Source organism: Danio rerio, chromosome 8 (assembly GCF_049306965.1).
Source record: "Danio rerio strain Tuebingen ecotype United States chromosome 8, GRCz12tu, whole genome shotgun sequence".
In the NCBI taxonomy this organism is placed as follows: Eukaryota; Metazoa; Chordata; class Actinopteri; order Cypriniformes; family Danionidae; genus Danio; species Danio rerio.
The window spans coordinates 58,487,707-58,631,885 of record NC_133183.1 but is presented as its reverse complement, the minus strand read 5'-3'; the positions used below and the strand labels follow the sequence as shown (position 1 = coordinate 58,631,885).

Here is a 144,179-nt window from a genome sequence, read left to right as displayed (position 1 = left end):
CGAAATAAAACAAATAAAACTTTCTCCAGAAGAAAAAATATTATCAGACATACTGTGAAAATGTCCTTGCTCTGTTAAATATTACATGGGGAAAGTCAGAATTATTCGCCCCCCTATTTATTTTCCCCCTAATTTCTGTTTAACGGAGAGAAGACTTTTTCAGCACTTTTCTAAACATAATAGTTTTAAAAAGGCATCTCTGATTTAAGCAATTTGGAGCAACTGATTTATTTTTTCTTTGCCATGATGACAGTAAATAATATTTGACTAAATATTTTTCAAGACACTTCTATACAGCTTTAAGTGACGTTTAATGGTTTAACTAGGATAATTACGTTAACTAGGCAGGTTAGCGTAATTAGGCAAGTTATTGTATAACGATGGTTTGTACTGTAGACTGTAAAAAAAGAATGCTTAAAGGGGCTAATGATATTGTCCTTAAAATGTTTAAAAAATTAATAACTGCTTTTATTCTAGCCGAAATAAAACAAATAAGACTTTCACCAGAGGAAAAAATATTATCAGACATCCCAGCCTGATCTCACGAGAAAACGTAAGTACGTTTTGCCAGTTTAGTGGCTAATTCGTACGAATTGTAAACGATTGTACGAATTTTTACGATTTTAAATAGGAGGTGTGGCACCTAACCCCACCCCAACGCTCAACCGTCATTGGGGGATTAGCAAATCGTACTAAATTGTACGAATTAGATCGTACGAATTCATACGAATTAGCTACTAATTCAAAAAGTTACGAATTGCCGTGAGATTGTGTTGGACATACTGTGAAAAATTTCTTTTCTCTGTTAAACAATATACTAACAACCAATATTGATTCAGGATTTTAAAAAGTTTTGATTCAGAATTTGTTTTTACTGATGTCACTCTGTTGTGTGCACGTGAACGCACTATATATATAAACTATATGTTTATAAACCTTTAACTTCTTTTATTTCCGCAAGTTGCCAAATATTTGTATGAATATTGTATTTGTATTTGTACATGTAACTTGATTTGCTAAAACATCATGTTTTAATGTGTATATATATATATATATATATATATATATATATATATATATATATATATATATATAAATTGTCAATAAAAACTACAAAAAACACACAAAAAATTTACTTAAATAAAAACTTAATCAAATGATTATTAAGGGGTACAATCATGTTTTAGGAATACTGAAACAATACTGTCCTTATTACTTCATCAAATGATTAAATAAGAAAACTGAAATAATTTTTGAGTATTACACATAGCTTCATTTGTTTTACTATATTAATCTATGCACATTTAACAGTTCAATCTTTAATAAACACTTACTATTATCCATCATTATGAGAATTGAAGTCTAAGTATTTAAATAATGGTAAACAACTCCAAATAAAGTAATCAACTTTCTTTCACTGTGTGAAAAAATACTTTTAAATTGATTTATTTTGAGTGTATGTGGTGATCGAGCATGTCCACTGATCTCTCCTGCTAGTGTTTCCCGGCTGGTGTGGCCCATATGGGAGGCAGGAGCAGGTGTCATTGTTCCTGCCTTGGCTTTTCTCTCTAATTAAAGTCTCACACACAGCCTGAAGGGAGGGAAAAACCAGCACACAAGAGGGAAACTAGGGATTGAGGAGGGAATCCGGATGGATAAGGAGGGAAATCCAGAAACCAGTTTGGTACTATACACTGAAAAAAAAAAAAAGATTCATTGCATTTACTCTTTAAGGGTAAGTGGTTGCAAACAATTTTTATGAGCTGAATTTAAACAAACAAATTAAGTTGAACATACTAAAATTAATGTGTTTGTTTAAATTCAGCCCATATAAATTGTAAGCAAACACTTACCTTAAAAATATTTTACCTTACGAAAATCCAATGAATATTTTTTTCAGGGCAGGTTGATTTATTTAAAGTTTTTAAATAAAACTTTTATTTAAAGTTTTTTTTATTTAATATTTATTATAGAATTATTACATGATATTACTTTATTCTAACCAGCCCTGGGCAAAAATGAATCACATTCAAAATCAAAGTTTGTTTTGACATCATTTAACTGTATGTACAGTTTACTTTTGTGTAAATATAAATACACATGTATGCTTATATGTGAGAAAATTTTATTTATAGATATAAAATTCAGTTATTCATTCATTTTCCTCCGTCTGCCAAATGTTGATGTTTGTCATAAGTTGCTGGGAAGATAAAAAATAAACAAAACACAATATATACACTATAACAAATATCCGTAAGTTACTAGTTTCAACATCAAAAGTTGACAAAGCAGAGATTAACATCCCATAATGCAATTCACAACCGAAAAACTAAATGGAAACGGACTGTTAATTAACAGATAATTTTACATAAATAAAAATTGGGGGCTGTCCCAATAAACTAGACACGATGTCATGGAAACTGTAAAGCGATGCATTCTAAATAACAGTCGCAATAAAAAAAGTCACGTCAGCGTAAGTATTTAAAACTTACTTGCGAAAGGATTTAAGATATGTTGTTTTCAAAGTTATTTAAAGCATGTGTGTGTGGTTTTTTCCCCAGCGTACTCTTACCATGACGTTGTCGTTCATGTCCCTCATGTCTCTCATGTGGTAGACGTCCATGCAGACCTCAGCGCGGTTGCCGGGCAGGCTGCTGGAAGCTCTGTCCCCTGAGTGTCCCGCCTGAGGAAGCTCGAAATACGTGCTGTCGGGTTCACTGGAACAACACGAAGACATGCTGCGTCAATCACTGCTAGATCATCAAAATTTGAAACAATTCAATCGTTAAAAGCTTTGTAAGACAACCGTAAACCTTGTTATTCAGACCACAAGCTGCTCTCTATCATGTCTTTTTGCAAATTGCTAATATGAAAATGATGAGCCACATGGGGCAGATATATAGGTTTGTATAGAGCAGGGATTCCCAAACTTGTTTATTCCGGGACCCACCTAGGCAAGTAATTCAATCTCAAGACCCACCATAATATTTTATCATGGAAAAATGGGGAAAAAAAAAATGTATCCATTCAAAGCAGTCAAAATGGTGTGCGGCTTTTTGGATTTTGCGATTTGATATGCACAAAATGAGGCTCGAAGTGCTTTTTGTGGAATGCTGGCTGTAACTCTGATCATTTTTTTTTGTTGTTGAAAAAGATACTCTTGTTTTTTCAGAAGAGAATATGATCAACCTTTGATCAAGCCCCTGGATTATGATCAAGCCCCGTCACATCGCAGTAAATTCCACTGCTAGTGTACAGTCATAAGAAATTAAATCGCTTTTTGATCGACTACTACAAGCTGGGAAAACGTCAGATAAATATGCCGATGCAATTAACGTTATTGCCGAATAGATCTAATATTTACACATTTGCTTGAGGAAGGAATGATGGGGGTAGTTACATTACTATTACTATTTTCCATAACATCTATGCCCTTCCATAACATTAGCTGACGTTTAAACTAACAGATAGCGCTATAGCTATTTATTGATTAGCAATCTGTCAACGTTGGGATGTAAAAAATATGGGACAACAAATAGCTTCAAATAGAATACATAGCAAACATTAGAAAATATTGACAATAAAATAAAAGGGTTAAGCCTATTAATATCAATGGCCTATCCAGAAAAAAATAAAGCTATAAAATCTATTTCACTTTTAATTGTATTTGCATACTGATTAAAGTTAGTTATTTAGTGAAGAGCCGCAAAGAGGTGTTAATGTAAGAATGCACAGATCTACAATGAAGCATTCGACTACTTTAATAACTGTTTGTGCTCATTTAAGAGAAAATTAGTAGTGTTTAAAATAAAACACGCAGGATGGAGCAAAAAAAAAAGAAAAAGAAAAAAAAAACACTTTTCCGATGGTCCCTTACTGAGAGCTCCGCTCTGCGCGAGCTCTACCGGCTAAACGAAGATTGCAAGAGCTCAAACGGAGCAGTGCTCGTAATGTCGAGCTTCAAGAGTTCACACTTAGCTGATGATTGATTATAAGCAAGTTTGGCATGCTGTCCCGTGAGAGAGCCCTGAGCTCGAAGGTTCCCCCTTGATAAGAGCTGATGACTAAAAATTGAATGCTATTAAAATATATACTGCATTATGAGATTTCCTGTATTGCAAAATTTAGATTTATCAATTTACTTGTTGTGCATGTTTTTGGAATGTGGGAGGAAACCGGAGGACCCGGGGAAAACCCACGCAAGCATGAGAAGAACATGCAAACTACGCACAGAAACGACCACCGGCCTGTTAAAGGACTAGAACCGGTGACGTTCTTGCTGTGAGGCGACAGTGCTAGTCACTGGGCCACCGTGCTGCCCTATGGAGGGAAAGGTGAAAAGGTAGGGGTGGAAGGGGGGATTCTTCAAGTCGAAGATGACTGTAGTGAAAAAACCCTGGCTCTTTATAGTGGGTTAGGAATGGCCTGATTGGTGGATCATGCATGCAAATGCAGAACCAGCCGTGTGATCATAATCACATGCTCCTCTCGAAATAGGTTATGAATAAACTTCATGAAAAAAAGAAAAAGACAGCTGTGAAACATAACCAGCTTAGTCTTTTTGTAGAAAACACACTTTAGATATTTTTAGGGTAAGAGGCTTTTAAGTTATTGCCGTCAACCGTACTGGTTTTGATTCACCGCAATGTAAATATAGCTGCAGCTATGTGATGTTCCGCGACCCACCTTTGTTCACTGTGCGACCCACTAGTGGGTCACGACCCACAGTTTGAAAACCCCTGGTATAGAGAGTTACATGTGAGCAATTCCAGCGTTACGGATGTGACAATTGCAGTAAAAAATTAAAAATAACTTCACATAGAAAGTAGATGCTAGCATCATACTGAAAAATCTGCTTATATTTCCCAAAACTACTGACCACAGACTTATAGGATCAGAAAAAGATCCATTAATGTGTGCGAGGGCTGATTGTTGATTGATTTGTTGATTGATTAACTAAATTGTCCGTAGTGTATGTGTGTGAATGAGAGTGTATGGATGTTTCCCAGTAACGGGTTGAAGCTGGAAGCGCAGCGTAAAACATATGGCAGAATAGTTGGTGGTTCATTGTGCTGTGGCGACTTCTGATAAATAAAGGGACTCAGCCGAAGCAAAATGAATGACTAAATGAATAAATTAAATGAATAAATGATTCACTTCAGCAGCATTTACATACTTTAAAATTCACAGTTTTTTTTTTGTTCGATTCTGATATTTTTACGAAGGGATGTGTTCATACTGGATATATGCAACATGTCTGGCTATTTGTTGCATTTTTTTAATTATGGAGTGATTAAAAAAAAAAAAAACATTTGCAAACCCCCCTTTTGTGCAATACAGCAATATTTTCAAGCAATTTGAACGCATTACCACCAGTTCTCATTATCGTAGTGAAAAATGAATTGTTGCGTTCCTTTTATAATTACTATATATTTATTCAATTACATTAATGGATGGAATATTGAAGTATAAATGCATGAATTGGTTCAAATTATTTACATTATTATTGTTATATTTGTGAAACCAAATTTGCAAACTCAATTAAAGGGATAGTTCAGCCCAAAATTAAAATGTACGTATTATTACTCTCCCTTTACTTGTTCCAAACCTGTTTAAGTTTGTTTGTTTAAGTATATTTTGAAGAAAGCTGAAAACCTGTAATCATTGACTTTCATAGTAATGTACTATGTAAGTCAATGGTTACATAGTACACAAGCACTATGTAAGTCAATGGTTACAGGTTTTCAGTATTTTTCAGGATATCATCTTTTGTGTTCAACAGAATAAAAAAGCAGTTTGGACAAGTGAGGGGAATAAATTGTTTTGGGTGAACTATCCCTTAAAATGAATTAACTAGAATGCAATAAATAGTGCAAATTAAACGTGACACGACAAAAAAAGTATTTAATGAGTGTGAATGAACTCACAGGGTACTCCACAAGTGCTCAAAGGTTGGACCCTCATCAGCGGTGGACGACTGGGACATCTTGGATGTTGGACAATCCACCGCAGGGCAGATCACACTGAAAATCACAGCAAAGCAAGATTTACTAGAGCACATTCATGACAAAGCAATGTGCTTTAAGAAAGCATGGTAAAGACCCCATGCAGTCAGTCAAAATTTGGGCTACATAAGCCAGAGCCCAACTATTAAACAACACTTGTTTACCAAGTCGATGCAGGAGTGCTACTGTGGTGCCTCAAGCGAATTCTTATATTGTGGATACCTGTTATTATCGTTATTATTATTTTATTTTTGTAGATTTAACTGGAGTGTATTTTTGCAGATTTTATTTTCCTGTTTGCTGTTTCTTTGGTACATTTAGATTTTTCTTTATTTTGCACATGTGGATGAACTTTTTGGCACTGTAAATAAACATGACCTTGCATGACAGTGCTTTGCGAGTAAGCCAGCTTTTTTTCCCCTTACGAACTCAAATTTCTCCCCCTGGAGACGAGCTGGTGGGCTTGTTTTCATCACAGTATATGATGTAAAAAAATAAAGGGTTGAAACTATATGAGGGTAAATAAATGATTAACGGAATTAACGGTAAAGTATGATGAGATCCTGGACTAACATCTACAGTATGTTAATCCTGGAACATCGTTTTTGTTGGAAAATGTAATCCAAACCTATTCTCAATACCTAAACCCAACCATAACTGTAAATTTGTAAATTATTCCCAAAATCAGAGGAGAATAATAGTTAGATAACACTCATGTGGAAGTGCATAAACCTAACCGCAAGTTTAAAATTAACATAAACTGTAAACATATCCCTTCATTCTGATTGGCTGATTGGAATGTTGTTCCAGGATCAACATACTGTAGATGTTAATACAGGACCCTTTCCTACTTGGTGAAATCAGGTTAAGGAATTACAGAGTGGAAAATGTTAGAAACCCTGTAACCATTGACTTGCATAGTATTTGTGATTCTTGCTATGAAAGTTAAGGGTCATCGAGATTCAACTGCAGGCAAAAATCTTTTTTTTCCAGTCATTGTAAAGAAAACATCCACAATACATTTTTAAGGGTGCTTTCACACCTGTGAATCGATTCAGTTGTTCCGAAACAGAGATTACAATTGTTACATTGTTGCTCTTTGCTCTTGGAGCGGTTCACTTTCACACTGCAAAGTTTCTAATCGGACCAAAAGAGCTGAAACAAGTCACGTGCGAGTAAACTCTCCTTACATTGGTCAGAGTGTCAGGGTTTGTTTGCAGCGTCCCGCTCAGCTGTCAGGAGAGGTGGTGGTTTGGTGGTGATTGACAGGGTGCGCGCGCGACGTGTCTGAGGAGAGATGCGGTGGGGAGGGGTGAGAAGTGTGCGCGACGATGCCTATTTAAGGACCGGGAGGGAGACGCGAGATTACCGGGAGATCATCACTCGTTTGCGGGCATCCGGAGACTCGCGAAACTTCCCGCCCTACTCATAATTCTCTCTTCATATAGCCGTATGCTTATTACATATCCATAAAACACTGTGATATAACCGCGCTCGGATCAGATCGCTGTCTCACTGCAATCGAACCGCTCCAGAGTTCGTTTCAATCGAGCCGAGACCACCTCATTCAAGCGATCTCAGAGCGATTACTTTGGCACGGAAAAGAGCGCGATTGCCCTGTTCACATATGCCAAACGAACCGCGCTAACTGGGCAAACGAGACACATTCCGAAACAAAAGTGTAGGTGTGAAAGCACCCTAAGTGACATTATTTGTCTTCTGCTTTGACTCCTGCTTACATCTACACTTCAGCAGCATTTCGTCACCTTAGAATTATAAGGTTCTATCTGACATTTTTGTCAAAGTTGTGTTATTCATATATTCTTATTAAATGACAACTTATTTACATTATGGGCTGTTTTTTTATAAGTTGTTTACATTTTTAAGACTTTTATTTTAAAAAACAAATGTTACACACACACACTGTTTGCTATGGAATGCAAAAACTTTGAAGCTCAATATCTCAAAATCATTCAGAACGCAGATAGAACCTGATAATTCCAAGGTGGAGATCTACATACACTAAACTTTACAGTTTTATTAATATTCAGACATTTTTACAGTGGGATGTGTTTACATAGAATTTGCCTGATTATAGGCAACATTTCTGGCAATTTGTAGTATTGTCTAAATTATGGAGTGATAAAAAAGGATGCTTAAAACCCCTTTTCTAATGTAAAAAAAAAAAAAAAATCTGACATCATCCAGCGTACAGATTTCTATGCTAGAAATGTATGCAAATGAACATTTATTTATCAAAACAGTGCCTCATTTACATAATAAAACATGGCATTTAAGAAACATATTCATTCATTCATTTTCCTTCTGCTTAATCTCTTATTTATCAGGGGTTGCCAGAGCGGAATGAACTGCCAACTACGGATGCCCTTTTAGCCGCAGCCCAGTACTGGGAAACACCCATACACTCTCACATGCACACACACTCATACAATATGGCCAATTTAGTTTCTTTAATTCACCTATACTGCATGTGTTTGGACTGTTGGGGAAACCGGAGCACCCGGTGGAAACCCACGCCAACATGGGGAGAACATGCAAACTCCACACAGAAATTCCAACTGATCCAGCTGGGGCTCGATCCAGCAACCTTCTTGCTGTGAGGCAACAGTGCTAACCACTGAGCCATTATGAACTGAATTTAGAAATAGTTTTGAAACGAATATTTGCACTTAACAAAAGAAATTAATTATTTATAGACTAATTAATGTCTGTGCGTAAAGGTTTCCCTATCCAAGAGCGAATGTGAAAGTAGTTCCATTATCTCTCATTCTCACGCAGTAGATGCTCTGTTTATCAGTTTTCTGTTAAAAAACTGTTAACTTTTAGCTTGTGAAATGCTCATTTTTTCCACTTAGACTTACTTTACGTCCTGTAAATAGCAAATGCGCTTGGCGCGAAACAGCTGGCTCTTTAAGGGAATGGGAGATGAGACTCTAATTGGTTTATTCTCAAAACACACCTATAACTCATTAAGAAAATAAGCTCAACCCTTTCAGACCATGCGCTACGGCGCAAAGCGGATTTTCCCGTCCTTAAATTAGCAAAAATGCGTCCTGACATGCCCTGAAAGCGTTTGCGCCCTGCGTTTTGCGCTCTGCGCATGGACCGTCAAAATAGAGCCCAAAAGTTTGATTTGATTTAACTTAAAATTTTAAGGCAACCAGGATTTTTTTAACAGTGTAATAGTACTAATAAAAACATGAATAAAAAATTGTTCATTTAAAAATTGCTAATTTACAGATATTTTTACAGTTTAGTTTGAACAGTTTAAAAAATGCCGGCTTCCACACAATCGATTTGTGTTGGGACAATATGAAGGAATTAAGTTTACAAGTTTTAGTAGATTGATCATAAAACAATTAAGTTGTTCTCCTAAAAAAAATCAATAATTGTGTTGTTTCAGTTGATTTTAAATGAGTAGTTTGAACAAACAACAAACATTATTGTTTTGATTGTACACTGTAAAAAATGCAGGGATCCACACAATTCATTCATGTTGTTCCAACACAAATTGATTAAGTTGACTTAACACTTTTACCAAATTTATGTGGATTGAACATTAAAAAAATTAAGTTGTCTCAATGAAATCTCAAGAATTGTGTTGTTTCAGCTTATTTTAAATAAGTAGTTTGAACAAATAAAAAATATATATTGTTTGAGTGTACTCTAAAATAGTAGTAGTAATAATAATAATAATAATATTAATAAACATCATCATAATAATCATAATAATAATAATATTATTGTGTGTAAAAAAATGAACCCACACAGGCATCAATTTAAAAGTAATTTCCACCCTGCTGGCCAATGCATCTCTCCATCCCTGCAGATTTTGAGGCTGGATGTGCAGATTCAGAATAAAAGATGCCAGATTGACTTGCCCAAACCTGCCTTTAACTGATTCACTGCAACTGCCCTACAGACCACACTTCCTCCATCACATTACTCACAGGAAACCAGCGCTACACAAGAGGAACAAGCCAACAAATCGAAAGCGAGCCTGCAGCAGTTGAAGAGACTAAAATTACTCTCACAACCCATACAACTTCTCAGTTTTCACATCATTAAATCAGCTTTGAAAGCAGATTATTAATATATAATAACAATGTGGTTGTGATTTAAAATCAAAGGATATAATATACCCTATTTACTTAACTTACACTGTAAAAATGCTGGGTTCCTCACAATCAATTTGTGTTGGGACAACATAAAGGAATTAAGTTAACATGTTAGTTTTTACAAATTTAAGTAGATTGAACTTAAAACAATTAAGTTGTCTTAAACTTCATGATGTGTTGTTTCAGCTCATTTTAAACAAATAGTTTAAACAAGCAGCAAATGTAGTTTTTTTATTGTATTTATCTCATTATCATATTGTGGAAAATTTATTCATTTATTCGTTTTCCTTCGGCTTAGTCCCTTTATTCATCAGGGGTTGCCACAGCGGAATGAACTGCATATGTTTTACACGGCGGATGCCCTTCCAGCTGCAACCCAGTACTGGGAAACACCTATACACTCTCACATTCACACACTATGGCCAGTTTCATTCATTCATTTCCTTTTCGGTTTAGTCCCTTTATTAATCAGGGGTCGCCACAGCGGAATGAACTGCCAACTTATCCAGCATATGTTTTACACTGCAGACACCCTTCCAGCCATAACCCAATACCCATACACTCTTGCATTCACAAATATACACTACAGCCAATTTAGTTTATTCAATTCACCTATAGTGCATGACTTTAGACTGTGAGGGAAACTGGAGCACCCACGAGGAAACCCACGCCAACACAGGGAGAACATACAAACTCCACACAGAAATGCCAACTGGCCCAGCTGGGACTCGAACCAGCAACCTTCTTGCTTTGAGAAGACTGTGCTAACCACTGAGCCCCCATGCCGCACATTGTGAAAAATATCTAGCTAAATTAACATTTTTATTTCGCTCGCATTCATGTAAATTAGGTCAGATTGCAGAAACTATCAATCACATTGATTTTCGTAGGTTATTATACAGGGGTTAAAAAATCATGCAAGTATGTTGGGTTGTTCGGTAAAATATCAACAGTACAATAATGCCTTTAAAGGGCCATGACACCCCCCTCTTTCGGTTAGAGTCTACTTCAGAATTTTTTCAAAAGATGCATGATTAATGGGCGTGGAGCTCCGCGAGCATCGGGCAGGAGTGGGCGTGGCCAGCAGGGGAGAAGGGGAGCGAATAACTGCTGTTGTCAGTTAGCTCACAAAATGAGACACAAAGAGGAGACGCATGAGTTTATATTTTACAAAGTTAAAATGCAAAGAAATGAACAGTGATTTAATGCCCTGCTACATTTGTTATTTGTAATTTCATATACAGACAACAACAATTTATATCATTATAAAGATAATCGTGTTCATGTAAACGCTATAAATGAGGACTTCTCCCTCAATCCCCGTATCCAGCAGACTCAGTGCAGCAGTTCTCCTGACCCGTCTATTTTAACCATTAACCCTGCTGGTAATCTGGAGGATTTAGGCAAACACAGCAGCACGGCGATGTGTCTGAATGTGAACGAACTCCTGATGAAAGACAGCGTCCGCCATTCTCTAACTCTCGTGCTGCTCTCCCGACAAAAATGCTAGCAGCACACATACAGCTTTGCTGTATGATCGGCCCTGACAGGATCGCGGGGGAAAACATGCAACAAACTCCGTGGATGATGGAAACAAATGCAGCCTTCATGAACAGCTAAATACTGTGTGCCGTGGTTTCCGTGTCTCTCAGCTCGGCTTGACACTGGCAGGTCTGGCAGGTCTCATGAATAATTAAGCAGCCGGCTCTTCTCATAGGATAAGAAAACTCCGCTATGAATAATAATGAGAAACCGACGTGTCATCATTGCACTTGCAGTTCTGCGCTACGTCGCCGATTTTGATCCCGCCCCAAAAATCATTTTAAACCCGGAAGCTGAAATTAGCTGACAAAAGCTCAAAATTATCCAGTTTTCCCCACAATTAAAGCTGACAGGTGCTAACATTGTCTTAACTGATGCTCAACACACACACATCTGTTAATACAAAAAAAAAAGTTCTCCGGGGTGTCCTGAACCTTTAAAAAGCCTTACTGCAAAAAAATATAAAAGATAACCTAAACTGTACTTGGTTCAAAATCTAGATATTCCTTCCAACATACATGAAGCACTTTGTTTTAGAACTGTCTGCTTAAAAGTTAAAATTTTTTGAGTGAAAATAAATGGAAATAATGTCCAATAATAATCATCATTCAGCAAAACTAATATATATTAGTAAAAATAAAATGTAAAAACATATTGGAGCCAGTACTTTTAAAAATATTTAAGCTAGTGATTAGTGATCTGCAGCAAGCGAATCATAAAATATAAATCGAGTTTGATCAAGTGATTTAAATATGCATTGAAAGTTTTTGGTATATCAGCTATTTTTAAATATAATTTTATTTTTATTATTTGGTATCAACAAAGATGATCATTAATATTGCTACAGTTCTTCCCTAAAAGAAAACAGAAAATCAGCCTTTTGGTTAAAAGCGTCATTGAAATATCAATTTCATTTTATTTCACCAAAAATAAATATTCAAATTTAAAAAAATACAAAAATTGAATCACCAAAACAGCTGTTATTAACATATCTATACTGGATATTTTATTGAGATATTTTTATTGCCTTATTTTTTGCTAGCATGCCCGTCTTGTTAAGACGGGTAATGTAAAATATGTTATTTTAAATGTATTATTATTATTAAATGTATTATTATTATTATTATTATTATTGATGATAATAATAATAATAATAATAATAATAATAATAATAAATAATAATCCTTTTACTACCCCACCAAGAAAAAAACCTTTGATTTGCATTACTTAACACCTAATGCCGCTAACACACTCAATGCATTTTTTTCAACACATCCCATAATTTCTAAAATATAAACCTCTACCAAATGGTTGATGTCAGTTTATGGTAAAAGTACCAAAATAAATACATATGAAAAATATTTATTTAAAAAAATGATCAAAATAATATTATTTTGAACATTAGATCATCTTTATTTTTTGAAGTATGCTATTTAAATAATTCAGATTCTCATTTAACATGATTTTCCTGTTTCCAGGGATACTACTAATAATAATAATAATAAGCCACCAAGAAAAAAATATTTGGATTGCATTTCTTAACACTTAATGCCGTTATTTATCCACTCAATGCATTATTTTCAACACATCCTATAATTTCTAAAATATCAGCCTCTACCAAATGGTTGATATGTCAGTATAAGGTAAAAATGTAAGTGTAAGACCAATTTATTTTAAAAAATTATCAAAACAAAACATTTTTGAACACTAAATAATCTTTATTTTTTATGTATGCTATTTAAATAATTCAGATTCTCATTCAACATGCTTTCTTGTTTGTTTGTTTTTACAATAAAATCTATATCAAGCGCAGAAGCGCAACAGGATTATGTTTGTTTGATTTTTTTTTTTTTTTGTGAACCAACAATGCTGTGTGTGTAAACCAGTATTTAAAACAGTGAAAACAAGGTCAACCATTTAGAGCGGGCGGTCAAAGGGATAATAATAATAATAATAATAATAATAATAATAATAATAATAATAAAGAAAAAGGATAAAGTCATTTCTCTTATAAGTGCCTTCATGCGGAGCACACATTTGCTGTTGCGCAGCGCGCGTCGCGTCTGTTCCCTCGGTAACAACGCATGAAAAGATGGCCTTCATTGAAAAATGCAACAAAATAAAAAGCTTTACTAAATTAAAACTCATTAAGCACAAGAAAACACCATATTATAATCACAAATAAATAATAATATTATCATATTGTAGGCTACAAAGCACATTTTGCTCCAACATATGGTTCTAGCCTCCTAATTTTGGATAGAAACTTTACAAAATAAAAAGTTGCTAAATAAAAAAGGGTTACTGATAACAAAATTTAATAACTGAACCTCATAAATGTCAAGTCCGAAGTGTAGTTTCACGAGCGAGGAAATATGTCGTGTTTACTAATTTTGACCTGTATTCCCGTGGTAGATGCCACCTCGAGAGAAGTTAAGGCTCTGCCAGCAATTATACACACTCAACAGGGATTCAAGCGGAGAATTGAATTATCACTTGACAAAGGCTTTGTGTTTTAAAACGAATGAAGCAGTTTCTTACCGACGTTCACGTCGAAATGCCCCCAAAAAAGATCAGGCATGGCAGAAACACTGAGAGGAAATTCACCTGTTAATGCGTCACGGACAATAAAAGCGCTAAATCCTTCCTCTGTACAGTTCAGGTTCAGACCAAAATATAACTTTGGCATATGTCCAAATAAAAAAGACAATACATATTATTATTACAGAATTATAGAATATTATTTATTACTAAAAACTCCATCGAGAGACCAAAACTCCATTGAGCGCAGTGTTAAACTAACGCAGCAGCCTTGACAACGAATTACACAAAAGCCGCCCGTCACACACCTCTGCCTTCATTTGACATTATACAAATAATAAATAGTCATGCTAAATTATATTAAATAAATAATTAAATTATATATACATTAAATAGTATTAAATGCAGTACATATAATTATACAGACCATTAAATTTGTATGTATAGCCTAATATATATTTTATTTTCACGGATTTCATTCATCTTTATTTTTTACTTTAAAAGCTAATTAAAAGGGTTAATTTAAAAGGTTTAACATATTAATAGAAGCCTATAATTGTTTTTGCAGATGAATTCTACGTATGTAACATTTATTTAATGTAAGTGAAAAAGAGCTTAATATTTTTAAAATAGTCTATAAAATAATAATGTAGCCTAACATATCATAATATATCATAATATAATAATCTATAATAATATAATATAATATATTATAATATGTAAATGTATAGTATAATATAATATAACATCATATAATATAATATAATAATCTACAATATAATAATTTATAATATAATATAATGATCTACAATATAATAATATAATATAATATAATATAATATAATATAATATAATATAATATAATAAAGAGAAAAAAATACACGCGGTAGACTGGCGTTTAATGAATAATAGTGTCAAGTACTGGGGAAAAAACCTAGCGCCTTCCTCAGAACTTCGTGTGTCTTATCGAGCATAAGGTTTAGTCTACTGTACATGTTGACAGACAATTATCATAGTGAACTCTGACCGCTGCATCAATTTTGTAGGACACTCATCGATTTTTTTAACTGTTAAGTTAGTCAAAAATGAACAGATTAAATCGCAACAGTGCACTTAATGTTTTGTAAATTATATATGCAATGTTAAAAATTAATTTGTTAAATAAAAACGAACCCTAATTTTGTTACTTATTAAATCGTGTACACATTTATTAACCTTTATAAATGTACATATTTAGAATTTTTTACCTAAGTGTTGATGTTTACGGTGTGTATTAATAATAAACTGTCATACTGAATGATGAAAACACGACCACTTAAAGTGGGTGGGTTTAAATGCTAAACGTTTACCTCAGCACTGTCGATAATAAATAAATCAAATTAACTCTCTTCTTTTAAAAAAAAAAGCAGAGTTTAAACAAACTATTTATTTTATATTTACTTACCAAAGAAGTGATATTCCTGGCTTGGACCAAACTATGGTGATGTTTTCTGGATCCCAAAATCCTTGACCTGCTGCTGACCCGCGGAAACTACAGCCCTGTCATGAACTGCGGATTAAGCCGTTGAACATCATAACCACGCTGAATTACTATTTTTGTTTTAGGTTATATAGGTTATGAGAGAGCGGGAGATGAGGCTGATTATGCAGGTATAGGGTAAATAGGCTCACGGAGTGAGTGCTCTTGGCTGTGGAGGGTTGGGTTGGGGGAATTGGTGGGGGACGGGAGGAGGCGTTTTTTAGCCGCCGTTTGGGCGCACACGAGCGGGAAACACTAATCCCATATCAAGAGGTCGTGAAAATGCGATTAAAGCTTGACTTTGACATTCTCACCCATCAGGTATTCATGCGTAAGGCGTGACGGACTGTTTTATAGACTAGAAATATGTTAAAAGTCTCCAACAATAGCGTTTATAATCGATTATTTAAATAACCTTGCTCGTTTTACAACATAAAGACGTTTTGGGGTTTAATTAGACGTGTTATAAAATAATTTTACATTTTAAAATGTTATACTTTGATTTCTAAGTCATTTTTTGTTACATTTTAAGGCATACTAGAATTAGACGGTGAAACTTCATCTCCCATAATTCCCCTGTGACACTGACAAATAAGCACAGCGCTGATTGGCCATGTGCAAAACACAAACGGGCGTTTCGTGAAACGTAACTTCCGAAACAATAATCCGGGATTCGGTTGAGACCTCAAAAAAGCTTCGTTGGTTCTGATGAGTGCGGCTTTGTTTTGTCCTGCGAAGGGCTTAAAAACGGGCCGGTTAACTCGTCGGATTAACACATAATTCATTTAAAAAGGTAAGATGTTAACACACCATCTATGTAACGTTAACTTTAGTAAATGTTATGCACATTGCAGAGTACGGAGCGCTTACCTTTTCCTAAAAGCTGAAGAAATAAATTAAAATGTTGTCGTTTTTAAAGACTAAATCATATTACAAAGTAGTCATAATATTACCTGAATGAGACTTAACTTTACGAATTTGGAAACTTGCTTTTGAGAGCATGTCTATGTCATATTTTACCACAAAATTATAACTTTTAAGTAACGTTAGCTAGCTTATGTATAATATAAAAATCGTAATAACATATAATAATAGTGACGTTATTATAAAACTGATGAATAATAAAGCTGATTTATTGGCTCTATGCTGTTTTATCGCGTTTATAATAAACATTCAAGAGAATATTCAAACACAAAGAGAATGTCAATAGATTACTATAATACAATAATGTAGCACATCTTAGTCATTTGCAAGTAATTAAATAAGATTACCTTTTTACAATCTTATATATATATATATATATATATATATATATATATATATATATATATATATATATATATATATATTCATACACATACATGTCATATTTTGAAAAAGCAAGAAATGTAGGCAAGTAAATATACTAAAACAAAAAAAAAAACAATAATTTTCTGTTTCACGACTTGAACTGTTACATGAACTATACAAATTCTGCTGTAGTTTTAACAATTGTTTTTAAATAACTGCAGTAAGATAATCACACTAATTTTGAGATGATTCGTTTATCCTTACTTGTAAGTTTGGATAAAAGCTTCTGCATTAGCTTGTGAAATGCTCATTTTTTCCACTTAGACTTACTTTACGTCCTGTAAATAGCAAATGCGCTTGGCGCGAAACAGCTGGCTCTTTAAGGGAATGGGAGATGAGACTCTAATTGGTTTATTCTCAAAACACACCTATAACTCATTAAGAAAATAAGCTCAACCCTTTCAGACCATGCGCTACGGCGCAAAGCGGATTTTCCCGTCCTTAAATTAGCAAAAATGCGTCCTGACATGCCCTGAAAGCGTTTGCGCCCTGCGTTTTGCGCTCTGCGCATGGACCGTCAAAATAGAGCCCAAAAGTTTGATTTGATTTAACTTAAAATTTTAAGGCAACCAGGATTTTTTTAACAGTGTAATAGTACTAATAAAAACATGAATAAAAAATTGTTCATTTAAAAATTGCTAATTTACAGATATTTTTACAGTTTAGTTTGAACAGTTTAAAAAATGCCGGCTTCCACACAATCGATTTGTGTTGGGACAATATGAAGGAATTAAGTTTACAAGTTTTAGTAGATTGATCATAAAACAATTAAGTTGTTCTCCTAAAAAAAATCAATAATTGTGTTGTTTCAGTTGATTTTAAATGAGTAGTTTGAACAAACAACAAACATTATTGTTTTGATTGTACACTGTAAAAAATGCAGGGATCCACACAATTCATTCATGTTGTTCCAACACAAATTGATTAAGTTGACTTAACACTTTTACCAAATTTATGTGGATTGAACATTAAAAAAATTAAGTTGTCTCAATGAAATCTCAAGAATTGTGTTGTTTCAGCTTATTTTAAATAAGTAGTTTGAACAAATAAAAAATATATATTGTTTGAGTGTACTCTAAAATAGTAGTAGTAATAATAATAATAATAATATTAATAAACATCATCATAATAATCATAATAATAATAATATTATTGTGTGTAAAAAAATGAACCCACACAGGCATCAATTTAAAAGTAATTTCCACCCTGCTGGCCAATGCATCTCTCCATCCCTGCAGATTTTGAGGCTGGATGTGCAGATTCAGAATAAAAGATGCCAGATTGACTTGCCCAAACCTGCCTTTAACTGATTCACTGCAACTGCCCTACAGACCACACTTCCTCCATCACATTACTCACAGGAAACCAGCGCTACACAAGAGGAACAAGCCAACAAATCGAAAGCGAGCCTGCAGCAGTTGAAGAGACTAAAATTACTCTCACAACCCATACAACTTCTCAGTTTTCACATCATTAAATCAGCTTTGAAAGCAGATTATTAATATATAATAACAATGTGGTTGTGATTTAAAATCAAAGGATATAATATACCCTATTTACTTAACTTACACTGTAAAAATGCTGGGTTCCTCACAATCAATTTGTGTTGGGACAACATAAAGGAATTAAGTTAACATGTTAGTTTTTACAAATTTAAGTAGATTGAACTTAAAACAATTAAGTTGTCTTAAACTTCATGATGTGTTGTTTCAGCTCATTTTAAACAAATAGTTTAAACAAGCAGCAAATGTAGTTTTTTTATTGTATTTATCTCATTATCATATTGTGGAAAATTTATTCATTTATTCGTTTTCCTTCGGCTTAGTCCCTTTATTCATCAGGGGTTGCCACAGCGGAATGAACTGCATATGTTTTACACGGCGGATGCCCTTCCAGCTGCAACCCAGTACTGGGAAACACCTATACACTCTCACATTCACACACTATGGCCAGTTTCATTCATTCATTTCCTTTTCGGTTTAGTCCCTTTATTAATCAGGGGTCGCCACAGCGGAATGAACTGCCAACTTATCCAGCATATGTTTTACACTGCAGACACCCTTCCAGCCATAACCCAATACCCATACACTCTTGCATTCACAAATATACACTACAGCCAATTTAGTTTATTCAATTCACCTATAGTGCATGACTTTAGACTGTGAGGGAAACTGGAGCACCCACGAGGAAACCCACGCCAACACAGGGAGAACATACAAACTCCACACAGAAATGCCAACTGGCCCAGCTGGGACTCGAACCAGCAACCTTCTTGCTTTGAGAAGACTGTGCTAACCACTGAGCCCCCATGCCGCACATTGTGAAAAATATCTAGCTAAATTAACATTTTTATTTCGCTCGCATTCATGTAAATTAGGTCAGATTGCAGAAACTATCAATCACATTGATTTTCGTAGGTTATTATACAGGGGTTAAAAAATCATGCAAGTATGTTGGGTTGTTCGGTAAAATATCAACAGTACAATAATGCCTTTAAAGGGCCATGACACCCCCCTCTTTCGGTTAGAGTCTACTTCAGAATTTTTTCAAAAGATGCATGATTAATGGGCGTGGAGCTCCGCGAGCATCGGGCAGGAGTGGGCGTGGCCAGCAGGGGAGAAGGGGAGCGAATAACTGCTGTTGTCAGTTAGCTCACAAAATGAGACACAAAGAGGAGACGCATGAGTTTATATTTTACAAAGTTAAAATGCAAAGAAATGAACAGTGATTTAATGCCCTGCTACATTTGTTATTTGTAATTTCATATACAGACAACAACAATTTATATCATTATAAAGATAATCGTGTTCATGTAAACGCTATAAATGAGGACTTCTCCCTCAATCCCCGTATCCAGCAGACTCAGTGCAGCAGTTCTCCTGACCCGTCTATTTTAACCATTAACCCTGCTGGTAATCTGGAGGATTTAGGCAAACACAGCAGCACGGCGATGTGTCTGAATGTGAACGAACTCCTGATGAAAGACAGCGTCCGCCATTCTCTAACTCTCGTGCTGCTCTCCCGACAAAAATGCTAGCAGCACACATACAGCTTTGCTGTATGATCGGCCCTGACAGGATCGCGGGGGAAAACATGCAACAAACTCCGTGGATGATGGAAACAAATGCAGCCTTCATGAACAGCTAAATACTGTGTGCCGTGGTTTCCGTGTCTCTCAGCTCGGCTTGACACTGGCAGGTCTGGCAGGTCTCATGAATAATTAAGCAGCCGGCTCTTCTCATAGGATAAGAAAACTCCGCTATGAATAATAATGAGAAACCGACGTGTCATCATTGCACTTGCAGTTCTGCGCTACGTCGCCGATTTTGATCCCGCCCCAAAAATCATTTTAAACCCGGAAGCTGAAATTAGCTGACAAAAGCTCAAAATTATCCAGTTTTCCCCACAATTAAAGCTGACAGGTGCTAACATTGTCTTAACTGATGCTCAACACACACACATCTGTTAATACAAAAAAAAAAGTTCTCCGGGGTGTCCTGAACCTTTAAAAAGCCTTACTGCAAAAAAATATAAAAGATAACCTAAACTGTACTTGGTTCAAAATCTAGATATTCCTTCCAACATACATGAAGCACTTTGTTTTAGAACTGTCTGCTTAAAAGTTAAAATTTTTTGAGTGAAAATAAATGGAAATAATGTCCAATAATAATCATCATTCAGCAAAACTAATATATATTAGTAAAAATAAAATGTAAAAACATATTGGAGCCAGTACTTTTAAAAATATTTAAGCTAGTGATTAGTGATCTGCAGCAAGCGAATCATAAAATATAAATCGAGTTTGATCAAGTGATTTAAATATGCATTGAAAGTTTTTGGTATATCAGCTATTTTTAAATATAATTTTATTTTTATTATTTGGTATCAACAAAGATGATCATTAATATTGCTACAGTTCTTCCCTAAAAGAAAACAGAAAATCAGCCTTTTGGTTAAAAGCGTCATTGAAATATCAATTTCATTTTATTTCACCAAAAATAAATATTCAAATTTAAAAAAATACAAAAATTGAATCACCAAAACAGCTGTTATTAACATATCTATACTGGATATTTTATTGAGATATTTTTATTGCCTTATTTTTTGCTAGCATGCCCGTCTTGTTAAGACGGGTAATGTAAAATATGTTATTTTAAATGTATTATTATTATTAAATGTATTATTATTATTATTATTATTATTGATGATAATAATAATAATAATAATAATAATAATAATAATAAATAATAATCCTTTTACTACCCCACCAAGAAAAAAACCTTTGATTTGCATTACTTAACACCTAATGCCGCTAACACACTCAATGCATTTTTTTCAACACATCCCATAATTTCTAAAATATAAACCTCTACCAAATGGTTGATGTCAGTTTATGGTAAAAGTACCAAAATAAATACATATGAAAAATATTTATTTAAAAAAATGATCAAAATAATATTATTTTGAACATTAGATCATCTTTATTTTTTGAAGTATGCTATTTAAATAATTCAGATTCTCATTTAACATGATTTTCCTGTTTCCAGGGATACTACTAATAATAATAATAATAAGCCACCAAGAAAAAAATATTTGGATTGCATTTCTTAACACTTAATGCCGTTATTTATCCACTCAATGCATTATTTTCAACACATCCTATAATTTCTAAAATATCAGCCTCTACCAAATGGTTGATATGTCAGTATAAGGTAAAAATGTAAGTGTAAGACCAATTTATTTTAAAAAATTATCAAAACAAAACATTTTTGAACACTAAATAATCTTTATTTTTTATGTATGCTATTTAAATAATTCAGATTCTCATTCAACATGCTTTCTTGTTTGTTTGTTTTTACAATAAAATCTATATCAAGCGCAGAAGCGCAACAGGATTATGTTTGTTTGATTTTTTTTTTTTTTTGTGAACCAACAATGCTGTGTGTGTAAACCAGTATTTAAAACAGTGAAAACAAGGTCAACCATTTAGAGCGGGCGGTCAAAGGGATAATAATAATAATAATAATAATAATAATAATAATAATAATAATAAAGAAAAAGGATAAAGTCATTTCTCTTATAAGTGCCTTCATGCGGAGCACACATTTGCTGTTGCGCAGCGCGCGTCGCGTCTGTTCCCTCGGTAACAACGCATGAAAAGATGGCCTTCATTGAAAAATGCAACAAAATAAAAAGCTTTACTAAATTAAAACTCATTAAGCACAAGAAAACACCATATTATAATCACAAATAAATAATAATATTATCATATTGTAGGCTACAAAGCACATTTTGCTCCAACATATGGTTCTAGCCTCCTAATTTTGGATAGAAACTTTACAAAATAAAAAGTTGCTAAATAAAAAAGGGTTACTGATAACAAAATTTAATAACTGAACCTCATAAATGTCAAGTCCGAAGTGTAGTTTCACGAGCGAGGAAATATGTCGTGTTTACTAATTTTGACCTGTATTCCCGTGGTAGATGCCACCTCGAGAGAAGTTAAGGCTCTGCCAGCAATTATACACACTCAACAGGGATTCAAGCGGAGAATTGAATTATCACTTGACAAAGGCTTTGTGTTTTAAAACGAATGAAGCAGTTTCTTACCGACGTTCACGTCGAAATGCCCCCAAAAAAGATCAGGCATGGCAGAAACACTGAGAGGAAATTCACCTGTTAATGCGTCACGGACAATAAAAGCGCTAAATCCTTCCTCTGTACAGTTCAGGTTCAGACCAAAATATAACTTTGGCATATGTCCAAATAAAAAAGACAATACATATTATTATTACAGAATTATAGAATATTATTTATTACTAAAAACTCCATCGAGAGACCAAAACTCCATTGAGCGCAGTGTTAAACTAACGCAGCAGCCTTGACAACGAATTACACAAAAGCCGCCCGTCACACACCTCTGCCTTCATTTGACATTATACAAATAATAAATAGTCATGCTAAATTATATTAAATAAATAATTAAATTATATATACATTAAATAGTATTAAATGCAGTACATATAATTATACAGACCATTAAATTTGTATGTATAGCCTAATATATATTTTATTTTCACGGATTTCATTCATCTTTATTTTTTACTTTAAAAGCTAATTAAAAGGGTTAATTTAAAAGGTTTAACATATTAATAGAAGCCTATAATTGTTTTTGCAGATGAATTCTACGTATGTAACATTTATTTAATGTAAGTGAAAAAGAGCTTAATATTTTTAAAATAGTCTATAAAATAATAATGTAGCCTAACATATCATAATATATCATAATATAATAATCTATAATAATATAATATAATATATTATAATATGTAAATGTATAGTATAATATAATATAACATCATATAATATAATATAATAATCTACAATATAATAATTTATAATATAATATAATGATCTACAATATAATAATATAATATAATATAATATAATATAATATAATATAATATAATATAATAAAGAGAAAAAAATACACGCGGTAGACTGGCGTTTAATGAATAATAGTGTCAAGTACTGGGGAAAAAACCTAGCGCCTTCCTCAGAACTTCGTGTGTCTTATCGAGCATAAGGTTTAGTCTACTGTACATGTTGACAGACAATTATCATAGTGAACTCTGACCGCTGCATCAATTTTGTAGGACACTCATCGATTTTTTTAACTGTTAAGTTAGTCAAAAATGAACAGATTAAATCGCAACAGTGCACTTAATGTTTTGTAAATTATATATGCAATGTTAAAAATTAATTTGTTAAATAAAAACGAACCCTAATTTTGTTACTTATTAAATCGTGTACACATTTATTAACCTTTATAAATGTACATATTTAGAATTTTTTACCTAAGTGTTGATGTTTACGGTGTGTATTAATAATAAACTGTCATACTGAATGATGAAAACACGACCACTTAAAGTGGGTGGGTTTAAATGCTAAACGTTTACCTCAGCACTGTCGATAATAAATAAATCAAATTAACTCTCTTCTTTTAAAAAAAAAAGCAGAGTTTAAACAAACTATTTATTTTATATTTACTTACCAAAGAAGTGATATTCCTGGCTTGGACCAAACTATGGTGATGTTTTCTGGATCCCAAAATCCTTGACCTGCTGCTGACCCGCGGAAACTACAGCCCTGTCATGAACTGCGGATTAAGCCGTTGAACATCATAACCACGCTGAATTACTATTTTTGTTTTAGGTTATATAGGTTATGAGAGAGCGGGAGATGAGGCTGATTATGCAGGTATAGGGTAAATAGGCTCACGGAGTGAGTGCTCTTGGCTGTGGAGGGTTGGGTTGGGGGAATTGGTGGGGGACGGGAGGAGGCGTTTTTTAGCCGCCGTTTGGGCGCACACGAGCGGGAAACACTAATCCCATATCAAGAGGTCGTGAAAATGCGATTAAAGCTTGACTTTGACATTCTCACCCATCAGGTATTCATGCGTAAGGCGTGACGGACTGTTTTATAGACTAGAAATATGTTAAAAGTCTCCAACAATAGCGTTTATAATCGATTATTTAAATAACCTTGCTCGTTTTACAACATAAAGACGTTTTGGGGTTTAATTAGACGTGTTATAAAATAATTTTACATTTTAAAATGTTATACTTTGATTTCTAAGTCATTTTTTGTTACATTTTAAGGCATACTAGAATTAGACGGTGAAACTTCATCTCCCATAATTCCCCTGTGACACTGACAAATAAGCACAGCGCTGATTGGCCATGTGCAAAACACAAACGGGCGTTTCGTGAAACGTAACTTCCGAAACAATAATCCGGGATTCGGTTGAGACCTCAAAAAAGCTTCGTTGGTTCTGATGAGTGCGGCTTTGTTTTGTCCTGCGAAGGGCTTAAAAACGGGCCGGTTAACTCGTCGGATTAACACATAATTCATTTAAAAAGGTAAGATGTTAACACACCATCTATGTAACGTTAACTTTAGTAAATGTTATGCACATTGCAGAGTACGGAGCGCTTACCTTTTCCTAAAAGCTGAAGAAATAAATTAAAATGTTGTCGTTTTTAAAGACTAAATCATATTACAAAGTAGTCATAATATTACCTGAATGAGACTTAACTTTACGAATTTGGAAACTTGCTTTTGAGAGCATGTCTATGTCATATTTTACCACAAAATTATAACTTTTAAGTAACGTTAGCTAGCTTATGTATAATATAAAAATCGTAATAACATATAATAATAGTGACGTTATTATAAAACTGATGAATAATAAAGCTGATTTATTGGCTCTATGCTGTTTTATCGCGTTTATAATAAACATTCAAGAGAATATTCAAACACAAAGAGAATGTCAATAGATTACTATAATACAATAATGTAGCACATCTTAGTCATTTGCAAGTAATTAAATAAGATTACCTTTTTACAATCTTATATATATATATATATATATATATATATATATATATATATATATATATATATATATATATATATTCATACACATACATGTCATATTTTGAAAAAGCAAGAAATGTAGGCAAGTAAATATACTAAAACAAAAAAAAAAACAATAATTTTCTGTTTCACGACTTGAACTGTTACATGAACTATACAAATTCTGCTGTAGTTTTAACAATTGTTTTTAAATAACTGCAGTAAGATAATCACACTAATTTTGAGATGATTCGTTTATCCTTACTTGTAAGTTTGGATAAAAGCTTCTGCAAAATGTCAATGTAAATAAGTTGAGTCATTAATAATTGTGACTAGGCATGGGCCATTATAAGATTCTGATGGTATGATAACCTTGGGAAAAAATTTCACAGTATCATAATATTGTGACAACTGCTCTGAAATGTTGTTTTTAAATGTCTGGGTAAAAAAAAATCCCCCATTGAACACAATCTATTTTATTTTAAGCAACATTTAAAATATTTTGAAACAGTAGGTTTTAGGGATGCTCCGATCAGGATTTTCGCAGCCGATACTGAGTGAGTACCAATTCCTTGAAATTGTGATTGGCCGATACAACGTACTGTTCTGATGCTTCAAGCTTTATATAACTTTGCCATTGCATTAGCACATTTTCCCTCTAAGTATGAGATCTCGCCTTACCCAAGAAAGTAAATTAAGGATGTTGCATAGATGTAATGGTCGAAAGCAGCTTTACAAAAAAGAATACATAAAACGGATAGAAAAAAGAATGGTAAGATCATCTGCTGTAGTGCTGCTGATCAATAACCCGGACTTGCACGTGCATCTTCCTCTGCTTGTAAACAAGTAACAAACACTTGTGATCGATTCACAAGATTGGCCAGATCAGTGAGTACATGACGTGATTATTGGCCGATACCGATCTCTGGCCGATCGATCAGAGCAATCACATAAAATGTTATCATATTTGTCTTTTCACTTACTAATCTAAGATTCTCTGTTGGTTGACATAAGACATTCTTATCCTACCCATATTCCAATATACACAGATGGATCAAAAAAGGACAGTCATGTTTCTGCAGCAATAGTAATGGGTCAATCACACTACGGCATTCGCATTCCTGATCAAAGCTCAATCTTTACAGCTGAAGCAAAGGATCTCTTTTTAGCTCTAGAACACATTGAAAATGCTAAAGGACACAATTTTATAATCTTTTCTGATTCTAAATCTTGTCTACAGACATTGAATTCTTTTAAACTGGAGCATCCCATTATCATTGACATTTTTATCAAAGTGAACGAATTACAGCTAAAGTTTTATAATATAGTCTTCCGCTGGATCCCAGGACATACCGGACTTCTTGGGAATGAACAAGCCGACAAAGCTGCCAAAACAGCCCTAGCAGGAAAGCTGAAGAACTGTAAAATCCCACCTTCAGATCTAAAGCCACTTATAAAAGGCTACATTCTTAACAAATGGCAAACAGAATGGAATCAGTGCCCAAAAAACAAACTTTTTGAAATTCAGCCTGAAATAGGAAAAAAAATCGAATTTATTTTTTAAGTCAAGACACGATTAGATTGTTTTGTAGAAGATGCCGCATTGGGCACACGAGACTCACGCATGAACATTTACTCAAAGGAGAAGAACCCCCAAAATGTCTTTATTGCAACAAAAACCAAACTGTTAAACATATTCTTGTGGAATGCCCCATTTTTAATGTCATCAGACAACAGTATTTATCTGGAGAGACTTTAAAGGAAATATTTTTAAATTTGAATCCATCTAAAATTGTAAAATTTTTATCAAAAGGACACTTTAAAAAAACTGTTTTAGATTTTTACCTTATATATGATCATTATTGCTATTTATGTATTTTACCCTGGACATTATTTATTGCTGTTAATGACTTTTAATTGTTAGAATATTTTTATAATTATGGAAAATTAATGTTTATAAAACGTGATAAACTTGATCTATTTTCTTTTGCCATGACTTAGCCATAGAAGCTGAAATGGCAATAAAATTAAAACTCTCTCTCTCTCTCTCTTCTCTGTTGGTTTCATTAGCATGAATTTCTCCGAGGTCTTCAAGCAGTCTAATCAACTTTGCAAAGTTTCTCCAGATGGGAAATATCTGGTAAGGATGTTCTCACAGCTATTAACATCATCATCATACAGTTGAAGTCAAAATTATGAGCCCTGCTGTGATTTGTTTTTCTTTTTTTAAATATTTTGCAAATGATGTTTACCAAAGGAAGGAATTTTTCACAGTATCCCCAATAATATTTTATCTTCTGGAGAAAGACTTTTTAATTTTTTTATTTTGGCTCGAGTAAAAGCAAATTTTAATGTTTCCTAGTTTAATCATATCCGAACTTCCCTAAATAAACCTAGTTAAGCCAATAAATGTTACTTTAAGCTGAATTCTAGTATCTTGAAAAAGATCTAGTCAAATATTATGTACTGTCATCATGGCAAAGATAAAAGAAATCAGTTATTAGAAATGACTTATTAAAAAAAAAAAATCTTCTTTCTGTTGAACAGAAATTGGGGGAAAATATACAGGGGGCTAATAAGTGAAAAAAAGTGATCAAAATGCATACTACTTTCAATTTATCATATTAATTATCACAATTAATTTGGGTTTTAGGCCACCTGTGTTCAGTATCGCCTGGTGGTTCGGGACATCGGCACCCTTCAGATCGTGCACCTGTACACATGCCTGGACCAGGTGATGCACATGGAGTGGTCTTCAGACTCTCTCTTTATCCTTTGTGCCATGTACAAAAGAGGACTTGTGCAGGTACGACAAACTCCTGATTGCCTTCATAGATGCACCTTTTACTTTATTTTTTACTTTATTCTTTTCCCATGTGGTCCTAAAACGTAATTTAATGAGGAGAAATAAAATTTGCTAACTACTATTTGCAAACTACGGCTTTACATCTTAATGCATCTTCGTCATTAAAAAGGCATTTATTTTACCAAATCCCAAATAGAAAGTTTTGGGATCTCTGATGTCGTCTACACTTGGGTTTGCTTGATACCACAATTTTGCATTTGAAATACCAGTCTTTATACCTCAACTAGACAGCCTCAAAACAACTAAACTGAAACTTTTTTTTTTCTTAAGAGCACTGTAAATAATTATAAAAAATAAACCCAAGCATAAATGCATAGGCTCTGTGATATAAATAGTATGTGTCAGTTCCCTATACAGTGAACTAGCTTGTATGTCACATATAGAACAACAGGCACAAAACATAACAACACATTATACTGTTGTATTTATTTATTTTTAAACTTTATTTTCTTTTTTTTCTGCACTCCATTTTTTAAATGGTTGAAATAAATGCTAGTATTAAAAAGCCTGTCTAATTATTTTTTTGAATTCAAGTCATTACTTCATACGCAATTACTGTACATGTTATTATTATATATGCTATTATTATGTAAATTGCATTTGTAACTATTTATAACCTTTGCAAATGCATAATTAGGGAAGAGTGTTTTATTCTTTTATATTCCATCCTGTTACAAAGCATGAAAGAAAAATGGCATGAGTCTTTTAAATGTTTATTATGTCTTTTATTAATTGTATTTTTTTATTATTGTTGTTATTATTATTATTATTATCATTGTTATTATTATTATTATTATTATTATCATTCCTTTTTGCTATTACTGCTTACTACTTTACCTTGTAAAAGTAATTGGCCAATTATTGTATCATGAATTAAAAAAATAATGAATTATTTATTAAGTAATAAAGTATTTAAGTTACTTTTACTTTTTCTCCCTCACAATCATTTTTCAACAAGAAATATTGTCACGTTTTATTATTGCAAAATCTTGTGGCATAAAATCTAATTACACCCCTACATCTTAGTGGATGGTTTGGTTTTTAAAGGCATCCCAGATCACGTTGGAGGATTATATGTTTGTTCAGAGTAGGCATGGGCCGGTATAAGATTCTGACGATATGATAACTTTGAATAAAAATATCACAATTTCACGGTATGATGGTATTGTGGTCACTGCTCTAAATCAATTTCTTTTTAAATGTCTGTGTAAAAAAAAACAAAAAAACTTTTTTTTCCCCTTTGAACACAATAGATTTTATTTTGAGAAACATTTATAATATTTTAGAGCAGTAAACACATCAGGCTAAATAATTCAAATAAATCATTGACTTCTGCTGTCTTCATTAGTTTTAAAAACAGATTTCTTTACAATTGAAAATGGCATCTTTGGATATGTTTTCTGCTGGAGATACTGTTGTACTAAAAAACAAACAAACCAAAAATAAAAAAACATAAATAAATAATCTTGGCGATTTTAAAACCCAAACTGCAGTATACCTTGAGAACGGTTATCGTCCCATGCCTAGTTCAGAGCATCTGACAGCAAATTGTTTTGTAAACTGAGCACAGTTTAAGAGGGTTTGCACAGAGCCTTTTTTTGAAAAATGAAGTAGCTTGTTGTATCTAACAACACAGCAAAATGCCAGACCGCATCTTTTTAAAAGTGTTTTGTCTTTTAATGATGGTTTTATGAAAGGTTTCTAAAACGCTTGCTATTTACACTGAGTAAAAAAGGCTTTGATGCTTTTATCAATGCGTGACATTAGCGATTTTTAACATTGTAACAACACTTGATGGACTTGGCCTCATAAATCAAAGCTTTTCAGAGAGGTCAAAATTAGGGTTAAAAATATTTTTGGCACAACCGTTATTATTTATAATAATATTAGGTGTTTGTTTTTTGTAAAGAAAGAAAAAAAAGAAAAGAAAATTATTTTATTAATTACTCACACTCATGTCTTTCCAAACCCCTGAGATCTTAGCCTCTTACGCCACATTCACACGGGGCTTCAGCGTCAACGCCTGGCAGGGTGTGTCTGAAGTTAGGGCTGACGCGATCGTCATAGCAGCGTTAGCCAATGAAATTAGTCAGCAATAGGCCACTGTCTGAGCTGGTGTATTTGCATACAGAGATCTGATTGGCTGGCGCTTCCGTCGCCGCTTGAAAAGTTGAGAAAGTCCCAACTTCTGCAGTGAGCAATGCCACTGAAGCGGCGCCGACGGATCCACAATGTGAATGGGAAGCGTTGAAGCTGACGCCCCGTGTGAAAGGGGCGTTAAGGCCCAAGGTGTTTTGTACATGCATATTTAATTTCTCTTTGCTATTTGGGCTTATTGCAACTTAATTAGAATAAATCCTAAAAGTGCATCAAATCAAAAGATGATACTTAGAGATAAATGATGTCCATTTATGTGGACCTGTAGTCCGAATTTACATTAAAACGCTTGTTCCTGACTGCTTTTTAATGCATATATAACAATTTTTTTTTACATGTTTCTACTATCAGAGAGTAAAAAAAATTTTTTTGCCCATTTTGCACAGTTAAAATAGTGTTTGGGACATTTCATATGCTGCAAACCAGTTGCAGGATGACACTGTATGTCTGTAACAAAATATAAAGCATTCAAAGTATTTTAAATAGCTAGTTAAGAGCTAAAATGTGCTGTCCACGAATGTGGCCACTTAGCCCTAGGAGGTTAATTAATCTTCAGAATGCAAATTAAGTTTTTTTTAATAATCTCACTTGATAAAAACAGTCTGCAGAAACACTTTAAAAATGTTGAACATTCTCCCTTTGTATGTTTTACGCCCATTAGTGACCATCTCTCCTTCATTAGCATAGGATGCTAGTCTTGTTTTTGAATCTGCCACTATGCTGAAGCACAGGCCTCCTAATAAAAAGAGAACCTCATTTCAATTTAAAGCAACAGTCACCAAAACGGCACAGTTAAGATCAAAGCCTTAAAGGGGCAGCGTCAAAGAGTTAAAAACATTATTTGTATTTTTCTTGAGCTGAAACTTCACATACACTCTCTAGGGACATCAGAGATTTATTTGACATCTTGTAACAAGGGTCATAATGGGTCCTTCTTTAATCAATCATAATTCTGATTTTGACCAAATAGTTTGAATATGTTTTTCCCTTAATTGTGTAGCCCTAATTATAGTTAAACGCTTGAAGTCACATGGAATGTTTTAAAATCTTGTGTTTCTACACATCTATGGAGGGCCAGAGAGCTCTAGGATTTCATCTTAAGTGTTTTAATTTGCTCCTTTGGTGTCTCAAGGCTTTAAATGACATGAGAGTAAATAATAGCAGAATTTGTATATTTGGTGAACTAAACCTTTGGGAGTGTTTTAGATTAAAAGAAAATCCCAGTCATGACCCCTTTAAAATGTTAGAAGAGTAATAATGCATCACTTTTTATCATGATTTAGGGTGTAATTTATATCTGCTCCACAAATGTTAAAGGCTTGACGCCAACTTAAATGTGTTATGCATTTGTTTAAATAATTATTACATTAGCACATTAATAGTCACATCCACAGTTGATTAAAATCTGCCCTCTAGTTCTGATTTGCAAGCAAAATCGCATTACCTCTGTAAGGGAATCCAGCGCCAGTCTTTCATCTTGAGCCATTCACCAGGGCAGCAGGATTCAGATGTGTTTGTCGCTAAAGGGACTTTGTGTTTCTGCCTTTTTGCTCTCAGGTGTGGTCTCTAGAGCAGCCGGACTGGCATTGTAAGATAGACGAAGGTTCGATTGGACTAGTCTCGTCACGCTGGAGTCCTGATGGGCGACACATACTCAACACCACTGAGTTTAATGTGAGTATGGCTGTAGGAGGAGTCCACCCTGCACTGTGTGAACTGCAGCTGCCCATAAATAAGAACCTGAAAATAACAGACAGTCCTAAGCTCAAGTCTTCCTTGAGAAATTCAGTGGAATCGCAATCAAATGCAAAACGTATGTAAAAAAGAAAGAAAGAAAGAAACAAGTGTTTTGTTGCGTCTGGAAGGGCATCCGCTGTGTAAAAGATATGCTGGATGAGTTGGGGGTTCATTCCGCTGTGGCGACCCCTGATTACTAAAGGGACTAAGCCAAAAAGAAAATGAATGAATGAACATAGTAACCACAGTAAATAGTATTAATAAAATAATAATAAATCAGAATAAACTTTACATTTAACAATCGACATTCAACATTTCAGAGTAAAAGTAATAATCAATAATAATCAGTATTTTTACAATGATTCATTTATAACCGTCTAGTGTGTGTGTTTTCTCTCTCTCTCTCAATTCAGTTCAATTAAATAATTGCTTTATTGGCATGACAATTGTTACAAATGTTTTGCCAAAGCAGTTATAAAGTTTACATAAAAAGTAACATACATATATCATAAAAAAACGTACACACAGTAAATAGTAAAAGTAAAAAAAAAAAAAATAAAAAATAAAGATTATATATATATATATATATATATATATATATATATATATATATATATATATATATATATATATATATATATATATATATATATAAAATTAAATAAAATAGCAACAATACAATCATATCATTCAATATATCACATTAATATTCAATATATTATATTATTATTCAACATTAATTATTCATACAAATCAATACAAAAATAGATCAGAATAAACTGTACATTTTTAGGCTTAAAACAGTAATAACAACAATAATAATCAGTATATTTACAATGATTCATTTATTCATTTCTCTCTCTCTCTCTCTCTCTCTCTCTCTCTCTCTCTCTCTCTCTCTCTCTCTCTCTCTCGATCTTTCTCTGTGTCTGGATTCCATTTGAACTGAGTGCCACAGAAGTCATTTGTCGCCTCAACTTGATTCCAAGAATTACTGGCAGGTGTTGAGATGCTGGACAGCTGTGTGTTTGTGTGTGTGTACATGTGTGTGTTCGCCACGCACTTGGAATGAAGTGTGTGTCCGTCAGTCTGTCTGGGATTCGTGCTCTTTGTCTAGAGTGTCTGAGGGTGACTGACGGCTGGACATTTGCCTGCCAGCTTCCTTCTGATGTCTCTGTTACAGACTTTCATAAATAATCGGTACACAATCTTGTTTTAATGACAGCACATCCAGTTCATGAAAGCGATACTGCATTTGTCATTTTTAAAGCTGCTCATCTAGGTTTTCTAAGGGCTGTGGTATACATTTAAAGGTATAGGATACAAAAAAATGACAAATTTGTCCATTTACCCATTCACACTCAAAGATACAAAAAGCTGTTGCTGAGGTGGTACATTTTTGTTACTAACAGGTCCTTAAGGGGAATTATTAATGCTTAAAGTACAAATGTGTATCTCACAGTACCTTAAAGGTACAAAAGTAAACCTTCAAGGTACAAAAATGTACCCTAAAAGTACTAATGTCCGCCTGGACGGTACGTAAGTGTACATTTTGATAAGATGTGACCCCAGTGACCGATTTTGTAGCTTGATTTCTGAGAGTGCACTTCTTCCAAACCTTTTTTAGTTTCTTTCTTCTGCTGAACACAAAGGAAGACACTCACCGGCCACTTTATTAGGTACACTTTACTAATACCGGGTTGGACCACCTTTTGCCTTCAGAACTGCCTTAATCCTTCATGGCAGATTTAACAAGGTACTGGAAATATTCCTCAGAGATTTTGCTCCATATTGACATGATAGTATTGTGTAGTTGCTGCAGATGTGAATGATGTGAATGCCCCGTTCCATCTGGTGACTATGGAAGCCAGTTGAGTACAGTGAACTCATTGTCATGTTTATGAAACTAGTCTGAGATGATTTGTGCACTATTTATTCCCCCTTAAGTGTTTTTAAATCTTTTCGAGTTTCTTTACTCTAAACAAGATATTTTGAAGAAAGCTGAAAACCGGTAATCATTGATTTCTATAATAGTAGTAATAACAAATATGAAAGTCAATGGTTACAGCTTTCCAGCTTTCTTTAAAATATATTTTGTTTTTTAAAAGCAAAATTGAAACCCATAAAGGTTTGAAACCAGTAAATGATGACAGAATTTTCAGTTTTGGGTTTAAAGCTTTGTGTGGAACATTGTACAAAACTGAAATCACAGTCTGCTTGCTTTTCTAGTGTGTCACCTAGAGGAGACCACCTGACATGTCAAGTACATGCTGAATTAATAAATCTACATATGCTGACATTAGCAAATCCTGCAAGCCATGTGGTGTTCATCTCTTAAAGTTTACCTAAAGATTAAAACTCAAGTTTCTTTCGTCTGTCGAACATTAAAAAAAAAAAAAAGATATTTTTAAGGAAACTGAAAACCTGTAACCATTGACTTCCATAGGAAAAACAAATACTATTGATGTCAATGGTTTTTGCTTTCCAACATTCTTCAGAATATCTTCTTTTGTGTTCAACTTTTTTGCAAAATGTGAGGGTTGAGTAAATGATGGCAGAATTAAATTTCTTAGGTGAACTATCCCCAATATCTATCCAATTTAATGTCAGTGTTCTGGTGCTTGTAGATACAAGAAGAAATAAAGTGTAATTCTTTACATTTATTTAATTTGATTATTACAGACACTCTGAGGAGGGTTAAAATGCCTCAGTGTGCAGTTGTTCAGGCATTTTAATGGCAGTATTACGATAGCCAGAATGCAAATAAAGACTTAAAAAATTGGATCAGAAGAGGTGCCTTTTTTCTATGTTTTCTAATAGTTGATTTAACCCAAACAAAGAGCATGTGCTGGGACTACTTCACATGGTCCTTTTGGCGAGTAATTCTTAATTATTTTTACTGCAGCACAGAAGTTGTAGCTGCATTTATTCAACACAATCACAAACAAAGCAGTCTGATTACATGTTTGGATGTATTACGTGAATTTATTTACGGGTTTGATTTAGTCAAGATTTAGTCAAATGGAATTGTGAAGGAATTAAACATTTAAATTGACCATATTTTAAATATAAAATAATGTGACGGGGATCAAAAGTCTTAATATTTGGCAAGTTCAAACATCATAGCTTGTGGAGGCCTGTTAAAAACAACAATTTAGCTTTTTGCTTATTATTTAAAAAAAAGAGAAGTATTGGTTAAGTGTGTTCATTTGTGTTTGTTATCTTTTTGGTCAACAGTATTGCATTTTTAAAATAAGATTCTGACCTGGATTCTTTGAAAATATGGCAACTTTCCATTATTAATTTTGGGCAATACTTATAATACATGTACATATAAAATACTATACATATATAAATAATTCTCTATTGTTCGTGAATCATATTCAGATTTTGTATGTATTATTATCAGTAAGCTGTAAGATTTACTCCAGCAATAATTTGTTTCTTTTTTTCTTCTTTACAAAAAGACCAAACTAAAGATTGTACTCAAAACCATTCAGATTTTTCAAGTTTAAGCTATAAGGTTAATTTACTTTCAGGTTTGTGCTCAAAATGTGGCTAACAGATAACTGCATTACTGCATAAATATACACTGTAAAAATATCTTAATGTAAAGATTCTCTATTTTGTGATTCACAAGTGTTTTCTGTTTATTTACTGTTGTGTATTGCATTATGGGATTTTTATCTCTGCTATGTCAACTTTTGTTGTTGAACATTTAACTCTACAGTTTAACAAAGTGGCATTTACTGATATTTTAGTAGTTTGAAAAAATTTAATTTATAATAAATAATATATAGAGAAATAATTCTGTAAAATAACAAATAATAAATGTACTGGCAGTTTGTTGCAAAGATTTTGTACCATAATATATAACATCAACCCAGACTATATATCACTTTAAACTTTTAATAATGTCAATAAAAGTCACTTTTTCTAACTTTTCAATGTTAAAAGTTGTTGGAAGAAAGATCAAGCTGCCATACTGCAGTTCAAAAGTTTAAATAAACTTGGGAGAAATAAAAAATGAAAACATGAATCACATAATATGGAAAACTGCTGATTTAAAAAAAAAACTAAAATACACAAAACATTAAATAAAACTTGTTAAACTAAATATGTTAATTCCATATATGTTGTTTTTGCTTTATTTTCACAGTTGAGAATCACTGTCTGGTCCCTATGCACAAAATCCGTATCATACATCAAATATCCCAAAGCCTGCCAGAAAGGTGAGTTGATGTGAGCTAGCGTCTAATAGACTTGAGGTATACTTACAACCTCAAATCAGAAGAAAATAGGACAGTACGAAAAAATGCTGATTAAAATAAGAAAGAAGTGATTTCTAAATTTACTTTGATTTGTATTTCATTGTGGACAATAAAAAAATAATATTTAATGTGTTCCTCAAGTGTTTACCTTGAAAAAACAAAACAATAAAAATCATATTCCAATTTTGGTTCTTGCAATGAATTAAAAAAAAAAACTGGAACAGTAAAGCATTTACCACTTAGTAATGTCGCCATTCCTTTTCACAGCACTTAAAAGACGTTTAGGGGCTGAAGACACCAAGTGATGAAGTGTTTCAGGTGTCATTTATTCCCCATTCTATCTGCAAACAAGTCTTGAGGTGGACAACAGTACGGGGTCTTTCTTAGTTGCCTTATGCACCACGCATTCTCTATTGGGGACAGGTCAAGACTGCAGACAGACCAGTCAAATACCTCTATCCTCTGTAGCCTGGAGGAGCCTTCTCTATGTACTTTCCAGCAATAATGGTGTCATCGCAGATGTGCAAGTTGCCTTTGCCAAGGGGACTACCATGACAGAACCTGGCCTTTAGACTTGTTGCTGCTGGTAAAAGTCTGGATGATGCTTTTCTTTTTTGGTCCATGACATCCAATTCTCCCAAAAAATACCCGATATACTGATTTATCTGACCACAGTACACGTTTCCACTGTGTAATAGTCCATTCCTGATGCCCTAGAAGTCAAGTGAAGTCAACGCTGTTTATGGACACTGTTAACATAGGGCTTCCTTTTGGCACAGTACAGTACAGTTTTAACTGGCATTTGTGAATGTAACTACGTTTTGTGGTACTTGACAAAGGTTTGTCAAAGCAGTCTCGAGCCCATGTAGTGATATCTCTAATAGAGGAATGAGGATTCTTGATGCAGTGCCGCCTCAGGGGGTCCAAGATCACGGTTGTTCAGGTTAGGCTTGCACACTTGTCCTTTACACACTGAAATTCCTTCCGATTCCTTGAATCTTTTAATGATGCACTGTTGACTGTTGAAGGTGAAATATCCAAATGTCTTCCTTTCTTTCTTTGAGGAATACTGTTTTTAAGCATTTCAATAATTTTCTCGCGTATTTGTCAGCAAACAGGCAATCCTCGGCCCATCTTTGCTCCTAAATGACTCGACCATTCTTGGATGCTGCTTTTGTACCAAATCAAAATTACAATCACCTGTTAACATCACCTGTTTCACATCACATCATTATTTAACCATTTTACCTGTTTACTAGCCCTAAATTGCTTTTATCGTGACACATTTTTGGAATGTGTGCAGGTCTGAATAAAAGGAAGGTCAAAGAAAATTTAGAAATCACTATTTTCTTTTATTATTTGCGTTTTCCATACTGTCCCAACTTTTTCTGATTTAGATTTGCAGTTTTATCTAGGGTTTGTGCCAGAGGAGATGTAAGGACAAGGTCGCAAATGAATCATGGGAAAGTATTTACCTGTAATACAAGTCCCTGGACGTCCAGCCAGACATGAGCTCCCCCAAACAGCTGGCAAAGAGCACATAGTCCTCACAACCCCTGCTGTCAACATGCAGAGAACGTACGCTCCAGAAGACGTTCACTTCATATCACACATTACTGCCAAAGACTCATTTTCTGGCCAGTGGTGTGCAGATTGAGCTGTAACCTTCAGATCAGCTGCTGGAAGGCTTGTTGAAAGGTGTTGCTGTGGCAGTGTCACGTTGTCCGTCTAACAGAGTGAGTTATGAGCGTTTTAGTCATTTATTGTTGCCGCCATGGGTCAAAGTTATGGAGCGCAATTCCATTCATAACATAATTGACCTTCGTCTTGTTTGGGGGAGCACATGATTTAAAGTAGTTCAACAACACTAAAGAAAAAAGGTTTCTCTTCCTAACAAGATGCTAACAAAACTGTCTGAATGCACTTGAAGTACTTGAAGAGCTGATGTTTTTACATTTTACAAATGCAAGTTGTACAGGGTGGGCCATTTATATGGATACACCTTAATAAAATGGGAATGGTTGGCGATATTAACATCCTGTTTGTGGCACATTAGTATATGTGAGGGGGCAAACTTTTCAAGACGGGTGGTGACCATGGCCATTTTGAAGTCATGGAGCCATCTTGGATCCAACGTTTGTTTATTCAATAGTAAGAGGGTCATTTGACACATCAAACTTATTGGGAATTTCACAAGAAACACAATGGTGTGCTTGATTTTAACGTAACTTTACTCTTTTATGAGTTATTTACAAGTTTCTGACTACTTATAAAATGTGTTCAATGTGCTGCCCATTGTGTTGGATTGTCAATGCAACCCTCTTCTCCCACTCTTCACACACTGAGAGCAACACCGCAGGAGAAATGCAAGCACAGGCTTCCAGTATCCGTAGTTTCAGTTGCACATCTTGTAATAACAACAGGTTTGCATGCATATAAACTACATCGCCATAATCTAATACTGAAAGAAAACAGCTTTGAATCATTCTTTTTCTTGCTTTGAGAGGAAGGCATTTCTTAATACAAAAATAAAAACCCAATTTAGGTCTGAGCTTCTTTACAAGATTTTCTTTATTTTTTTTTTAAGATTTATTTTTGGCCTTTTTGCCTTTATAAGATAGGACAGGGGTTCCCAAACTTTTCAGCTCGCGACCCCCAAAATAACAATGCCAATAACTTGCGACCCCCAATATCCTCTGATGTGGTTATAAATACAGAAACCTTGCATGCAATGCGGCGCACACACACCAATAAACCCAAGTCTATTCTTCGTTATATTTTATTAATGTATGTCAGTGCTGTAAATGTGCTAGAAAGTTTAACCTGGTATTATAAAATCAATCTGCTGCATCTAACGCTATTGCTGAGTCTTTAATATAATGTAATTACCTGAGGGGTTGCAATCCAATAGAACTAGTAACTATAAGCTACTATAGTAACTATATACAGTAGTGTATTAAGTAACTGTAAACGACTATTTTTCTAGTAGGTTATGGATTAAAATGGTAATTCTTATGGTTTAATAAAAATAAATAGATTTTTGGAAATCACCAGGCGATCCCCCCCTTCATAGTCCCGCGACCCCTCGGGGGGTCCCGACCCCCACTTTGAGAACCACTGAAATAGGACAGTATTGAGACAGGAAGTGAAGTGGGAGAGAGAGAGAGGGGGTAGGGTAGGGAAATGTCGTCGAGCCGGGATTCAAACTCACGACGCCCTGACATGCTATTGCACCATATGTCGGCGCGCTAACCACTAGGCTATTGCGCTGACGCAAGATTTTCAATATGAATATTAAAACCCAACCATTCACCAAGCCATATGCCCAAATATTTATAACTGTTTACTCTTTCAATACAGTCCCCCTCCAGGGTTAGGATTGGCTTAAACCTTTATTTTTGTACGACATACATTTAGTTTTTTTTGCATTTAAAACCAACTTCAATTTCAGCAGTGAAAATCGCAGTAACCAAAAGAAGTCTTATTTGCAGATCTCTTTGGCTTGATTCATAGATTTTGCAACTGTCGTCTGCATATAAATGGATTTTAGCCGTGTTTCTCTTGACCTAAGTCATTTATATACAGTGAAAATAACATTGAAGCTAAAATAGATCCCTGTGATATTAGCCCCTTTAAGCTATAGAACTAACAATCATTATGCAAGGACTTCCCTAATTACCCTAGTTAAGCCATTAAATGTCACTTTAAGCTAAATTTTAGTGTTTTGAAAAATATTTAGTGAAATATTATTTACTGTCTTCATAGTAGAGAGACAATAAGTCAGTCATTAGAAATGAGTTATTAAAACTATTATCCTTAGAAATGCTTTGAAATATTATTTCCGTTAAAGCTAAATTAGGAGGAAAAATATACTGGGGTGGCTGATGAATTCTATATAGTTCCCTAGTCCATATAAAATCAACCACAAGAAATTCAATCTATAGTGTGACTTGAATGAATGAATGACTGAATATTTATGTTCAAATGTATAAACATGTTTCAGGCATGGACTTCACTGCAGATGGCCGTTATATGGCGCTGGCAGAGAGACGGGATTGTAAGGACTACATCAGTGTGTTTGTATGTGACGACTGGCATCTGCTCAGAGTGAGTACAACTGGCAGAAGACTTATAAGTTGGGCTATATGGTGCTCACAAAGAGGCACATGTTCAAATGTAGCCAGCAGAACATCCTGGTCGTGTTTCTTCACTTTGTTCATTTTTGTAAATCTAAAAAAAATCTGATTGCATTTTTCCTTATTTAGGATAAATAAAAAATACTTGTATTATTAAATATTCAGAAAAACTTTACATTTACTATCCGCTTGTTAAGTGGTGACGTGTTTGTGACGTATGTAATACTGTTTCCGGGTCCAAGCCGCCATTCATTTGAGTGGAGAAATCCTTCGTTTATGTTCACGTTTTATTCCTATCACACATTAAAGTTAATTTTATATCAAATCATAGTGTACACAACAATCTCTGGGCTTGCTGCATAACAAATACCAACAATTTAACAATTTATAAAAAAATTTTTATCACTTTCTGGCCATCGGATATTAGGCATGGACATATCTACTGCGATCATGATTTTCGAAAGCATTAAATCGCTTTGTAAACGTTTATTATGACCATTTCATGAGTCTCCCCGTTCAGTTGAATAGAGCGCTTGGACCTGGAAGCCGCTTCGCGTGACGTCGCACTTACAGTAACAAGCGGATACAATAAATGATTCAAATCTATTCCAATGTTAATAAATGCTGTAAGATTTGTAATTTTATCCACTAATTTTAACTAATTGTTCTCTTTTTTTAAAGAATAGTTCACCCAAAAAATGGAAATGTACTCAATTTTGGAACACAAAAAAGCAGATATTTCGAAGAAAGTTTTAAACCTGTAACCATTGATCACATAATAAGAATGGAAGTCAATAGTTACAGGTTTGCAGCTTTTTTCAAAAGATCTTATTTTGTGTTCAAATAAAAGAAAGAAACTCAAACAGGCAGGAAACTCTGACCGGCCTTTGTTAGTTGTTAATATTTAATACGTTTTGAATTTCAATTGAATTATAATAATAATATTATTATTTATATTAAAAAATGTTTAATCACTTTTTTGCCTCTATATGAAAACATTTCAATGTTATTAACTGTTAATAATATGACATTTCTGACATCAGATATGACTTTTTTTTTTTTTTTTAGCAAAAATCTAGATGGTGATTACAGTATACAGTTAAAGTCAGAATTATTAGCCCCCCTGAATTATTAGCGCCCCTGTTTATTTTTTTCTGTTTAATGGAGGGTAGATTGTTTCAGCGCATTTCTAAGCATAATATTTTTAAAAACTTATTTCTAATAACTGATTTATTTTATCTTTGCCATGATGACAGTAAATAATATTTTACTTAATATTTTCAAGACACTTCTATACAGCTTAAAGTGACATTTAAAGGCTTCACTAGGTTAATAAGGTGAACTAGGCAGGTTAGGGCGATTAGGCAAGTTATTGTATAAGGATGGTTTGTTCTGTAGACTATAGTAAATAAATAGCTTAAAGGGGCTACTAATTTTGTCCCTAAAATGTTTTTTTAAAAATTAAAAGCTGCTTTTATTCTAGCCGAAATAAAACAAATAAGACTTTCTCCAGAAGAAAAAATATTATCAGACATACTGTGAACATTTCCTTGTTCTGTTAAAAATAATTTGGGAAATATGTAAAAAAGAAAAAAAAACATTAAAGGGGGCTAATAACTCTGACTTCAACTGTAGGTGGGTATTTTGTCTGAGAATGTCACATTATTACTCTCTGAGATTACTTTGGATGTGTTCAAAAAGAAGAATTTTAAGTTATTTATCATAACAAAGTGAAAAATGAGGTCTACTTTTAAGTTTTAAATAAATTAGGATCATTTTAAGGTGACATAGTTACAGTGTAACTATTCATTTAACTACTGAGTAATATTGATTCAAAGAATTTGGGTCAGGTTTAGGGTTAGCTGCATGTAATTATGCAGAATTGATTTGTAAATACTATAGTAAGTGCATGGAACGTGTGTAATTATGTCACCTTAAATTTAAAGTTAGTAATAATGAAAAATAATCTAAAGTTAATGTAAAATTTGCAACATTGTCTTTTATTAGTGTATGATGTTGTCGTTGTTGTTATTATGATGTAATACACTTTCATCTGTATTGATTTTGCCATGAAAATTGCCATAAGTTGCTGATGTGGCAATAAAGAAATCATATTGTCTGCAGCATTTTGAGAGCGAGACTCAGGATCTGGCAGGGCTGGAGTGGTCTCCTAATGGCTGTGTGCTTGCGGTGTGGGACAACTGTCTCGAGGTGAGGTGATCTTTCCTAACGTTTACCCTTGTATACTGTTCAAATTGACTACCTTTTTATTATGTCCAGGCTGTTTTTTGCCACATTGACTTACATTGACTTACTTTTTTTATTTTCTGAAACGTGTCAAGGTAAGTGCACAAAGGTCTCTCTCTCTCTCACACACACACACACACACACTACACTCCATATAACTATATAATTTAAAGCCAAAATCTAACCTTTTTTTGCACTGCAACTGACGATCAACAGTAAATACCACAATTTGTACCTCTTTTCAACAGGGAAAACTAGCAACAATCAAGAATGCATGATTATATAGTGTCAAAGCTTTGCAATCAAAAAATGTGATTTTTAATGGAAGTCAATGGGGCAAAAACCGCCCCGGACATAATGAAAGGGTGGTAAATTTGCCCAGTGTGTATTGTTGAATGCACACTCCATATTTTCAAAGCATTTTCCCAAAATATGTCAAAATAAGATTTGTTACTAAAAATCATTACATTTGCTGAAGCACAGAGGCCAAATGAAGACTCAAAATCACCTCAGAGTGAATGAAAACATCCTTAACAGCACACAGGGGTTAAAGAAAATCACTGCTCATTTTCACAAAACATTTATATACCACCAAATTGCCCAAAGACATAATGCATAACAACTGAAGTCGGCCAATCAGAGCTTTTTGTGATATATTTATATAGAAAATGCTATGACTGCTACAGAAAATTAACATAATTGTACGTTTTTTTATCTTGGAAACTATATTATTTTAATAAAAGTATTACACGTAACTAATTGCATGAACTCTGTTTCACTTTTCAGTATAAAATCCTATTATATTCGCTGGACGGTCGGCTGTTGTCCTTCTATAGTGCGTATGAGTGGTCTCTAGGCATAAAGTCTGTGGCGTGGAGTCCCAGCAGTCAGTTCCTGGCCATAGGCAGCTATGATGAGAAGGTACTAAATCTCTGGAAAGAATAATATAATAATATGTGATATTATACAGTGCTCAGTGTAAACGTGTAAACCCCATTTTAAAAATGAACATTTGTTTTAATTTCTCAGTGATTGTAGGTCATACATTTTGAAAAATATTTATTTAATATTTTTCCCTAACATATGAATTTGGGCTACTAATTTTTGAACCGTTTTCATAAGTTGTTTTGTTAAATTGGCTCCAGATTTGGTTTCAGTACTGACTAATCTAATGCATATGCATAAATATAATATTGAAAATCTTATAAAAATATTCATTTAAAAGAGAGATTTGTGAAGGTTGCCCTTGTATATGCTGAGCACTGAATTATAGCAAAAAAAAATCTGTTTATAATATAGTAATAAAAGTTTTGATGGGATTTCCATCAGGTTCGGATCTTGAATCACATTACCTGGAAGAAGATCACTGAATTTGAGCATCCAGCTACAATCACGAACAGCAAAGCGGTAGGTGTTTTGAATGGAGATAGCTATTAAAGGAGAAATTTTTACATAAAATGCTGAAATTTGGTATTTGGATCACAGTGACCCAACCCAATGTTCCTTTAAAAAACTGTCATAAAAGTAAGATACAGTGCATCCTTAAAGTATTCACAGCGCTTCACCTTTTCCACATTTTTTTATGTGACAGCCTTATTCCAACATGGATTAAATTTATTTATTTCCTCACAATTCTACACAAAATACCCCATAATGACAATGCGAAAAATAGTTTTTCAAATTGTTGCAAATTTATTAAAAATAAAAAACCTGAAAAAATCACATGTACCGAAGCTCTAAATTGAGCTCAGGTACATTCTGTTTCCACTGATCATTCTTGAGATGTTTCAGCAGCTTCATTGGAGTTCACCTGTGGTCAATTCAGTTGATTGGACATGATTTGAAAGGCATACACCTGTCTATATAGGGTCCCAGGGTTGACAGTGCATGTCAAAGCACAAACCAAGCATGAAGACAAAGGAATTGTCTGCAGACCTCCGAGACAGGATTGTCTCGAGGCACAAGGCTGGGGAAGGTTACAGAAAAATTTCTGCTGCTCTGAAAGTTCCACTGAGCACAGCGACCTCCATCATCGTAAGTGGAAGATGTTTGCAACCACCAGGACTCTTCCTAGAGCTGGCCGGCTATCTAAGCTAAGTGATCAGGGGAGAAGGGCCTTAGTCAGGGAGGTGATCAATAACGTGATGGTCACTCTGTCTGAGCTCCAGCGTTCTTCTGTGAAGAGGGGAGAATCTTACAGAAGGACAACCATCTGTGCAGCATTCCATCAATCAGGCCTGTATAGTAGAGTGGCCAAACGAAAGCCAATACCCACCTGGAGTTTGCCAAAAAACATCTGAAGGACTCTCGCACCATAAGAGACTAAATTCTCTGGTCTGATGAGACTAAAATTGAACTCTTTGGAGTGAATGCCAGGCGTTACGTTTGGAGAACACCAGGCACCGCTCATCACCAGGCTAATACCATCTCTACAGTGAAGCGTGGTGGTGGCAGCATCATGCTGTGGGGATGTTCTTCAGCAGCAGGAACTGGAAGACTAGTCAGGATAGAGGGAAAGACCTCTTGACCGCAGACTGGGGCGACGGTTCATCTTCCAGCAGGACAATGACCCAAAGCACACCGCCAAAATATCAATGGGGTGGCTTCACAACAACTCGGTGAATGTCCTTGAGTGGCCCGCCCAGAGCCCAGACATAAATCCTATTGAACATCTCTGGAGAGATCTGAAAATGGCTGTACACCGTCGCTTACCATCCAACCTGATAGAGCTTGAGAGGAGGTACTGCAAAGAGGAATGGGCAAAAATTCCCAAAGACAGCTGTGCCAAGCTTGTGGCATCATATTCAACAAGATTTCAGGCTGTATTTGCTGCCAAAGGTGCATCAACAAAGTATTGAGCAAAGGCTGTGAATACTGATGCACATATGGTTTTTCAGGATTTTATTTTTAATTAATTTCGAAAATAAAATCAAAATCAATGAATTTAATAAATTTTGGAATAAGACTGTAACATAAACAAATGTAGAAAAAGTGAAGCGCTATGAATACTTTTCCAGATGCACTGTAGTTGCATGCCCAATGTGTGAACGGTCACGTATCATGTTTTAAAGGGAACCCTGGTTTTTTGATTACTGTTTATTTTTTTTACCCCACAAGGAATTATATATATATATTATATGCTTCCTGGTATTGAGAGAAATTGAAGTTGAGAAAAAAAAACGTAGACAATAAAACATTGGGAATATGTAGCCAGGACTACGTTTTATTGGAGTTTTTTTTTTTTTACGTCCACTAGTGACTGCCGTCACGCCGGCAAAGCTGTCTTTACGGAGGTAAGCGGTGAGCGGTACTGCTGCATAGTAATCGTTTTACACACAAACTGCTTTGTTTACATTTTGCACATGATTTGGAAGTTCCGATTGGCCATTGAGAATAAGAAAACAGATACTGCCCTCTGTGGGTCCGGATTACAAGTCCTCCCACGCAGGCACAGAACACACACTCTCGTTTCAGTTGGCTGCTTTCCGTTTGGTTTGTTCACAGGCAGCTTTTTGATCCAGAGGTAAGCCAACACGAGGTGATAACACGGTTGGTTCCGTCGGCTCTAGTTGTTTGGCATCAGCTTGGTGTGTACTGGCCTTAAGGCATACAAGTCTTGATACCCGGGGTTTCCTTTACGCTGCATAGTGTGGAAGGAGATACAGTTGAAACCAGAAGTTTACATACACTTTAAAAAAAGGAACATAACCATTTTTTTTTAATGTCTGATGGTAAATTATACTAAACGTTTACTATTTTAGGTCTGTTAGGATTACCTAAATGATTTACATTTGCTAAATGCCAGAATAATGAGAGAATTTTTTTCTCTTAATTAATTTCTAGACAGTCAGAATTTCACATACATTTCCTTGGTATATATTTAGCTTTGCTTTTGAACTGTATAACATGTGAAATGTGTTGTAGAGGTCTGCATTCCCGCGTGTGTGTGTGTGTGTGTGTGTGTGTGTGTGTGTGTGTGTGTGTGTGTGTGTGTGTGTGTGTGTGTGTGTGTGTGTGTGTGTGTGTGTGTGTGTGTGTGTGTGTGTGTGTGTGTGTGTGTGTGTGTGTGTGTGTGTGTGTGTGTGTGTGTGTGTGTGTGTGTGTGTGTGTGTGTGTGTGTGTGTGTGTGTGTTAGTGCACGCGCGCGAATGAGAGAGAGAGCTTTGCCTGTGTGTGTGCTTGCCTTGGTGTGTGTGCGTGCGTGCGTGCGTGTGTGTGTGTGTGTTAGTGCACGCGCGTGAATGAGAGAGAGAGAGAGAGCTTTGCCTGTGTGTGCGCGCTTGGTGCTTATGTGTGTGTTAGTGCGCGCGCGAATAAGAGAGAGAGAGAGCGCTGCCTGTGTGTGTGCTTGCCTTGGTGCTTGTGTGTGTGTGCGTGCGTGCGTGCGTGCGTGCGTGCGTGCGTGCGTGTGTGTTAGTGCACGCGCGCGAATGAGAGAGAGAGAGAGCTTTGCCTGTGTGTGCGCGCTTGGTGCTTATGTGTGTTTTAGTGCGCGCGCGAATGAGAGAGAGAGAGCTTTGTCTGCGTGTGTGTGTTTATACATACAGACTTGGCTGTCTGGACTGTATAGCTGGGTGATTTTCAGTTTTGTTCTCCCCCGCTCTTTAGCGGGATCGGGCGCAGCGGGTAGAAAACGGGGCGGGTCGGGCAGCGGGACAAGAAGTGCTTAATATAAGCGGGAGCGGTCAGGTTCGGGCTAAAACCTGGCGGGTGCGGGCGGGGGCGGGATCCAAAATTTAGTCCCGCGCAGATCTCTAATGTGTTGGGTATCCTTCCACAAGCTTCTCACAATAGTTTGAAGAAATTTCGGCCCTTTGCTCCTGACAGAATTGGTGTAACTGAGTCAGATTTGTTGGCTGTCTTGCTCACACAAACTTTTTCAACTCCCCCATACTTCACATTTGGGATGGTGTTCCAAGGCTTGTAAGCCTTCCTCTATGTCCTCTTAATGTAACACTGGTCATTATGGCCAAACAGTTCAATCTTAGTTCCATCAGACTACAGGGCATGTCTCCAAAAATTAATAATTTAGCAAATTGTGACGTGGCTTTTTTGTTGATTCTGGCTTGTTGATTTTCTCATGTTGTCACACAAGGAAGCAGTGTGTTTGAGGTTTTCCTTAAATACTAGTCTACAGTTGTGCCTCCAATTAACTCTGGATGCTCAAATGTTGTCAATTAGCCAATTCAAAACATCATCATCTGAGCTTTTTCAGAGGCAGAATAATCTTATTGTATGTAAACTTGACTTTCAAGAAAAGTTATAACAATTTCTCAAACAATATCTCTCATTATTCTGCTATTAAGCATAACAGAAACGAATGTGATAATCCTAACTTACCTAAAAGAGAAAACGTTTAGTCACCTTTTTTAAAATGGTCATGTGTCTTTTTATACATTCATTCATTCATTCATTTTCTTGTCGGCTTATTCCCTTTATTAATCCGGGGTCGCCACAGCGGAATGAACCGCCAACTTATCCAGCAAGTTTTTACGCAGCGGATACCATTCCAGCCCCAACCCATCTTTGGGAAACATTTTTATACAGTATATGTAAATTTCTGCTTTCAACTGTAATTGTTTTTCTGAAACAGTAAATACAACAATATTATGAACGAGGAAATTTTGACTTGCTTATTCATCATTTTGACTTTAGTCATTATTTAAGACGTTAAAGTTATAGTTATAACTTTTCATCTCAAAATTTGGACTAGTCATGATTTTAATATATTCATCTTGAAATGTCAACTTGATTTCCACTCCCTGCCTGAAATAGTTTTCATCTGCTGCATAGTATGGATAATTTTGTTCTTGTTGAATTCTCTAATGCAGTGTTTTTGCTCTAGGTGGTGTTTAAGGAAGTGGAGAAAAGGCCTGTCGTGAGTGAGGATCTGTCTATTCGTCAGCTGACCGTGGATAATGCTCTATTCAGCACACAGAGCAAGTGTAAGTTTCATTAATCTTGTGTGTACAGTCTTGGTAGGTAAACAATGTGAGTAATGTGAGGAGGGTGTCTGTGGTGTGTGTTGGCACTAATATTACCTGCTATGCAGACAGCACTGTCTCCGCGGCGGCCGTAGATTTGACTCGCTGGCAGGTCATTAAGAATGATGAAGAACCGTTTCTATTGCTGGACTATTGACAGAGGGCTGCAAATGTCACGGCATAAATCTCACCAACATTGTTATGGAGATCTCATGTTAAAGATTCACTGTTTATCTGGATTCAGGATTTATAGTTAAGTGTGTTGTATTCTGTAAACTGCGGATTACATTTTTTCCAAATTTTAAATGTTTTAATTTGATTTGATTTGATTTTCCTTTACGACATTAATACATACATAAATTTTCTTTTTGGCTGAGTCCATTTATTTATCAGAGGTCACCACAGTGGAATGAACCACCAACTTATCTAGCATGTTTTACACAGCGGATGCCCTTTCAGCTGCAACCCAGTACTGGGAAATCTCCATACAAACTCAGGCCCGTTTACACTAGTGCGTTTTAGTTTTAAAAACAATCCGCGTCCACACTATGCCACCAAAAACACGTGACCATTTGCGCACTCTGGGCATGCGCGTTCTAGAATAAACAGAAAGCATGTGTCTCGCTTTGCATTTGGTTATTGTTAGTCAACAAACGCCGGTTGAACAATGAATGTGATGGCAAAGAAAGCAAGAGAGGTATTTTTGTGGACAGACGACGAGGTCGAGTTTTTATTAAACGTAACAAACAAATAACTGCACAATGACGCCTAAAACAGACAATAGTGCAAACAAGGCTCCCATTTCTGCGTCCGTGTTGTTGTTTACGGTGAAGGCTGGTCTGCTGTCTTCCGGTAGAGTTAAAGCCATGTGTTATAGTCATGTGATAGGGGCTTGACGAATAAGGGAAGGATACGCAATGACACAAAAGCCCCAATCAGGTAGCGAATCTCAGCAGCCCCGCCTCCGTTTTCAGATGACTCCGTTTTCCCCCATCCACACGGAGACGGAGCAGCAGCGTTTTAGAATGAAAACGGCCTCTCCAGCGTTTCCAAAACACTCGCTCGAAAACTCCGTCGTAGCGTGGACGGATGGCGTAACCATAGCAAAACTTATGCGTTTACAAACTAAAACGCATTAACAGGGCCTTATTCACGCACGTACACTACAGCCAATTTAGTGTATTCAATTGACCTATAGCACATGTGTTCGGACTGGAAAAACAAGAGCACCTGGAGGAAACCCATGCCAACACTGGGAGAACATGCAAACTCCACATAGAAATGCCAACTGACCCAGCCAGGACTTGAACCAGCGACCTTCTTGCTGTGAGGCAATCGTGCTAACCACTGATCGCATATAATATTAATGATTACTATTAATAGTTTCTTGTATTTTTAGATGCATGATTTTGAGGAGAAAGATTAAGTGTAAAACTAAGGAATAGTACAAACAGTGCTTTAACTTGACGTGATCATGTATATCATATAACTGTCGCCACTGGCTTGCATAGTTCAGGACTTGTAGAGCTGCGCATCAATGGATTAGTCTTCAGTGTTTGGACTCTCAGCAGTAAATATTAAAAACATGCTGAACTGAACTGAACTTAAAGTCTGAAAACTGAACTGACACTTTCAATTCACTATAATCTTCTACCTTGTTTCAGATGAGATCACACAACTTCCAGTCCAGGTGCCAGTAGTCAAGCCGGATCCAGAACGTGCCAACCCTAAAATCGGCATCTCTGCTGTGGCTTTCAGTGCTGATAATCGCTACCTCGCTACAAAGAATGGTGAGGATGTGTGCGTGATGTGTGCTTCAAATATTATGAATCTTCCTGTATAAGTTAGTTACCTGTATGAAGTTTACACTACCCGACAGAAGTCCTGTCGTCTATCCAAGTTTTAGGAAAAACAAATAATAACTTGACTTCTAATTGATCATTTGGTATCAGAAGTGGCTTTTATGAAAGGCGAAGGCCTCTAGATTACACTTATTTACCAAAATAAAATATGACCATACATTGATTTTTAGTTATTTAAGTAGGACAGTAAGGTCTGACTTTACTTAGACAAAAGTCTTGTCACTTAACAGAAATAATGTCCAGTATACAATATAAAGTCATGCTGCAGTGGAAACAGAATGAATATTGTGTCTGACTCCGTCATGAGCTTGGAGGACTGCATCCATACATCTCTGCAATGACTCACATCACTGATTAATAAAGTCATCTGGAATGGCAAAGAAAGCGTTCTTGCAGGACTCCCAGAGTTCATCAAGATCCTTTGGATTCATCTTTAATGCCTCCTCCTTCATCTAACCCCAGACATGTTAATATCTGGAGACTGGGCTGGCCAATCCTGGAGCACCTTGACCTTCTTTGCTTTCAGGAGCTTTGATGTGGAGGCTGAAGTATGAGAAGGAGCGCTATCCTGCTGAAGAATCTGCCCTCTCCTGTGGTTTGTAATTTAATGGGCAGCACAAATGTCTTGATATCTCAGGCTGTTGATGTTGATATCCACTCTGCAGATCTCTCGCACGCCCCCATACTGAATGTAACCCCAAACCATGATTTTTCCTTCACCAAACTTGACTGATTTCTGTGAGAATCTTGGTTCCATGGGGGGTCCAGTAGGTCTTCTGCAGTATTTGTGATGATTGGGAAGCAACTCAACAGATGATTCATGGAAAAAATCTACCTTCTGCCACTTTTACAAATGATCAACTAGAAGTCAAGTTATTATTTGTTGCTCTTACAACTGGGATCCACGACAAGACTTTTGTCAGGCAGTGTATGTTTATATAATTAGCAAAATTTGTATTCTTGACATGTCTCAAAAACAAGTAGCACATGAAAAAAACTGTGGTTTTGGCCTGTACAACACAATGCCTTCATGTTGACTCAACACAAATCGATTAACTTAATTATTATTATTTTTTTTTTACAAATTTAAGTGGATTAAACATAAAACAATCAAGTTTTCATTTTCATTTTGTCCCCCAAAAAAACCTCAAGTATTATGTTGATTCAACTCATTTTAAATAAGTAGTTTGAACAAGCAGCAACAATCAATTAATCATTTCGGTCCCACTTTATATTAAGTGTCCTTAACTACTATGTACTTGCATCAAAAAATAAATACAATGTACTTACTGTGTTTATAATGTATTTGAGAACACTTGTGGTGCTTTTGAGTTGGGATAGAGGTTGGGTTATGGACAGGTTTGGTGGTGTGGGTAGTTTTAAGGGTGGGTTAAGGTGTAAGGGATGGTCAACAGTGTATTTACAAATGTAATAACAAAAGTTAATTACAGATATAATTGCATACATGTCTTTAATCAAGCATAAGTGCACAGTAAATACAAGTATATACACAATAAGAACATTGCAACAAACTATTAATTCCTGTGTAAGTACATATTAGTTAAGGCCACTTAATATAAAGTGGGACCATCATTTCTATTACTTGTTTAAGATGCTCTTGATATACAGTTGAAGTCAGAATTATTAGCATAATTATTAGTTTTTAATTTTCTTTTTTTAATATTTCCCAAACGATGTTTAACAGGGCAAGGAAATTTTCATAGTATGTCTGATGATATTTTTTCTCCTGGAGAAAGTCTTATTTGTTTTATTTTGGCTAGAATTAAAGTAGTTTAAAAAATTTTAACACCATTTTAAGGTCAATATTATTAGTCAAATTTTTTTTGTCAAATTTATTTTTCCGATAGTCTACAGAACAAACCATCATCATACAATAACTTGCCTAATTACCCTAACCTGCCTAGTTAACCCAAATTAACCTAGTTAAGCCTCTAAATGTCACTTTAATCTGTATAAAAGTGTCTTGAGGAATATCTAGTCAAATATTATTTACTGTCATCATGACAAAGATGAAATAAATCAGTTATTAGAGATGAGTTATTAAAACTATTATGATTAGAAATGTTTTAAAGAAATCTGCTCTCCGTTAAACCGAAATTAGGGAAAATAAACAGGGGGGCGAATAATTCTGACTTCAACTGTACATTACTTCCAGCTGGCAACAGTAGCCGCACTACATTCTGCCAATGCCAACCTGCATCGGATGTCCAGTACCATTTGGTGCTCTCCCTTCCTAGGAAATCCCCGAGCGTTTAACAGACTCCGTTCTTTTTATTCAGATGTGTTTAGCAGCTGTGCTCATGTTTGTGAGGGTGGTGGTGTTGTTGAGCGGTGTCTCCTCTTTCAGATAACATGCCTCAGAGCCTGTGGGTGTGGGACATGCAGAAGTTCAGTCTGCTGGCTGTCCTGGAACAGACGGCTCCTGTGCGCTGCTTCGTCTGGGACCCACACTTACCTCGACTGGCCCTCTGCACCGGAAACACCAAACTATATATGTGGTCACCAGCTGGCTGCATATCTGTCACTGTTCCAGTGGAAGGTACAGATCTAGTTTCTTGACCAGCACGTGCGAAATATGTATTGAACACGTCACCATTATTCTCAGAAAACCTATTTGTAAAGGTGCTGTCGACTTGAAATTTTACCGGATGTTGGTAAACACCAAAGAAGGCCATATATGCAAAGAAAACAAAACGAATTAGTTTACAAATGAAGTTATGGGGAGTTTGCATGTTCTCCCTGCCTTCGCGTGGGTTTCCTCCGGGTGCAAAGACATGCGGTACAGGTGAATTGGGTAGGCTAAATTGTCCGTAGTGTATGAGTGTGTTTGTGAATGTGTGTGTGGATGTTTCCCAGAGATGGGTTGCGGCTGGTAGGGCATCCGCTGCGTAAAAAAACTTGCTGGATAAGTTGGCAGTTCATTCCGCTGTGGCAACCCCGGATTAATTAAGGGACTAAGCCGACAAGAAAATGAATGAATGAATGAATGAATGAATGCATATATTTGTGCTTTTAAGGTGGCAAATTCTGATTTGTAAAACTAAACAAAGTTGTGTAGATATATTTTTTTTAATGAAAGTTGTTGGTGCTGTTTCAGCTGTTAGCTGGTCCGATCGGGCCAATGGTTAAGATTTTTACTTGCCCTGCCAAAATTTCCACTGGCCCCACCAAAGAAAATATACAATTTAATAGCTATTTTTTAGCCACATATTTTAAATAATTTGTCAAAAATAATGTCTAGAATTATTTAAATGTTAAAAATTATTTAAATAATATTTTAAAAATGTTAATATATGTATGATGAGCAAAATTATGCGTTAACAAAACAAAAACAGCTGTATGGAAAATGTGAAGGTATTTCATTTCAGTTCGAAATTATTTAACAAAAGGTGGCCCCAATCGGGCCAGTAATGATCCCGTCTACTGTCCCAAGCGTCTCTCACACTGGCCCTGGGCCATTGGGCAGTCCTTATTGTTGAGCCCTGAAGTATATGAGTAATGTTTTAGTTTAGGATTAGTTTTTTATAATCAGAATTAAGTGAATATATTTAAAATGTCGACAATGTTACTTGTTCAGACCTAAAGTGGCGATGAGGTCTTAAAATGTATCAAAAGACACTTAAAAAAGGTCTTAAAAGGTATTGAATTTCACTCTCTAATACTGGCAGCATAAACAGGGTTAAAACAGGAATCAAAGACGTTTCAGTAGTTCAGCACTTTCTCTTTCTGTCACTCCATTGTCACTCAGAACAAATTTTTTTTTACATTTGTTTATTTTTGTTTGTATTGTTTGGGTTTTTACCAAAACTCATCTCTCGGTAAATCAACTCAGAGTTCAAGTTTAAACTCTGAGTTGGTTGAACCTCCTTACTGAAACAGGCCCAGGGTGTCCGCTATTTCTCAAAGTCGTGAAGGGTCTTAAATTCTATAGTATAAAAATTAAAGCCTTACAATCGAACCAACACCGTAAAGAACTTTGGTTTCCATTTTGAAATTTGCTTAAAGGGCATCTATGGTGAAAAATCTACTTTTTAAGCTATTTGGACAAACATATGTGTATATATAGTGTATAGACCATCATATTGGGGTGATATAAACACACCCAGTCCTTTTTTTTTTTCAATTTAACAACATAAAAACGGTGGATCAATTGGAGCGGTTTTTAGATCGACCGCAACTTTACGTAGGAGTGCGATTCCCCCCGCCCACCGAATGACAGCTGCGCGCATTAACATGTTCCGGTAGTCACGTGTATATGTCAACAAGACCAGGCAATATTTAATACTGTAAGCCAGTGTTTCCCAAACCTGTTCCTGATGGCACATCAACAGTACACGTTCAACCTCTTCATATTCAAACACTGAATCAACTCACCCGAACATTAGAAGAGACTCTAAAACCTCAAATGAATGGGTCAGATGAGGGAGACATCCAAAATACGTACTGCTGGTGTGCCTTCAGGAACAGGGTTGGGAAACACTCCTATAAGTAAACTACACTCATTAGCCACTTTATTAGGTACACCTGTCTAACTGCTCGTTGGACAGCAAATTTCTAATCATGCTCAAGACGATCTGCTGCAGTTCAAACCGAGCATCAGAATAGGGAAGAAAGGGGATTTTAAGTGACTATGAATGTGGCATGGTTGTTGGTGTCAGACGGGCTGGTCTGAGCATTTCAGAAACTGCTGATCTACTGGGATTTTCACGCACAACCATATCTAGGGTTTACAGAGAATGGTCTGAAAGAGAGGAAATATCGAGTGAGCAGCAGTTCTGTGGGCACAAATGCCTTGTCGATGTTAGAGGAGAATGGCCAGACTGGTTCCAGCTGATAGATGGGCAGATGGGGTACAGCAGCAGGAGAGCACACCGGCTGCCACCCCTGTCAGCTAAGAACAGGAAACTGAGGCTACATTTCTACAATAGGATTCTTCCCCATTCTACCTAAGAGGTGTTTCAAAGACGGCCGCTGAGTGCAATGACTTGCCTTAAAGAGACTTTGCTATATCATATTTGAACTACTAAATATACAGTCAAGTTTTGACTATGTGGCTGTTTTGAAACCAGTTTTAGAAATGGCATTACCCAATAAACCACACAGGAAGCTGATTGCCTACAGGAAGTTGACTGTGTTTGTTTATGTGTGTTTTCTCCAGGTTTTCAGGTGCAGTCTCTGTTCTGGCACTGCACTGGCAGTTCACTCGTCCTGCTGTCCAAAGATCAGCTCTGTCTGTGTTACACTGATGCTGAAGAGCAGAAATAACCCAAAACACTTTGATTCTGCAATACACCGTCAGAGAATGAGGAAGCCACAAATATACCTCAGCACTTTAGTAGACTTCAGGTACGATGTTTATTGTTTCATCTCAAACACGAACTGCAGATTGTCAGTAAAGCACATGGAATAATGAGTACGTTTACTCAGTTCTGTGGTGTTATAAGCAGAGCAATAGTCAGTGGATGTTTATGAGCGGTGTGTGTTTCTGCTACACCACATAATGTAGTGTGAATGAACTGACGGCCTTACAAGCCAAATATCTGTCCCTGATGCTCTATGAAGGACCAAATATGACACACACATTAGATGAGTGACTTTAGATTGGCTTGTAGCTGGGTTTTTGACATGAATGTGACTGGATGTGAATGGAAGACGTTTTGCTTCTGTTTGCATTTCGTGTTTCATGATTAGATTTATTTTTGATAAAAGTAGAGCCGTTTGTAATAAAGTTTTGTACACTGATGTGTCTAATTTTCATTTGTATGTGTGCGCATCGATTAACATTTGACATTCTTAAAACGTTTGATTCAGTTCTGTGAAATATTATTCTTTGAAGTAACCGGTTTCTATTTAAATATATCTTAAGCCGCATCCCAATTCGCGTACTATCCGTTCTAAAAGAATATACGAAATTAGAATTGGTATGCCCCAAACTGTATGTTGAAAAGAGCATGTCAAGTGTTTCCAGGTGGTCTACTATTTCCGGTAGAAATTAGAAGTGTAGAACTATTCATTCTCCAAACAAAGACTGTAAAAAAATAGGCTGCGACTACACAGTAAGTACTACATTTGAATTAAAAATTTCTACACAACCGTTAGAAATTTTCTATATAGTATAAAAATAAGTACAGCGTGGGCCATTTATATGTATACATCTTAATAAAATGGGAATGGTTGGTGATATTAGCGTCCTGTTTGTGGCACATTAGTATATGTGAGGGGGCAAACTTTTCAAGACGGGTGGTGGCCATGGTGGCCATTTTGAAGTCGGCCGTCTTGGATCCAACGTTTGTTTTTTCAATAGTAAGAGGGTCATTTGACACATCAAACTTATTGGGAATTTCACAAGAAACACAATGGTGTGCTTGATTTTAACGTAACTTTCTTTCATGAGTTATTTACAAGTTTCTGACCACTTATAAAATGTGTTCAATGTGCTGCCCATTGTGTTGGATTGTCAATGCAACCCTCTTCTCCCACTCTTCACACCCTGAGAGCAACACTGCAGGAGAAATGCCAGCACAGGCTTCCAGTATCCGTAGTTTCAGGTGCTGCACGTCTTCCGAATTTTCCACATATAGAGATAATCGGAACTCCACACAGCTCCCGGACTGCTCCCTATTGGAAATGAATGACTTCCGGTCTGTCATGTGCAGTGGAAAGGAGGCTTTAGAGAGAGATTAAACGCATTAAAATATTCAAATTATTTCTAACTTTTGACCGGTTTTAATTAAACATTTTTTAAATGTTTAATCAAGGCATGTTTTAAATAATGACTGTTTGCAAATTCAGCATATTGCATTGTTTTTTAAATAAAAGACGCAACAAATGAAATGCGTTAAAAGAACAGTCGTTTAATTAAAGCATGTTTTTAAATGACATAAATTATTACGAGAAACAAACAAATATCAGTGTGATCGCAGGTAAATCCAGATCCATTTGAAACAAAAACCTGAATTGGAAGAGTTCAGAGTTTAATTGGCTTGAGTTCGCTAATGGATTAATTAGAAATGGATTAATGAATATATAAATAAATCTAGAGCAGAGGAAAAGTGTAAACATTTTGGTGAATTGATCATCTGTGAACAACAAATTAAACATCAAAGCAGTTGCAGGCAGAAATCTTCATGCACAACGTTACAATAAAACAGACATAGAAAACACACACTGACGTCTGTTAAAAGGGATAGTTCACACTCCTCAGTGCTACTCCAGGGTATCTGCTGGCTCTTAAATAGTCTTAAAATGTCTCAAATTTTAAAAACCAAATGTAAAGTCTTAAATCCACTGAAATACTGTCTTGTAGGTCTTAAATCATTTTAAACAGGTCTTAATTTTGTTTTGTCCAGCTTAAGCTACTCAATTGGGCCGACAACCATCCAATCATCAATAATACACCTCAAGAAAACCTCATTTTTTATTTTTAAGTTTTGTTTATTCCAATGAGAGACAGTCACAACAGCTTTTAGACATTTTTACAGCCGAATCGCCAAATTAAATTCCCTAATCAGAAAAAAAACTAAAAATCACTGCATGATTTCTAATAATAATACCAGGCCATTCGAAAAAATCGTAAGTCTAAAGGCCCGTTCCCACAGAGATGTTTTTTGCTCGCGTTTTCCGTCAACGTTTAACGCCTCGTGACTATATAAAGGGTGCAAATGCGATCGTACACACCAACACGCAAAACGGCAGGAGCAAAAGCGTCATTAAAAAATTTTAGTTTTGAAGCGCCGCAATAAAACCTTCTTCACCAATCAGATCGGCACTTTTGTTCATGTGTACGGAGCTGCTGAAGTTATAGTAAACAGCACATGGAGGCGCTCAAGCACAAAACAGTCAATGCGAGCGCACATTGAAGAAGATGCCCAGAGGCGATATGAACTTGCAGCTGCTTATTTGTCTGACCAAAATAATCATTTCTTCATCGCTAGAGCTGGAGCTGCTTCCTGAACCATCTATGCTTGTTCGAGTCACCAGAAACTTTAACAAAAAGCGTGTGAACTTCCTCTTCTCCTATTCTTCTGTGTTACAAGCGGATGTCAGAAGCTTAAATTTGTGCAGCGCCATCTAACGTCAAGGAGTGATTTTGCATACTCTTCAGCTTAACGGCAGAGAAAATCGCTTGGGCTTGAATGCAGAAAAATGTCTCCTAAAACGCTGACAATAAACACAAATAAAAAGCGCCCCGGTGTGTACGAGTCTAAAATTTCATTCTTAATGGCCTTAAAAAGTCTTAAATTTGACTTGATGACACCCTGTACTCACTCAAGGGCTTCTAAATGTTTGTGAATTCCTGTTTGTCTTTTTGTTTCTGAATTTCTTTGTGTTTGGTTGGGTTAATTCTGAAAATGTTGGGGGGAAAAAGCAATCATTCAGGAACAAACGAAAACACTCATCTGCTGTTTTTCCCCAACATTCTTAATAGTATCTTCTTTTGTGTTCAACCACAAAAACAAAACAAAAAAGAGGGTGAGTATATAAAGACAGAATTTTAGCCAAACTATCCCTTATAACAAAACAAACGGCAACATTTCAACAAAGACACCACTATTTCTCAATGCATAGCAAAAAACGAACAGAAACAGGCCAACAAAAGTGCATCTCGTGTTAAAAAAACACTTGAAAGTCTCTGAACCCGTAAAGCGCTCAACAGCAGGAAAAACCCATCGATTAAGCCAATCTGTTGACCATCACCTGAGGAAAAACAGCATTTCTTCTAATTCTTCATTTTAGCTTTAAGTATTGTCGTAGCATTCGCTATCATCTACATTTTGTGTAGATTGAGGAAGATACAAACAACTGAAAAGCACACAAACATGAGGAGGACATAATAATAATGCACAATTAACAGCAGAACTACCAGATAAGACCTGAAAGTCGCTTTTGAAAACTGCAGGCACGTGGACCGTAAACGCAATGTCAACATTAAATGTAAATGTCAGGCAGTTGTGTTCATGTGGACACTTGACAAACACGCTCGTTTCTACTTATTTTATTTTTTTATTATGTTTTAGGGGTTTTTAACCCTTTATTGGGATAGGATAGTGGAGGACAGACAGGAAAGTATTAGGACCAGAGAGAGGGGAAGGGTCGGCATAGGACCTCGAGCCGGGAATCGAACTCGGGTCGCCGTGAGCACCATGGTGCTATATGTCGGCGCGCCTAACCACTAGGCTATTGGCACCGACGTTATGACTTTTTTAAAGTGGATTATAGAGTTTGGAAAAGCATATTTTGTTCGGTAAGTAATCTTACGCTGATCAATTCTCATTTTAAAAGTGTGTTAGGGATGGTAATAATTGATAATGGTTTTATTTGAATAAATTAGGTTGACTTGAATGATTTCATGTAGCAGTGTTCAGATTTATTGTTACAGTAATGAGTACTTGAATCATTCACTTTACAATTGCAGAACTGGTATTCATTGTCTTAGTGCAAACGTTCTGAAAGCTCGTTTTTGCATGGGAATATGCAGGGCTTGACGTTAACTGTTTTGATCACCAGCCACTGTGGCTAGTAGTTTTCCAGCATTACTAGCCACTCGCCGTTTTCACTAGCCACAATTTTGCTGTCGGGAAAATATATTTTACATGCATAAATTTGACTTTGGCATGCTAAAATGACTTGATTTAGATGTTGTGTTGTCCACATGCCTCCTCATTCATTTCACTTTTTTTTGTATTATGTATGACCTTGCTTAATGAGCACAAGCAAATGGGTTGTGGCTTCATAGTTTCACGTTGCAATTAGCTTTTATTTCACATCTCATATTTTCAGGGCTCAATACTAAGGATTTAACAATTGTTTTCCTCTGGCCACCCCAAACTAATTATTTCTTTGCCACAAAATTTTAAAAAAATTGTCATAACAAGCTAAATATAGCTGTATACATACACTTTTTATTTATTCAACTAAAATGTTCTTAAAAAAAAAATAGACATTTAAAAAAAAACATCATCATGTGTCTAAAATGCACAGTAGTTTGTCCAGGCTAAAGGTTCCAGATCACCAGTTAACATGAACGGGAAGTTAATCTTCTATTAAAGCAATGTTATTGTAAAGGATAGTCATTAAAACATATTAACAAAAGTAACAATAAGAAAGCAGAAGAAAAACACTGCGATAATGAAAGGATGATCACGCGCGCACTGTTAACCATAGGCCCATTTTTTATCTGTTCAAATAATGGTAAGTGAAAGCGGTAAACACTGCTGCTTAAAAGTCTGGAGCTCTTGAAAGCAGTAAGACTGTGGGGGCACGAGCACTGCTTGTTTCCAGCCTATTTCAAAGAGAAATGATCGCACCAGTTGCATGTCCAAGCACGGTTGTTTTTGCGCAAGGAAACGGGAGTTTTTAAGCACTCGTGCGCATCGCATCAGCTGTGCACGTGACACTAAAGCCCTCGTTGGTGAGTGAGGAGAGCCTGTCTCAACAATCGCCTGATCATCCTCTCATTCCGTATTCACCTGCTTTCTTTGCTCACACGAACAGTTATCAGTTGTGCTGATGGCATTTGCACGGATATTGACAGACGGCTTTAAACTAAAATTCTAATCTTTAGTGATGAGCCAGCACTGTCAATTTAAAAATGATTTCCAATCTGCCAAAGTGGCTACTGGAGGTGGCTGTCCAACCCTTCACAGCTAAACTCTATCCGCATTTGGCAGGTTGGCGGGTGTTAACGTCAAGCCCTGGGAATATGGAAAAAAATTTAAAAAGTCATGCTTTTTTTTTTTTTTTTTTTTTTTTTATACACCATTGAGACTTTTTTCTCTCTCACCCACCATATATCTTACTTCTAAGGAAAAAAATAAATAAATAGAGTTAATTTCCAAAAAATACCTCAATATTTCAAGTTATAAACTTTCAAAAAAAAACAGGGTTCCACTCAATTCCTTCATGTTGTCCCAACACAAATCCATTAAGCTAACTTAATGGTTTTTACAAATTTAAGTGAACTGAACATAAGAATCAGGTTATCAAAATAATTTGAGTCAAGTCCAGGAAAAAAAAAATCAGAATAATAATACATACGATAACAAACTCATAATAATTTCAAAGGGAAAAGTTAGAATTGCAAGCTGTAAACCCAGAACTCTACAATGTAAATAAGATCTGTTTATTGACTGTGATTGGCCGTGAAGGTCATCAGTTCACTAAACTCAACGATGTTTATTGAGGGTTAACACCTATACAGGGACACTGGAGCGTTTTATAGTCATCTCATCAGCTGGTTTTTCTATTAGCTGACATATAAGCGCTCCACTGATGAATCGTGGCTTTATAACGTTCCAGTGTGCCTATATCTGTAGTTACACTTGGTGAACTGATGACTTTTACGGTCAATCAGTCATTTTTGTTGAGCATGTGAACACAATAGCAAATCAGCGCTCAAATGTTAGCGGAAAATGGACGTTTGTAAAATTCCAGTATCGTGACAAACCTACAGTACTTCGGTTTCATCACAATTGGAGATTCATTCCCTAAAAGTGAATGTTCAGAATTCAGAAAGATTATGAATTCACCGCATTCATTTGTGCAAACTAAATATTTTGTCACTTTTTTGACCAGAGAGACAGTTTCATAGTTCTTATAACTATTGCCAAAAGAACTTTGTTTTTTTTTTTGCCATTCTTGCACCACAGAAACTTTTAGTAACAGGAACTAAAAAATAAATAAAATACATTTTTCCCTCACATAAAACTCTGGCTATTATGTATTTCTATTGGAATAACTACATTTTACTCAGTAAAATTCTTCCAAATGAAGGTAGATTTGCACCTTATGGTCTGAGAATAGGGATGGATGATCATGGTTGTTTGGCGATTAGTCAACTAAGTCATCAATTAGTAAGGTCTAAAACCAAACAAATGCAGACACTTTGGTTGATTTGGGTAGAATCCTTCCATGAATATTGCATTTTTAAGTTGATGCATCAAGTTTAACCAATTATGGAACTCTTCGTTCTTCATTTCAGTGCTTAGTCTATTGAAGAACGCACCACTTATGCAAACACAAGGTCAAGGGAACCATAAACCTCAACTCAACAGTTCTTCCTTAAGCCATTCAGTCAACCAACAACCTTTTTTTTTTTTTGGTAAAAATAAACAAAGCATGCTTATAACACACACAAACTCAATCTTCAAACCATTCGACCATATTAGAAAGGCTTTGTAAATTGAAATTGGCATTGGGATCTTCCTGGCACATTTCACACACTATACACATCCCCAAAAAAACACAACAAAACAAGCTGTATGTACTGGACTCACATACTCAAGTGTAGCAGTTGTACTCAAAACTGGAGCATGATTGAGATGGCGGAAGAATTGAGTAGTTAAAAGCCGATTTTTCCCCTGGTCATGGCGTAGCCCAGTTTGGCTTCATTGTTGATAAAGGACATGATGCCCAGGTAAGTCTCGATCAGGAGGGGCCGCTCCAGTATCAGGACTCCATTGGCCCGTCCCGGGATGGGGTACTCCTTGTGAGCTTTTTTCACTGCCTGGATCAGCTGGGTCTTGAAATTCTCAAGCTGAAATAAAAAACGTATTGAGATCATTATAGCTGCGTCTCAAATGGCACTATGTGCTTATGCACTTACACACTCAACAGCATTTGATATGTATGTTGTGTCGTACTAAATAGAGAATGTTTTTTTTTAACAAGCGGAAATTCAAACCGTTTTCTAGATGATGTTTGACGGTTGTCAAATTAGTGGAATAAATGATCAAACTACCAAATAAAACCTGCCATGAGTACAACCACATTCACCATCGGGAGGCGCTATAATCACTCTTGTAGAAGAATTTTGATAAATAATCTGTCAGTGCCCGAAAGCTCCACCACTTCCGCTACATGACCAAAGCAGCGGTCTTGAGTGTGTGAAGGGTCCAACATTTCACACTTCATTTAAAAGGTTGAATAAAGGCATCATCCAGGGATTTAATTCAATTCAATTCAGCTTTATTTGTATAGCGCTTTTAAAATGTAGATTGTGTCCAGGGCCGGCGCGTCCATAGAGGCGACCTAGTCGGACGCCTAGGGCGGCAGTATAGAGAGGGCGGCGTCTGCGACACCTCCCTTACCACCTGCGTCCTCAGTTATGTCCGCGACACCTCCCTCACCACCCGCGTCCTCAGATATATTCTCGCATAGACGATACAATAGAGAGGGCGGCGTCAGCGTCACCTCCATCAGCACCCGCGTGTCCTCAGTTATATCCACGCATAGGGCGGCAGAATAAAGAGCGCAGTGTCCGCAACACCTCCCTCCCTCCCTCAGCACCTGCGCGTCCTCAGTTATATCCACGCATAGGGCGGCAGAATAGAGAGAGCGGTGTCCGCCAGCCCGCGACACCTCCCTCCCTCCCTCAGCACCTGCGCGTCCTCAGTTATATCCACGCATAGGGCGGCAGAATAAAGAGCGCAGTGTTCGCGACACCTCCCTCAGCACCTGCGCATCCTCAGTTATATCCACAAATAGGGCAGCAGAATAGAGAGGGCGGTGTCCGCCAGTCCGCGACACCTCCCTCCCTCCCTCAGCACCTGCGCGTCCTCATTTATTTCCGCGCATAGAGCGCCGGAAAAGAGGTCCGCGACACCTCACTTCATTTTCATAACCGGTCACTTTCGTTTTTACATTGGGGTTGAGGGCGGCGTGATCGTCTTTGCCTAGAGCGGCAGTTCAGCTTGCTTCGGCCCTGATTGTGTCAAAGCAGCTTCACGTAAATGGCCATAGTAATTGGAACATAGTAGTTCAGTTTTTAGTGTTTAAGTTCAGTTCAGTTTAGCTCAGTTCAGTGTGGTTAAAGTGCACTTATTATGTGTAGAGTTTTCAGTGTGAACGTACAACTTACGCTATTAATACAACAAAATGGCATAGAATACTGCACAAGTATGTGATATGGGACGCACCAAATGTCTCTACCCATAAATGATGAACAATTCATTTTTGCCATGATTCTGGCTTATGTGATCAAGACTTCAGATTTTAGGACCTGACAGATTTAAAAATGAAAAAATAAAAACGGGCCACTCAGGGTGCTTTCACACCTGTAGATTGATTATTTTGTTCCGAAACGGGGATTAAAATAGTTAAAATGTTGCACTTTGCTCCGTGAAAGTGAACCGTGCCAAGTACAAAGTTTCTAAATGGAACAAAATAACTAAAGTCACGTCCTCACGCTGGTCAGAGTTTCACGGTTTATTTTTCAGAGTCTTGCTCAGCTGTCCTTATTTTAATTTATGACGATGAGCAATAAGACATTAAGCGAAAAGCTGTGCTTTCATTTTGAATGGTGACACCCACAGGCATCATCACCAGATATAAATCAGAGGCAAGACTTTCTCATACACAGCAGTTGGCTAGAATTATGCATTATAGGCTTTACACTATAGAGAGAAACAACAGATAAACCAAGACTGCTGTTCGGTCAATGTTCCTAAAGGAAAAACGGCTCTAATAGTTCAGCATGCTGTTACTTCCATATTTGACATGAAAAACACACATTTATGGCTTGTTTACACTGACTGGTACGGTACGGTTCAGGTCGGTACGGGTCACCTTTATCAGGCTTGCGTTTCCACTAGCAAGGGTACCCTTTTGGTGGGCGTGGTGTATGACAAAGTTTCCGGCGACGTCATGCTCGCTCGAGAAAATGTCAACAATAAAGCTGCACAGGTCGCTCGCATATCATATGAAAAGCACTTCTCACAAAACAGACGCTTTACACACAAACACTTCTGTATAAATGTTTATTACTAACTTTTCTATGAACAGGAGTTGATTATAACTGCAGATCAATGACTACTGTAACGTCTGTAATTATATTAAATAAATAAATAAATGAACATATATGAACACGTACAGACACTTACAGTCCTCGATATGTTACCAACTACAGAAGAACTACACACAGCAGACATTTCGTCCTTAATTAGGTTCAAAACTACACAAAATATAGCCTACAGTCAGAGCAAACCTCTCATCTGTGTCTGTAATTTTCAGCAGCACATGTGGCCTCTATAAGAGAGTCATTCCATCATTCCCAGTTCATATTAGTCCAAAAGGACTGTTATGTCAGTTGTCATTCTCGCGTTTCTCGGCTTCTCACAGGATCGGGTTCCCAAAGCTTGTCAATAATCAAGCGCACGTTATTATTATCAGCTCAAGAAGTTAGTTATTTCAGATATAGACGCGCGGCGACGGCAAGTAAACTCTCGCTGTGTATTTTAAACATGGCGGGTCCTTTGTTTACATTCTGGCTTATTGTGCAAACGAATGACTTATCTCTGTAAACCAATAGCGTTCAGCTGTGCATTTAGCTCCGCCTTTTGGTACCCTTTCTTGTGTTTAAAACCCTTTCAAAAGGGTGCCGAAATAGTGGTACGGTACGATTTGGTTCGGTGTGCCTTTTGACAGTGGAAACGGCCATAAAAGCGTACCAAACCGAACCGTACCACTCAGTGGAAATGGGCCATTAGTAGTAGGAATGATGACATCCCGCACTACTCATAATTCTCTCTTCATATAGCCATATATGCCTATTACATATCCATTATACACTGTGATGTAGCCTGGTTCATTAGTTTGTTGGATTGTTTTGCTTTCTCACTACAATCGATCTGCTCCAGAGTTCGTTTCAATCGAGCCAAGACCACCTCATTCAGCACGATTGCTGGATTCACATATGCCAAACGAACAGCGCTAACTGGGGAAACGTGCCAGGTTCCGAAACAGGTCTTGATGTGAAAGCACCCTCATTTACTATTTGTCAACTGTGAAACTGATTATGGATACCATTATGACTTTTCATCATGACCATATGGTTTGTCTTATGCATCCTTGAACAATGTTGTAATTTGGTTATTGTAAGAAGTATAGTCTCAATCCAGTTGTTAAGTTTGACGTCACAAGACTAAGCTTCCGGGTCCAAGCTCTCCGTCAAACTACAAGGAGGATCAACCAATTGTACTAATAAACGTTTACAAAGAGCTGTAATACTTTTGGAAAAACATGATCGCAATATAAAGTTGAAGTCAACATTATTAGCCCACCTGTGTTCCTGAGCAAAGAAATTGGAAATAGGAAATTGCTTTCCTATAAAAAATTTTTCTACTGGAGAAAGTCTTATTTGTTTTACTTCGGCTAGAATAAAAGCAATTTTACATTTTTTTTAAAAACATTTTAAAGGACAATATAATCCCCTTAAGCTCCACTAGCATCTTGGAAGAATATCTAGTAAAATATTATGTGCTGTCATCATAGCAAAGATAAAATAAATAAATAAATTATTATAAATGAGTTTTTAAAACTATTATGTTTAGAAATGTGTTGAAAAAAATCTTTCTGATAAATAAATCTACAGGGGCTAATAATTCTGACTTCAACTGTATTTTTGACAACACAAGCAAGAATCAGATTTACCTGGCAGAGGGAAGCCACCTTTTCATCTGCGTGTGCCATGGGGTGTTCAGTGAAGGTGGCGTAGGGGATGTCGGTGGACCAGGGGTTCCAGCGGTTCATGAACGAAGCTCTCGGTCTTTTATCCCATTGAACACGGATTCCAGTTCCCTCCCTCCTTCAGACAAACACAGCAAGAAATAAACATGTTACAGCAACAGAATTGTATTTAGCCCGTCCAACTGTCTGTTTTGATAACAGAAATGGTGAGCAGGAGGTGTCTGTTATTTCTTAATAACTCTCCCCAAACCCTTTTCCCAATCTTTCTTAATGAAATGCCTACTTAACTACATCCAATCAGCTTACAGTAAAAAAAAACAAGCAACGCCCACTCTTTGCTCATTGAATATTCAGTTTCTCTAGGAACTGAGTCACAATATGAAAAAAAATTTATAAAATATGGTTGCAGCTTCCGGTTCATGTGGACTTTAGGACCCTGCAGACACCCTGGTACTTCACCTCAGATTGAAACACTTACTTGTTGAGTGATTTTGGTGGAAACTCAAACTCGCCAATAGAGATGGTGTCCACGGCGTTCAGGGAAATTCTGATGACCTGCTGACACTGGAGATTTATGAAGTCGTATTTGCACACCAATAAAGACCTGGAATACAGCAGAAGTGGTTCATCCTGGATCAAAATGCTTCAACTAATGTATTAAAGGGATAGTTCCCCCAATCATACAGATTCTGTCATCATTTACTCATCCTTGTTTCAAGTCTTTATGAGTTTCCTTCTTCTGTAGAACACAAAAGAGGACATCCTGAAGAAAGCTGAAAACCTAAAACCTTTGACTTCCAAATAATTAGTTTTTCCTACTAAGGAAGTCAATGGTTACAGGTTTTCAGATTTCTTTAAACTAAATTCTTTTGTGTTCAACTCATATAAGTTTGGAACTATTCGAGGGAGAGTAAATAGTGCAAATTTTCACTTTGGGGTGAACTATCCCTTTAACACAGGGGTCACCAATCTCGGTCCTGGAGGGCCGGTGTCCCTGCAGGGTTTAGCTTCAACTTGCCTCAACACACCTGCCTAGGTGTTTCTAGTATACCTAGTAAGAGCCTGATTAGCTTGTTCAGGTGTGTTTGATTAGGGTTGGAGCTAAAATCTGCAGGACACCGGCCCTCCAGGAACAAGTTTGGTGACCACTGCTTTAACACAACATCAACATAAATGACTTGCATTCTTACCTCTCAGTTATAAGCACTAGTCTCTCTTTTTCATTATTCCAGTGATCGACTCTGTGGTAAAACATAAAAACAGAAATATAAGGGTTTTTAATCAAGAAGTCATTCTCATTCTGAAATTCTCTAATGCTCCAATATTCATATTATCAGATGGTAAGATCATGGTATATTGTAGTATTGATGGATATAACATTCATCTAATATTGTAACTATATAGTATATTGTATTAACAAAGTTATTAATTACATACTACACCTTTCCGACGGCTCGTTAACACAACTCAATGCATTTAGGCATGTAGACATGGTCAATATGATCTGCTGCAGTTCAAACCGAGCATCAAAATGGGGAAGAAAGGGGATTTAAGTGACTGAACGCAGCATGTTTGTTGGTCCCAGACGGGATGGTCTGGGTATTTCAGAAACTGCTGATCTACTGGGATTTTCACGCACAACCCTTTCTAGGGTTTACAGAGAATGGTCCAAAAAAGAGAAAATATCCAGTGAGCGGCAGTTCTGTGGGCACAAATGCCTTGTTGATGCCAGAGGAGAATGGTCAGACTGGTTCCAGCTGATAGAAGGGCAACAGTAACTCAAGTAACAACTCGTTATAACCAAAGTATGCTGCCAACCCTATTGAGCATTGTGTCAACGCCACAGCCTACCTGAGTATTGTTGCTGACCATGTCCATCCCTTTGTGACCACAGTGTACCCATTTCCTGATGGCTACTTCCAGCAGGATAACGCACCATGCCATAAAGCACGAATCATCTCAGACTGATTTCTTGAACATGTAAATGAGTTCACTGTACTCAAATGGCCTCTACAGTCACCAGAACTCAATCCAATAGCACAACTGTGGGATGTGATGGAATAAGATATTTGGAAGGATGTGCAGCCGACAAAGCTGCAGGAACTGCTTGATGCTATCATGTCAGTATGGGCCAAAATGGTCCAACCCGGTACTAGTAAGGTGTACCTAATAAAGTGGCCAGTGAGGGTATAGATGTAGTACTTTAAAGGAATAGTTAACTTAATGTTGTCATTCACTTATCCTTTACTCAATTCAAACCAGTGAGTTTATTTCTTCTGTTAAACAGAAAAGCAGATATTTTGAAAAATGTTGGAAACCTGTAACCATTGACTTCCAAAATGGTTACAGATTTTTTTTTGATTTCTTCAAAATGTCTTCTTTCATGTTCAACAGAAGAAAGCAAGTCAAAGGTTTTTAACCACTTAAGGAAAACAAGCGAATAAATTTACATTTTTGCTGAACCTTTTAATGGATGCAATGGTACTTTAGTATCATTGCCAAAACGCCATGTTAGTATGTTTTGTTTTAACTACTGAAATAAAAATCCACTTAAGACCCTTTTTGTAATTTACAATAAAATGCAATACTAGTAAAAACGTGTTTCAGTCTGTGGATGTTCTGAGTAAGGCCATTAATAAACTCACTCTGCTAGCAACCACACGCTAAGAACCTCTCCATCTTCTGAAGGCAAAGCGACTGTCCGGATGTCGTTGACCGCCTGCTCGATGGTTCCTGGCTGAGATGAGAACAAAAGATGCATAAAAAGTACAGCGAATATTTGAAAAGCTTGAAATATAGTTTTTACCTTCTTTTTTTGTAACAAATGTTCAGTCAGTGACTTAAATAATGCTAATTTGACTCCACCTGATCATTATTGGTTTCACAATATTATATGGTCACTAAATGTATCTGCTCTTCATATTAGCTGCAATGAGACTGCTCTTTAAGTCAGCATAAATCAATGGATGCGTCACAAAGCTAATGAGCTCCCTACGTAGACAGTACTTTATGTAGGGAACATATGCGCGTTCTGACCAAACAAAACATATACATTAAGGCTTGTTCTCATTGTTACGATAAATGACAAGATAAAAACAATTAAACGATTAATTTTTGAGGGAGTTGTTTTATAAGCGTAATCTATATAGAGAGCTTCGTATGATTTGACATACACCCCTGTGGAAATCAATCCAAACCCTAATCTAAATTGTAATGGCTGTAATGTCTACGACGGAAATTATATTAGTCCTTTGGCTCTCTATAATGATACTTTAATTGAGGTAAAGATGGTTATCTATCTATACATATATATGTATAGTAACGTTATATACATGTAACGTGTAACGTACAACTTAACGTACACATTACCGAGGCCGTTAATTAAACGAACATGCGAATATAAAACCAACTTTACCTCAATGTAACGTTAATTCTTTTGGACTTATATATGGTAGTTATGCTTAAACAATATATCCTAAGGGAATATATTACAAGAAATGGATTATGATTAAGTAATTGAGGAAACCATAACCGTTAGAACTTCTGTGACTGTTATTTTCAACAGGAAACTCAAACACATTTCGCACTCCGGACATTCTGGAACAAAAACAGTAACACTTAACGTTACTCACCCTAAAGACAAAATAGTCTTTGACTTTAGCTCGCATGGTCGGGTTGTGGACATGGAAAGGCGTGAGGGTCTGGAGCGAGGAGCAGCAGGCCACTGAAGCCCCAGCCCGGGCCGACACCTCCAGCCCATCGTCACAGTCCGCCGACAGTAAGACCGCCGCGCCCGGGCTTTCAGGATCTAGCGTTATTACACTGTCATTGAGCTGCAGCATTTCACTAAGGCGTCGAGCACGAGCTGATGATATTTGCGCAGTATTTGTGAAGCGAATGCGCTCAGCAGCTCCAGCAGCAGCGGAACGCCCACCTGCTCCGCTCGACGGAGGATTTAAAGGCACCCCGTCTGTTTATGAGCTACCAGCTGCATTTATGGCAAGCCAAATCAACATTTAAGCGAGGAAACATAATACTACTACAATGTTTTTTCATGCCACTACAACTTATCTTGAAGATGCTAGAACCCATTTTCATTAAAAATACACATGAAGTCAAAACTAACCATATCGATTTTAATAACAATTCATGTCATTAAGAAAAGAAAAAAAGTTTATCCTTGTAATCTTTAATTAAAATCTAAAAGTGCACTTCCTGTTTGTTTTCAGTTAGATTCTGAGATCATATCTGTCTGAGGTATAAGTGTGTTAACCAAGCCCTTCCAGCGGTCAGTTTTTAATGGCCCGCTTCCACTGAAACTGTGCAGTATGGTACAGTACCGTTCTACTGGTACAGTATGGTACGATATGGTATGCGTCGGTACAGGTCACTTTTATTAGATATGTGTTTCTACTGCCAAAGGGTACTAATGGTACCAAAAGTTACAGTCAACGTCATTCTCGCTCGAGAAAATGTCTACATTAACGCTGTACGGGTCGTTCACATATCATATAAGAAGCACTTCTCACAAAACATAGGCTTTGTACACATAAATACTTGTGTATAAATGTTCATTACTAACTTTTCTATGAACATTAGTTGATTATAACTGCAGATAATGATAATGCAAAATAGCTTACTGTAACATCTGCAATTCGATGAAATAAATAAATAAATGCAACATATATGAACACATACAGCCCCTTACAGTCTCCAATATGTTACAATTACAGAAAAACTACACAGACATTTAGTCCTTATTTGGATTTAAAACAACACAAAATATACCTCTGTTAAAAAGCAATTCCGTCATTCCGAGTTCATAATTGTCCAGAAGGTGATGATAATAATAAAAATCATGGTACTTTGTTCATGTTTTAGGTTGCTGAAAGAATCATTCGCTCCTTTGTTTTTCCGCACGTCACTCTCGCGTTTGTGTGTTTCTGAAAGTATCAGATGTCAGAAGCACTTCGATAACCATGCGCATGTTATAATCATCAACTCAAGAAGTTTGTTATTTCAAGTATAGAGGCGATCACAAGCTTTCTGAAGAACGTGAAACCCAGTGGCGTAACGGACGGGCCCGCATCACGGGGGGGCCCCGCATGATTAAGGGGCCCCACGTCGTCGCGAAAATCTGGCAATCGCAATAATCAAACTCTTGAGAACAACTGTGGTCGAAACCATAGTTCACAGGTCTGTGTTCTCTGAACTCCACTCTAGCGGTGGACTACTTCATTCTGATTGCTTGCTGCCGAACCGCGTCAAGCCCGGTCATAGCTTATACCATAAAGTTGACTTGATTTCAACTCTCCTCGACGCTCACACAGGAGAAGACGCTCTGCACTGTTCCTCGCCGCCGGTTCTCATTGAAAATGAATCACTTCTGGCTATTTTGACGCTCTCGCCGCTTTCGGTTTGTGAAGGCTTCCCTGTGTTGTCGCTCCACCCCGCCCCCTTTCCCGCTCCTTAGTTTGTGATCGCTTCTTAGTTTGTGAAGGCTTCCCCGCGTTGTCGCTCCACCGCTTCCTTCCCCACTCCTCAATTTGTGATCCCTTCCCCGCATTGCCCCCCCCCCCCCCCCCAACTGGGGGCCCCGTCAGTGATCCCTGCAGGAGGGCCTCCACATTTTGCGCTACGCCACTGGTGAAACCGCTCGCACTTTTAGACGGGCTCATAAAACAACAACAGGAACACTGCAGATTTTGTTCTTCTTGGCTCTGTTTAAGCTCGGGTCGACCATGGCTCGTTATTATCGGCTGTGTTTTTAAACATGGCTGTTCCCTTGTTTTCATTTTCATTACCTCTGTAAACCAACAGCGTTCAGCTCCGCATCTAGCTCCACCATTTTGTGCCCTTTTCGTGCTAGGTACCCTTTGCAAAGGGTGCCCAAAAACTGATATACAGTTCGCTTTTAGGTACTTTAAGACAGTGGAAACGGCCATAAAAGCGTACCTGACCAAACCGTGCCACTCAGTGGAAACGGGCCATAACAGCACTACAACAAACAGAAATAGTAAGGAGGAGGAGGAGTCTGTTAGATCGTAATAACTCCCAAAATCCTTTTCTCTATCTTTTTAATGAAATGCCTACTTTACTACATCCAATCAACTCGCAGTAGAAAAAACAAGCCACACCCACTGTTTTCTCATTTAATAAATTTCTCTCAAAGGTAAACCGGAACTACCAATAATCTGCGTTGCGGAGAGGCAAATGAAGTGACGTCATTGTAAAAAGGGTCTATTAACTTTTTATCAAGCAGTTTGATTGACAGTTGAGCCAGCCAATCATGAGGCTATGTTCTATGCCGAATTTGACATTTTTTGAAAATTGTAATCCACCGATTCCATTTTATATAATACAGTTATTCATTCATTCATTCATTTTATTTTCGGCTTAGTCCCTTTATTAATCTGGGGTCACCACAGCGGAATGAACCACCAACTTATCCAGCACATGTTTTAGGCAGCGGATGCCCTTCTAGCTGCAACCCATCACTGGGAAACACTCATACATTCTCATTCACACACATACACTACGGACAATTTAGCTTACCCAATTCACCTGTACCTCATGTCTTTGGGCTTGTGGGGGAAACCGGAGCAGCCCGTTGAAATTCTGGGAGTTTTCCCGGAAACAGAACAAAATGGGAAATGGGTCTAAAAAACAGGAGACTCCCGGGAAAAAGAAGTGTTAGCAGGTACAGTATGATACACACTCATACACTATGATCAATTTAGTCTTTGACCTGTGGGGGAAATCGGAGCACCCAGAGGAAACCAACACGAGGAAAACATGCAAACTCTACACAGAAATGCCAACTGGTCCAGCAAGGACTCAAAACAGCAACCTTCTTGCTGTGAGGCAACAGTGTTAACCACTGAGCCATCTTTTTGCCTATATTATATTATATTATATTATATTATATTATATTATATTATATTACATTATATTATATTACATTACATTAAATTGTATTATATTACATTATATTATATTATATATTATATTACATTAATTATATTACATTATATTATATTATATTATATTACATTAATTATATTACATTATATTATATTATATTACATTATATTATATTATATTACATTATATTATATGATATTATATTATATTATATTACATTATATTATATTACATTATATTATATTGTATTGTATTATATTATATTATATTACATGATATTATATTATATAATATTGCATTATATTATATTACATTATATTATATTACATTATATTATATTACATTACATTATATTATATCATATTATATTATATTATATTTGTAACAGCAAGAGATTGTTCCTTATATATTTCCAAGGCTAGTTTAGTTAACAAATGGTTAAAGACATGAAGTGACCTTTCCAAAAGATCATATCAGAAGGAACAGCTTGACATTTATGACTTCAGTTAGAAGCTCAGCACCTCCTCTTTTTATAGTCACATTTTTTATGGTTGAAACATCTTTTGTTTTCACACTGGTGAAAATACATTCGCTCATGAGAGGAATACAAACTACTTCAGAGGGTAAAACACGGTAAGTGTTATTTCAATGATTTACTTTATCATTTGTATGACAAACCTTTACAGTTTTAAGACTTTTGTACAAAAATCTACAGAAATAGTGATCTGAATAAGACCACAGTGTAGGCCAGATTGAACAAAAAGCGTTTTAAAACGTGTTTAATTAAAACATACATGAAGATTATTAATGTCATTGACATTGAATTTTGGGAAACAGAATGTGATTTTGTGCAATTTAACTGAAATGACTTGAATCTCATGTTATAATAGCATAATTTTTATGCTTTTATTTTTTCATCCTTTAACTTTATTTTTAAATTAATAACAGATGATTTTTGTTAAAGATTCTGTTCTCTGTGAAACCTGAAAAGCCCATAGTAGCAAACAAGCAGAGACACAAGCTGATTATTTTACATTACGGCAATAAGGAAGAGAACTGTCTAGAAAACAGTGCAGTAAAACTTTGTCAACATTGAGTTATTGATTAATGCCTTATAATACATTGTGATCTTTTCAATTACATGTAGCGCATATACTTTTATCCAATTCAACTTTGCATATCAAAGGCCAACGGGAAAAAAAAGGTTAGAGAAGTCAAGTCACTCAAGCCAAATGTTGTTTTTTTCCTATAGCACAGAGATGTGCAAACTAGGGCCTGTGGACCAAACCTTGCATTTGTCCCACTATTTTCTTCTTATCTGATTGGATGTTGTATACATTTATTGTACGCTAAACTGTTATAATGGCCATTATTGATTATTAAAACTGATATTCTGCAAAAGAGACAGGGTAAAGTTTGTTCTTTTCAGTGGAAATGAAAGGAGGCAGTTATATTTAAGCTGTGTTTTGTAATAAATATGCAGAGTGAAGATGACGCTCATGTACATATGTAGCTACACGAGGCTGTTTGGTGTCTGTTAATCATAATATCAAAATGAAACAAATTTGACTTATATTATGTTTTCATTGTTTAGATAGTGAAACAGCAAGCAGGATGAGGTGAATGAGGTTATAAAGTACACTGTTCCCTTTGAAGATTTACACATGCATTAGCAGGCAGTTTTTGTTATGTTTATTATTGAATATAGGCTGAGTGAATAGTGGATTAAATAAGCTAAATTGGTTGTAGTGTATGAGTGTGTGTGAATGAGTGTGTATGGGTGATTTCCAATATTGGGTTGTAACTGAAAAGGCATCTGCTGCATAAAACATGCTGGAATTGTTAGCAGTTCGATCCACTCCGGCAACCCCTGATAAATAAGGGACTAATGCCAAGAAAAATAAATGAATAAATAGTGTATTTTTTAGAACTCAACAAATATCTTTATGGACAGTATACAGAAATTAAAATAAAGAGATTAAAGTTTGTATTTATTGATTTATTTCATATACATGGCTTTTGTGTTTTATAAAATATGAGTTGATAAAAATATTGGACGTGCATAGATAGATAGCATTTTGATTGAATGTAGTGGGCCGCTCTGGCAAAAAATGCCAGGGCTGATTTTTTGCCCCAGTCCAGCCCTGGTTGTGAGCACGTTATTAGTATAGCGAAGAGACAGCAACATAGCGGTAACATCAAATGATGATGCTAAAGGAAAACATTTGTTTCTAACGTCTCGGAAGCAGACATATACGAGGCTACACCACAACTAAAAAAATGAAGTGATGTTTTGAACAGTTTGCCGTCAGTTTAGCAGATCTTTGGCCATCTTTTTAAAAACTCTTTGAATTTAGCTTATTACACATTTATTAACTTTTTAAAAATATTTAAGTTCTAGATTTACAAACATTTTGACACGTTGTTTTTATTTATTTTTTTAATTTGTGGCTAAGAAATAGCTATTAAACTTTTTTTTGGTGGGGTCAGTGAAAATATTGGCAGGGCAAGTAAAAATCTGAACCACTGGTCCGATTAGGCCTGTAGAAAAAATCCTTAGCGTTGAATCCTGCCAACATTTGAATATTGATGGTGAGATGGTTGGGGTGAATGTCTTTGATAATGTACAGCAATTTTGTGTTTTATTTTTAAATATTAGAAAATTACTCATGGAAACTTGTAAAGCAATGTAGTTTGTTATTTTTACCTTTGGCCCACAGCCCTCAATCAAGCTATACAACATTTAAAAGAATTTCAAACCAAACCTAAGAATCTTTTGAGAAAAGTAAAGCGAATGATTAATAAATGTATAAAATGAATACAATTACAATTGATCTTAATCAAAAGCCAGCGAGAACCAATCAGATTACAAAAGATTACAAACAAGAACAAAATAGCAAGTGCTCTTTGTTCAAAGGGTTCCAGTGTACGGATGTCCTCCAGAAGGAGCAGGGAGCAGGACACAAGAATGGACAACAGGTGAGTAAAATGAAGAGGTTGTAACATATTCATGATTGTTCAGATTCAAGAAGAGATTATACACTGCCAGTGCACAACACATTCATTCATTTCTAAGAGTTCACACTTAGCTCATGATTTATACATAGCTTGTTTGGCATGTTGTACCAGGAGAGAACCCTGAGCTCAAGGGATCCTTGGGCCCAGGGCTCTCCCCTTTTGCAGGGCGAGGGGAAATTGAGCTCAGGTCGATCTCTAGCTTCCTCGCTGCTGAGGCCAAGGTGACCTTCCTGAGAGTAAGAGATTTAGGCTTATTTTATGATATAGAGCATATTTGGACGGTGGGGGGAAACCGGGGAACCTGAGGGAAACCCACGCGGACACAGGGACAACATGCAAACTCCGCACAGAAATACCAGATGGCCCAGCGAGGACCTGACGCTATTGGTATTCTTGCTGTGATGGAACAGTGCTAGTCACTGGGCTACCGTGCCGCCCATTCTAAATAAAGGTGGAAGAAGGGGAGGAGGGGGGTCCTTCCAGACGAAGATAGTTGAAGAAAGGAAATGAGGATATATAAAGTGACTTGGGATTCCTTGATTGGAGGATCATGATTAGCTAATGTGGGCCAGCTGGGTGAATCATGAGCGCGTGCTACTCTCGAAATTAGTTTAAAATTCAACTTTACTTAGTCCCTTTACTCATCAGGGGTCACCACAGCAGAACGAACCGCCAACTATTCCTGCATATATTTTACACGGCTGCAACCCAGTACTGGGAAACATCCATACACACTCATTCACACACATACACGACGGTCAGTGTAGTTTATTCAAATCAGCTATAGCGCATAAGTTTGGATTGTGGGGGAAACCGGAGCACCTGGAGGAAACCCACGCCAACACGGGGCAAACTCCACACAGAAATGCCAACTGGTCCGGCCGAGACTCGAACCAGCAACATTCTTGCTGTAAGGCGACAGTGCTAACCACTGAGCCACCATGTTGCCCCTGTACACAACAAAAAATCTACTGGGCCACTGTATAGATTATACTGTTTATAGGCCACCATCCCTGAACACACAGTACAGAGGTTGCGTAGTTCCCCTATTACGTTCCTCCTCAGGGTTGGGAAGGAGTTATAAAAGAAGTGCTGGAGGATTGGGTAAATATGCAAACAGTAAATGAAATAATTAACACAAGGAAGCAAACAGAATACCGGGAAGGGTCAAGGCCAACATATTAATCCCATCCAGGAAACAAAACCTATTTAAACAAATAAAAGAACCCTACATACAAAACAACACACTCATCTCTAACTCCATTTATATCCGTAAACTGAAGAAATGGTGGAAAAGAATGCTATAGCTTACCACAAAAAAAGTCTTAAGCTTAACATAAGATTGGTTAACTCGCGTTTGTTTGCAAGCACAAATCAGCAGCAGGAACTCTTGCTCCAAGCCTCCGCCACACAAATCCTTATAGAGCAGTCATTAGCAGTCATAAATTAATTGAACTTTACCTGGGGGGTATTCCAGAAAGCAAGATATGTAACATTTGTACCTGGATAAGAAAGTAGGATATGTAACGGATGGTAACTTTAATGGTATGTAAGCTCTTATGCTTTGAACATAACCTGCTCTGGAGATATATCTATATAGTTTCAGTGAGAGACATGACGAGAGAGCAAAACTAAATAGAGCACTTACAAAAGAAACACTCTTGTGAAACTAGGAATATAACACCCCAAAAGCCACCAAGGGGCATTCTTTCTATCAAAATTATATAATAGCTGCATTCCAGCCCTATTTTTTATACCTTTCACTCACTAACTTCCCTTGGCTCATTAACTTGGATGTACGTCATTAATTACGTCACACAAGTGTCCACTAGGCGGCGCGGTCGCTCAGTGGCTAGCACTGTTGCCTCACAGCATTTTTCCCTAGAATTGTTCATTCATAACAGAACTCCGACTTCATTTTTTGCAGTTTTCATTAATGTCTAACATTGTTTCCTTAAATTGTGCAAAAATTGCAAGAACTGTATTTGTGTAAATTGAAAAATAATAATTCAATGGCCCGCTGTCATTTTTGCTTTACTATTTTTTCTGTCTCAACAGTTTGTGCATTAATACTTGCTTATCTGCTGCTGTGTTTCACTCTAAATACTAGAGAATCACCTGCACCCAGCTGTGTGTCCATGAAGAGTCATCAGTCAATAGATGATGTCATCAACTTCAGCTCTGACCTGAGGTGAGGAAAGCATCATGGTTTTATGTGGCTTCAAAATTTGCTTGATCTAAAAAAAGCTGGGAAACTACTTCCATTATGATTCAGTGAAGGGATTGTCTTTGTGTAAACTGAAAGAAATCAGAAGTGCATTATTTTCTAATAATTAAATGGCCTTTTCAGTTCTTCATCTACATATCCATGAATGGACATCACTATGATACCCAACATAGACTCATTCTCAAAACTAAGCTCTATATATACATTTCTGGAGATCATGAATTACGTAGCCTGAAGTATATATGGCTGCATTTCGTCTTTAAAGCAAATGCTAGGGGGGCGGTATGATGCTGTTCCTTTTTGTGCTTACCGGCTGACCGCTTACCTCTGTGTAGAAGGCTTTACTGCTGTTACCAGTTAGTCCGGTGGCTTGCAGTGTATACGTCGGTGGACTTTAGACACAGAGAGGAGTTGATCGCGATCACAGGGTTCGAGTCCGGTGATGAATGGTTCCAGAAAGCGGCTAAGAAGCCTCAAAATATAACAAGAAAGTAAATAACAAGGTAAGAATGTGGTAAAATCTGAAAACATGGTCAAAATCAGACGAGGACTTTTCTTTTTCTTGTTTTTAAAAACTGTTGGTTGGGTTTAGGAAAGGAGGAGGGTGGGTCAGTTGATCAATCAGTCAGTCGACAGCGCTCTCTGGTGGATTTACGTGAGAATAGCAGGTGCGAATGGCACTCATGAGAAATGTAAGATCTGAAAAAGCGTACACAGCGGCCTGCGGTGGATTCACGAAAACAAAAACTGCAAAAAATGTAGCTCCTGAGACGTATTTGACGCTCTTCAGAAATGTATATTGCATATGTTTTAGGAATGAGCCTGGATTGATGATACCAATTTGGGTATAATTTTCCACAACAGACCAAACATTTTTAGCTGTTTTATCATGTTCATTTTTTGTTAACTCGCATTCATTGTACGATCTAATAAAGCTATGCATTTTAAAATATCATTTAACATAGAATGACTTAAAACTATCTGTGTCAACAGTTTGTGCATTAGTAAGTGTTTATCTGCTGCTGTGTTTTAGTCTAAATGATAGAGAATCTCCTGCACCCAGCTGTGTGTCCATAAAGAGTCACCAGTCAATTGATGATATCATCGACTTCAGTTCTGGAGACTCTACTGACCCGAGGTGAGGAAAGCATCATGGTTTATTTGGCTCCTAATGTGGTTCTTTTAAAATAACAGTTTTAATAGTAACAATAATATATATATATATATATATATATATATATATATATATATATATATATATATATATATATATATATATATATATATATATATATATATGTGTGTGTGTGTGTGTGTGTGTATATGTATAAGTATATATATATACTTCAATATATTGAAGTCAGAATTATTCGCCCGCCTGTTTATTTTTCCCCAATTTCTGTTTAAGAAGAGCAGATTGCTTCAAAACATTTCTAATCATAATAGTTTTAATAATTCATCTCTAATAACTGATTTACTTTATCTTTGCCATGTTGACATTAAATAATATTTGACTAGATATTTTTCAAGACACTTCTATACAGCTCAAAGTGACATTTAAAGGCTTAACTGGGTTAATTGGGTTAACTAGGCAGGTTAGGGTAATTAGGCAAGTTATTGTATAATGATTCTGTATTGTATAATTGTTATGTAGACTATCAAAAATATATATAGCGTAAGGGGGCTAATAATTTTGACCTTAAAATGATTTTTAAAAAATGTAAAACTGCTTTATTGTAGCCGAAATATAACAAATAAGACTTTCTCCAGAAAAAAAAAATATTATCAGACATACTGTGAAAATTTACTTGCTCTGTTAAACATAATTTAGGAAATATATTAAAAAAAAAAAATGTAAAGGGCGGTTAATAATTCTGATTTCAACTATATATATATATATATATATATATATATATATATATATATATATATATATATATATATATATATATAAACATTTTTAATAAACATTTTTATTTCTATTGAGAAATTTATAAAACGTTATTTTACACAAGTTAGTTGCATAAAAATAGTTTACAAATGACAAGCCATTTTAAAATAAAACATAATAGGATAATTTTTTGCTTCTAATCGATTTGATTCCTAATTTCAAAATTGGTGGACTCGATTCTTAGAATTGATTACTGTTTTTAATTTCAATATTTTTCAATATCTCTTTCTTTATATTAAAACTCTGCCAGTAGTAAAGCTAGAAGAAAGCTCAATCAGCCATATGACTTTTATTGAATGCATGCCACACTTAATTAATGGGTCTAAAATTCATAGGCTCACTGTCAACTATAAAAGGCAAAGTGTACATTTAAATAAGCATATAGCCTATTGCTTTAAATGCCAAATAACTGCGGCAGAGTTAGAAATTGTGTATTTTTGGACAGTTAACAGTGCTGAGCTGAAAATTATTTGAAACCCTGAAGCCCCTACTAAAAACAATTTAGAATTTCTAGTAAAAGTGTCCTGATAAAGTGACAGGTTGGTTTACACTACAGAGTTCATTCATCAATGGTATGGATATGTACTTGAAAATATAAATATTTTTTTTTACCAGAAAACGCAACAAGAACAAAGAAGATGAACGTCAGAGCATATTTGCATTTGCTCAGAGAAAGATGAACCAGGCAGATCTCTCCAACACACGACAGACAAGTAAGAGTCTCTCTCTCTCATAACTGATGGCAACTTGTAATATATAATAGTATATAATGTGGGCACCTCACAGCAAGAAGGTCGCTGGTTCGAGCCTCGGCTGAGTCAGTTGGCATTTCTGTGTGGAGTTTGCATGTTTTTCCTGCATTCGTGTGGGTTGAGTGCTCCAGTTTCCCCCACAGTCCAAAGACATGGAGTACAGGTGAATGGGGTAGGCTGGATTATCCGTAGGGTATGACTGTGAATGGGTGTGTATGGATGTTTCCCCAGAGATGGGTTGCAGCTGGAAGGGCATCTGCTGCGTAAAACATTTGCTGGATAAGTTGGTGGTTCATTCCGCTGTGGCGAATGAACCGCCAACGAATTGGATAAGCGCTTTTATGAATTCCGTTTTGAATTTATGAATTGGATTTTCATGTTTACAAGTAATGTGTAGGCGATGCAGTTTTGCGGGTTGCGGCTGGAAGGGCATCTGCAGCAATAAAAACGTGCTCAATAAGTTGGTGGTTACTCCGCTGTGGCGACCCCGGATTATTAAAGGGACTAAGCCGAAAAGAAAATGAATGAATAAAATAGTGTTTAAAATTTCCGAGTTAAATTTTGTAAATGGGAAATGTGAATTGTAAATGTATTACATTTTAGACTGGACTGGCTCCATAATAGTTAGCTAATAACTGACCAGTCTGACTGGTACAAATGTCAAGGTCATATCTTTGATTCTCGACTTTGATTGTAAGTGTTAATAAATATTTCTCTTGCTTTGATTAGAACTTGGCCCAGTGTGCCTGCAACAGCACAAATCCAGACTGGGAGAGAAATTCCAGAGACTACACGAAGGAATAGCCTATCAGGGGAATCTAACACTTCTGAACGAGATCTACACAGAGCTGTTCATCACAAAGGGAAACAGCGGAGAGGTCAATAAAGAGCATGAGGTGAGGCAGATTGAGATGTCCAGATGGCCAGACATGCAGGAAATACCAATTCGATGCAATGACATCTTTAAAGCCTCACCTGGAGTGTTCAAATCCATCAGAAGTGTTCTGACAAGAGGAGTCGCCGGCATCGGAAAAACGGTGTCTGTGCAGAAGTTCATTCTGGACTGGGCTGAGGGAAAGGCAAACCAGGACGTTCACCTTATATTCCCACTTCCTTTCAGGGAGTTGAATCTAATGAAGGACGAAGAGATCAGTCTAATGGGGCTTCTCCATCAATTTTTCTCAGATATAAAGGAACTCAGCACATCATTCCTTTATGATTACAGAGTTATGTTTATCTTTGATGGACTTGATGAATGTCGACTTCCTTTAAATTTCCAAAGCAATCAGAGCTTGTCTGATGTCACACACTGCGCTTCAGCGGATGTGCTGCTGACCAACCTCATCCAAGGGACGCTGCTTCCTTCAGCGCTAATATGGATTACCTCTCGACCGGCAGCAGCCAGTCAGATTCCTCCAGAGTGTGTTGATCAGCTCACAGAGGTACGTGGATTCAGCGATCTGCAAAAAGAACAATATTTCAGAAAGAAGATACAAGATCAGAGTCTAGCCAACAGAATCATCCCATACATCAAATCCTCGAGAAGCCTGCACATCATGTGCCACATCCCAGTCTTCTGCTGGATCTCGGCCACTGTTCTAGAGAGATTGTTGAGTGAAGCAGAGAGTGCGGAGATCCCCAGAACTCTCACTCAAATGTTCACACACTTCTTGATTGTTCAGACCAAACTGAAGAGCCAGAAGTATGACGATAATCGTAAGGTTGATCTTCAACAAGTCAGAAAGAGTATATGTTCACTGGGCAAACTGGCTTTTGAACAGCTGAAAGTCGGGAACCTCATCTTCTACGAGGAGGACCTGAGACAAATGCGGCATTGATGTCAGAGAAGTATTGGTGTACTCTGGAGTTTGTACCCAGATCTTCAGAGAGGAGTCTGGACTGTGTCTGGGGAAGGTGTACAGCTTTGTGCATCTGAGCATTCAGGAGTTCCTTGCTGCTCTATTCAAGTTCCTCTCCTTTGTTTCAGACATGAAACACGAGTCTGAAATAACAAATCTTCTAAAGAAGGAAGTGGACAGGGCTTTGCAGAGTGAGAACGGACACATGGATCTATTTCTGCGCTTTCTTCTGGGCCTCTCACTGGAGTCCAGTCAGAATCTCCTGCGAGGTATACTGACACGGACAGTAAACACATCTCAGAGCTGTCTGGAACTAGCAGAGTACATCAAGGAGAAGATCAGAGACGACCAGTTTCCAGAGAAATCCATCAACCTGTTTCACTGTCTGAATGAACTGAACGATCATTCTCTAGAGCAGGAAGTCCAAACGTACCTGAAAGGATCCCGTGCCAATCGTCTCGCTGAAGTTAGTCTCTCTCCTGCCGAGTGGTCGGCTTTGGTGTTTGTGTTACTGAACTCAGAAGAGGAGATGAACGAGTTTGAACTAAGTAAATACCATCAATCTGAAGAAACTCTTCTGAGGCTGATGCCAGTGGTCAAAGTTTGCAGAAAGGCCAAGTAAGTATTTACATGGTTTGAGGTTTTCTGTCTTCTGAGTTTTGATCCAGCCTTGATTAAAACTGCATTTCACTTTATTTCCAGTAGGGATGTAAAGGTACACGTATACGTACTAAACCATTTCAGTACGGTGCACATACAAAACTTTTGTTTTACGTGCAGAGCAAACACAGTTCAGATCTAAAGTTCCACATGAACATATTAGTTGGTGGATTACAAGCAGGGCCGGCCCGTGGCATAGGCAGTATAGGCAAATGGTAAGGGCGCTGTACATTCAGGGGGCGCCAGAAATGAGCGCGGTTAAGTTGGTTTTGTTTTAGATATTCCTGACACATTCAGTGATAGATGGCAATAACTCAAAAACCTCTTGGCCTAAAAAGATCTAAAGTTTGTTTCCTACAAAAAGACAAAGCTGGTTATGTTTCACAGCTGTCTTTTTCTTTTTTTTTCGCTTGACAATACGACCACTGCTCCGTTTAGCCGGGAATATGCGTGGAGCTGGGAGAGCTCGCGCAGAGCGTGGCTCTCAGTAAGGGACCGTTGGAAAAGTGCTTCTTTTTTTCTCGTTTTTTTTTTTTTTCTATCCTGCTTGTTTTTTTTTTTTGAACACAACTAATTTTCTCTTAAATGAGCACAAACAGTTACTAAAGTAGTCTAATGCTTCATTCGTTCATTTATTTAGATCTGTGCATTCTTACATTAACTCCTCTGTTATTAAGCAAAAAACCATGAGAGATTCACTAGCTGCTCTTCACTGAATAACTATAGTAACTTTAATCAATATGCAAATACAATTAAAAGTTAAATAGATTTTACAGCTTTAATTTCTGTATAAGCCATTGTTTTTAATAGGTTAAACCTTTTATTTTATTGTCAATATTTTCTAATGTTTGCTATGTTTTCTATCATTTGAAGCTATTTGTTGTCCCATATTTTTTACATCCCAATGTTGACAGATTGCTAATCAATAAATAGCTATAGCGCTATCTGTTAGTTTTAACGTCAGCTAATGTTATAGAAGGACATAGATGTTGTGGAAAATAGTAATAGTAATGTAACTACCCGATCATTCCTTCCTCAAGCAAATGTGTAAATATTAGATCTATTCAGCAGCAATAACGTTAATTGCATTGGCATATTTATCTGACGTTTTCCCAGCTTGTAGTAGTCAATCAAAAAGCTATTTAGTTTCTTATGACTTCTTGCCTAGGGCGCCAAATTGGTTAGGGCTGGGCCTGATTGCAAGTTTCCACCTTGCTCTTTAAGTGCATTAAACCAAAGACTATAGATTGACATATATTTATTTGCATTTCTGTGAACGGAGAAAGTGCAATTGGCAATTTTTATAGCCTCGTTGGTGCCAATAGCCTAATGGTTAAGTGCGCCGAAGTACAGTATAGCACCGTGGTTCTCATGGCGACCCAAGTTCGATTCCCTGCTTAAGGTCCTTTGCCAAGCCTTCCCCTCTCTCTGCTCCCAATACTTTCCTGTCTGTAACCTACACTGTACTTTCCAATTAAAGGTAAAAAAAAAAACTGACATTTTTTTTTTTTTACAAAATTGGCTCAATTATTTACGAGCTCAGGGTTCTCTTCAAGGACAGCATGCCAAACCTGCTATTATTATCAAGCAATATCTAAGCGTGGCCTCTTGAAACCATACCTGTCAACATTGGGATGTAAAAATAAGGGATATGCCCACCATAATAAGGGATCCCAACAAATCGCGTGTACAGAATCCGTTTGGGAAACAGCATCTGTTTATCACTATGGAGCATGTCAGCTGGCAGTCATGCACCATTTTATTTTTAAGGATTGTATTTTAGTTTTGAGGATCGTATAGGTTGGGCGACAGCACCTGTAATCAAAAGGAAATGGAATCGCGCCGTTTTTAATATTTATTTATAAGTGTTTTCATTTCCAAATTAAGAAAGAAAGCACAGAAGACTCACGTTTTAGAGCAAGGGGCGACCCCTGGTGGTTCAGCGGTATGGGTTGCGTATAGGGAGGCTCGGCTGTTCAGAGAAAGACTGAAAATACGGGAGAAATACAGGAAAATACCTTTACGGGATGATAGCGGGATAGAACAGTAAAATACGGGAGAATACCGGGAAAAACGGGAAGGTTAACAGGTATGCTTGAAACATTATAAGTGAAATCTGTTATAGTTTTAAACTGTTGATGTTTTATAAATATTAATCATATATAAAAACACCACAATTTTAAGTTTTGATTAATTTCTCTATAACTGTAGCAAAATTAAACTGAAATCAAGATACGTATAAAAACATGAACTTTGTGTACCATTACACTCATACTTTCCAGTAGCCATTACACTTTCATTAACTTGTTTAGGTGTGCTTGATTCAAGCTGTTCCTTTTGATTTACAAAGTCTGACATTATAACCATTAAGCCACAATTTGCATTTGTTTTTTTCAGTAAAATGTAACAATGCAATCCAATTTAACGCAATTATTTTTTTGCTTTCTCACAGCCTGAGTGGCTGTTTTCTCACATGGAAGATCTGTTCAGCCCTGGCTGATGCTCTCAGAGGTTTGAGAGTGCTGAACTTGAGTCATAATAACCTGCAGGATTCAGGACTGAAGCTGCTCTCTGCTGGACTGAAAAACTATACCTGTAAACTCGAGACATTAGAGTAAGTATATCTTCAAAAGAATAGGTAATTATAAGTAGTGGGATAAACCAATTATAAATGACTAGTAATGACTTGCAGGCTGAGGAAAACAACATTGGATTTAGGTTTATTTTCTCTGTAATGGTCTTGTTTCACTGCATGGTATGACTTGGCTCAGCATGAGGGCTGGTTTATACTTCTGCGTCGAGTGATCGACACTTGTAAACACTTGCTCCATCGGGCTCACGGCTCTCAGCACCGCCCACACTCATCACAACTACCAAGCCGACCAATACAGAGCTTGCGCTACGCATCGTTGCGACATTTTGTTACATTTTTTTTAAAAGGTGTGCGTCAAGTTGTACAACCAAGTTGTACTCTGCAGTGGAAAAGCACCATACTTTAACTCATCAGCTCATTACTAGAGAACCCAAGGCTTCACATCGATGTGTCACACAAAAGAAAGGTGTTTCTGTCCTTGTTGTGGAAAAAAGATTCAGGTCAGCAAAAATATTCTAAGTCTCTAAGTCAAACTTTTCAAAAAATGACAAAGTCTGAGATCTCCGAAGACCTTAGGCAAAGCAGTCTAGTGTTACAGCATCAGTAACAACAGAGACAGGTTGTTCGAATGTCTGCTGAACATAGGCTTGGCACACAGTTTAAATACATTTCTGTGTCTTAATACTCCACCCAAATTTACACATTACACACCTCTATCAGCTTCTCCGCTAATGGGATCTTAAATTTCTCAGGTGCCCGCCACCAATAGAATCTCAGGGTCTTTCAGGGGTCTTACCCATGTCCAGTTAAGGTCTTTCCTTCCTGCTTCAAAAGCGATGACTCAGCCAAAAAACAATGCTCAACAATATATCTTGTTCACTGTCCACTGAGCTGTCAACTGTAAGTTCAGCTGAAGTTCATAGGTACTCATAATTCTTTAGATGTCAGTACAAGTGAGTGTGGGGGCACGTGCAGGTGTGCTTTATCATGAGTTACAGAACAGAACGCAAGTGTCCTTTTAGCCTTGCTTCCATAAATCAGCCCTCATTGTGACATTAATGCTGCTCTAATTTATCTTCTCATCTCTGACTGCATTTACACAGAATGACTTTTTCATTTACCAAAGCACACATACCTGATAATAATGCTGCAGGTATGGGTAATAATACAATAGGTATTAATAATACCAATACTAAATCATTCAAACAAGCGTATAAATGAGAGTAATACATTCATCAGAAATTCATCAAGACACAATGAATTCCCCAACATCCTCTACGCCTTATCCTTGTTTCTTGTTTATAGTGGACAATGCATTGCGTTAATTGTCCTAAGACTCTCTGTTTTTTTTAACATACTTAAGTCATCACTTCATGTCACCTGTTGAATTTGTGTGTTAAAATTTAGAGCTGTCTTCCTCTCTTCAGGCTGTATAACTGCAGTATTGGAGAGGAAGGCTTTGCAGCACTGGCTTCAGCTCTGAGATCAAACCCTTCACACTTGAGAGAACTGGACCTGAGCTGGAACCATCCTGGAGTCTCCGGAGTTAAGTTCCTCTCTGATCTGCTGAAGGATCCACAGTTTAACCTCAAGAAACTACAGTAAGCGTTATACACACACACACACGCAAATTAGTCCTCATTCCACATGTGAAAAAGAAAAGAGGCACAACAAATCTGAATTTGAAGTAAAAATGTAAGACACTCTAAAAAAATGATGTGTGCTGTTTGGTCAAACTATTTAAAATGAGATGAAACAACAAAATTCTTGAGTTTTTTTGGGACAACTTAACTGTTTTATGTTCAATCCACTTAAATTTGTAAAAACTAATAAGCTAACTTAATTCCTTCATAATGACTCAAACAAACTGATTGTGAGGAACCACAGTGAATATGTATATATTTGTGCTTTTAAGGTGGCAAATACTGATTTGTAAAACTAAACAAAGTTGTGTAGATATTTTTTTAATGAAAGTTGTTGGTGCTGTTTCAGCTGTTAGCCTACCTGAACAATTCCTTGGCTACAGGACTTTGTGTCCATATAACAAGACTCTGGATTAGTTTTAACATCAAGGAAACATGACACAACCAGTCCCAAGCTAATTTAATACGATGTATTGTAAGAGAAAGAGTTCAATGTGAAGGGAAGTTTGGGTTTACACTTTATTTTAAGGTGTCATTAGTAGTCATTTAACTACTGAGTATTAAAGATTAATAACATTTACTTAATATCTAGGGTTAGTTGCATATAATCGTGCATAATCAATTGTAATGACTTAGTTTTTGTAATTTTTTTAAATTATTCAGTTATTAAGCTTTGTATGGGACAAATTGTATGGAAAGTCATTCATTCATTAATTTTCTTTTTGGTTTAGTCCCTTTATTAATTCAGCATATGTTTTACGCAGCAGATGCTCTTCCAGCTGCAACCCATCAATGGGAAACATCTATACACACACATTCACACACATACAATTCAATTCACACGTCTTTAGACTTGTGGGGAAAAAGGAGCATCCGGCGGAAACCCACACAAACACGGAAGAACATGCAAACTCCTCACAGAAATGCCAACTGACCCAGCCAGGGCTTGAACCAGCAACCTTCTTGCTGTGAGGTGATTGTGCTAATGTTAAACCTGACTCTGGTGTAATTCATGTTACATCTCAATCTAAACCCAGGGTGTTACAATCAACCCAGACTATGGGGTGAACTGTAAAACTGAAACTACTTCTGTTCTATTTGTGCTGCAAAGTAAAAACTTTGTAATTTAATAGCAGACACTTGCAACTAATCTGAGTTTGAATGCACTGGCTAAAAACATCTTAAAGATATAGAGAGAAAATGTAAAGAAAATGTTACTATCTTTGGTCTCAAAGCTCTGATGTTTGCCTACAAAGTGACTTCTGGCCTTGCTCCTTCTTATCTGCTCTCGCTTCTGCAGATCTATGTGCCCTCCAGAAACTTGCGTTCTGTGAATGAACGTCGCCTCGTGGTTCCATCCCAAAGAGGGAAGAAATCACTTTCGCGAACGCTCACGCTCAATCTGCCCAGTTGGTGGAATGAACTCCCTAACTGCATCAGAACAGCAGAGTCACTCGCTACTTTCAAGAAACGACTAAAAACTCAACTATTTAGTCTCCACTACTAATACTTCCCTTCTTAGACTTTACAGACCTGAAACTTGCCTATAGCACTTATTCATTGTTGCTCTTGGTTGTGTAAATTGCTTCCTTGTCCTCATTTGTAAGTTGCTTTGGATAAAAGCGTCTGCTAAATGACTAAATGTAAATGTAAATGTCTCCCTTGTTATCTGGCCATAGCTTACATTTACAGTATATTTAAACATCACCATTAAACCAACCTGATAAAATACTCACATATACTCAGGGTTCTTGCACCATTTTAAAAGTAAAAGTTAATGCTTTCTAAGACCTTTTTAAGACCTTAACAAATATAATTTAGGACCCAAAAAGTTCATAAATTCTTTGGAATAGGCTATTCAATTTATTATTACTGGGCGCAAAGTGTCTTCTTGCTGACCATTTGGCCTCTTTACCTTAACGTTAAAATCTACAATTTCCCTTTATTTCCGCAGGATGTATAGATGCAATATTGGAGAGGAAGGATTTGCTTTCTTGGCTTCAGCTCTGAGATCAAACCCCTCACACATTAGAGAACTGAACCTGAGCTCCAATAAACCAGGAACTTCAGGAGTAAAGCTGATCTCTGTTCTGCTGGAGGATCCACAGTGTAAACTGCACAAACTACAGTAGGTTATGTGTTTTTTTTTAAATAAATTTGTCCTGTATTTTCCTTCTATTAAGACCTTAAGAGACAATATGGCACAAAATATCACCTCTGTACAGAATAAACAATTTTAAAAAGCATTTATAACACTTTAGATATGAAAAGTTAACTACAGGGTGGGCCATTTCTATGGATACTTCTTAATAAAATGGGAATGGTTGGTGATATTAACATCCTGTTTGTGGCATATTAGTATATGTGACGTCTCACAGCAAGAAGGTCGCTGGGTCGCTGGTTCGAACCTCGGCTCAGTTGGTGTTTCTGTGTGGAGTTTGCATGTTCTCCCTGCCTTCGCGTGGGTTTCCTCCGGGTGCTCCGGTTTCCCCCACAGTCCAAAGACATGCGGTACAGGTGAAATGGGTAGGATAAACTGTCCGTAGTGTGTGAATGTGTGTGTGAATGTTTTCCAGAGATGGGTTGCGGCTGGAAGGGCATCCGCTGTGTAAAAACTTGCTGGATAAGTTGGTGGTTCATTCCGCTGTGGCGACCTCGGATTAATAAAGAGACTAAGCCGACAAGAAAATGAATGAATGAATAGTATATGTGAGGGGGCAAACTTTTCAAGATGGGTGGTGACCATGGTGGTCATTTTGAAGTCTGCCATCTTGGATCCAACTTCTGTTTTTTCAATAGGAAGAGGGTCATTTGACACATCAAACTTATTGGGAAATTTACAAAAAACAACGGTGTGCTTGATTTTAACGTAAGTTTGTTCTTTCATTAGTTATTTACAAGTTTCTGACCACTTACAGATACAAGATGTGCAGCATCTGAAACTTCGGATACTGGAAGCCTGTGCTGGCATTTCTCCTGCGGTGTTGCTCTCAGTGTTTGAAGAGTGGGAGAAGAGGGTTGCATTGGCAATCCAGCACAATGGGCAGCACATTGAACACATTTTATGTGGTCAGAAACTTAAGTTAAAACCAAGCACACCATTGTTTTTCTAGTTGGCCCTGATCTGTAAAACATATACAGTTGAAGCCGGAATTATTAGCCCCCCTTTGATTTTTTTTTTATTTTTATTTTTTTAAAATATTTCCAAAACGATGTTTAACCGAGCAAGGAAATGTGCACAGTATGTCTGACAATATTTTTTCTTCTGGAGAAAGTCTTATTTGTTTTATTTCGGCTAGACTAAAAGCAGATTTTTATTTTTTTAAAAAACATTTTAAGGACAAAATTATTAGCCCCTTTAAGCTAACTTTTTTTTCCGACTGTCTACAGAACAAACCATCATCATACAATAACTTGCCTCATTACCCTAACCTGCCTAGTTAACCTAATCAACCTAGTTAAACTTTTAAATGTTACTTAAAGCTGTATAGAAGTGTCTTGAAAATATCTAGTCATATATTATTTACTGTCATCATGGCAAAGATAACATAAATCAGTTATTATAAATGAGTTATTAAAACTATTATGATTAGAAATGTGTCGAAAAAAATCTGCTCTCGGTCACAGAAATTGGGGAAAAAATAAACAGGGGAGCTAATAATTCAGGGGGGCTAATAATTCTGGCTTCAACTATACCTTCTCCTGGATATATATAAATTAGTGGTGAGCCGTTATCGGCATTAACGTTAAGGTGTTTTCATAAAGTGCTTTTATGTAAGAGTTTCCTGTAATTTTGGGTGACTTTAACCGCAGTTCGGCAGTTTCACATAGGCTCATGAACATTTCATTCATGCACTCATGACAAACTGGGGTATTAGACACAAATAAGGAGTAAGGACTGGTGAGAGTGTTTTGGAATTTATTAACGCATGCCAAATGGAAAGAAAAAATCTTCTGCATTTCGCTATGTGTGTGTGTGTGTGTGTGTTTGTGTGTGTGTGCGGTCCTTTACCGACAGCCGGGTGTCAGGATCTGGTCGTGAAATATGGCTAAAAGTCCTACATGACGGTGATAGTTTGATTGCAGTGTTTGCTTCAATAATGCCACCTGTGTCTGAATCTACTTTTGCTATTATAAGGATGGAAAACTGAGCGCTTCACTAGCGAGAAAACAGTTAAACAGAGCATCTGCAGCTGTACATTCTGTTTATATTAACAATGTGTAAGTGTTTGAACCCCCATAGGCACATAACTACCGTGCTCTGCTCTGGACTTTAGACCAGCTTTCAGTTGGTCAATGGCGTAGTATATTTCAGTTCCTCAACCAACGATGCGCCTTAACACACCTCCTTTCTCAATCAGCACACCCATGAGTCCACAAAGTGGAACAAATGGGTTTCCTATTTAAACAACGTGACGCAAAATGAGAAAGTTACTGTTGCACTGGTCTAAAAATAGCAACAAATGGTGCCATACATGTCTTGCGCCTTATTGCGCCGTGTGTATGATAGGGCCCAAACTTTTAACGTCTTTTTAAATAACATTAGTCGTTTTAAGCTCAATCTTGCATTTGTGGATTTGTAATTGTAAGGTGTTTTTCTCTGCAGGCTGTCTGATTGCGGTATCGAAGAGGAAGGTTGTGCCGCTCTGGCTTCAGCTCTGAGGTCGAACCCCTTGCATCTAAAAGAACTGAATCTGAGCTCTAATAAACTAGGAGACTCAGGATTGAAGCTGCTCAATGATCTACTGAAGGATCCACACTGTACACTGGTAACACTAAAGTAAGGCATAAACTTTTATTTTGTCATTAATTGCCTTTTCATTTTGTATTGCTCTTTGAGGCTGTCATTTTAAAAACATCATAATTTATAATGAATAGCCTGTTTCCTGGTCCTTTGAGTCATCAAACCACATTTGGAGTTCTGAAACATACGGGATGTTTTTATACTGTAAAACAGTGACTTTGAGCTCTCGCTTTTTGTCTTTTGAAATTTGCAATCAATTGATCAATCTTTAATTGAGATTTATTTTAGCAGAAAGTCCACTAGTATTTTTCTTATGCAATATTATTTGTTGATTTTATTTTAGCATTATTATTATTGTTGTTAACAGTATTGCTTAATATTAATATTAATTCGCCTTAACACACCTCCTTTCTAGACCGAAACACCTATGAGTCCACAAAGCGGCGCAACTTAGCTTAATATTAAAACAATGTGGCGCAAAATGAAAAAACTAGGGTTGCATTGGTTTGAAAATAGCAACAAACACATCTTGCGCCGGGTGTATGATAGAGCTCATAGATTCTAAGCATGTGTAATCAAAAAATAATATTAATCCCTTTCCCTCTCCTTTTAAAGTTTTCTAATCTAAAAGACTTTTTAGATGTTGCTGTAATTTGATTTACACCAATTTAAAAAGTAACTGTAATTAATAATAATTACAATTACACTTGCAATAAACGTTTTCATCCCATTTTCAAACTTGTTAATAACATCTTTTTTTGCTTTGAGTAAATGTGTATTGTCTAATAATATGCTCTAATATTAATATTTCAGTTTCTTGCCGTATCTGCCAAGTCACACATGCAAGACAAAACTATCAACTCGTTTCTGATGAGCACGACAGACTGGCCTCTACTGGACAAACACCTGAACTGACCAGCAGCACTCAACATCAGTGCCATCTGATGTTTGTACACAGCTCTGTGTGATATTAATGTTGTGTGTGATTTGATACTGTCATATTCAAACGATACGCCACAGTATGTTGCAAACTACTTTCAGGTATGATTACAGACATATATAAAGGTCAATTCGTTGGGCATCTGTTTCGGGTGCCTCCTGGACACCTACCTAGGGAAGTGTTACAGGCAGGTCTTGCCGGGAGGAGGCCTCAGGGTAGACCCAGGACACGATGGAAGGACTATTTCTCTCTGCTGGCCTTGGAACGCCTCGGGATCCCCCCGGAGGAGCTGAAGGAAGTGACTGGGGAGAGGGAAGTCTGGGCTTCTCTCCTAAGACTGCTGCCCCCGCCACCTGACCCTGGAAAAGTGGCAGAAAATGAATGAATGAATGTCAATGTACATGGTCCGTCATGCAAAGACAATCAGTATTAGGACAGTAATCCCACAAAACCAGTGATTAGGGTCTTTTTTTGAAAACAGAGACTTATACATCAATTGAAAAAAATTGATGTATGGTTTAGTAGGATAGGGCAATATTTAGCCAAGATACAACTGTATGACAATCTGGAATCTGATCAAAAAGCAAACAAAATTTGTCCAAATGAGGTTGGAATGCACATAACACATCAAAAAATACATTTTGACATTTACAGTAGAAAATATCCTTAAAAATGTAACTGTGCAATGCAAGAGAATTATATTGTGCTTACAAAATGACCCTTTGTGTGTAATGTGCTCCAGGGTCATACATTATATATACAGCGGAGATTGAACTCACTGTAGTTTACAAATATTACAGCTTGATGTTGGACCGAATTATGTTTCAGGAGAGTATACACTTATTGGCCACTTTATTAGGTACACCTTACTAGTGCCGAGTTGGACCCTCGTTTGCCTTCAGAACTGCCGTAATCCTTTGTGGCGTAGATTCAACAAGGTACTGGAAATATTCCTGATATTTTGGTCCATACTGACATGATAGCATCACACAGTTGCTGCAGATGTAAATCTCCCGCTCCACCACATCCCAAAGGTGCTCTATTGGATTGAGATCTGGTGATTGTGGAGGCCATTTCAGTACAGTGAACTCATTGTCATGTTCAAGAAACCAGTCTGAGATGATTCACGCTTTATGGCATGGTGCGTTATCCTGCTGGAGGTAGCCATCAGAAGATGGGGTGATACACTGTGGTCATAAAAGGATGGACATGGTTAGCAACAACACTTAGGTAGGCTGTGACATTGACACAATGCTAAATTGGTACTTATGGACCCAAAGCGTGCCAAGAAAACATCCCCCACACCATTACACCACCACCAGCAGCCTGAACTGTTGATGCAAGGCAGGATGGATCCATGCTTTCATGTTGTTGATGCCAAATTCTGAACCGACCATCCCATCCGTATGTCACAGCAGAAATCTACCAGGCAATGTAATAATAAAGTGTATAATATAGTAATAGTATAGCATAGTATAATAATAGTATAATACTATACCTAATGAAGTGGCCAGTGAGTGTATACAAATTCAGGAGTCTGATGTCTGTATAGTGGTTAAATGTGAAATATAATTAATTTGTTGTCTATATAATACCAATATTTGGCCGTAATCATCTGTTATTTGCTCCAGACTGCAATTGTAAGCTTTACAGCAAATGCTATATGAAAACTTGGTCATTGTTCTTTTGACTGATTTAATTGTAATTATTTTTATATTGTTTGTTTAATGTTATTGTACATTAAAATAACATTTTATATAAATGGACTGCATGGGGACTTTTATTTTTGAATAAGCCAGCTCAGGAGCTTCAGCTGAACTGCTACGCCATTATAAACTCGCCATGTTTAAGATCTGGTTTCTTTAAAATCATTGATCTGCACTGCCTGATTGATATACAATATAAAGTGGGTCTCAAACTGTACTAGAAACACTGCATGAAACTACATTGTTCTACGCCATGTGTTTAAATATGGCCATTTATTTTACCAAAGTTTTCCCAGTGATGGGTTGCAGCTGGAAGGGCATCCTCTGCGTAAAACATATGCTGGATAAGTTGGCGGTTGATTCCAATGTGCCAACCACAGAATAATAAAGGGACTAAGCTGAAAAGAAAATGAATGAATGAATTTTACCACAATATTTTCAATGGAGTTGAAATGCTCCTGTAGATGCTTGCTTTTAAAGATCTTTTAATTAATTTCTTTTAATTAATTTCTAGAGATTGAACAATTAAATAAATGCTTAAGTCTAATTAAACGACTATATTTTAAATAATTACATTATTGATGCTGTAAAATAAATTATTTCAGTAATATTTTATAAAAGTACTTTGTATGGTAAAACAACATGCTTATAGTCTTTGGCAGTTGTTGTTGCATTGTTTTGCCATTAGATGGCGACAAAGACCAGAACATAATATATGCATAATATAATAATTAGTTTTAAGGTTTTAAATCAATAATGCAGGAATGTCCTAATGAATTTGAACACTTAATCAATATAGAAATGAAGGTAAATCACATTCTCAGCAGAATAATATTATAATGTTTTACTGTATGTAGTTATAATATATCTAGCGAAAATAGAGGAAGAACTTTGTTGATGACTTTATATTTTCTTGATCTGGGAGCAACATTATCTTTGTTTTGTTGACGGGGTATTATATTTCAATAATTAAAATACTAATCCTAAGCTTTTGAATAAGCAATGGCTTTTGCTGTTTTGACTACACTGCAGATCTACACTCACCGGCCACTTTATTAGGTACACCTTTCCAACTGCTTGTTAATGCAAATTTCTAATCAGCCAATCACATGGCAGCAACTCAACGCATTTAAGCATGTAGACATGGTCAAGAAGATATGCAGCAGTTCAAACTGAGCATCAGAATGTGGAAGAAAGGTGATTTAAGTGACTTTGAATGTGGCATGGTTGTTGGTGTCAGACAGGCTGGTCTGAGTATTTCATAAACTGCTGATCTACTGAGATTTTCACGCACAACCATCTCTAGGGTTTACAGAGGATGGTCTGAAAAAGAGGAAATATCCAGTGAGCGGCAGTTCTGTGGATGAAAATGCCTTGTTGATGCCAGAGGTCAGAGGAGAATGGCCAGAGGCAACAGTAACTCAAATAAGCACTCATCACAACCGAGGTCTGCAGGAGAGCATCTCTGAAAGCACAACACGTGCAACCTTGAGGCGGATGGGCTACAGCAGCAGAAGACCACACCGGGTGCCACTCCTGTCAGCTAAGAACAGGAAATATGCAGGAGATTTGCATCATGGATGCATGGCAGCCGACAAATCTGCAGGAACTGTGTGAGGCTATCATGTCAGTATGGACCAAAATCTCTGAGGAATATTTTCCAGTTCCTTGTTGAATCTATGCCCCAAATGATTAAGGCAATTCTGAAGGCAAAAGGGGTCCAAGCCGGTATTACTAAGGTGTACCTAATAAAGTGGCCGGTGAGTGTACTTCCAGATGTAACTTCCATGTTCCAGCATAGGCAATGTAAATTTAATTCAAGTCAATTCATGTTTATTAGTTTAGCGCTTTTTTAAATAATAATTATTGTTTCAAAGCAGCTTTAGAAGAGTTGCACATTATTGCATTCAAAATTAAATTCAATTTATTCATTTTAAATACACACCAAAAGTCTAATCTTTACTTTTAGGCAACATGTAGACACAAACACCTATTTTACAAGCAAAATGTGTCTTTATAACACTAACAGTGTCTCTCAAATTATTTGTTGTGCACCATCATGCATTTACAAGGGTTAAACTAATATGGGGGGTTAGGCAGGTGTCAAGTTTATGTTTGTTATGTTACGTTTATTTTTTTATTGTTGGTAGTATAAAATACAGGTCAAATTGAAATTTTTTTTCATTATTTAAAGGGAACACCGAACACCCATCTTGTATTGACATCCTTCAGGGAAATCGTTTATTAATTACCCCCTCCCTCTCCTCCGTAATTCGCACCCTGATTTCCAATAAATCATTCATGTTTGTGAGAGTGATTCGAGCTCTGCGTTTGACGAATAAGTATATTGTAAACAGCGATAAGAAGCTTTTAAAAGAAGATATGTGTTAAAACACAGCTAACATTTTCTGCAAATATTTATTTTCTTTTGAACGGCGCTGCCACGCGCTGATGTATTCAAATGAGCCATGACGTCAAACGTTCGAAAATTCCATCGTAGCTCTGTGGAATGTCACTCATTTGCAACTCGTCGCTTTGATTTGACAGTAGCACTGACTTAGATCTGCGTTTTAAATGAGATTTAATCGGTTGATCGTTGTTTTAAACAATCAATTCACAGTTGAAAACGATTCTATTGGTTTTAGAAAGAAATCTGAATCAATGGGAGTTGGAAAGAAACTTAAAAAGTTCTGTAACTGGGTCTTTTCTCGGAAAACCCAGCAGAACCCGCACACAATCGAGGGCGACCTCGAGCACCAGAGATGTTCTGATGGCGAAGCCGGACCAAGTAACGTCGCGTTCATCTCTCACATTCATACAGGAGCTGGTGTTTCACCAAGCCCAGCAACACAGAAAGCGGAGAAGAAACTTAAGAGGTTCCGGAAATGGTTTTCTCGAAAATTCAAGAAAACCAAAACCAAACAGAGCCAGCCGAGCAGCCCACAGACTCAGAGATCCCCTGATGGTAAAGCTGCGTGTGTGTCGCCGAGGCCGGTTCAGGACGAGCGGGTCAACAACAGGTGCGTGTCTATCCAGACCCCTGTGAAGACCCCGTCAACAGAAACCGAACAGCCCGACGATAATGAATGCTGGGACTGTCCTGTATCTTCTCTAACCACTGCGGGAAACAGCGACTATGACTGCTCTTCAGTGCAAAGCTGGCACTCTTGTGCGTCTTCGCTTGACCCCGCGGAGAACGGCGAATCTGACCGCGCATCATTGTTTAGTTGGCACTCTTGTGCGTCTTCGCCTGGCACCGCAGAGAAAAGCGAATCTGACCGCGCTTCAGTGCACAGCAGGCACTCTTGTGCGTCTTCGCTGACCGCTGACAACCACAACGAGGAAGAAGCTTCCAGCGAGGACTCCAGTGTGTCCGAGGAAAGCACCTCTTCCTCATCAAATGAAGTTTTTTGGAAAACAGAAGAGGAACGGATACTTAATTGGGAAGGAAAGACAGGTCAGTTGATTAAGTGTTGTTTTTAATCTTAAAATACATTCTACTTCACTGGAAGTTAATTAACATTCCAAGAACAAAATATTGTGCTTTTTACCCCACTGCATATGATATTAGTAGTTACTATAATGTTTTATTTATATGTGTGTGCAAGCCAAAAATTAATTAAAAAGTATTTTAAAATAAAAATACTAAATACACTTAATTATAGATGTATCAAAATAAACTACAGAACACAGCAGCCACAAATGTATCACATTAAAATACTGTATTCTGTATTTTAAAAATACTACAAAATACTTTTACAAAGCAGCTTTGGAATTCTTCCATCAATTAGACCTATTCGAACAATACCTTCCCCATTAAACTGCCTTAGTGAAGTAAACAATAATTGATAGTGATAGTGTACAATAATCACTCAACCTCTTAATATTTTAAATAAAGAGTTTACATTTTTTGTTCACAGAATTTTTCAGAAGTCTGATTATTTGCTATTGAACTCTTCAATACTCAGTGTAAAAACTATATTAGGGGTTTTTGAATATTAAATATTTGTGTTTCAAATGTTGTGAACACATCCTACCTTCTCATTAACTAAACAAAAACATTTTGCACCAACAATCCACCCAAAACTACTATTATTTGTACAGCATACTCTTTCTCCTCTTTCTTCCTTAAATGGAAGAGTCAATAACATCCAAAGCACCAATCAGAGGGTGCATTTAATTGATGTAGATTTCTTCCAAAGTATTTTACAGCATTTTAAAAATACAAGACACTAAACTAATTTAATACACAATATTCAGCCATTTTCATAACAAATACTATTTTGTATTTAAAATATGTATTTGCTGTACTTGTTTTATAAATACTACCCAACCCTTCCTGTGTGTGTATATGTATGTATTGTGTATATATGTATATTAATGATAGTGTATTCTGTTATTATGCCTTGCTTTTGTTTTAAGTGGCACTTTTTAACATTCTGTAAGGGGTCTACAGATTAAAAATAGCCATTCTTGGCTAATTCTGGCACATTTTATAGTAATGTTAATGTGTAGACCCTGTTAGCGTAGACCCAATTAATGTGCATTCACCCTGTAAACAAATAAACTAAGCTAACTTAACTAAAAGGTACTAATTTGACTTATTACAATACATAAAACTGTTTTTACGAACCCAAAATCAAACAAAAAGTGCTCAGGGGTAGCTTAAATAATGTGCCAGTGCTCTTTGGGTAAGGGATTCATCAGAATAAACAGCACAAATCAGTCGAAGGTACTCGAAAATTGTGGACAAAATATTAAAAAGGCTTTATTTATATGGCTAATACTTAAAAAACCAACATGTTACATCAAAGAACACATTTTTCGAGTGTCTTAAACGGGTTTTTGTCGTTATTACAAATGTTATTATGAGTAGTAGCTTTACGATAACTGTATTTATAAGAAAAAATGTTCTTAAAAGAAAATATAGAAGAGTTTTTTTTAATAATTGAACTGAAAAACATTTTAAATCTTACTCATTTTTAAAACTAGCTTAAGATTTTTGTGAATCTGACTTGTCTTATATACACCATCAAGTATTGATATGTTAAGTATTTAAAGCACTGAATCTGACCCTTGCATGCCAAGCTCAAACGTTTTGAGTGTCTATCCACCTTAACATGGCTGAGATTGGGGCTGCATAGCACATAGAAATTGTTTTATCGTGATGATTAGTCCATATCGTAGAAGGGGTGTCAGGACACAATAATAAATAAGCATATAAAACATGCGACACGGTGGCTCAGTGGTTGGCAGTGTCGCCTGACAGGAGGAAGGTCGCTTGTTCAAGGCCAAGCTGGGCTAGTTTGCATGTTCTTGGCGTGGGTTTCCTCCAGGTGTTCTGGTTTCCCTCACAGTCCGAATACATGCGCTGTAGGTGAATTGAATAATTGGCCGTAGTTTGTGGGTGAATGTGTATAGGGGTTTTCCAGTAGTGGGTTGCAGCTGGAAGGGCATCCGCTGTGTAAAACAAACACTATGCTGGCGGTTCATTCCACTCTGGCGACACCTGATTAATAAAGTCTAAGCCGAATGAAAATGAATGTTTTTGTAGACTTACCCAAGCCACATGCCTACTAGATATCAGAGAACAATTTACCTTATTGAATCAATCCTTTATATGGCACTTTTAATAATTATAAGTTAATAAAACTGTGCTATTCTAAGCAATCCTCAGTCTGCTTTTTGATGGTTTGCATTTTAAATGTCCTTCATTGTTTGTTTCATTGATTTTTTTACAGGTAACATCTTCCAGGAGTATAAAGTCTGTTACCTATTAGGCAGTGGATCGAATGGAGCTGTCTATTATGGAATTCGTCTGTCGGATTACCGAAAGGTTGGTTTCAAACATAACAAAGTGACGTTGTGCTTTTTTCCTGCAATGTCATGACTGAATCATGTGAGCTAACTGTGGCTTTCTCTTGGTGAACAGGTGGCAATCAAATACGTCAAGAAGACAACTACAATGAGTAGGATCAAGATTGTAAGTACACACTCACAAAACTGTTAAACAAGTCTCCAGTTCATTCACATCTCACTATCATATGTCTGTTATCTCTCCTGCAGGAAGCATTACAGCAGACCGTTCCACAAGAAGTCGGTTTGATGTATTTGATGAGCAGGGGCCCTAACGTTCCTCAAATAATCCAGCTGCTGGATTGGTACGAGACACCCGACAAGTACATACTGGTGCTGGAGTGTCCCAAATCATGTATGGACATGCACCAGTTTGTAATGCGGCATGGGAACAAAATCAGCGAGGCGAAAGCGCGACTGGTGATGCACCAGGTGGTCACTGCTGCCAGAATATGCTGCGAAAGGGGCGTCTACCACAGCAGCATCAAGCTGGAGAACCTGCTTATCAACCCTCACACCTTTCAAGTCAAACTGATAGACTTTGGCACTGGAAGACCCATGAAAAACACTGGCTATTCAACATACTGGGGTATGTATGATAACAGTCACGATTTAGCCTAAGCCCTATGGCAAAGGTGATGAGAGTTATTTTGTAAATATGGATATTTAGACAGCATTGGGATGCAATCTCGCTCTTTCTTCCAGGCTCAAAAGCTTGTGTTCCCCCGGAGTTTTATCGTCATGGAAGAAAGTTCTACGCCAAGCATGCAATCGCGTATTCTTTAGGAGTACTGTTGTTCAAGATGCTGTGTGGACGATTCCCTAAAGAAGAGCTCAACAAGATTGTCAAAAGAACCTGGCAGCCTGAAGAGCTATCCAACGGTGAGAGCATGCGGATGATGAAACAAGAACTTTGAAATAATTTACACCAACCGTAAGGTTTGTGACATAACCTGACATCTGTTCCTTCTTTCTTCACAGAATCCATAGATCTGATCTGTTCCTGTCTGCAAAGTGATCCAGACAAGCGGATGCCTTTTGATGAGATCCTTCTTCATAAATGGTTCCAGGTCTTGATCCTGAAGCCAAGCGGAAAGAAGAAACAATTGAGTGGATTAAAAAGGTTTAGACTGAAATTAAGGTCAGTTTAATAACAACAAAAGCCCCAGTTTTTGTGTTGTAATGTTGATCTTACATGAAACTAATATTGCACATTTTCAACTTTCCATCCAGATAACAGCACAGCTGAAGAAGATCCTGGGACATGAAGAAGATTACACCAAGCTCCTTCTCTTCATCCAGCTACTAACACCAAACTCCTCCTCTTCATCGAGCAACCTAACACCAAACTCCTCCTCTTCATCGAGCAACCTAACACCAAGCTCCTCCTCTTCACCAAGGCATTAACACCAAGCTCCTCTTCTTTATTCAGCTACAAAAATTCATCGAGCCACAAACATGGGGCAGTTTGTGGCTTGACGAATAGAAAGAGCTGAATGGGGCTGGTGTTTGTGCTTGCGTGAAAAGGAGGAGCTAATTGGGGCTGGTGTTTGTTGTTGCACGACAAGGAGGAGCTAATTGAGGCTGGTGTTTATGGTTGCACGAAAAAGAGCTGAATGGAGCCGGTGTTCGTGTCTAGATGGAGAGAAGGAGGGGCGGCACGGTGGCTCAGTGGTTAGCACTGTTGCCTCACAGCAAGAAGGTCGCTGGATCCAGTCCCGGCTGGGCCAGTTGGCTTTTCTGTGTGGAGTTTGCTTATTCTCCCCGTGTTCGCGTGGGTTTCCTCCGGGTGCTCCGGTTTCCCCCACAGTCCAAAGACATGTCCTATAGGATTGTGTATATATGTTTGATGTTTGATGAATAAAAATGAGCACATTTGAAATATAAAGTGTTTTTCATTTCACTCAATATGAACTTCATGCACTCCTACAGTTAAAGTGTTGAACTGTCCTCAGCCAGCAGTTGAGTTACCATAAATATACGGCGACATTGTTTCAGGTTTTATGAAACGGTTTAGTGAAGCCTGTATACTTTACAACTTATTCAATTCAATTCATCTTTACTTCTAAAGCACTTTCAATGTAGATCTTGTCAAAGCAGCTTAACATAGTTCTAGTAAATTAAAACTGCTTCAGTTGAGCTGTCACAGTTAAGTTCAGTGTAATGTAAATATTCCAAACTAAGCAAGCCTATGGTGAGATACAAACTTTACCAATGGATGTGAGTGAAGTAAAAATACCTTCAGAGAAACCAGGCTCAGCCGGGCATGACCAGTTCTCCTCTGGCCAAACATCTGGGTGCCTGAGACTTGAGAATGCTGGAAATCCAACATGGAGTGAAGCTGCAGGTCTGAGTAGGTCATCAGCAGCAGTATCCGTGCAGAGACTTGTTTTTCACTGGGGTCTTTCAGGAATCAGTCTCAGATTCTCGACTTATCCATGACCATGACAGCCATCTGCTCAGGATACTGGCTGGATCCAAGATTTTGAAGACTTCTGCATAAAGAGAAACAGACTAATATAAAAATTTTTTTTGCAAAAGTGTTGCCAGTTCAGGTTGTCCTAATTAATGCAGCCTAACAATACATTTGCATTTGATGTGTATGTACTACTACAAAACAACTGCAGTACAACTACTACAACAGAATTTGAGTACTACTGCAATTCAACAGCAACTACAGCAGCTACAGGACTAACTAGCTCCAGTACTATAATAAAAAAACTAAAATGATTTACACTTACTGGTCATTTTAATAGGTACACCTTACTAGTAGCAGGTCGGATCCCTTTTGCCTTCAGAACTGCCTTAATCTTTTATGATGTAGATTCAGCAAGGTACTGGAAATATTCCTCAGAGATTTTGGTCCATATTGACATGATAGCATCACTGTAACAGTTTAGAAGAGTAGTGAGTTCTACAATTGTGATTTATGGATGTACATGGATGGTAAATCAGTAAACACACTCACTGCAGGTTTTGGAAGACGAATGGCCAGTATTACATGTCCACCTGGTCTACAGTAGAGACACAGTTTGGTTGCATGATGATTACAATGCTTCCTGAGATGTGCAGAGGTCTATTGCCTCCCCTTGTAAAAGTGTCTCTGCAAACTCAACAAAACAAAAGATGATGAGCTGTAGTGCATAAGGAATGCATGGTTACAAGAAAGACAGTTCATTTGAATTCTTCAGATATACAAAGTTAATTCTGTTGAATTAGTACATTTAATAAAACCATCCATGTGGAATTAACCCTCTTCTTCATAAAACCAGGTCTTATTCTTTACTTATTGATAATAATATTATTTTACACTCACTTTTCAGACCAGGACACCACAAGACGTTCCATCTTTCTGGCATCTATGAGGGAGAGTGCTGCGTGTCCACATTAAATGTTGCAGTTTTTCTTCTTCATGAATGATCTGTGATCAATAGCAAGTGTGCAGTATGTAGCACATCATTAAACAACAAAATACAATAAGATAAAAAAAAAAAACATTTTACCTTCTTGATTCCAAACATGTCTTCATTTTTCTGTCTGTTTCCTCAAGTGGATCCAGGAGAAGGCTCCTCTTCTCATGTGGGTACATGACCTTTAAAGGGGTGGTCCAGAGTGTGTTTTTAAGGCTTGGTCGTGTTTATAAGATGCAAAGCGATGTGTGCTCGTGCTTCAGTTGTGAAATATCACATTATGTTTCATTTATCTTACTTTGATTATATAAAGCTACTCAGCTAACATGAAACCGACTGTCATATTTCCTAGTTCCTCTGAAAAGCTGCCTTACATAGGCTCTGATTGGTCAGCTAACATAATGTTCTGTGATTCGTGGATCAGCCCACGTTACAAGGAAAAGCGTCACGCCCCTACAAGCATGCACTTTTGCGCTGAGTAAGCAGTCAGTCAGAGTAGTCGTTAACCGCATCAGTTTAAGCCTGAATCAGACAGAAAATGAAGAGGACACAGCTGAACCTCACGCCTGCTCTCGAAATAAAATCTGACAAGTGTCTTTTACATATATCCGGAATAAGCATGTGTAAGTGATATGAAACGTTCACAAATCTTCTAGTTCATTATTTGAGATGTAGAACGCAGGGAAAGCAGCCGCATAGAGAGACACTGCAGCGCTGCTGAGGATTGTGGCTGTTTACAGCAGTTTGACTAATAAATATAAATTTGTAGCAAAATAACTAACAGTGCCAAACAGCATTTCCCGTTGTTTACATTCTCGCTATAAAATACTGTTAACGCTAGATACTGGGCAGGTAATAGATCAGTCTAAACAAATAAAACACTTACAGGTTGTGGCTCACAATCCACAGCTTCGTCTATTATAGTTGGTGCTGCTTCTTTGAGGAATTTTAGCCGAATCCAGCACTGAACTGGGAGAGATTCTGGAAGCTGTCCTTTGTCAAATGCTAACAATATCTTTTTTATAATTCTCTGGAACATCATTAAAATTAAACTGTAAGCACTTCTGTCTTTCTGTTGTGTCCTTTGGAAGTCCGAATACAGAAACAAAAGAAGCTCTGTGGCAATAGCAGCGTTTGGACGCAATTTTAGCTTTCTCTGCTACATCATTACAGCACCTCTGGCCATAGCCCTTTGCTGCGAGGCTGTATGTGTGTGGTGAATGCGCGTAACCTGAAGGGTTTATGATCTCATAAACTCGGATGTATTTTTTTGTAGTCCCCAAGCTTCATTCACTGTAAACTTTGCTAAGCTAACTCTTAAAAGCCAATGTCCCCCTTTGCATTAAAGTTTAAACATATTACATTCAGAGATGTTGTTTATGATCACACAGCTACATTACACATCAACTAAAGTTTAAAATATGACATCGTAGTGGACAACTCCTTTAAGTAAAACATCAAAACACAACATACACTGACACTTGTGGTATTAGTGATATTTCATCATGTGAGATACTGTAAAGCTTAGCGCATCGATGTTTGGTCAAGTAAACTTAACGTAAACTTTAATTATGTGGGTATTATACTACCTGTAGTGAGATTCTTGCAAGGCTCGATTTCTTACCACCAACATCCAGTGATGATGCTCGTTCACTATTCCCAGAATAATCTTGTGTGTCGTTGAATCAATCTGAAAGCAGTCAGACAAATACTATTCTCAGTTCCTTAAAAAAACACAATTCAATTATTTACAACATGAGACTTACAATCAAGTGCAGACCCGGATTATCCTGTTTCCTCTGTCAGATTAAGGTCATGGTAAAACTGTCAATTACAGCTGCTTTTTCCGCATGATGGTGGTTGTGTTTGTTTACTAGCATCATCAAATATGCATTGATGACCTAAGAAATGTATTGCTGATTTCATGTTTTAAAAACATCAGCTATAATATTCCTGTGTCAGTACAAAGTTTATGCATGACAATAGGCATTCGAGAGTGGAAAGTGATCCTAATAAAAAAGGCATACCTCACTTTCAAGCTCCCTGTTGGGGCAGATATTTTCTATATCCAAATTAAAGAGTTTGTAAAGGCATTTTCACTATAATGTAAATATTTTTGCTGGCCAAGATTAATTTACTCAATTAAAACACTTAATATTATACATCATTTTTTCAACTGAGATGTGTTTTGGAGTTTGTGAGCTGGCTGCTGATGCAGGGTATGGTGAGGTTTGTGTCATAAGCATGTTGAAGAGGCAGGCCACGATGAGGGGTGAGGACCAGAGAAGGCTGGTAAGGCTGGTGCTCCAGGTCAGGTTAATGAAGCTCGTTCCCCACATAATAAGACTGGAGGTGGTGAAACTGGTACCCAACAGGATGCACCACCAACATCCATTAATGATACTCGTTCACTTTCCCCATAATAATCTCGTGTGTTGTTGGATCAATCTGAAAGCAGTCAGACAAACACTATTCTCAGTTACTTAAAAAAACACAATTTGTTTATTTACAACATGAGAATTACAAACAAGTGCAGACCTGAATTCTTTTGTTTCCTCTGAAAGTTTTACCATGACCTTAATCTGGCAATTACAGCTGCTTTTTTTCACATGGTGATGGTTGTGTTTGTTAACTAGCATCATCACATATACATTGATGACCTAAGAAATTCATTCTTAAAGGTTAGACTTGGTAAAAATATTACCTCTTGGGATTCTGGGGAGCTTCCTAATTGCAACTTTTAGTGGTCTACCTTAATTATTTTTGCATCGCACCATTCAATTCAATTCAAATATTCTGTATTTCTAAAGAGATTTAACACTGTGGATTGCGTCAAAGCAGCTTAACGTAGAAGTTCTAGTAAATTGAAACTGTGTCAGTCTAGTTTTCACAGTTAAAGTTCAGTTTAGTTCAGTTCAGTGTGGTTTAATTTTCACTGCTGAAAGTCCAAACACTGAAGAGAAAATCCATCAGTGCGCAGCTCCACAAGTTCCAAACCAAGCAAGCCAATGGCAACAATGACGAGGAACAAACGTTGTCCAATCTGCAACTGAACGGGACCCATGCAGTTGAACATGTCCTCAGGCAAGTGGACTTCCAGTTATGGACTGGATCTGATAAGGGGTGTTGTAGAAATATTATTTCTTGAGCTGGAGTCTGTGGCATAAGTCTGCAGAGATGATATTTCTGGCTGACCCAGAGTTGAGGAGAGCATACACTGTAACAGTTTAGAAGAGTAGTGAGTTCTACAGTCATGATTCATGGATGTACATGGATGGTAAATCAGTAACCATACTCACTGCAGTTTGTGGAAGACGAATCGCCTGTTTTACATGTCCACCTGGTCTACAGTAGAGACACAGTTTGGCCGCATGATGATCCTGAGACCTGCAGAGATCTATTCAGGGTTCATACACATTTTTACTACAAAAGTTCCAGGACTTTTCCAGGACTTTCAAATAAATTTTTATGACCTAATATGTCGTAAATCATTAGAAACATTTACATTTTTTACAGCATATCAAAAAACATGTAATAGTTTCAATTTATTTGTATATCTATGTAAATCAGATTATGCTTACACAGCACTAATAATGGGAGAGCATGTTTTTGGCTAAGAAAAGAAAAGAAGTCAAAACAACTAACCTCCATTCCAATATACAGATATTTGTTAAAATAATTTTAGATAATCTTAATAGTTTGTTAAACTAGTAATAGTAGGTAAAACTACTTCTATTATAAAGCCGCGATCACACTGCACTTTTTTGCGGCATAGACTTCCATTCATAGGCAATTCAGAATTCAGCAGACCAAAAACACAAGCGCATGTTTCACATTTCACTGCATTCGAAAGTTCAAGCTTGGTGAATTCTTACCTGCGAAATCACATCAGGGGATTGTGTAAGACCAATAGAAGATCATTTAAAATAAGTCATTTAAAATGTGGAGCAATCGCTCACTTTTATTAACGTCTAATCATTTTGTTTCAAGAGTTCACACTTAGCTCATGATTTATTCATAGGTTGTTTAGCATGCTGTCCCGGGAGAGAGCCCGGAGCTCAAGAGATCCTCGGGCCCAGTGCTCCCCCCTTTCCCAGGGCGAGGGGAAATTTAGCTCAGGTCGATCTCAAACTCCCCCGCTGCTGAGGCCAAGGTGAACTATAGACACATTACCTGTAGAGAGACAAATGCAAGTAATGTGACTTTTACCTTAAGCAGTTGGACATGTATACCTAATAAAGTGGCCGGTTAGTGTGCAGTACAGATACGTGTCTTAATAAATAGCCTAGGCTACTATAAATTAAAACTATTTACGTACCCTATACATTTTTTCACAGGCCTTGGAAATCTAGAGTAGATTCTGCTTTTCATAGGTCACCAAAAGAAAATGAATGAAAAACCAACAGCTTCGTCATGAGAACAGCTCTAGAGGTGTAGTTGCAAATGACAAATTTTCAAGACAGTTTGCGAATGTTTGTTGGATGGATTTGGGAAACACCAAATCAACAAACTATGTTTGTAACGACGGAGCTAGCGACCTTAGTTGGCTAATCATGATTTTCAAAAACACACCCCAGATTGATTTCTTAGAACTGTTATCTCGTTTGCTGCTTTAACTTGAAAAGCCCTTCCATTAGTCCCTTTGTTAATCTGGGGTTACCACAGCGGAATGAACCACCAACTTATCCAGCATTTATTTTACACATGCCTTTCTAGCTGCAAACAACCACTGGAAAACACCCATACACTCCCATTCACACACATACACTACGGACAATTTAGCGTATACAGTTTACCTGTACAGCATGCCTTTGGACTTGTGGGGTAAACCAGAGCACCCAGAGGAAACGCACGCCAACCGGGTGAGAACATGCAAACATGCCAACTGCCCCAGCCGAGGCTTGAACCAGCAACCTTCTTGCTGTGAGGCGATTGTGCTACCCACTGCACCACTGTGACGCCCACACCATTAAAATAACATCATTTAAATATTGAATGGTTGTCTTAAATAGAACTTCTGACTTACCATTGCATGGTGCCAATTATCCTCTCTACCAGCCTGTTTGAGAATGGTCCGGTGAACAACGGCTCCTTTTTATCCCCAGCTTGGCGCAGACATTCTTGCTTATCTGTTAATATAAAACAAATTGTAACATAAATTATAGTCAAGTCACATTTATGTGTACCATACAGAGTGTGTCAAACCAGCTATACAGAGATAAACACAGTAGATATCAGTCTGTCTTAACAATATCACTTGTGGTTGTGTTGAGAAAATGTTTAGGATATAAAAATCCTCACAACACAACTAAAAGAGAATTGTTTTACCACATTCACAAACTCTCTTCCTTTGTCCATTAAGATCCTTTTTGGAGTCTTAAATTGGTGAAAGATTTTTATAATACATTCAGTCACCTCTGCTGCTGTTGTCGTTCGTAGAGGATACGCTTGTAGTCATTTTGTTAAATAATCAATCACACCAGGGATGGTTATTGAAATGTATTTTAAAATATAATATCAAATACAGGGCGAGGCAGTGGCGCAGTAGGTAGTGTTGTCGCCTCACAGCAAGAAGGTCGCTGGGTCGCCGGTTCGAACCTCGGCTCAGTTGCCGTTTCTGCGTGGAGTTTGCATGTTCTCCCTGCCTTCGCATGGGTTCGTGCTCCGGTTTCCCCCACAGTCCAAAGACATGCGGTACAGTTGAATTGGGTAGGCTAAATTGTCTGTAGTGTGTGTGTGTGTGTGTGTGTGTGTGTGTGAATGTGGATGTTTCCCAGAGATGGGTTGTGGCTGGAAGGGTATCCGCTGCGTAAAAAACTTGCTGGATAAGTTGCCGGTTTATTCCGCTGTGGTGACCCGGATTAATAAAGGGACTAAGCCGACAAGAAAATTAATGAATATCAAATACATTAGTTTTACATGTATCAAAGTAATCTACAAAATACAGCAGCCAAAACAAGTATCAAAATAAAATACTATATTTTGTATTTTGAAAATACTACATGGGAGTTTAACATTTCTTCACAAACCTTCTATCAATAAGCATATTGGATCAATCCTTTCAGTATTAAACTGATTTAGTGAAGTAATCAATGTTTGACAACAACAGCTTTCTTTTGAAGCTTCTTTTTGTGAAGGACTTGTTTTAATGTTGTTTGTCTTATTTTCTCTCTCTTTTTAAGATGTCAACATATAGACTTTTTACAAAGTATTTTACAGCATTTTAAAAATACAAAAATACAAGACCCTAAAGGGCGTCACACACCGGATGCACCGCTCAGCATCGCGAGTTGGCGCGCACATGACAGTTGAAAGTATCGCAAACTAGACGTGCACATTCACATGCTATTTCAAGAGTTCACACTTAGCTAATGATTGATAATAAAGCTTGTTTGGCAACTTCCCAGTGCAGGGCGAGATGGGAGTTTGAGCTCAGGCAGATCTCGATGACTCCCCCCTTGCTTTTGAGCTTTGTAGCTAAGTGTCGGATATGGATGGCTGAGAACAGGTGTACTCACTTGGAGCTTGACTATAAAAATTTTGTGCTCAATTGTTTAGGGTGCTTGTTTTTTGGACTGTGGGAGGAAACCGGAGGACCCAGGGAAAACCCACGCGAGCACGGGGAGAACAAGCAAAACTCAGCACAGAAATGCCGCCTGGTTTAGAAGGGAATGAACCAGAGGCATTCTTGCTGTGAGGCAACAGTGCTAATCCCTGGCCACCGTGTCGCCCGTTTGAGGTAGAGTAGGGTTGGGGGGGCAAAAGCCAAGCTTGATTAGCTAGCCCAGGTGTGTCTGATAGGGACTGGAACTAAAGTTTGCAGGACACCGGCCCTCCAGGATCAAGTTTGGACACTCCAATGTACAGCCATTTTTGTGATTAGATTTTAATAGTAATAATAATAAAAAAAAAACTTTAAATTTGCAATCCATCAAATAAATCTTTACACCATTTTCATATAAATTGAATTATTGCTGTTTGTGAATCGGCGGCCGTTTTTTTCCGTTAATATACTCAAAATTCTCCCTCTTCCACACTCTACCTGCCTCTACTCTGATGGCTGGCAGACTGGTGTCACTAAAATATCTGTGATTATAATATAAACATAAAATAATTAAACAGTTTATATAAATTATTACATTTTAAACAGAGGAGAAGCAGATCGGTTTGACTGTACCAGGGAAATACCTCACGCTCGCAGTGCTTAAACATTTGCTGTCGATGTGCAGAGGAATGATCTGCTCTCAATGCTGCAGATGTGAGAGACGGCTGTGTGGCACTGTGCCACCTTGAGTGGTCTGAGGCAGGGGAGAGACCGACGAGAGCTCGTCGTGAAGAGTAACATTAGAAATGGTACAGCACGCACACATGAGAGTCTAAAAATCTCCATTAACTTTTTTATTTTTTAGAAAATTTGGCAATAAGTTGGCAACACTGGCAAGCAGTGTTTTTGATTAAAGGAGCTCACACCTCACGCATGTGGAGTACTAAAGGAACTTTTTATTATTCATGGGGGCCCCCTGGTTTTGAAAAGAGGTAATAACATTCAAATCTTAACAGTTATAGAAAAATGTTACAACATATGATAGAAAATGTATATAAGAGCTATATAATTCATTCATATACAGGGTTCATACAAATTTTTAATTTATAACTAGAAACTGTTATACCCCTGTGGGAGTAAAGTGCCAAGTGGAGACTGAACTCACTGTAGTTTGACAAATATTGCCGCATGCTGTTGGACTACATGTATTATTGGGACTTTTTTTTTTTTTTTACATTTGCATTTGTAATAAATACAGTTACAATGTATCCAGTAGTCTGATGGATGCCTGTAGAGTGCAAAATATTATTTATTTTGGGTTTACAGTTAAAGTAAAAATTATTAGCCGCTGTTTATCCCCCCTGGCCAAATTTCTGTTTAACAGAGAGATTTTTTAAACACATTTCTAAACATAATAGTTTTAATAACTCATTTCTAAAAACTGATTTATTTGATCTTTGCCATGATGATAGTAAATAATATTTGACTAGATATTTTTCAGGACACTTCTATACAGCGTAAAGTGCCATTGAAATGCTTAACTAAGTTAATTAGGTTATCTAGGCAGGTTAGGGTAATTAGGCAAGTTATTGTGCAAAGATGGTTTGTTCTGTATACTACCAAAAAATATATAGCTTAAAGGAGCTAATAATTTTGACCCTAAAATGGGTTTTAAATTAAAAACTGCTTTTATTCTAGCCGAAATAAATCAAACTTTTCTGCAGAAGAAAATTTTTTATCAGACATATTGTGAATATTTCCTTGCTCTGTTAATCATCATTTGGGAGATATTTAAAAAAAAATCAAAGGGGGGCAAATAATTCTGACTTCAACTGTGTATAATGGCAATATTTCTATATTATATAATAACAACATAATAAAAACAGGAATATAATATATAATAATATGTAATCATGTTATTTGCTTTAGAGCAAATAGGTTTGACTGCAATGTAAAGCTTTACTGCATAATAATGAATGCAATATGAAAACATTGTTCTTTTGACTCATTTATATAACATCTTTATATTGTTGTTTGTTTAATGCTATAGTTTAGTAAATGACAAATTTATGTTAACTTATTGTCATCATGACTATTATTATTCAAGGTACAGACAAGAGCAAACTTTCCCACTGTTTAAAGGGCTAATATAGCTTTTCTGTAAATAGCCATTTTCATTAGACTGGTGCTGCTGCTGTATGCAAATGAGCATTTGCGTCAAACGTTCGAAAAGTTCCATCATAGTTCTATAGAATGACGTGGAAGAGCAAAAGCACATTCATTTGTAAGACGTCGATTGTTTAATCAAGTTTGAACTGTATTATACGACAAGATCTGCGTTTTATATCTGATGTATTCAGTTTCACTAGATCGTGTTACAGAAAATTCAGTTTTCAACATTAATATTGTCGATTTTGGAAAGAAATATAGAACAATGGGACGAGTTGGAAAGAAATTTAAAAAGTTCTGTAACTGGGCCTTTTTTCGGAAATCCGGGAAAACCCAGCAGAACCAGTCGCTCGGCGAACTCGAGCACCAGAGATGTTTCGATGGCGAAGCCGGACCAAGTAACGTCGCGTTCATCTCTCACATTCATACTGGAGCTGGTGTTTCACCAAGCCCAGCACCACAGAAAGCGGAGAAGAAACTAAAGAGGTTCCGTAAATGGTTTTCTCGGAAATTCAAGAAAACCACAACCAGAGCCCCACAGACCCAGCCGAGCAGCCCACAGACTCAGAGATCCCCTGATGGTGAAGCTGCGTGTGTGTCGCCGAGGCCGGTTCAGGACGAGCGGGTCAACAACAGGTGCGTGTCTATCCAGACCCCTGTGAAGACCCCGTCAACAGAAACCGAACAGCCCGAGGACACTGAATGCTGGCACTTGTGTGTTTCTTCTCTGACCCCCGCGGATATCAGCGAGTCTGACCGCGCTTCACTGCAAAGTTGGCACTCCTGTGCGTCTTCGCTTGACACCTCAGAGAAAGGCGAATCTGACCGCGCTTCAGTGCATAGTGCGCCCCCTTGTGTGTCTTCGCCGACCCCTGAACCCAGTGTGTCCAAGGAAAGCACCGCTTCCTCATCGGATAACGATTTTTGGAAGGCAGAAAAGAAAATCCCAGTGAATTTGGACTCGAATCCAGGTCAGTTTATTACGGTTTTTTTTATTGGAAGTAGTATTTTAATACAACATTCCAAAACAAAATCTTGTACGTTTTACTCCACTGCATTTGATAAATGTAATTAGTTAAAGTACAGATAGTAAATGCTGGTGGACATATTACCAAGTTCAAATATGTATATTATTATGAATTTGCTGTAGCAATACTTGACATGTTCTGAAGTGCAAAACGGAGATCTTTAGGTTTTATTTCAAGAAGTGCAATTAGTCCAAGCTAAAATGTTCAACTGTAAAAGATTAGAGCTGCACAATACATCAAAAACAAAAAGAGAGCCGAAAATGAACAGTTAATGGCAGAAGTAGACAAGAGAGGAAAGTGAAACAGCAAATAAAAACTGTGAATCAGAACATCTGCTGATATGTATATAAAATCAGCATAATATATTTTACTGTTTATTTGACTATGAGTGATACATCAATACATTAAAAATAGCCAGTTAAAATGGCATTTCTCTGGGAAATATTGTTATGAATACATCACAACATCATCTATTTTACCAGAAATGTGCAGCCCTAGCTAAAGATGTAAGAAAAATAAAGATGAGACAAATGTTGTAAATACTTAAACACCACTAAATGTTGGAGTAAAAGTACTGTTGATCCTTTCTTCAGGAATGTACTCAAGGTAAAGTAGGGGTTGCCAGTTTAAACTGTAACTGAGGACAAATCCTCCAAAATAATATTGAAGGAGAGTAATCAAATATTGGTGAGGCCTAATAGCTTAATAATAAATATTCTAAAGCAATCTTCAATCGGCTTTTTGATGGTTTATAAATGTCCATCATTATTTGTTTCACTGATTTTTTTACAGGTAACATCAATGAGGAATATCGAGTCAAAAGCATTATAGGTAAGGGAGGGTTTGGATCCGTCTCTGCTGGAGTTCGTCGGTCGGATTCACAAAAGGTTTGTTTCAAACAGAAAAAGTGCTTTCTTGCTATTTCAATTTGATGAATGTTACATGACTGATCGTGTGAATTAACTGTCGCTTTCTCTTGGTCAACAGGTGGCAATCAAAAATGTGAGCAAGACTAAAGCAAGAAGAACCTTGACGATTGTAAGTACACAGTGTTAAAGTTGTTATAATACTGACCTCAACTTCAGTCCATTCACGTCTCACTATCATATGTCTGTTATCTCTCCTGCAGCTACCATATGAGAAGATTGTTCCACATGAAGTTGGATTGATGTATTTGATGAGCAAAGGTCCTTACGTTCCTCAAATAATACAGCTGCTGGATTGGTATGAGACGCCGAGCCAATACACATTGGTGCTGGAGCGTCCCAATTCCTGCATGGACCTGCAAACGTTTGCATGGAAGCATCGTAAGAAAATGACTGAATCGGTAGCACGATTGGTGATGCACCAGGTGGTCGCTGCTGCAATTGAATGCTGTGAAAGGGACGTTTACCACAGCGACATCAAGCCAGAAAACGTGCTCATCAACCCCCACACCTTCCAGATCAAGCTAATAGACTTTGGTGTTGGTAGAATCATGAACAGCGAAGGCTATTCAACATTCTGTGGTGTGTATTATGATGAAGACAACTTATATTGAGCCTTCTAGGCAACACAAAGACATCAGCAGATCAGTTTTGTTGTTAATGTGATAAATATCTAACTGTTCTTGATCTTTCTTCCAGGCACAAAGCCTTATGCTCCTCCGGAGTTTTCTGATTGTAAAAAGTTCTACGCCAAGCCTGCAACGGTGTACTCTATAGGTGTAATGTTGTACAGGCTGCTGCACAGAAAATACCCTCGAAGAGAGCTCACTAAGATTGTCGCCAGAACCTGGGAGCGTGACAAACTATCCAAAGGTGAGAGCGTGTGGATGATGAAACAACAACTGAAAACAATGTGATCATTTACAGCAACCGAAAGGTTTGTGGCAATCTAATAACCTGACATGTGTTCCTTCTTACTTCACAGAATGCATCGACATGATCTGTTCCTGTCTGCAAAGAGATCCACAACAGCGGATTCCTCTTGAAGAGATCCTCCACCATAACTGGTTCCAGGTCTTGATCCTGAAGCCAAGCAAAGAGAAGAAAACCTTAAAAGAAAAAATACAGTCTATATTGAAATTCAGGTCAGTTTAATAACAACAAAACCCCCGACATGACTCCTGAAATGTACAAAATATTCTACTTAAATGTTTGTCACAAATCGTCACTTGCTGAACTGTTAATCTGTGAAGTGGCCAAATTGAAACTGGTCTTCTTACGGAAGTCTTGTTTCAGTTTTTGTGTTGAAATGTTGATCTTACATGAAACTAATATTGCACATTTTCTCTTTCCATCCAGATAACAGCACAGCTGAAGAAGATCCTGGGACATGAAGAAGATTACACCAAGCTCCTTCTCTTCATCCAGCTACTAACACCAAACTCCTCCTCTTCATCGAGCAACCTAACACCAAACTCCTCCTCTTCATCGAGCAACCTAACACCAAGCTCCTCCTCTTCACCAAGGCATTAACACCAAGCTCCTCTTCTTTATTCAGCTACAAAAATTCATCGAGCCACAAACATGGGGCAGTTTGTGGCTTGACGAATAGAAAGAGCTGAATGGGGCTGGTGTTTGTGTGTGCGTGAAAAGGAGGAGCTAATTGGGGCTGGTGTTTGTTGTTGCACGACAAGGAGGAGCTAATTGAGGCTGGTGTTTATGGTTGCACGAAAAAGAGCTGAATGGAGCCGGTGTTCGTGTCTAGATGGAGAGAAGGAGGGGCGGCACGGTGGCTCAGTGGTTTGCACTGTTGCCTCACAGCAAGAAGGTCGCTGGATCCAGTCCCGGCTGGGCCAGTTGGCTTTTCTGTGTGGAGTTTGCTTATTCTCCCCGTGTTCGCGTGGGTTTCCTCCGGGTGCTCCGGTTTCCCCCACAGTTCAAAGACATGTCCTATAGGATTGTGTATATATGTTTGATGTTTGATGAATAAAAATGAGCACATTTGAAATATAAAGTGTTTTTCATTTCACTCAATATGAACTTCATGCACTCCTACAGTTAAAGTGTTGAACTGTCCTCAGCTAGCAGTTGAGTTACCATAAATATACGGCGACATTGTTTCAGGTTTTATGAAACGGTTTAGTGAAGCCTGTATACTTTACAACTTATTCAATTCAATTCATCTTTACTTCTAAAGCACTTTCAATGTAGATCGTGTCAAAGCAGCTTAACATAGTTCTAGTAAATTAAAACTGCTTCAGTTGAGCTGTCACAGTTAAGTTCAGTTCAGTGTAATGTAAATGTTCCAAACTAAGCAAGCCAGTGATGAGAAACAAACTTTACCAATGGATGTGAGTGAAGTAAAAATTACATTAAGAGAAACCAGGCTCAGCTGGGCATGACCAATTCTCCTCTGGCCAAACATCTGGGTGCCTGAGACTTGAGAATGCTGGAAATCCAACATGGAGAGAAGCTGCAGGTCTGAGTAGGTCATCAGCAGGCATCCGTGCAGAGACTTGTTTTTCACTGGGGTCTTTCAGGAATCAGTCTCAGATTCTCGACTTATCCATGACCATGACAGCCATCTGCTCAGGATACTGGCTGGATCCAAGATTTTGAAGACTTCTGCATAAAGAGAAACAGACTAATTTAAAAAATTTTTTAAAAAGTGTTGCCAGTTCAGGTTGTCCTAATTATTGCAGCCCAACAATCCTTTGGATTTGGATTTAAAAAGTTATACATTTGTATTTTATGTGTATAAACTACTACAAAACAACTGCAGACAACTACTACAACAGAACTTGAGTACTACTGCAATACAACAGCAGAACTAAAGTAGCACAGCAATACAGCTTCAGTACTATGATACAAATTCTAAAGTGACATACACTTACCGTCCATTTTAATAGGTACACCTTACTAGTAGCAGGTTGGACTCCTTTTGCCTTCAGAACTGCCTTAATCTTTTGTGATGTAGATTTAACAAGGTACTGCAAATATTCCTCAAAGATTTTGGTCCATATTAAAATGATAGCGTCAAGCAGTTGCTGCAGATTTGTCGGCTGCACATCCATGATGCGAATCTCCAAAACGTGTTCTATTGGAAACAGTTCTGGTGACTGTGGAGGTCAGCAACAATACTCAGGTAGGTTGTGGTGTTGACATTATGCTTAATTGGTACTAACAGGCCCAAAATGTACCAAGAAAATATCCCCCACACCATTACACCACCATTACAAGCCTGAACCATTGATGCAAGGCAGGATGGATCCATGCTTCATGTTGTTGACGCCAAATTCTGACCCTACCATCTGAATGTTGCAGCAAAAAAAATCGAGACTCAACATTTTTTCCACCCAAAGTCACTGAAATCACCTTTCCTTCCCATTCTGATGCTCGGTTTGAACTGCAGAAGATCGTCTTGACCATGTCTACATACCTAAATACATTGAGATGCTGCCATGTGATTGGCTGATTGAAAATTTGCATTAACGAGCAGTTATACAGCAGGTGTACCTAATAAAGTGGCTGGTGAGTGTATTTTCTTTTGACGTGACGTGTGACTGCTGATTGCAGATGTTGGTAGGCTGACTCCCAGACCCTTTCACTCTCCCAAAACCAATGATAAACACATGGAAGTTTTGAAGGTTCCCAGACCAGGGGAATAGAGGCGGTGGGTAACAGAGTACGCACTGGAATAGGGTGAGATCCGCAAGAGGCTGGCAGAAAGTATTCTGTGTGAACTCAGCACCTGAGATGAATTGGTTCCAGGAGTTGTGGTGGCTGTGGCAGAAGGTATGGAGGGCGCAAGCCTCTGTCCTTCTTAGCCACGAAGAAAAGACGATCCCAGGGGTGGAATCCTCCAGATAGAAACTATTTCTATGTGTAGCTGTCCAATCTGAAACTGAACGGGACCCATGCAGTTGAACATGTCCTCAGCCAATTGGACTTCCAGTTATGGACTGGATCTGATAGTCTGATAGAGGGTGTTGTTGAATTAATTTTCTTGAGCTGGAGTCTGTGACATTAACCTGCAGAGAAAAAACTGCCGGCTGACCCAGAGTCGAGGAGAGCATACACTTTAACAGTTTAGAAGAGTAGTGAGTTCTACAATTGTGATTTATGGATGTACATGGATGGTAAATCAGTAAACACACTCACTGCAGGTTTAGGAATACGAATGGCCAGTATTACATGTCCACCTTGTCTACAGTAGAGACACAGTTTGATGATGATTACACTGCATCCTGAGATCTATTGCCTCCCCTTGTAAAATTGTCTCTGCAAACTGAACAAAAAAAAGATGATTAGTTGTAATGTATAAGGAATGCATGGTTACAAAAAAGACAGTCAATTTGAATTCTTCAGATATACAATGTTAATTCTGTTGGATTAGTACATTTAATAAAACCATCCATGTGGAATTAACCCTCTTCTTCATAAAACCAGGCCTTATTCTTTACTTATTGATAATAATTATATTTTACACTCTTTTCAGACCAGGGGCCTCATGTACGAAGACTTGCGTGGAAATCTTACTAAAACATTGCGTACGCACAAAGCTGTAAATGTGCGTACGCAGAAAAAAATTCAGATGTATGAAACACTGCGTACGCCGAATCTCACGCATATTCTTTTGTACATCCGAATGAACGTGAAACTGAGCGCAACATGCACGAGCACAAAACCCCTCCCTGCCTCCTCCCCCGTATGAATATGCTAATGACTATGCCAATGGCAAAACCCAACGAAAAAGCAAAGGCAAAAGCAAGCAAGAAGAGAAACTTTGAACAGAATGTGAATTGGTGGTGCTCCTTTCGGAGGTAGACAGGAGAAAAGCGGTGTTATTTGCAAGTTTGTTCTCCAAAATTAACAACAAAAGAAAAAAAAATAGAGTGGGAGAGTTTAGCTGATGCGGTTAACACAGTTGGGTCTGAACAGCGCACTGAGTGCATTAAAAAAAAGAAATAGTGTGATTTATATCTGTAAAATGTTGCAGCACTCGCAACAGTCTCAGTGGCGCGCTCCTAAGACGTATGTCATCATGTCTTGCCACGTTCGAGCATGAACTCGGCTCGAATCCAGCGTCTGATGAACTATTTCTTGTTTTTTCCCCCGCTACATATCAGATTTTGCCTACTATTTATCACGAGAAAGACAAGTAGGAATTATCAATAAGTTTGTGCATCATATTTTATTTGCACATTTATTGAATGGAAATGTTTCTGATTCACGCATGCAAATTCATCTTCAGATGGTGCCTTTATAGCAATGTGCGTGCAGTAGATCGCTCAGATTACATTGGGAAAACAGGCGACCGCTGCAAATTGTGCTTTAATGTTTAGCTGCTCAACTGTATGGTATGGAAATCTTACATACCTACTAGATGAACCCGTCTCATACAGCTGCCATTGCAAGGCTCAGTCACTTTGTAGAGTGCAATTTAACACAACTGCCTCTAGGAGTCGCCAATGGAAATAAAACAGACACGCACAAAAAATGTGCGTACGCCTGCCAGAAAGCTGCCGTGAACCTGCGCACATTCCCACGTTCAGTTCATTGTTAGTAAATCCAAACGTGAGCGATTCTGAGCGTGAAACTTGGCGTACGCAAAGTTTTTGTGCGTACGCAGCGTTGATACATGAGGCCCCAGGACACCACAAGACGTTCCATCTTTCTGGCATCTATGAGGGAGAGTGCTGCGTGTCCACATTAAAACGTTGCAGTCTTTCTTCTTCATGAATGATCTGTGATCAATAGCAAGTGTGCAGTATGTAGCACATCATTAAACAACAAAATACAATAAGATTAAAAAAAAAAAATTTTACCTTCTTGATTTCAAACATGTCTTCATTTTTCTGTCTGTTTCCCCAAGTGGATCCAGGAGAAGGCTCCTCTTCTCATGTGGGTACATGACCTTTAAAGGGGTGGTCCAGAGTGTGTTTTTAAGGCTTGGTCGTGTTTTTAAGATGCAAAGCAATGTGTGGTCGTGCTTCAGTTGTGAAATATCACATTATGTTTTCATTTATCTTACTTTGATTATATACAGCTACTCAGCTAACATGAAACCGACTGTCATATTTCCTAGTTCCTCCGAAAGGCTGCCTTAAATAGGCTCTGATTGGTCAGCTAACATAATGTTCTGTGATTTGTGGATCAGCCCACGTCACAAGGAAAAGCGTCACGCCCCTACAAGCATTCACTTTTGCGCTGTGTAAGCAGTCAGTCAGAGTAGCCGTTTACCGCATCAGTTTAAGCCTGAATCAGACAGAAAATGAGGAGGACACAGCTGAACCTCACGCCTGCTCTCGAAATAAAATCTGACAAGTGTCTTTCACATATATCCGGAATAAGCATGTGTAAGTGATATGAAACGTTCACAAATCTTTTGCTAGTTCGCTATTTGAGATGTAGAACGCAGGGAAAGCGGCCGCATAGAGAGACACTGCAGCGCTGCTGAGGATTGTGGCTGTTTACAGCAGTTTGACTAATAAATATGAATTTGTAGCAAAATAGCTAACAGTGCCAAACAGCATTTCCCGTTATTTACGTTCTCTCTATAACATACTGTTAACGCTAGATACTGGGCAAGTAATAGATCAGTCTAAACAAATAAAACACTTACAGGTTGTGGCTCACAATCCACAGCTTCGTCTATTATAGTTGGTGCTGCTTCTTTGAGGAGTTTTAGCCGAATCCAGCACTGAACTGGGAGAGATTCTGGAAGCTGTCCTTTGTCAAATGCTAACAATATCTTTTTTATAACTCTCTGGAACATCATTAAAATTAAACTGTAAGCACTTCTGTCTTTGTGTTTTGTCCTTTGGAAGTCCGAATACAGAAACAGAAGAAGCTCTGTGGCAATAGCAGTGTTTGGACGCATTTTAGCTTTCTCTGCTACATCATTACAGCACCTCTGGCCATAGCCCTTTGCTGCGAGGGTGTATTTGTGTGGTGAATGCGCTTAACCTGAAGGGTTTATGATCTCATAAACTCGGATGTATTTTTTTGTAGTCCCCAAGCTTCATTCACTGTAAACTTTGCTAAGCTAACTCTTAAAAGCCAATGTCCCCCTTTGCATTAAAGTTTAAACATATTACATTCAGAGATGTTGTATATGATCACACAGCTACATTACACATCAACTAAAGTTTAAAATATGACATCGTAGTGGACCACTCCTTTAAGTAAAACATCGAAACACAACATACACTGACACTTGTGGTATTAGTGATATTTCATCATGTGAGGTACTGTAAAGCTTAGCGCATCGATGTTTGGTCAAGTAAACTTAAAGTAAACTTTAATTATGTGGGTATTATACTACCTGTAGTGAGATTCCTGCAAGGCTCGATTTCTTACCACCAACATGCAGTGATGATGCTCGTTCAATATTCCCAGAATAATCTTGTGTGTCGTTGAATCACTCTGAAAGCAGTCAAATACTATTCTCAGTTCCTTAAAAAAACACAATTCAATCATTTACAACATGAGACTTACAATCAAGTGCAGACCTGGATTCTTCTGTTTCCTCTGTCAGATTAAGGTCATGGTAAAACTGTCAATTACAGCTGCTTTTTCCGCATGATGGTGGTTGTGTTTGTTTACTAGCATCATCAAATATGCATTGATGACCTAAGAAATGTATTGCTGATTTCATGTTTTAAAATCATCAGCTATAATATTCCTGTTGTGTCAGTACAAAGTTTATGCATGACAATAGGCATTCGAGTAGTGGAAAGTGATCCTAATAAAAAAGGCATACCTCACTTTCAAGCTCCTTGTTGGGGCCGATATTTTCTATATCCAAATTAAAGAGTTTGTATAGGCATTTTCACTATAATGTAAATTATTTTGCTGGCCAAGATTAATTTGCTCAATTGAAACACTTAATATTATACATCATTTTTTCAACTGAGATGTGTTTTGGAGTTTGTGAGCTGGCTGCTGATGCAGGGTATGGTGAGGTTTGTGTCCTAAGCATACTGAAGAGGCAGGCCACGATGAGGCGTGAGGACCAGAGAAGGTTGATAAGGCTGTTGCTCCAGGTCAGGCTAGTGAAGCTCGTTATCCACATAATAAGACTGGAGGTGGTGAAACTGGTGCCCGAGAGTATGCACCACCAACATCCAGTGACGATACTCGTTCATTTTCCCCATAATAATCTTGTGAGTTGTTGGATCAATCTGAAAGCAGTCAGACAAACACTATTCTCAGTTCCTTAAAAAAACACAATTCACTTATTTACAATCAAGTGCAGACCCGAATTCTTTTGTTTCCTCTGACAGTTTTACCATGACCTTAATCTGGCAATTACAGCTGCTTTTTTCACATGGTGATGGTTGTGTTGGTAACTAGCATCATCACATATACATTGATGACCTAAGCAATTCATTTTTAAAGGTTAGACTTGGTAAAAATATCAGCCAATATCACACGATTCTGGGGAGCTCCCTAATTGCAACTTTTAGTGGTCTACCCTAATTATTTTTACATAGTACCATTCAATTCAATTCAAATATTCTTTATTTCTATAGAGCTTTAACACTTTGGATTGTGTCAAAGCAGCTTAACTTAAAAGTTTTAGTAAATTGAAACTGTGTCAGTCTAGTTTTCAGAGTTGAAGTTCAGTTTAGTTCAGTTCAGTGCGATTTAATTTTCACTGCTGAAAGTCCAAACACTGAAGAGCAAATCCATCAGTGCGCAGCTCCACAAGTTCCAAACCAAGCAAGCCAATGGCAACAATGGCGAGGAACAAACGTTGTTTCTACGTGTAGCTGTCCAATCTGCAACTGAACGGGACCCATGGAGTTGAACATGTCCTCAGCCAAGTGGACTTCCAGTTATAGACTGGATCTGATAAGGGGTGTTGTAGAAATATTATTTCTTGAGCTGGAGTCTGTGGCATAAGTCTGCAAAGATATTTCTGGCTGACCCAGAGTTGAGGAGAGCATACACTGTAACAGTTTAGAAGAGTAGTGAGTTCTACAGTCATGATTCATGGATGTACATGGATGGTAAATCAGTAAACACACTCACTGCAGGTTGTGGAAGACGAATCACCTGTTTTACATGTCCACCTGGTCTACAGTAGAGACACAGTTTGGCCGGATGATGATCCTGAGACGTGCAGAGATCTATTCAGGGTTCATACACATTTTTAATACAAAAGTTCCAGGACTTTTCCAGGACTTTCAAATAAATTTTTATGACCTAATATACATCGTAAATCATTAGAAACGTTTACATTTTTTACAGCATATCATAAAACATGCAATAGTTTCAATTTATTTGTATATCTATGTAAATCAGATGATGCTTACACCGCACTAATAATGGGAGAGCATGTTTTTGGCCAAGAAAAGAAAAGAAGTCAAAACAACTAACCTCCATTCCAATATACAGATATTTGTCAAATTAATTTTAGATAATCTTAATAGTTTGTTAAACTAGTAATAGTAGGTAAAACTACTTCTATTATAAAGCCGCGAACACACTACAGTTTTTTTGCGCCATAGACTTCCATTCATAGGCAATTCAGAATTCAGCAGACCAAAAACACAAGCGCATGTTTCACAGTTCACTGCATTCGAAAGTTCAAGCTTGGTGAATTCTTACCTGCGAAATCACATCAGGTGATTGTGTGAGACCAATAGAAGATCATTTAAAATAAGACATTTAAAATGTGGAGCAATCGCTCACTTTTATTAACGTCTAATCATTTTGTTTCAAGAGTTCACACTTAGCTCATGATTTACACATAGGTTGTTTAGCATGCTGTCCCGGGAGAGAGCCCGGAGCTCAAGAGATCCTCGGGCCCAGTGCTCCCCCCTTTCCCAGGGCGAGGGGAAATTTAGCTCAGGTCGATCTCAAACTCCCCCGCTGCTGAGGCCAAGGTGAACTATAGACACATTACCTGTAGAGAGACAAATGCAAGTAATGTGACGTTTACCTTAAGCAGTTGGACATGTATACCTAATAAAGTGGCCGGTTAGTGTGCAGTACAGATACGTGTCTTAATAAATAGCCTAGGCTACTATAAATTAAAACTATTTACGTACCCTATACATTTTTTCACAGGCCTTGGAAATCTAGAGTAGATTCTGCTTTTCATAGGTCACCAAAAGAAAATGAATGAAAAACCAACAGCTTCGTCATGAGAACAGCTCTAGAGGTGTAGTTGCAAATGACAAATTTTCAAGACAGTTTGCGAATGTTTGTTGGATGGATTTGGGAAACACCAAATCAACAAACTATGTTTGTAACGACGGAGCTTGCGACCTTAGTTGGCTAATCATGATTTTCAAAAACACACCCCAGATTGATTTCTTAGAACTGTTATCTCGTTTGCTGCTTTAACTTGAAAAGCCCTTCCATTAGCCCCTTTGTTAATCTGGGGTTACCACAGCGGAATGAACCACCAACTTATCCAGCATATGTTTTACACATGCCTTTCTAGCTGCAAACAACCACTGGAAAACACCCATACACTCCCATTCACACACATACACTACGGACAATTTAGCATATACAGTTTACCTGTACAGCATGCCTTTGGACTTGTGGGGTAAACCAGAGCACCCAGAGGAAACGCACGCCAACCGGGTGAGAACATGCAAACATGCCAACTGCCCCAGCCGAGGCTTGAACCAGCAACCTTCTTGCTGTGAGGCGATTGTGCTACCCACTGCACCACTGTGACGCCCACACCATTAAAATAACATCATTTAAATATTGAATGGTTGTCTTAAATAGAACTTCTGACTTACCATTGCATGGTGCCAATTATCCTCTCTACCAGCCTGTTGGGTTTGAGAATGGTCCGGTGAACAACGGCTCCTTTTTATCCCCAGCTTGGCGCAGACATTCTTGCTTATCTGTTAATATAAAACAAATTGTAACATAAATTATAGTCAAGTCACATTTATGTGTACCATACAGAGTGTGTCAAACCAGCTATACAGAGATAAACACAGTAGATATCAGTCTGTCTTAACAATATCACTTGTGGTTGTGTTGAGAAAATGTTTAGGATATAAAAATCCTCACAACACAACTAAAAGAGAATTGTTTTACCACATTCACAAACTCTCTTCCTTTGTCCATTAAGATCCTTTTTGGAGTCTTAAATTGGTGAAAGATTTTTATAATACATTCAGTCACCTCTGCTGCTGTTGTCGTTCGTAGAGGATACGCTTGTAGTCATTTTGTTAAATAATCAATCACACCAGGGATGGTTATTGAAATGTATTTTAAAATATAATATCAAATACAGGGCGAGGCAGTGGCGCAGTAGGTAGTGTTGTCGCCTCACAGCAAGAAGGTCGCTGGGTCGCCGGTTCGAACCTCGGCTCAGTTGGCGTTTCTGTGTGGAGTTTGCATGTTCTCCCTATTCTGCCTTCGCGTAGGTTTCCTCCGGGTGCTCTGGTTTCCCCCACAGTCCAAAGACATGTGGTACAGGTGAATTGGGTAGGCTAAATTGTCCGTAGTATGAGTGTGTGTGTGTGAGTGTGTGGATGTTTCCCAGAGATGGGTTGTGGCTGGAAGGGCATCCGCTGTGTAAAAAACTTGCTGGATAAGTTGGTGGTTCATTCCGCTGTGTCGACCCCGGATTAATAAAGGGACTAAGCCGACAAGAGGCGGGGGAGAGCACGTCGTGAAGAGTAACATTAGAAATGGTACAGCACGCACACATGAGAGTCTAAAAATCTCCAGTAACTTTTTTCTTTTTAGAAAATTTGGCACTAAGTTAACAACACTGGCAAGCAGTGTTTTTGATTAAAGGAGCTCACACCTCGCGCATGTGGAGTACGAAAAGAACTTTTTATTATTCATGGGGGCCCCCTGGTTTTGAAAAGAGGTAATAACATTCAAATCTTAACAGTTATAGAAAAATTTTACAACATATGAAACATACAACATATAGAAACTGTTATATTCTACTAGTACCAACACTGAACTCTATACCCCTGTGGGAGTAAAGTGGAGACTGAACTCACTGTAGTTTGACATATTGCAGCATGCTGTTGGACTAAATGTATTATAGGGACTTTTTTTTTTTTACATTTGCATTTGTAATAAATACAGTTACAATGTATTCAGTAGTCTGATGGATGCCTGTAAAGTGCGAAATATAATTCATTTTGGGTTTACAGTTGAAGTCAAAATTATTAGCCACTGTTTATCCCCCCTGCCTAAATTTCTGTTTAACAGAGAGATTTTTTTAAACACATTTCTAAACATAATAGTTTTAATAACTCATTTCTAAAAACCGATTTATTTGATCTTTGCCATGATGATAGTAAATAATATTTGACTAGATATTTTTCAGGACACTTCTATACAGCGTAAAGTACCATTTAAAGGCTTAACTAAGTTAATTAGGTTATCTAGGCAGGTTAGGGTAATAAGGCAAGTTATTGTACAAAGATGGTTTGTTCTGTATACTACCAAAAAAATATATAGCTTAAAGGAGCTAATAATTTTGACCCTAAAATGGGTTTTAAATTAAAAACTGCTTTTATTCTAGCCGAAATAAATCAAATAAAACTTTTCTGCAGAAGAAAAAATATTATCAGACATATTGTGGAAATTTCCTTGCTCTGTTAATCATCATTTGGGAGATATTTAAAAAAAAATCAAAGGGGGGCAAATAATTCTGACTTCAACTGTGTATAATGGCAATATTTCTATATTATATAATAACAACATCATAATAAAAATAGCAATATAACATATAATAATATATAATCATGTTATGTGCTTTAGAGCAAATAGGTTTGACTGCAATGTAAAGCTTTACAGCATATTAATAAATGCAATATGAAAACATTGTTCTTTTAACTCATTTATTTAACATCTTTATATTGTTGTTTGTTTAATGCTATAGTTCAGTAAATGACTATTGTAAACTTAAGCTTATTGGCATCATTACTATTATAATTCAAGGTACAGACAAGAGCAAACTTTCCCACTGTTTAAAGGGCTAATATAGCTTTCTGTAAATAGCCATTTTCATTAGACTGGTGCTGCTGCTGTATGCAAATGAGCATTTGCGTCAAACGTTCGAAAAGTTCCATCATAGTTCTATAGAATGACGTGGAAGAGCAGAAGCACATTCATTTGTAAGACGTCGATTGTTTAATCAAGTTTGAACTGTATTATACGACAAGATCTGCGTTTTATATCTGATGTATTCAGTTTCACTAGATCGTGTTACAGAAAATTCAGTTTTCAACATTAATATTGTCGATTTTGGAAAGAAATATAGAACAATGGGACGAGTTGGAAAGAAATTTAAAAAGTTCTGTAACTGGGCCTTTTCTCGGAAATCCGGGAAAACCCAGCAGAACCAGTCGCTCGGCGAACTCGAGCACCAGAGATGTTTCGATGGCGAAGCCGGGCCAAGTAACGTCGCGTTCATCTCTCACATTCATACCGGAGCTGGTGTTTCACCAAGCCCAGCACCCCATAAAGCGGAGAAGAAACTAAAGAGGTTCCGGAAATGGCTTTCTCGGAAATTCAAGAAAACCACAACCAGAGCCCCACAGACCCAGCCGAGCAGCCCACAGACTCAGAGATCCCCTGATGGTGAAGCTGCGTGTGTGTCGCCGAGGCCGGTTCAGGACGAGGGGGTCAACAACAGGTGCGTGTCTATCCAGACCCCTGTGAAGACCCCGTCAACAGAAACCGAACAGCCCGAGGACACTGAATGCTGGCATTTGTGTGTTTCTTCTCTGACCCCCGCGGATATCAGCGAGTCTGACCGCGCTTCACTGCAAAGTTGGCACTCCTGTGCGTCTTCGCTTGGCACCTCAGAGAACAGCGAGTCTGACTACGCTTCACTCCACAGTAGTCAATGTTGTGGGTCTTCGCTTGACACCTCAGAGAACGGCGAATCTGACCGCGCTTCAGTGCATAGTGCGCCCCCTTGTGTGTCTTCGCCGACCGCTGACCCCAGTGTGTCCAAGGAAAGCACCGCTTCCTCATCGGATAACGATTTTTGGAAGGCAGAAAAGAAAATCCCAGTGAATTTGGACTCGAATCCAGGTCAGTTTATTAAGGTTTTTTTTTTATTGGAAGTCGTATTTTAATACAACATTCCAAAACAAAATCTTGTACGTTTTACTCCACTGCATTTGATAAATGTAATTAGTTAAAGTACAGATAGTAAATGCTGGTGGACATATTACCAAGTTCAAATATGTATATTATTATGAATTTGCTGTAGCTATACTTGACATGTTCTGAAGTGCAAAATGGAGATCTTTAGGTTTTATTTCAAGAAGTGCAATTAGTCCAAGCTAAAATGTTCAACTGTAAAAGATTAGAGCTGCACAATACATCAAAAACAAAAAGAGAGCCGAAAATGAACAGTTAATGGCAGAAGTAGACAAGAGAGGAAAGTGAAACAGCAAAAAAAAAAAACTATGAAAAATGACTATGAGTGATACATCAATACATTAAAAATAGCCAGTTAAAAGTGGCATTTCTCTGGGAAATATTGTTATGAATACATCACAACATCATCTATTTTACCAGAATTGTGTAGCCTTAGCTAAAGATGTAAGAAAAATAAAGATGAGACAAATGTTATAAATACGTAAACACCACTAAATGTTGGAGTAAAAGTACTGTTGATCCTTTCTTCAGGAATGTACTCAAGGTAAAGTAGGGGTTGCCAGTTTAAACTGTAACTGAGTACAAATCCTCCAAAATAATATTGAAGGAGAGTAATCAAATATTGGTGAGGCCTAATAGCTTAATAATAAATATTCTAAAGCAATCTTCAATCGGCTTTTTGATGGTTTATGAATGTCCTTCATTATTTGTTTCACTGATTTTTTTTTACAGGTGACATCAATGACGAATATCGAGTCAAAAGCATTATAGGTAAGGGAGGGTTTGGATCCGTCTCTGCTGGAGTTCGTCGGTCGGATTCACGAAAGGTTTGTTTCAAACATAAAAAGTGCTTTCTTGCTATTTCAATTTGATGAATGTTACATGACTGATCGTGTGAATTAACTGTCGCTTTCTCTTGGTCAACAGGTGGCAATCAAAAATGTGAGCAAGACTAAAGCAAGAAGAACCATGAAGATTGTAAGTACACTGTGTTAAAGTTGTTATAATACTGACCTCAACTTCAGTCCATTTACGTCTCACTATCATATGTCTGTTATCTCTCCTGCAGCTACCATATGAGAAGACTGTTCCACAAGAAGTTGGATTGATGTATTTGATGAGCAAAGGTCCTTACGTTCCTCAAATAATACAGCTGCTGGATTGGTATGAGACGCCGAGCCAGTACACACTGGTGCTGGAGAGTCCCAATTCCTGCATGGACCTGCAAACGTTTGCATGGAAGCATCGTAAGAAAATGACTGAATCGGTAGCACGATTGGTGATGCACCAGGTGGTCGCTGCTGCAATTGAATGCTGTGAAAGGGACGTTTACCACAGCGACATCAAGCCAGAAAACGTGCTCATCAACCCCCACACCTTCCAGATCAAGCTAATAGACTTTGGTGTTGGTAGAATCATGAACAGCGAAGGCTATTCAACATTCTGTGGTGTGTATTATGATGAAGACCACTTATATTGAGCCTTCTAGGCAACACAAAGACATCAGCAGATCAGTTTTGTTGTTAATGTGATAAATATCTCACTGTTCTTGATCTTTCTTCCAGGCACAAAGCCTTATGCTCCTCCAGAGTTTTCTGATTGTAAAAAGTTCCACGCCAAGCCTGCAACGGTGTACTCTATAGGTGTAATGTTGTACAGGCTGCTGCACAGAAAATACCCTCGAAGAGAGCTCACTAAGATTGTCGCCAGAACCTGGGAGCGTGACAAACTATCCAAAGGTGAGAGCATGTGGATGATGAAACAACAACTGAAAACAATGTGATCATTTACAGCAACCGAAAGGTTTGTGACAATCTAATAACCTGACATGTGTTCCTTCTTACTTCACAGAATGCATCGACATGATCTGTTCCTGTCTGCAAAGAGATCCACAACAGCGGATTCCTCTTGAAGAGATCCTCCAGCATAACTGGTTCCAGGTCTTGATCCTGAAGCCAAGCAAAGAGAAGAAAACCTTAAAAGAAAAAATACAGTCTATATTGAAATTCAGGTCAGTTTAATAACAACAAAAACCCAGACATGACTCCTGAAATGTACAAAATATTCTACTTAAATTTTTTGTCACAAATCGAAACATATCGTACATGAAACTAATATTGCACGTTTTCAACTTTCCAACCAGATAACAGCACAGCTGAAGAAGATCCTGGGACATGAAGAAGATTACACCAAGCTCCTTCTCTTCATCCAGCTACTAACACCAAACTCCTCCTCTTCATCGAGCAACCTAACACCAAACTCCTCCTCTTCATCGAGCAACCTAACACCAAGCTCCTCCTCTTCACCAAGGCATTAACACCAAGCTCCTCTTCTTTATTCAGCTACAAAAATTCATCGAGCCACAAACATGGGGCAGTTTGTGGCTTGACGAATAGAAAGAGCTGAATGGGGCTGGTGTTTGTGCTTGCGTGAAAAGGAGGAGCTAATTGGGGCTGGTGTTTGTTGTTGCACGACAAGGAGGAGCTAATTGAGGCTGGTGTTTATGGTTGCACGAAAAAGAGCTGAATGGAGCCGGTGTTCGTGTCTAGATGGAGAGAAGGAGGGGCGGCACGGTGGCTCAGTGGTTTGCACTGTTGCCTCACAGCAAGAAGGTCGCTGGATCCAGTCCCGGCTGGGCCAGTTGGCTTTTCTGTGTGGAGTTTGCTTATTCTCCCCGTGTTCGCGTGGGTTTCCTCCGGGTGCTCCGGTTTCCCCCACAGTTCAAAGACATGTCCTATAGGATTGTGTATATATGTTTGATGTTTGATGAATAAAAATGAGCACATTTGAAATATAAAGTGTTTTTCATTTCACTCAACATGAACTTCATGCACTCCTACAGTTAAAGTGTTGAACTGTCCTCAGCTAGCAGTTGAGTTACCATAAATATACGGCGACATTGTTTCAGGTTTTATGAAACGGTTTAGTGAAGCCTGTATACTTTACAACTTATTCAATTCAATTCATCTTTACTTCTAAAGCACTTTCAATGTAGATCGTGTCAAAGCAGCTTTACATAAACTACCTGACAAAAGTGTTGTCGTGTATTTCAGTTGTAAGAGCAACAAATAATAACTTGACTTCGAGTTGATCATTTGGAAAACTGGCAGAGGGTAGCTTTTTCCATGAATCATCTGTTGAGCTGCATCCCAATCATCACAAATACTGCAGAAGACCTATTGGACCCCACATGGACCCAAGAATCTCATAGAAATCAGTCAAGTTTGGTGAAGGAAAAATCATGGTTTGGGGTTACATTCAGTATGGGGGCGTGTGAGAGATCTGCAGAGTGGATATCAACATCAACAGCCTGAGGTATCAAGACATTTGTGCTGCCCATTACATTACAAACCACAGGAGAGGGCAAATTCTTCAGCAGGATAGCGCTCCTTCTCATACTTCAGCCTCCACATCAAAGCTCCTGAAAGCAAAGAAGGTCATTGCAGAGATGTATGGATGCAGTCCTCCAAGCTCATGGGAGTCATACACAATATCCACTCTTTCTCCACTGCACCAAGACTTAATATTCTATACTGGAAATTATTTCTGTAAAGTGACAAGACTTTTGTCAGGTAGTGTAGTTCTAGTAAATTAAAACTGCTTCAGTTGAGCTGTCACAGTTGAAGTTCAGTTCAGTTTAATGTAAATGTCCCAAACCAAGCAAGCCAGTGATGAAGAACAAACTTCAAAGTGAAGTAAAAATACCTTAAGAGAAACCAGGCTCAGCCGGGGATGACCAGTACTCCCAAACATGTTGTGCAGAGCTGCAGTCTGGGCACCGGACACTTGAGAATGATGAAGGTCTATCATGGAGTGAAGCTGCAGGTCTGAGTAGGTCAGCGGCAGGGGTTCAGACTAGTCCACAGGATCAATGTGGACACTCGGCTGTCACTGGTTTCATTGCAGGAATCAGTTTCAGGTTCTCAACTCATCCATGACCATGACAGCCATCTGCTCAGGATACTGGTTGGATCTAAGATGATGCAGACCTCTGGATAAAGAGAAACAGACTAATATAAGCATTATTGGCGGGTCTGGTTGTTCTAATTAATGCAGCCAAACAATCCTTTAAAGGAGTTGTGTAAATGTCAAAGACACGTTTTTCACAAAGTTGTGCATATTTGTGTTTCTTTTATAAACTCATATTAATTTGAGTTCATCTATTCTTGAAAATATTTGCTACATTGTATGAATGTGACATTTATTTACAAAGCAGAGAATGTGCACCCTTCAAATGTTTAAAAGTTATTAAAAGTTATATGTTTTTTGTGTGACTAATGTGACTATTGCGGATGTGTACAATGCGATGACGATGCTGAAACAATTTATTGTGCAGCCCTAGTGCGTGTTTTGTCTTTGTTGTGGACAGAAAAAAAGAATCTCACTACAGTTCACAGCTAACATTTCTACAATACCTTTCTCCACATGCACTTGCATGGTACAACATCACTTCAGCAGAAACTTCTTCTCCACCTGTCAGACAGGCATCCTAAAAAGATCAGAAAGAAATCAGACTGTTCTACATTGTCTGCTTATTATTTCATAACTTGCAAAACTGAGTAATTTACTAAATAAAGCTTTTGTAAATTTATTCTTGAAAGTTCAATCGTTTAATACCTAAGAAAAGGTCCTTTGATATATTCATAACCAGTGTTCAATATGGTCTCAGGACACATCCTTAACGTATCAGTGATTATACTCAGTTTAAAAAGCCCCTATTAGGCATTCTAAAAAGTTATATTTTGGTTTTGGGGTCTCCAACAACAGGCTGATATTCATGCAAGGTCAAATAAACACTTTCATCATCTTATAATATGCATTTATTTTTACCTAATTATCCCAGCGACTCCCATATGATTCTTTCAGTGATTAATTTGTTCACCAAGCCCTCCTTTGCGCGATGCTAATCTGCGGTGATTGGTCCGATGACCCAGTCTGTTGTGATTGGTCGACTGATTTCAGCGCAAGAAAGAGAACAGTGCCCACCATGGCTATGAAGTAGCAGAGTTTGTGAGAGCCCAGTGCAGGAATGCAATAAAGCAATGCAGGTAAACACCAGCATATTCCTCTACTCTTAACGCAAATAACAACTAACAACAACAACAACACACATTCAGTATTAATCCACACAGTAGCAAAAGTTGTGTGTGAGGAACAGCTGATGGTGGCTATTGCAAAAGCAAACAGCAGAGGATCACCAGTTCAGAAACGCACTTAAATCGCTAAAGAAGGAAGCACGAGCCACGTTTTTAACATGGTTTTGGATGCAATATGTTAACAGCCCAATACAGATTTAACCTGAGAGATAAAGTACAAGAACTGATCTATAATAGATAAGTGATTACAAGCCGCGCAGGGTGATTACAAGTTACAACACACAATTAAACACATTTGCAAACTTTACAAAACGAGGCAACAATTTTAATGACACTTACATGTTATGATCCGGAGGAAGAAGAAACTGCTCTATATGAACTGTAACAGTTGCTGACAAACTACCAGTCAAAGTCTGACAAAACCCCATAGATAATACAGGTCCATTTAAAAAAAATAGCATATTGTGATAAAGTTCATTGTTTTCTGTAATGTACTGATAAACATTAGACTTTCATATATTTTAGATTCATTACACACAACTGAAGTTGTTCAAAGCCTTTTATTGTTTTAATATTGATGATTTTGGCATACAGCTCATGAAAACCCAAAATTTCTATCCCAAAAAATTAGCATATCATGAAAAGGTTCTCTAAACGAGCTATTAACCTAATCATCTGAATCAACTAATTAACTCTAAACACCTGCAAAACATTCCTGAGGCTTTTTAAAACTCCCAGCCTGTTTCATTACTCAAAACTGCAATCATGGGTAAGACTGCCGACCTGACTGCTCAAGCAAGAGGGTAAGACACAGAAAGAAACTTCTGAATGAATAGGCTGTTCCCAGAGTGCTGTATCAAAGCACCTCAGTGGGAAGTCTGTGGGAAGGAAAAAGTGTGGCAGAAAACGCAGCACAACGAGATAAGGTGACCGGACCCTGAGGAAGATTGTGGAGAAGGACCGATTCCGGACCTTGGGGGACCTGCAGAAGTAGTGGACTGAGTCTGGAGTAGAAACATCCAGAGCCACCGTGTACAGCCGTGTGCAGGAAATGGGCTACAGGTACCACATTCCCCAGGTGAAGCCACTTTTAAACCAGAAACAGCGGCAGAAGCGCCTGACCTAGGCTACAGAGAAGCAGCACTAGACTGTTGCACAGTGGTCCAAAGTACTTTTTTCGGATGAAAGCAAATTTTGCATGTCATTCAAAAATCAAGGTGCCAGAGTCTGGAGGAAGACTGGAGAGAGGGAAATGCCAAAATGCTTGAAGTCCAGTGTCAAGTACCCACAGTCAGGGATGGTCTGGGGTGCCATGTCAGCTGCTGATGTTGGTCCACTGTGTTTTATCAAGGGCAGGGTCAATGCAGCTAGCTATCAGAAGATTTTGGAGCACTTCATGCTTCCATCTACTAAAAAGCTTTATGGAGATGAAGATTTCATTTTTCAGCAGGACCTGGCACCTGCGCACAGTGCCAAAACCACTGGTAAATGGTTTACTGACCATGGTATTACTGTGCTCAATTGGCCTGCCAACTCTCCTGACCTGAACCCCATAGAGAATCTGCGGGATATTGTGAAGAGAAAGTTGAGAGACGCAAGACCCAACGCTCTGGATGAGCTTAAGGCCGCTATCGAAGCATCCTGGGCCTCCATAACACCTCAGCAGTGCCACAGGCTGATTGCCTCCATGCCACACCGCATTGAAGCAGTTATTTCTGCAAAAGGATTCCCGATCAAGTATTGAGTGCATAACTGAACATAATTATTTGAAGGTTGACTTTTTTTGTATTAAAAACACTTTTCTTTTATTGGTCGGATGAAATATGCAAATATTTTGAGATAGAAATTTTGGGTTTTCATGAGCTGTATGCCGAAATCATCAATATTAAAACAACAAAAGGCTTTGAACAACTTTAGTCATGCCTAATGAATCTGAAATACATATGAAAGTCTAATGTTTATCAGTACATTACAGAAAATAATGAACTTTATCACAATATGCTAATTTTTTTAAAATGACCTGTAGTCTCTGCTCCTTCCTTTAATAGCAAACGGCTGACGAATCCCGTGTTTCAGTGTAGGTTATTGTATCAATCATCAAAAAAAATACAGGAACAAACACAGCACACGGTTGGCCATACTGTGGTGTTGTTGTGAAAAATTTGTCAGCGATGGTCATCTACGTGTCATCATCAGTCCTAAAAGGCGCTCTTTAAAACTGTAGTCTATAACGTTTTGGTGTTCTAGCAAATAGAACTGCATGTTTCTTGTGGTAAAACACTGCAGGGCTACTCCTACCAGAACCAGTCTAAAATAATCAGAATAGAAAAGTGTATTATACGTGCATCTTAGTGATTTAAGATAACCAAAAACATGAGTTGGATAAATGAATTCATGATGTACTAAGAATTTGACAATTATGAACAAAACCAAATGTTACAGATTACCCAACTTACTAACCTCTTACCAGACAAATGATATCTGACTCATAGCTCAGTCCACTGACATTCTCAATTTCTCTTTCCTTGTCAGATTCAAATTCTATCCGAAAAAAGAAAAAAATATAAAAGCCTCATTATAGCTACGCCAAAATCTTTCTTTATTGTAACAGAGCAAATCCATATAATATATATTTCATTAGATGGCTAAATTTAGTGATTTGTATACAGTAAGTGTGAGTGAGAGGGAGCAGCTGAGCCCAACATACAGTATACACAGTGTGTGCTAAAAGGCCTTGCCTTGCCTAAACCATTCGCTTTTAAAGCAATTAGTTGACTTTACTTTAGAAACGTGAGTAGACGTGTTACGTTTAAAGTGATTAGTTGACTTTACTTGATAAACGTGAGTAGATGAGTTACTTTTAAAGCGATTAGTTGACTTTACTTTAGAAAAGTGAGTAGATGAGTTACTTTTAAAGTGATTAGTTGACTTTACTTTAGAAAAGTGAGTAGATGAGTTACTTTTAAAGTGATTAGTTGACTTTACTTGATAAACGTGAGTAGATGAGTTACTTTTAAAGTGATTAGTTGACTTTACTTTAGAAAAGTGAGTAGTTACTTTTAAAGCGATTAGTTGACTTTACTTTAGAAACGTGAGTAGATGAGTTACTTTTAAAGCGATTAGTTGATTTTATTTTAGAAAAGTGAGTAGATGAGTTACTTTTAAAGCGATTAGTTGACTTTACTTTAGAAACGTGAGTAGATGAGTTACTTTTAAAGCGATTAGTTGATTTTATTTTAGAAAAGTGAGTAGATGAGTTACTTTTAAAGCGATTAGTTGACTTTACTTTAGAAACGTGAGTAGATGAGTTACTTTTAAAGCGATTAGTTGATTTTATTTTAGAAAAGTGAGTAGATGAGTTACTTTTAAAGTGATTAGTTGACTTTACTTTAGAAAAGTGAGTAGAGTTACTTTTAAAGCGATTAGTTGACTTTACTTTAGAAACGTGAGTAGATGAGTTACTTTTAAAGCGATTAGTTGACTTTACCTTAGAAATGTAAGTAGATGGGCCCTATTTTAACGATCTAAGCGCAAAGCCCAAAGCGCAAGGCGCAAACGCATTTAGGGCGTGTCTGAATCCACTTTTGCTATTTTAAGGACGGAAAAACACGCTCTGCGCCGTGGCGCATTATCTAAAAGGGTTGCGCTTATTCTCTTAATAAGTTATAGGTGTGTTTGGGGCGTAACTTCCAATAAACCAATCAGAGTCTCATTATCCATTACCTTTAAGAGCGAGTTGTGCGCATGGCAGATTAGTTATTTAGACTTTTTCTCTCCACCAGATCGGCCACACAGGGTTCTGCTGTTCCTGGACCCTCTCGTTGCCCGTCACGCCGTGGAGCTTCGCGACTGCGAACATGAGGAGGAAGAAGGCCAAACATTTAAGTTTACAATGTAAAGAAACACACATAAACAAACACACACACACACACACAATCGTGGCATCACTGCAATCTAAATAAAAATAAATAAAATCATTAACTGAGTTTTTTTTTTATTCTTTAGGTTCTTGTACGGCAGGAAAAAAACTCTTAATATTTGTACATTCGAGAGCAAAGGCGTTTCAGCACCAAGGACAGCGCTGTGTGTGTTTTAATTAAGATATTTTTAAAAAATGGTTGCCATCATATCCAGAGGTTAAGTCAAATGCAATATTTACACAGTTTAAAGTAAAAAAAAAATCTGTTTACTTGCAAGTCTACAGGTGAAGCAGCTCTTCTGCCAGCTGGTCTCTCCTCGCCCGTGCTGCTGCTTGAGAATTCGGATTATTTGGCATCGGCACATGCAGTTCAGCTTCACACCTTCTAAAATCCTGTAATCTATCCTCATTTATGTCCAAGAGACATCCATGGTGTATGGCAATGTTATGCAAAACACAACATGCCACAAAGAATGCTCCGACCTTTTGAGGACTGTACTGCAGTGTTCCCCCTGACTTGTCTAAACACCTGAAGCGCATTTTCAGCATCCCAAATGTACGTTCAATGACAGCTCGTGCTTTTGTGTGTTTTCGATTAAAAAACAACTGACTCACTGTTGTAGGCATGATATACGGGGTAATCAGCCATGTCTTTAATGGATAGCCATTGTCCCCTAACAGCCACCCGTCCAGGGGCGGGTCACCCTGGAAGACTGCAGGAATGACAGAGTTGGCTAGAATAAAGGAGTCATGGCTTGATCCAGGATAGTTTGCAAATACATGCGTGACCGCACACGTTGCATCGCAAATTACCTGGATGTTGATGGAATGGGTTCCTTTGCGATTAACATAAATCAGAGTGTTCTAAGACGGGGCACGTAGTTGCACGTGAGTACAATCTATTACATCCACAACACCAGGAAACCCGAATTTAGCCCAGAACTCCCGTTTAAGCGTATTTTGGCTTGCAGGTGTCACAGGGAATTTAATGAATTTGTGCGCATGTCGGACCAGGCTTGTAAAGCCGAACTTACGGCAGGTCGGGATATGCCGCAAATTGAACTGAGGGGATGTTGAAAAGACCTGCTCGTAAAAAAATGTAGTGCAGCAGTTACTTTACGGCAACGGGGAGTGCATATGGGCAAGATGCATTCGTTTCTAAGTCATCTGCCAGAAGATGACAAAGTTCGGTTACTGCCTGGCGAGATAACCGTAGCCTCTGGCGGCACTCCACCTCGGACAGCAACAAATATGTGGACCTTGGTCGGTGGACCCTCGGCCTCCTCCGTCTCCCATTTCTTTGGCCCATAAGGTACTCCATTGGCTAAACAAAATAAATGCATAACTACATTAGGCTACTGATAAGATACGTTATTGATCAAATAGGTATACTGAGGAGATCAATAAGAGATATTTTGCTCAAATTACCTGTTCAGTAGTCGGCTGTACTGTAGCTCACGTTGGATCCAAACTTGGAATGGTTGGTGATACACAAACTCAAACAAAAAAGTCAGTTTAAATACATGCATGTACTGGTCTGATTGGTCAAGTCATTAGCCAATTTCATGCATCATTACTGCAGATAGTTGAGCTAATTTGATGCATGCAATCGCTATTCATTATGTCATGTAGGCAGTTTATATTTATATACACAATAGGCTAATAATCTTTTATTATTATATATTCATCCTTTTTTCATATTTAAACATACCTTGTGCTGCGTATCATGTGTGTGAAATAAGCCACGTCTATGCGCATTGGAACTGCCTCTCACTAACGCGCTCTTTAAATAATCAGATGCAACCTGCGCTCTATCAGTGCGCTGGACTTTAGACCAACTTTCAGTCGATCTATGGCATGGTCTATTGTAGTTGTCTTAAAATAGCAACGCGCCAGCATTACACCTCAACACGCCTCCTTGTTTAGACTAGAACGCCTACGGGCGCACAAATGAGCGCAAATGCATTTGCTATTTAAACAACGTGGTGCAAAACAGCAAAACGACACTTGCGTCAAGCTGAAACTAGCAATTAACATTTGCGATTAGTTGACTTTACTTTAGAAAAGTGAGTAGATGAGTTACTTTTAAAGTGATTAGTTGACTTTACTTTAGAAAAGTGAGTAGATGAGTTACTTTTAAAGTGATTAGTTGACTTTACTTTAGAAAAGTGAGTAGATGAGTTACTTTTAAAGTGATTAGTTGACTTTACTTTAGAAAAGTGAGTAGATGAGTTACTTTTAAAGTGATTAGTTGACTTTACTTTAGAAATGTGAGTAGATGAGTTACTTTTAAAGTGATTAGTTGACTTTACTTTATAAATGTGAGTAGATGATTTACTTTTAAAGCGATTAGTTGACTTTACTTTATAAATGTGAGTAGATGAGTTACTTTAAAAAGTGATTAGTTGACTTTACTTTAGAAAAGTGAGTAGATGAGTTACTTTTAAAGTGATTAGTTGACTTTACTTTAGAAATGTGAGTAGATGAGTTACTTTTAAAGCGATTAGTTGACTTTACTTTATAAATGTGAGTAGATGAGTTACTTTTAAAGTGATTAGTTGACTTTACTTTATAAATGTGAGTAGATGAGTTACTTTTAAAGTGATTAGTTGACTTTACTTTAGAAAAGTGAGTAGATGAGTTACTTTTAAAGTGATTAGTTGACTTTACTTTAGAAATGTGAGTAGATGAGTTACTTTTAAAGTGATTAGTTGACTTTACTTTAGAAATGTGAGTAGATGAGTTACTTTTAAAGCGATTAGTTGACTTTACTTTAGAAATGTGAGTAGATGAGTTACTTTTAAAGTGGTAATTTGACTACTTTAAAAAAATGAGTAGATGAGTTACTTTTAAAGCGATTAGTTGACTTTATTGAAAAAAGTGAGTAGAACATTTGCATTTTAAGCAATTATTGAACTCTACTTTAGAAAAGTGAGTAAACCTATTGCTTTTAAAGCAATTAATTGACTTCACTTAAAAAAAAAGAAGAGTAAACCCGTTGCTTATAAAACCATTAGTTGGCTTTACTTAAAAAGTCGGTTCCGACTTCCTGCTTTGCTACTGTCAGATCACGAAGATCATACGCTGCTGCATTAGCGTCCTCTACCCCAAATACAGCTCGGACTCAAATACAGCTTCAGAACAAATTTGAAAGAATTTACCTAGTTCACTCTATAAAATGAAAGGCACAGCACATGTGGACGGTTTACTTGTATTTAACTGTTATGTTCATGTTTACATATCAAAGTTTTTTTCCTAACAAAATTCAAATGAAAATTCAAATGCCTAAAAAGATCAAATAATAAACCGAACTTTCAAAACAACTACCAAAATGATAAATCAAATGCTCAAATAATAAATCAAAATGCATTTTTAAATGAGAAATCAAATGTATTTGCTATTTAATTTTCATGAACAACTTAGTAAAATCCTGTAATAATTAAATGAGAAATCAATTGTTCAAACTATAATTCAAATGAATTACACACACAGCTGGAAGCTCATGATGGACTGATTCCTAGGACTATGAAGACACCTCATTCACAGACTCTTTGCTGAGTCTTGTTTTTCCCTGTGAAGCATTTCAAGGTGGTTTTCCCTGTTTGTCCGGCCATGTTTCGATCCTTGTCTTGTTTACAGTTATTGTTGTTTTGCCTGCTGTCCTGTTTCTAATTCTGTTTAAATAAATGTTTTGTTAACATTTGTCTCTGTTTTTTTAATTTTTTTAATTGAACTATGTTTGTTTGTTCTGATAATGTATTTTTTCTTAGTACCAATTTCCACAAGAGTTTTTTTGTTCACTCAACTTCAGACATTATATGTCAGTGCAAATAATGTTTTTAAAAGTTGAGTAAACAAGAAACAAAAGGAAATAAGGAATGGTTTTTTTTTGTTCACTCAACTTCAGGCATTCCAGTGAAAAGAAATAAATTATTATGTTTTTTTTTGTTGAACTGGCTTACATTTTTTTACAGTGTACAGTGCATCCAGAAAGTGTTCATAGCGCTTCACTTTTTCCACATTTTCTTTTGTTATTCCAAAAAGGATTAAATTCATTTATTTCCTCAAAATTCTACACACAATACCCCACAATGACAATGTAAAAAAAGAGTTTTTGAAATTGTTGCAAATTTATAAAAAATAAAAAACCTGCAAAATCACATGTACCAGTATTTACAGCCTTTGCTGATAAGCTCGAAATTGAGCTCAGGTACATTCTGTTTCCACTGATCATTCTTGAGATGTTTCAGCAGGTTAATTGGAGTTCACCTGGGGTAAACTCAGTTGATTGGACATGATTTGAAAAGGCATAAAACTGTCTATAAAACAGGGGTGTCAAAATTAATAGTTTCTTCGGTGCACGGCGATGCAGACAGGGACAATTCGATATTGGTTCAGTAATAGATCATAACCGGTTATAACGTACTGACGTCATTTATCTGCTATGCGTGATGTTGCAGTAGAATACTATGGCAACGGAGGCGAGGGCGACTAAATAAAACGCTCCTAATACTTAAAAGGTAGATGATTATGCACAATTCAACTGCTTGTGAGTTTGCTGGAAAGTCTTTCGTTGACGCTGAAGAAGGCACAGCACTCTCACAGCACTCAGAAGGCACGTTTTTTTACTACTGAAAAATGCTGTAAAAACTCCATCTCTGCTTCTCTCTCTCACACACTTTAAACATTTGAACCGCTGGCCTGTTTGTGAGGTAACTTTTCCTCTCCTCTTGGTTGTTAAAGCAATACTTGTGGATCAAGACATGAGCATACGTCTAATGCGAGTTTTCTCCACTGTGTCTGTTACAGATTGCCTATGATAACCGTGTATTAT

The 144,179-nt window shown here is 37.3% G+C and overlaps 7 protein-coding genes and 2 long non-coding RNA genes across 23 annotated transcripts in view; 5 read left to right on the top strand and 4 right to left on the bottom strand.

Annotated features, from left to right (window-relative positions):
* The window catches only part of tp73 (tumor protein p73), an 89,525-nt gene extending 73,622 nt beyond the window's left edge, over positions 1-15,903 (bottom strand). For 2 of the 3 annotated variants that reach the window (XM_068222888.2, XM_005167294.5), the window contains exons 1-3: positions 15,672-15,903; positions 5,928-6,023; positions 2,573-2,717 (exon numbers count right to left, since the gene is read on the bottom strand). In XM_068222888.2, coding sequence (XP_068078989.1) covers positions 2,573-2,717; positions 5,928-5,986 — 204 coding nt within the window. In that variant the 5' untranslated portion in view covers positions 5,987-6,023; positions 15,672-15,903. 3 annotated transcript variants of the gene reach the window in all.
* An 8,091-nt stretch (positions 15,904-23,994) lies between these two features.
* Positions 23,995-56,537, top strand: wrap73 (WD repeat containing, antisense to TP73). Of its 2 annotated transcripts, none has more exons than XM_073909157.1 (13): positions 23,995-24,356; positions 27,585-27,654; positions 28,168-28,320; positions 32,095-32,211; positions 36,434-36,506; positions 40,549-40,652; positions 42,806-42,892; positions 43,715-43,849; positions 44,258-44,335; positions 48,774-48,873; positions 50,577-50,702; positions 53,143-53,334; positions 55,954-56,537. In XM_073909157.1, the coding sequence occupies exons 2-13, from the start codon at positions 27,586-27,588 to the stop codon at positions 56,058-56,060; spliced, it is 1,341 nt and encodes a 446-aa protein (XP_073765258.1). In that variant the 5' UTR covers positions 23,995-24,356; position 27,585; the 3' UTR covers positions 56,061-56,537. The 2 variants fall into 2 exon arrangements, with proteins under 2 accessions (XP_073765258.1, NP_001315466.1); NM_001328537.1 differs by lacking the exon at positions 23,995-24,356 and adding an exon at positions 24,843-25,018.
* Positions 56,538-57,629: 1,092 nt separating this feature from the next.
* Positions 57,630-71,216, bottom strand: tprg1l (tumor protein p63 regulated 1-like). The gene is made up of 6 exons (XM_001922766.9): positions 70,892-71,216; positions 69,905-69,996; positions 68,450-68,500; positions 67,738-67,863; positions 67,224-67,377; positions 57,630-63,330 (listed from the first exon to the last, which is right to left on the bottom strand). Exons 1-6 carry the CDS (start codon positions 71,099-71,101, stop codon positions 63,136-63,138), a joined length of 828 nt encoding a protein of 275 aa, XP_001922801.1. The 5' UTR covers positions 71,102-71,216; the 3' UTR covers positions 57,630-63,135.
* A 5,804-nt stretch (positions 71,217-77,020) lies between these two features.
* Positions 77,021-96,335, top strand: LOC101886147 (NLR family CARD domain-containing protein 3). Its single transcript, XM_021478497.3, is given in 11 exon segments — positions 77,021-77,162; positions 79,312-79,392; positions 80,462-80,566; positions 81,995-82,092; positions 82,861-83,951; positions 83,953-84,608; positions 87,103-87,264; positions 88,671-88,844; positions 90,841-91,014; positions 93,493-93,666; positions 94,444-96,335. Coding segments are annotated over 11 exon segments (2,820 nt in total). The 5' UTR covers positions 77,021-77,115; the 3' UTR covers positions 94,502-96,335.
* On the bottom strand, positions 87,812-104,461 carry LOC141375939 (uncharacterized). Its single transcript, XR_012384792.1, has 4 exons — positions 104,372-104,461; positions 103,086-103,211; positions 94,741-94,929; positions 87,812-88,809 (listed from the first exon to the last, which is right to left on the bottom strand). It is a non-coding gene; the product is annotated as an uncharacterized lncRNA (long non-coding RNA).
* Positions 96,291-104,446, top strand: LOC108191007 (uncharacterized). Its single transcript, XM_068223052.2, has 7 exons — positions 96,291-99,733; positions 102,018-102,112; positions 102,209-102,259; positions 102,343-102,721; positions 102,838-103,014; positions 103,114-103,273; positions 103,366-104,446. The coding sequence occupies exons 1-7, from the start codon at positions 98,851-98,853 to the stop codon at positions 103,367-103,369; spliced, it is 1,749 nt and encodes a 582-aa protein (XP_068079153.1). The 5' UTR covers positions 96,291-98,850; the 3' UTR covers positions 103,370-104,446.
* Positions 104,462-108,016: 3,555 nt separating the features above from the next.
* On the bottom strand, positions 108,017-141,936 carry LOC103911576 (uncharacterized). 12 transcript variants are annotated; one of them, XR_012384782.1, is made up of 21 exons: positions 140,774-141,181; positions 139,617-140,669; positions 139,150-139,275; positions 137,887-137,967; positions 137,447-137,734; positions 134,746-134,819; positions 134,036-134,321; positions 133,356-133,751; positions 132,175-132,279; positions 131,345-131,552; positions 126,979-127,086; positions 125,273-126,125; positions 123,710-125,166; positions 123,572-123,637; positions 122,038-122,126; positions 120,371-120,497; positions 118,581-118,834; positions 117,188-117,292; positions 110,569-110,671; positions 108,842-109,715; positions 108,017-108,759 (listed from the first exon to the last, which is right to left on the bottom strand). It is a non-coding gene; the product is annotated as an uncharacterized lncRNA (long non-coding RNA). The 12 variants fall into 12 exon arrangements; XR_012384780.1 differs by lacking the exon at positions 137,447-137,734 and having other exon boundaries at positions 133,683-133,751; XR_012384784.1 differs by lacking the exons at positions 131,345-131,552; positions 137,447-137,734 and having other exon boundaries at positions 133,683-133,751; positions 137,894-137,967; positions 140,774-141,936.
* Positions 113,326-118,586, top strand: LOC137496391 (uncharacterized). Its single transcript, XM_068223229.2, has 7 exons — positions 113,326-115,226; positions 116,076-116,170; positions 116,271-116,321; positions 116,413-116,791; positions 116,909-117,082; positions 117,195-117,354; positions 117,569-118,586. Exons 1-7 carry the CDS (start codon positions 114,437-114,439, stop codon positions 117,570-117,572), a joined length of 1,653 nt encoding a protein of 550 aa, XP_068079330.1. The 5' UTR covers positions 113,326-114,436; the 3' UTR covers positions 117,573-118,586.
* On the top strand, positions 127,448-133,364 carry LOC137496390 (uncharacterized). The gene is made up of 7 exons (XM_068223228.2): positions 127,448-130,258; positions 131,063-131,157; positions 131,258-131,308; positions 131,400-131,778; positions 131,896-132,069; positions 132,182-132,341; positions 132,474-133,364. The coding sequence occupies exons 1-7, from the start codon at positions 129,400-129,402 to the stop codon at positions 132,475-132,477; spliced, it is 1,722 nt and encodes a 573-aa protein (XP_068079329.1). The 5' UTR covers positions 127,448-129,399; the 3' UTR covers positions 132,478-133,364.
* Positions 141,937-144,179: the final 2,243 nt, after the last annotated feature.

What these genes read in the sequence shown, in the direction of transcription:
- wrap73 (XM_073909157.1), top strand. Translation starts at nt 27,586, where the DNA reads ATGAATTTCTCCGAGGTCTTCAAGCAGTCTAATCAACTTTGCAAAGTT. An exon ending in CTACCTCGCTACAAAGAATG is followed by an intron (nt 50,703 to 53,142) that starts GTGAGGATGTGT and finishes CTCCTCTTTCAG; the next exon opens with ATAACATGCCTCAGAGCCTG. An exon ending in TGTCACTGTTCCAGTGGAAG is followed by an intron (nt 53,335 to 55,953) that starts GTACAGATCTAG and finishes TGTTTTCTCCAG; the next exon opens with GTTTTCAGGTGCAGTCTCTG.
- LOC137496390 (XM_068223228.2), top strand. Translation starts at nt 129,400, where the DNA reads ATGTATTCAGTTTCACTAGATCGTGTTACAGAAAATTCAGTTTTCAAC. An exon ending in GAATTTGGACTCGAATCCAG is followed by an intron (nt 130,259 to 131,062) that starts GTCAGTTTATTA and finishes TTTTTTTTACAG; the next exon opens with GTGACATCAATGACGAATAT. An exon ending in AGGCTATTCAACATTCTGTG is followed by an intron (nt 131,779 to 131,895) that starts GTGTGTATTATG and finishes TCTTTCTTCCAG; the next exon opens with GCACAAAGCCTTATGCTCCT.
- tprg1l (XM_001922766.9), bottom strand. Translation starts at nt 71,101, where the DNA reads ATGCTGCAGCTCAATGACAGTGTAATAACGCTAGATCCTGAAAGCCCG. An exon ending in AGCGTGTGGTTGCTAGCAGA is followed by an intron (nt 68,501 to 69,904) that starts GTGAGTTTATTA and finishes GTTTTACCACAG; the next exon opens with AGTCGATCACTGGAATAATG. An exon ending in CTAGTGCTTATAACTGAGAG is followed by an intron (nt 67,864 to 68,449) that starts GTAAGAATGCAA and finishes GCTGTATTCCAG; the next exon opens with GTCTTTATTGGTGTGCAAAT.
- LOC108191007 (XM_068223052.2), top strand. Translation starts at nt 98,851, where the DNA reads ATGAGATTTAATCGGTTGATCGTTGTTTTAAACAATCAATTCACAGTT. An exon ending in TAATTGGGAAGGAAAGACAG is followed by an intron (nt 99,734 to 102,017) that starts GTCAGTTGATTA and finishes ATTTTTTTACAG; the next exon opens with GTAACATCTTCCAGGAGTAT. An exon ending in GTCTGTCGGATTACCGAAAG is followed by an intron (nt 102,113 to 102,208) that starts GTTGGTTTCAAA and finishes CTTGGTGAACAG; the next exon opens with GTGGCAATCAAATACGTCAA.
- LOC137496391 (XM_068223229.2), top strand. Translation starts at nt 114,437, where the DNA reads ATGTATTCAGTTTCACTAGATCGTGTTACAGAAAATTCAGTTTTCAAC. An exon ending in GAATTTGGACTCGAATCCAG is followed by an intron (nt 115,227 to 116,075) that starts GTCAGTTTATTA and finishes ATTTTTTTACAG; the next exon opens with GTAACATCAATGAGGAATAT. An exon ending in GTCGGTCGGATTCACAAAAG is followed by an intron (nt 116,171 to 116,270) that starts GTTTGTTTCAAA and finishes CTTGGTCAACAG; the next exon opens with GTGGCAATCAAAAATGTGAG.